The sequence below is a fragment of the Acinonyx jubatus genome, chromosome C1, assembly GCF_027475565.1.
Source record: "Acinonyx jubatus isolate Ajub_Pintada_27869175 chromosome C1, VMU_Ajub_asm_v1.0, whole genome shotgun sequence".
Taxonomy (NCBI): domain Eukaryota; kingdom Metazoa; phylum Chordata; class Mammalia; order Carnivora; family Felidae; genus Acinonyx; species Acinonyx jubatus.
The window spans coordinates 203,782,297-203,916,538 of record NC_069381.1 but is presented as its reverse complement, the minus strand read 5'-3'; the positions used below and the strand labels follow the sequence as shown (position 1 = coordinate 203,916,538).

General features: G+C 43.4%; 1 protein-coding gene across 1 annotated transcript; it reads left to right on the top strand.

Annotated features, from left to right (window-relative positions):
- The first annotated feature begins 23,777 nt into the window (after positions 1–23,777).
- AP1S3 (adaptor related protein complex 1 subunit sigma 3) lies at positions 23,778–82,865 on the top strand. Its single transcript, XM_027049397.2, has 5 exons — positions 23,778–23,947; positions 65,859–66,037; positions 68,172–68,280; positions 75,531–75,668; positions 80,608–82,865. The coding sequence occupies exons 1-5, from the start codon at positions 23,945–23,947 to the stop codon at positions 80,641–80,643; spliced, it is 465 nt and encodes a 154-aa protein (XP_026905198.1). The 5' UTR covers positions 23,778–23,944; the 3' UTR covers positions 80,644–82,865.
- Positions 82,866–134,242: the final 51,377 nt, after the last annotated feature.

Genomic DNA, 134,242 nt, shown 5'->3' with positions numbered 1-134,242 from the left:
AGGAGGGGCAGAGAGAGAATCCCAAGCAGGCTCTGAGCTGTCAGCGTGGAGCCCAACTTGGGGCTCAATCCCATGAACCGTGAGCCCATGACCTGAGCAGAGATCAAGAGTCGGACACAACTGACTGAGCCACCCAGGCGTCCCGTTATTTTATTCCTATTGCTAATATCCTCACGCCATTGCCAACATGTGATTTTTTTCCCCCCTTTGAATAGGGAATAAAAACGTGTATCTTCGTGGCTTAATATGTGGAATTTCAGTTTGTTTACAATGAGAATTCTGTCTGCCAAGCAGATCAACTTTCTTTAGGACGGTCTAGTTAGAACCCACATCACCACTGAAGGCTGCTTAGCAGCCAAGGGCACAGAGGAAGAGAGGTCGGCTGGGATGACTGTAATGCCATCACGACAAGCTGATGTCACGGCTGCTGGGGAGTCGACTGATCTCTTAGCACTGGGAAAGTAGAGACACCAGCCCGTTTTCGTTTCTGGCCTCTTTAGACTTCACCTAGCTTACCGTTATGTCAAAAGCATTCTCAGGCGGGTAGTTCAAGTACCTGATTTCCGGCCTTCCTCTCCTTGACTCTTCAGGCCCTGAGTCTCCTTGGCCATACCTGAGCTCTCTCTAAATCTTTGCGCTGGGCATACAAACCATCCCTCAGGAGGCTCATTACATACTGGCCCATACGGTTTCTCATGAAAACCGAAAAGCACATTCTGGGACCACCTTCAGGGTCATCGTCTGTGGTATAAAGTGGGGCCTGGGACGATGCCCCAAGGCAAACCCGGGTGCAGAACTGAAGGTTGCAGCCCAGTGTGTCTGACCTCAAAGCCCAGGCTCCTTTTGTCTTACCCCATCTGGCTCTTTCAGATTTGAAGACATTTTAGATCCTGAATTCGACATTCTGGAGAAGGAGTAATGGAAATTTCTTTACAGCATCAGCAGGGCAATGTGGCATATCTTCCCACAGCCTAGAGTTCAAGTGGAACTCTGTAACAGATAATGACATCTAATATCTTACTTCTGGAGTTCTATCAGCTATTAATCTATCAAATAGATCCCAACTTGCACATGTGTGCTGGAAACATGGGCAAGTTCGCAAACGCAAACCTCGGTACAAGCTTCTGGGCTGTACCTTCAGAATGTATTCCAACATGGTCCCTTTGCATCACTGAGCTGCTATTGCCATGGTTCAGTCCAGGGTCATCTGGATGATTCCAGTAGCCTCCTAACCAGTCTCCCTGCTCCTGCCCCGGCCCCTGTCGGCCTGTTCCCGACACACTTGTTAAAACGTGACAAGTTTTATCATGCCATTCCTGTGCCCAAAACCCTCACAGCTCTTCACTCAGTAGAAGCCCAGGTTCTAAGTCCAGGTCCCGTCATTCCTCCCCCGATGTCTGTGTTCTTGCTTACTCCTATCCGCCCCCACAGTTCTTGCTTTCCTCCTCGTTTCTGTTGGGACAAGGAAGTTGCTCACACAGTAGTCTTGAGCTCAGTGTCAGGCGCATAGTAGGCACTTAGCAAAGGAATGCCCTTATGTGTACGATTGAATTATGTGCAAAAATGAAAAGGAACGTGTGTGAATCATCCTCGTGAGTTTGTGGTGGGGGATGGCTGTTCCCTCCACCACCCTCACCTGTACCCACCCCATCCCATCTACCTAGCCACTGTTCAGTTTCCACAGGCTGAAAGGAGCAGATGGAGAAAAGTGTAGCAAGGTTATAGTGGATATACACACAAGGGGTGCGATGCGATGTGCTTGTCTTCCTGAAACATCAAGCACTCGTTCTGGGTGTCTGATCATCCTAAGGCCTACTTTAAGACAGCCTCCTTCACAGCTTCATGGTTGATGGGTGTAGGGGTTTTAAATATTTCTGTAAATTCTCTTCTCGAGCAGTGGGACTTATGCTCCCTCCCCTTGAATCTGGGCCAAACTTAGTGACCCACTAATAGAATATGGCAGGGGCATCTGGGTGGCTCAGTCGGCTGAGCATCTGACTTCAGCTCAGGTCATGAGCTCATAGTTCGTGAGTTCGAGCCCTGCATCGGACTCTCTGCTGTTAGCACAGAGCCCGCTTTGGATCCTCTGTCTCCCTCTATCTCTGCCCCTCCCCGTCACTCTCTCTCTCTCTCTCTCTCTCTCTCTCTCTCTCAAGGATAAACATTAAAAAGAAAATATGTCAGAAGTGACTCCGCAACGTCTTAGGCTAGATCAGAAAATGCCAAGCAGCATCTACCTGGTTCTCTGTGGGAAACCAGCCGCCTGAGGGGTTCTGGTCAGCAGCTGCACTGACCTTGCTGTGAGTGCGCCATCTTGGATGTTCAGCCCAGTTGAGCTTTCAGATGCCTGCAGACCCAGCCCACAGCTGTGAGAGGAGAGGCCCCGGGTGAGGCCCCAAGCTGCCCAGGTGAGCCCTTCCTGAATTTCTGACCCACCCAAATTTCAAACAAAATAAAATGGCTGTCTTAAGCTGCTAACCTGTGGAATGGTTTGTTACATGGCAATGGTAACCTGAGCAGAGGGCCACCCACTGGACTCAACTCATCCGGGAGCCAAAGGGCAGAGCACGGCCCTTCCCCACCATCTCCAAGCAAGAGAAGTGATGTGAACACAAGGCAATATCCTACCGGTGAGCTTCTTCAGAAGCAAGTGATTTTTCCATAAGGGTACTCTAAGAGCCTATAGCCAATGGGTCACGGTCCTCATTATCCACTTCAGACTTCCTCCATGTTTCTGTCCACCAAGGCCACCCCCCTACCTCCTCTACAAGTTTTTATTTGACTGTTTACTTTTGGCCACATTGAATTTGGTTTGAACTAACCCAGTCTGGACTAAGCATATTAGATTCTTATTTTGGCCATATTTAAGGGTGCTCAATTTTTTCCACATTTCTGCCCATTATGGAGATGCAAGTTGTGTACCATGATTAGGGCACGGAAACTTCTGAGTTGTGGAAATTTTCAGCTTCCAAACATTGATGTATATGATGTGTATTATTTCATTTATAGTGCTTTTGTTGATGTAACGCCATTCATTGAAAGATTATCAAGAACTTATATATAGGTACCGTTTGAGATTCGTAAAAGAACATCAGTGAACAAAACAGATCCTCGTTCTGGTGGCGTTCGCATTCTTGCACAGGGAGGAGGGCAATACGCCATAAGCCTAGGAAAAAGACAAATTATGTAGTGTGTCAGAAGGTTATGAGTGCTATGGAGAAAAGAAAAAGCAGGCTACCGTGAGTGGGGCCAGTTTGCCGAATAGAGAGATCGGGGTGATACATGCTCTAAGAATTTGGAAGAGGTCAAGAAGATAACTGAGTGAAAATCAAGGAAAGAGGTCCCAGGCGAAGAGAATAGCTACACAAAAATGCTCCAAGACAGGAGTGAGCTTGATGCGTCTGAGGAAAAACAAGGAGACCAGAGTGGCTATAGGAGAGTGAGGGAAGGCAAGAGTTTTAGCACAGAGTATGAGACCTCAGTGGGGGCTGGATCATGTAGAACCTGGTAGGCCATTGGAAGGACCTTGGCTTTTACTAACAGTGAAGGGGGGAGCCATGCAAAGGCTGTGAGTATTGGGGTGACATTATCTGACTTGCACGTTAGGAAGGTCCCTCTGCCCTGCTGTGCATACCTTGTAGAGGCAAGAGTAGAAGCAGGATGCCCACTGGAGAGGCTGTGGGGGTAACCCAGGAGACATGATTGCAGCTTGGCCAGGAGCAGTGATGGTAGAGAGGGTGAGAAGTGGTCATCTTCTGGACATACTTTGATGGAAGAGCCAGCGTGACTATTCATGCCCAGGGTGTGAGGTACAGGGGAAATCAGCAAGTCAAAACCGATTCCAAGGTTTGCCCCAAGCACCTGGAAGGGTGGAGCCGCCATACAGCTCAGAATGATTACAAAGATCAGTTGTTGAGCTAAGTAGATGCCTTGGAACTCTGGTCTCAACCTGTACTAGGAAAAGAAACCAGCAAATCCAGAACCGATCAAACACCAAGCTAACATTCCACTTCTCCACATGCATTTTTTTCCTTTCTTTCACCCAATGAATGAATGAGGCTGGATCTACCATTTACAGTGAAGGAAAACTACAGTTTAGTGAGCTTCTGATACATTCAAGCTCAGAGAACTTGCCTGACCTGGTACGTGGAGGGACCAGGACTCAATTCCATTTGTTCCCCAGCATCTGTTATTCTTCACTCCTTGTTACTATTTGCTTGTTTGTTTCCATAATATGTTACTTAACTGTCTAGCTGCTGTAGAAGACAAAATTATTTCTGTCTCTCAAAGAGTGTCACTGCTTTCCAAAGTTCCTCTCTCCTGAGTCAATAGATACTTCAGTACAAATCCACTTGACTTGGTTTTCCTTAATCATTCAATCTGAATGGCCTCTGTTCTTTTGTTTATCATCTGATATAGCTTGAACACCATTGCCGCCAAAGACTGTTAAGGCTGATAGCTTTCGGTCCTACCTGTAGTTTTCTAATTATAGATACAGAATTTCTAATTCCTGGTAAGTCCTTATGGTTTCCAAGCATAGGTATGTGAGTTACCTATAGTTTCTCTGTGTCCTTGTTGTGTTGACTTTGGAACCATTTTATATTTGGATTCACAGAGGCGCCAAATGATCTGTTAATTAGGAATGCTTGAGACACTACATTTTTACATCTTGCTAGACTTCTATTATATGCAGATATCCACAGAAGAAGGAAGCTGGTGAAATGTGGAAATGCCAGCATTATTACTGCGGTGTAATCCCTATGCCTGCTGGAATGTCAGCCCTAGGGAAGGAGTGGGGGTGGGACTTCTCCGGACTATTTTCTTAGAGGCCTCAGTTGAAGAAGAGGGAGCTGTGGGTGTTTAATTATCCCATTGTGGAATAGCCATTTCAAATATACTGTTTGTTTGGTTTTCTTTTCTCTTTTCTTTTCTTTTCTTTTCTTTTCCTTTTCTTTCCTTTCCTTTCCTTTCCTTTCCTTTCCTTTCCTTTCCTTTCCTTTCCTTTTCTTTCTTTCTTTCTTTCTTTCTTTCTCTCTCTTTCTTTCTCTCTCTCTCTCTCTCTCTCTCTCTCTCTCTATCTCCCTCCCTCCCTCCCTCCCTCCCTTCCTTCCGCTCGCAAGCAAGCGCAAGCAAGGGAGGGACAGAGGGAAAGAGAGAATCTTAAGCAGGCTTAATGGTCAGCACGGAGCCCCATGCTGAGCTGCAGAGGTCAGTTTCACCACCATAAAATCATGACCTGAGCCGAAATCAAGAGTCGGATGCTTAACCGATTGAGCCAATCAGGTGGCCCGCAAATATACCATTTTAGATCCGGAAGGGTCCCCGGTTCCTTGATCATTACTGACTGATAACAAGCACTCTTTGGTTCCTGGGGTGCACGCAATGTCACAGCTGCTCCAGACTGTGCCTGCGGGCTTTTTAATCTTGGTTCCCTGTTTCCAATTATAATTTAAATGAAATGGAAGCTTGTTGGCCTTCAGTCACTTTCTGGTGTCATTAAACAATGTGAGAGACGCTCACCCCCAGGGCCCGGCAAGTGCAGGACTGATACTTAACTTGGCCTTGACTCCTTAAATTTTCTGTCCACCAAGACTCACAGGCTGCACCCTAATCCCACCCTGAGTCACATTATCCTGATTTTCTTTGTACTTATTGTCATCTGAAACTATCCGCTTCATTTATTTACTGATGTGAATAATGGGAAATAGTTCTCTCTCCCATCAGACTACAAAGCTCCATGAAAACATAAACTCTGACACACAGGGCCTCCAAATCCAGTAGGTTTCGGGGACACAGTGCAGAGTGTATGATGCTTTCAGGGGCTCACACGAGCATCTGAATGTTAATTTCTTCTAATATCAGAAACGCTATTTTCATACGGCTTCATTTTTGTTACACTGTTACGCTCCTTAATTTTTGTTTAATTCTTGTTAACCTAACAGGTGAGAAATGGCATCTCTGTAACTTTAATCTGCATCTCTCATGTTCTGAGTGAAGTTGAACATCTTTTCATATGTTTAAGGGTCACTTAAGCTTGTGTGTGCGCACGTGTGTGTTTATGCCTTTTGCTCATTTTTCTATCAAGTGTTTTGATCTTTTCCTTCTTAAATCTGAGTCCTTTGTATGTCAGAGAACTAGCCCTTTATCTATGGCATATGTTGCAAATATTTTTTCCCGTTTTTCATTTGTCTTTTGACTTTGACTAGTGGTGGTTTTTTGTTTCCTGTCATAACATTTAAAAAAAAATACTTACTTGTCAAATTTATCAATCTTTTCTTTGATCGACTCTAGCTCTTTTTAGAAATCCCTTGGGACGCCTTGGTGGCTCAGCTGGTTGGGTGTCCGACTTCGGCTCAGGTCATGATCTCACGGTTTGTGGGTTCGAGCCCGGAGTCTGGCTCTGTGCTGACAGCTCAGAGCCTGGAGCCTGTTTCAGATTCTGTGTCTCCCCCTCTCTCTGCCCCTCTCCTGCTCGTGCTCTCTTTCTCAAAAATAAATAAAAGCATTAAAAAAAAGAAAAAAAAGAAATCCCTTCCCTATACACAGGTTAAAGAGAAACCTCTATGTTTTCTTCTTTTATTTATTTAAAACAATTTTTTTTTAATTTCTGAGAGACAGAGAGATGTCTCTGTTTTTTAAATGTTTTTTTTAAATGTTTCTTAACTGTCCTTGCATGTTTATTTTACATATAAACTTTATTTCTACTTGTCCTGCTCCATAAACAATGTCTTGGTATTTTTATTGGAACTGACATTTTTATAATGTTGAGTAATCCTATGCAAAACAGAGTATTTGTGCCCTTTTGTTCAAATCTTCTCTTGTGTCTTTCAGGAAAAAATTTTTTTCTCCAATAAGGTTTTAAAACACTTCATGTTAAATTTATTCCCAAGTGATTTTTCCCCCCGTTTTTGTTGCTGTGGTAAATAGAGGTCTGTATACTTGATATGATATGATATGATATGATATGATATGATATGATACTATGATATGATATGTGGCTCAGTCGGTTGGGTGTCCGACTTCAACTCAGGTCATGATCTTGCGGGTTTGTTTCAAGCCCGGTGTCCAGCTCTGTGCTGGCAGCTCAGAGCCTGGAGCCTGCTTGTCTCCCTCTCTCTCTGCCCCTCCCCTGCTTGCTCTCTGTCTCTCTCTCTCTCGAAAATAACATTAAAAATTTTTGAAAAAAAAAAAAAAAAGAAATGCACTTTCTTGAAAATAAACATTAAAAAAACTAAAAATCTCAAATCTTCATATTTAATTATGGTAAAAAGTTTCAGAGTCCTTATTATGCAGTGAAGTCAAATTTGTGGCTGGTATCTGGTAATGTGAGGTATACTTTTTTCACCGGGCTCCTTACCAGTTTTCTTAGAACAACTTGAAACATTGTTTATAAATATCAAGTCAATTACACTTGTGTAACTACGAACCATTTAAAACTTTAGTGATGTATTTGTGTAACTACGAACCATTTAAAACTTTAGTGATGTATTTGTACACTTTTCTGATTTCCAAAAGCAATAAGTAGACGAAAGTAGCTTCAAAAAAAAAATCTGATGTTTAATGTATTGTAATGTATTAACTAAGGCTAGTACCCAATGAAGCACCTAACTGTGTTGAGAATGCAATTGCACATTTAGGAAAATTCTCCCTAGTTGCAAAGTTGTGTCTGTGCTCCCATAATCATTTCCATTGCCCTTTAATCTCCTACTGAAAATATTCATCTCATTCCTAATGAACGCAGTGGAAGCTTCTAATTAAGTGCATAATTTATTTACACCTATGGCCTGGGTCTCCAGCGAGTCACAGCAGGATCCACAGGGGCATATACATCTCACAACATAAAATACCATTATAGAACTGATGCCTGTTTGCACCTCGTGCCTGGAAATCGAATGTTGAAAGGAACACAAAAGGAAGGGTGAGAGCCTCGTGTAAGCCTTGCAGCTGCTGTCTTTCTTCCGGCATCGTGGGCTTTCTTAGAGTTAATTCAATGAAAGAAATATATCTCGTTATATTTTTCTATGTATCTCTGGTGAACTTTAGGAAAATTGGGTTATTACTTAGAGCCGATTGGTTATTTCAACACAGTCAGATTAAGAGGTAGAGTATTGAAGAACCGGTTTCAAAGAGGATAAATATTGATTCATTTGTTCATTTACGTATTCATTTGGGTATTTTCTTCACCGTTCTCGGTTCTGGTTTGAGGGGAAGGATCGCTTATACGCACTGAGTGCCTATTTTTTTTCTGACCAAGGTGCTAAATTCTTCACCTGGGTTATTTGATTTAACCTTTTAAAAAATATTTTATTTATTTTGGAGAGAGAGGGGGCAGGAGGGGCAGAGAAAGAGTGGGGGACAGAGGATCCGAAGCGGGCTCTGTGCTGACAGCAGAGAGCCTGACCCGGGGCTCGAACCCACAAACTGCAAGATCGTGACCTGAGCAGAACACTTAACTGACTGAGCCAGCCAGGCGCCCCTGATTTAAACTTTTTAAGGGCTCTGTAGAAATGGTCCTCAAATTCCAGATTTTCTGCTTCTAAAACACACCCTCCCACTTCCTGCCCAAATGGTGATTACAGAACCCCCAGAGGAGGCCAACAGGAAGTCCTAATGAATGCCTTCAGGACAGCGTAGGGTAGAAAGAGCATGGACTTTGGCTCCACATTTATCTGGGTTTGAATTCCAGTGCGGCTACTCACTGGCCAAGTTAACACTTGCAACTTACGCAAACATTCTGGGCACTCATTGCTTTCATTACCTGTCACATGAGTACAATGATATCGTGTATGTAAACATTAAGGTACTTAAAGCAGGATAGCCTAGTATCCACAGTAGATAAAAAAATATTAGTTCCTTTTTTCTGCCTCCCTTCAATTAGAAATGATGCAGATGAAGCAGGGATTGAACCTACTTTGGGGACGTTGATGGAGGAGAAGAGAGTGCTGTGCGGGATGTGCCCCTTGAGGCAAAGCTCACTGTGGGGTGGAGTTGGGGTGTGTGGCCTGATTCCATTGGAGTTCCTGGTTCACGGCTTTTGAGAAAGGCTGATACTGGGCAATACCAGTTCTCTGGCCCAGTCTCTTCGTCTCTTGTTACCAGTTAAAGAAGGAACTTACAAGGAGGTCTGAATGAGCAGGATTGGGGATGTGGGTAAGGCTGACTTCCCAAGGGAAGCAAAGAGTGCTCTGTAGTCAAGGAGGGGAAAATCGCCCCAAGGGCCAGGGATAGAGCTGCTGACCTAGAGTCTCCTAATGTCTAGAAAGGAAGGGAAAGTGCTAGAAGAATCTGCAGCCTGGGAATGTTTCTCAGTGGGATCTTGAAGTGAGTTCTATTTTGATTCATACAAGCCTTCACTGGACACTGATTCACTGAGCCTGTGTTCGTCGGGCACCCTCTGTGCAGCAGCTACTGGAATGACCCTTAGGAGCTGTGTGGCCCCTGAGCAGCCATTTAACCTCTGGATTCGGATTTGCTCTCTCTGTGAGGTGGGGAGAGTAGTGACCTCTAGAGAGTCTCATGGTGAAGATTAAATGAGTCCATGCGTACAAAGTAACACATACACTGCCTGCCACACACTCAATGTCCAGTAAATTTGACCTATTTTGATAGGTCAAGCTGGGCCAGAAGACGGAATTTCGAAGACTGGTAAGTTCCAGAGGGCTGCAAGGCACTTAGAAGTCCCTCATCCCAGCAGGGGGAATCTGGGTATCCTTGTCAAGGCAAAGACAGGGTCGGGCAGATGCTAAACCTAGTTCCCAGCCCTGCTTTGATGAGGTGCTGTTTGAAAAGCCCAGGTGGCACCCCATGGCTTCAGGTCAGAATCATTCTCCCCTGGTTCCTGACTGGTCTTTTGGACCCATATCTTTTCTACCGCCCACAGTGTAATGGGAGGGCCGAGCTTGGGGGAGGCTATGGGCTTGGATGAGGTGATATGGTGACTCTTTCAAGCCTGTGAAGTTGGGTGGAAGTTTTGAAGGTTACGAGCTTAAAGTAGCTGAAAAGTGCCCAAGAGAGCCCTGAATCCTCTCCTGTGCCTCTTCTGTGACCCTGGAACCTGGTGATGGTCAGTGACTTGACCACCCAAGCCAAAGGCAAGGCCAGAAGCCAGTCCCCGGTTCTGATCCCAGTCTCCTGGGATTATAGAATCAAAAAGGCCCCTGGGCTGTGTACTGTCAAAACTTTCTGGTTTTTTTGTTTTTGTTTTTTTTAATGTTTATTTATTTGAGAGAGAGAAAGAGAGTGAGCAGGGGAGGGGCAGAGAGAGAGGCAGAGAGAGAATCCCAAGCAGGCTCTGCACTGTCAGCAAGGAGCCCGACATGGGGCTCGAACCCACGAACCATGAGATCATGACCTGAGCCAAAACTGAGTCAGACACTTAACCAGCTGAGCCACCCAGGCGCTCCCAAACTTTCTGTTTTTAGAGATGATAACGCTAAGGCTCAGTGATGTTGGAAGATGCTGCTTACTGGTCCTACTTCCTAGCTCCACTGAATCTAAGCTGACTTCTTGTTAATTAAGTTGTATTGGGAAAGGTGGCAACTGATTAGAGAATAAATAAGTTCCTAAGAATGGGCCTGGTGCATAAAGGACATTTTCCCACTTAACACCTTTAGGTAGGAGAAAAAAGGTTCATTCTGGTAGCTATTACTCAGACTGAACACAGGGGGTCTCCACTGCCATGTCTGGGCCTACAAATAGCTGTTTTCTGGTCTTCCTTGAAAACCTTACTACACCTCTCACAAAACTGTTAGGATCTAGTCTTTAAGTCTGGCAGGGATAGAAGAGGTAGGGGTGCCTGGGTGGCGCAGTCGGTTAAGCGTCCGACTTCAGCCAGGTCACGATCTCGCGGTCCGTGAGTTCGAGCCCCGCGTCGGGCTCTGTGCTGATGGCTCAGAGCCTGGAGCCAGTTTCCGATTCTGTGTCTCCCTCTCTCTCTGCCCCTCCCCCGTTCATGCTCTGTCTCTCTCTGTCCCAAAAATAAATAAACGTTGAAAAAAAAAAAAAAAGAAGAGGTTACTTATTGCTCTGGGAGCTTCATGTTACCAGAAATGCAGCTCTGAGTTAACATTCAGACTTTTCCTTTTGCCTGAAAGTATATAGGTTTAACGCCAGAGGACTATCTAGGCAAATGTTCAATAGTTATTAAATGGGAGCAATGGAAAATGTGGAACACTCCTAATCCACCACATTCCAAGGAAAACGATTTCTTGTGTTGGGGGGCTCAGGTAAGCAGATACCACGCTGCCATGACCTGAGAAAGATGACACCATTTATTTGAGGGGTGGGGGGCACAGTGAGCAAAGGGCAGAGAGAGAGAGAAGCAGGGCTCACCTGAAGCAGGGCTTATGTTTACCCAAAGCAGGGCTCGAGCTCACAAATTGTGAGATCATGACCTGAGCTGAAGTCAGATGCTTACCCGACTGAGCCACCCAGGTGCTTAAATGACACCATGGAACATAGGATTCAGAGAGGAGAGAAAGGAGTATTGAACAAGTGTTCTGTTCAGTCATTCCTTAATAGGGGGAGCTCATCAGTGCCGGTTTGCTCAGAAAGCTAAAAGAAGGAAGGAGGTTCTTTTCCTTAAAACATTCCAAGTCTTTAGCAGAGCCGACAAGACTTGCCCCACCTGGAACCAAGATCTTCTGGAGTGCTCTGCTCCCCATATGCCAACCACTCACCTGTCCTCTCCCATCCTGGTCACCTGGCTGACTCCAGTCCAAGTCTCCCAATCCCTTTCAGCCTTCAGATTCAACGCCCCTTCCTTTAGGCCCCTTCTAAGTAGATTCCCCCTTATTCTCCATCGCTGGTCCCTGGTTTTATCCACCATGGAACTCCTCCTAGTTTCCAATTATGCTTTATTACTGCTTTTGCTGGGGTACTCGTTTCCTGCTGGTTACTTCTCACAACAAAATATGAGTTGTGCACCTCCATTTACATATCACCTCCGTATCACCTCCATTTACAGCTCCTCTACTGGCCTCAAGGGAGACAACAGTCCTAGTGAGATCTTTGTTTTTGCCTCCGACAAAGGTTCACAAACTTTGGTATCAACAAAAACAGTTAAATTTTCTTAAGCACTTACTACGTATAGGCACCATGTAAATAATTTTTAGGTGTTATTAAATTTTTTTTTTAATCTTTATTTTTGAGAGAGACGGAGAGAGTGTGAGCGGGGGAGGGGCAGAGAGAGAGGGAGACACAGAATCGCAAGCAGGGTCCAGGCTCTGAGCCATCAGCACAGAGCCCGATGCGGGGCCCCAACCCGCAAACCGTGAGATCATGACTTGAGCGGAAGTCAGACACTTATCCAACTGAGCCACCCAGGCGCCCCTTAGGTATTATTGTTGTGGTTAATTCTCACTACAAAACTTTGCATGTTAATAGTATCTCCATTTATAGGTGAGGAAAAGGCACAGAGAAGTTAGGTAATCAGTTCAAGGTTGCAGAGTTAAGAAGTGGTGAGGTTACTTATTAAATCAAAGCCCTGTAGTAGAATCTATGCTTGCACCTATCTCATTAGAAGCCCTTGAAGAGATCTTCTAGATCAGCATTTCTCTGGGCAGGGCTGGGCGTGCCTATCTTTAGCATGCTCCTTGGCGATTCTGTGCTCACCCAAGTTTGAGGCCCCCCGGCTCTAGTGAGAGGGGTCTAGAATTCTAACAGCTCCCATGGTCTCGGCAGGACTTTTGTCTAATCAGTGGGACCCCAACCCGTGTCGAAGGTGGTGACTGTAAACGTCAGGCTGGAGGCAGAAGTGTGAACACTGTGTGCAGGACAGAGAAGCCTCTTCAGCCTCTTTTTTTTTTTTTAATGTTTTATTTATTTATTTATTTATTTATTTATTTATTTATTTATTTTTAATGTTTATTTATTCTTGAGAGCGAGAGAGACAGAGCGTGAGTGGGGGAGGGGCAGAGAGAGGGAGACACAGAATCCGAAGCAGGCTCCAGGCTCTGAGCTGTTAGCACAGAGCCTGACGCGGGGCTTGAACCCACAAACTGCGGGATCGTGACCTGCGCCGAAGTCGGACGCTCAGCCGACTGAGCCACCCAGGCGCCCCTTCCCTCTTCAGACTCTTACAAATGTTGCAAGGTTTGGCCAGAATAAATGCAGCCCAGTAAGTTGGGAATGCAGAGGATGAAAATAAAGGAAAATTTGATAAAGTCTAGCTAAAGACTTTAGCTAGGTCTGGGTGCTAGGGTGCTGGGTGCTGAAAGACAACCGTAGTGGAAAGACCATGGACTTCAGGGTCCAGATCGCCCATCTGAGTTCCAGCTTTGCACCTTACAAGGGGGGTGACCTTCACAAGCTTAACCCTTCTGAGCCTCGGTTTCCTCATCTATACAAGAGGGATAATGACTTGTACACAACATCGGCAGCAACCTCAGTATTTTCTAAAATGTGTTTCCTCTCAACCAGAGAGGAAACAAGTGAGAGGAAAAGAATGTGGATTAAGAAAATAAAGAGGCGGGGAGTGGGGCGCCTGGGTGGCTCAGTCAGTTAAGTGTCCAACTCTTGACTTCGGCTCAGGTCATGATCTCACAGTGTGTGGGTTCGAACCCCACATCAGGCTCTGCGCTGACAGCACGGAGCCTGCTTGGGATTCTCTCTCTCTCTGCCCCTCCCCCACTCTCTCTCTCTCTTAAAATAAATAAATGAACATTTAAAAAAAAATTAAAAAGAAAAGAACGAGAGGATAGACCTGCACAGAAAACCTCCACTGCTGAGTGAATTCCTGCCAATTGTTTGCAATTCTAGACCAAAAGGGCAGAATGTTTTGCTTTAAAGATAAGATTAACAGCTACTATCTATTACCCATTAACACTGCTTTTAGAATACTGACCCATACTAGAGAAGAGCCAGTATGAAGCTGGACATTTATGATGGCAAAGTATTTGTTAAGGACAGAAATAAGAAGGAAATAAAGTTCTTGAGCTCTTTCAGCAGCAGAAGAGGAAGTATTGTCTCACACAGGACTCTGAATGTAGGAGGCAGCTTGCTGTCATTTTCTCAGGTGACAATTTCTGCACCCGTGTGCATTCACATGATTCCCCCTACGGAGCCTTGGGACCATCTGGTCACCCATGCCCCCTGCTTGTGTGTGCAGATCACCGTTCTGCACCATTCACTTCTTTCTCGAGTTTCGTGTGCCTCCCCTGGCCTGTGGCATGCTGGGGCCATCAAGCTACCTTGCCTTCCCGCTCAGCTCTCTCCCTTGCTTTGAAACATGGGAGTCACGTTTTAACACGCTTTGGAAAAAGTATTTAGGTCCGTGAGTATGCAAGGTTGCTTTCTAAAAAAAATTTTTTTGATATTTATTTTTGAGAGAGAGTGAGACAGAGTGCTCGCAGGGGAGGGACAGAGAGAGAAGGAGACGCAGAATCTGAAACAGGCTCCAGGCTCTGAGCTGCTGGCATAGAGCCTGACGTGAGGCTCGAACTCGGGAATGGCGAGATCATGACCTGAGCCCAAGTCAGACGCTCAACTGACTGAGCCACCCAGGCGCCCCAAGCTGCTTTTGTAATAACGTTAACACAAATGAAAATTTACTGCTAATAGTGAGAAGAGCTGTAATTATTCAGTAGTGACTTTTCAATCCTGGCAGCATCTTTAGGAAGCATAAGAATTATCATTTCCATTTTACCGGTGAGGAAACTGAGGCACAATGAGGTTAAGCATCTTGCCCAAAGTCACGTGGCTTGTAGGAGGAGGAACCAGACCGGCACTCAGGACTTTTGATCGTAACTCCTCTCCTCCTATAAGTCAGTCCCAGCACTCAGGCAGGTCTGCGGCCACGTTTCCATGGGCAGGGGTGAACTCTGAAACTTTGCCTGTCCCAACTCACTTGAGGGCTAGGTTCTCTATCTGTTCTCCATCGCCCTTCCTGCTCCCTGCCCCAAATTTTGAATCACCAGCCTAGAGGTTTAGTTCCCTTTCCCAACATATACATTTATCTAGGGACTCTGTACTTATGCTCAGTCTATGCATGGTCACAGGATTGCATGGGGAGTTTACAACTAACAGCTATAGAACCAAAGACTGCTGTTCATCAGGGGCACCAGGGCTAACAGTTCTCTGGTTGACGTTGAAATTTAAGTATCTCCCAGGGAGGGGCACCTGGGTGGCTCAGTCGGTTGAGTACCTGACTTCAGGTCAGGTCATGATCTCATAGTTTGTGAGTTTGAGCCCCGTGTCGGGCTCTGTGCTGACAGCTCAGAGCCTGGAGCCTGCTTTGGATTCGGTGCCTCCCTCTCTCTTTGCCCCTCCCCTGCTCATGCTCTGTCTCTCTAAATAAATTAATAAATTATAAATTAATATCAACCAGGGAGTTCAGCATATTCTGTAGGAGTCCAGAGGCTGGGAACATAGGACACCAGTGTGGCCTCAAGTTTCGGACCAACCTGAAGGCCTCTCGAATACGAGGGTATCTCCTCCTACCCAGCTATAAATCAGGCCCCCTCAATGTCACATCTATGCCTTGGGTAATTCATCAGTGTCAGCACTGGATATGCTGAACAGCCGGGGGTGTGGCCATCGTTTGATTGTTTGAATCTTCAGAATTCCAAAGTAGGGTGGATATGAGTAGGGAGGAAATGGTGGCAAAAACCAGACAAACGTGGAATGCACCAGCCAGGAATGATGCCAACCCTTTTCCACCAGGACCCAGAGTGGGGAAGGCGAGCCTAAGAACCCGGACTGATCAAATCAAAGGCTAGCCCTCATGTGAACGTCTCGGTTCTTTCGGAGGTACCTGGTCTCACCCGCGCGCTGACGTAGTCTGCGTTTTTCATGGTGATTGTAACTGCCAGCCAGTATCAGGGTTCAGCTGGATTCCATTTTCTTTCGGGTGTAGCAACGATAACCATCAGCCTGCCTTGTTGAAGTATCTCATATTTGACAACTCAAAAGAGAAACCCAGGAACTGCCCCATCCGACCCATTTTAGTTCAGTTGGCCCTTAACCAGATAACCATTATGATTGGAGAGAAAGACTTTGTTGGCTTCCTAACATACGTCGTCTGATATCTTCAGTAAGTCTTGTGTATTCCCAAAGACTACGGCTCAGAAGGCAAGAGCATTTTGCATAATCACACACACGAGATGCATGCTTCACACTCGTTTTCTAAAGAAAATCTGGCGTCTACAGTGTGAGGAAGTAACACTTGAATAGTATGCACTGGCATATACATCATCTGGATAGATGATTACAACTCTAAGGCAGAGACGCAGGTCACTGCAGAGACATTCGTCTCGTTCTGGAATAACGTCACATATGGAGCGAGGTGTTGACGGGTCTGTATGAATCCTTCAGCGTGTCCAGAAAAGATGATAGGGAAGACCACTCTTGGTACTATGTATGTAGTGATGCTTTTAAAGCCAATTTGTGGTCTCTGGAGATAATGGATATAATCTACTTATGGATGGACCAAAAAGGCTTGGCACTCCAGAGCTTTCCCCAAAAGAGCGCGGGACCTACTCAAGGTATCTGCCAAGAAGAACACGGAGGAGTGACGATAAACTTGCAGCATTTGACTTGGTGGCTTTCCTACCCTCTCAAGGCTCTGTCCCGACCCTGCCACATCTCTGGGTCTGGGGTTCGCACCCCTCTTTCCATAAATCCCCACTGCACGAAAACCATGCCGGAAATACGTTCATGTGGAGATGGAAACAATTTGACAGTTCCCATACTGCCTTTCCTGGTGATTCAGCAAGTGATAAAGCCCCTAACGTAAAGGAACTGCATCCTTGTGGAGTTTCTGCCTTAACAGCAACGTGTGGGCGTGTCTGTGCGCGTGCACACGTGTCCACGTGCGCGTCTGTGAATCAAGTGACACGCACACTCCGAATTTCTTGGCCAGATTACTAGCTTCTTCTCAAATCTCCAGAAGTACATTTAAAGTCCCGCCTGATTGAGCATGTTTGAACAGTTCCTTCGGACATCGTGCCCTTATGCCCTGCGGCCAAACACCTTCTCAGGTTAATCTCCTTCAAGCGCAGCTATGTTCCACCCACACGCTAACCCTTTCCGCTACACTTCCCGCCCCCAACATCCTCACCCTGCCGGAAAAAAACCCAATAGCTCCTCACTGTGTCTAAAAGTAAAACAAGTTTTAACCGACAGGCACCGGTGCCCTTCAAAACTTGGTCCAAACCTCCATCAGCAGCTTTAAAACACCCACTATCCTAACTCATGCCACTTCTCAGCCACCCTGGGGACTGAGTGTGAACACTGACCCTGGGTGGGCCAATGCTGAGAGCACTGGAGGGTGAGGGGGATTTAGCAAAGGCAGAAGGACACGGCCAAGGAAGTAAGAGAGCAGAGCCAATGGTGTCCCGGAGGCCAAGTAAACAGCGTCCGGGAGGGGGTCATGAACAGTTTGATTCCACGTTGCTAATGGATGGACCTGAGTGAAGATCAGAGCTACCCCAGTGGGTTGGACACTCTGAGCTCACTGGCGATCTGGATCAAAGCCGCTAATGGAAGTCAGTTCAAAAGAATGTGGGATGAGCAGATATGAAGACAGAGTAGGGGTGAACTGTTTGAGGCATGACTGCACAGAGGAGCAGAGACACAGGTGGAGGCTAGCAGGGCATGTGGGGCCAAAGGAAATTTGGGCTTATTTTCAAAAGATGGAGTATATTACCGCATGTTTAAACATCGCATGGGAGCGCGTCCGTGGAAAGGGGGGATGTGTGACACAGAAGAGGGTGGCCGTTGCAGAACCGGATCCTTGCTCTGTTGGGTGGGGGGGTGGGGACCTCGTGTCCCAGTGGACGTCCCCCGGGGGCCAGCCAGCCAGGTAGTCACAGAGGGATGAGCAGGTGGCGGAGGTGGGGGCAGGCGGGAAGCCTGGGACATTGGGTGTTTGAAGGATGAGGAAGTTCTCTTTTGATTGCTTCCATTTTCTCAGCACAGTAGGAGGCTGAGAGGGAGGCAGGAGGAGAAGGTGGAAAACATTCCTTCAGGAAAGGGCAGCCAGGTGACAGGGGAGCCTTCTCTGGACCCCAAAGGCCTATTTACATTTGTGAGCAAGAATCTGAGGTGAGACCAGCCAGCCAAGTTGCGAGTTTTCTCCAGGTAAATTCAGCTGGAACTTTGCTTACACTGAAATTTATTCTTTATTCAAGAGTTACACTGGGTATTTATTATTGCCAGGAGTGCCTATCAGTGTAAATTGATACAATCTCTCTTGATGTATGTATATATACATCCTGTGTGTGTGTGTGTGTGTATGTATGTGTGTATGTATATATATATATATATATATATATATATATATATATATATCTCCAGAGAGAGAGAGAGAGAGATTGAGAGTCCTGAAAAAAGGTTTACTCTTTCAACCAGTAGTTTGAATTTTATGGATTTATCCGGATGTGACCAGAAGCTTGGACCAAATTTGTATGTGCAAGATTTTCATTGTGATATAAAAACTAGAAACAATGTCAGTATTTAGTTGTAAGGACTTAGATTCCGAATATCAGTATGTGTCAGTTATAAGGAAATAGAATATAACTAGTCCAAGAATGGACTCTTTATATGTCCTCTAAGTATCGTTGAAAAAGATTAGAAATTGGTTTTGAGAAATTCTCACAAAATAACACGAAGTAAAAAAAAACCACCATCCTGGTAGGAGTCACAATATCATCTCTCACCTGAAATATTGCAAAGGCTCTTAAACAAGCCTCCCTGCGTCCTCTCTTGTCTGCCTCCAGTGCTGTTCTCTACACCATCACTGTAGCAAATGGGACTATTCATAAACATCTATTATTTTATTTTATTTTATTTTATTTTATTTTATTTTATTTTATTTTATTTTATTTTATTTTACTTTTGAGAGAGAGCGTGCACATGCATATGCATATGGGAGGGATAGGGGAAGGCAGAGAAAGAATCTCAAGCAGCTCCACACCTAACACAGAGCCCGATGCGGGGCTCCCTCTTAAGACCATGAGATCGTGACCTCAGCCGAAATCAAGAGTCAGATGCTTAACCGACTGAGCCAGTCAGGTGCCCCCAAAACATCTTTAAAAGGCAATCTGGACAGTTCTCTGCTTGTAAGCCTTAAATGGTTTCTCGTTTCTTGGTCTCATATTCTGAGCCCCTTAAAGTGACCTCCAGGGCTCTATGTGATCTGCCCCTCCCCACACTCAAGCTTTCTTGCTCCAATATCATCCAGCTTCACCTGCTCCAGGCCCCTTGGCCAGCCACATGCTATCCTATCTGCTTCAATTGCACTCCTAACCTACCTCCAGGCTTCGGCCTGCTTAACTCCCATTCGGTCTTTAGGTCACACCTTACACTTCCTGGCCTCAGGAAAACCTTTATACCCCTAATCACCTTAATTACCCAAAACCCTGATAATCCAAACTAGCTCAGATAACTATAAAACCCAAGGTCAGTTTCAGGCTTGATTCAGGTCAGAAAAAGTCACCAGCACCTGATTATCTCCCTACCTCTAGGCCCCATTTCCTTAGCGTTGCCTTCATGGAGAAGCTCAACCTTCATGGTGGCAAGATGGCTGCAGCTGGTCCGGCCTCCTCATTCACCTTCAAACCCAGTAGGAAAAGCTAATATACTGCTCCGAGAGGATTCCAAACAGTGTCCCAGAATTCAGTCTCATTGGCTTGGGTTACTTGACTCCAGGTATTTGCTTATATTAAAACTAAACATTGTCACCGTGACAATGCAATGCTCTGATTGGCTAGGACTAGGTCATGTGTCACCTCTAGGGCTACCAGCTCGTGTGTGTGGGAGTACAGAAGCAGAGGCATGGATCCAGAAGAGGCAAACAATATACGTCCGACGGGAATTTTTTTTACTACGAGTTTGCATAGCACCTTATCCTTTCCTTTCACAGGATTTGTGATAACTGTATATTTACTTATGGTATTATTTGTTCAGTATTTGTCTTTACTATGACCCTCTGCACTTGCTTTGAGAGGGACTATGTCCCCTGTTCTAACTCTTTTATGCCTGGGAGCCAGCATAGTTCTTGGCACAGAGCAAATGCTCAATTAACATTTGTTTAATAACAATGTTATTAAACAACCCCCCAAACAGCAGACTGTAAAACAGTATATATGCTAGGATTCCATTTTTTGTTTTAGCAACTACGCCTTTCCCCTCCTCTGTCTCTACAGATTGCAAACCTGAAATACACCAGATATAATAGGAGTTATTTCTTGATACAAGAATGGGATTTTAAAACAACGCTTTTCTTGATTTCCCTAATCTACAATGAACCTACATTATTTTTAGCTGAAAATTTTCCTGAAAATATTCTTTAGAAATACGTTGGGTAAGGTTCTTCCTCTTGGAATAAAAAATGTCCTGTTTTGACAAGAAAAGGGATTTTCCAAAGAACATAAGGCCTTAAACCAACTGTTTCCCCATGACAAGGTGAATTCCTGTACACTGCAGAAGGGATTATTGGAGAAGTTGATTACTTAGGACATTAATAGGAGGGCACTGGGGACCAACAGGGCCAGGCTCCAATCAAGTTTGTGTGCTGCAGTGGAATTATTACATAAGATGGCTTTGAAGTTGGCCTCTCTTTTATTGCTTCCTTTACTTTTTAACCTTGTAGCTTGACCACTCCCAGTTTCTGGAAAGTTAGTATTTTGGCTTACGGACTATCATGGTTTTACTTTTATTTTCATGTCCCTAATTTCTCCTCCTCCCCCACCTCCCTGGTTGGTGGTGGCTTTTACTGCTTTCTCTCCATCTTCTGTCACCCTGTAGTTCCGGAGCGATCCGAGAAGTGAAACTCATAAATCGAGTCGATCTCTTGCCAGGGCATTGTGTTGTGAATAAACGTACACGTACAGAATTGCGTTCGCCTGCTCTCAACCTCATCCGAAGCACGTTAGCACACTGTGCACGCTGGTCTCTTTCTATAACAGTAAATTTCGAATCTAAAGACCCCATCCGGATTGCAGCAGGGGGCCTCTTTCTCCAGTGGACTGTCTTGAGCTACAGGCCTCTGGGTCGTCCTTGGGGTCAGTCTCATTGTTGGCAGACCTGATGTGGAGTTCAAAAGGGAGCAAAGATGGGATAGAGAAGCAAGACCCCAAAACACAAGTTATTCCTCAGGGGCGCCTGGATGGCTCAGTTGGTTGAGCGTCTGACTCTTGGCTTCGGCCCAGGTCGTGATCTCACGGTTCATGGGTTCCAGCCCCACGTAGGGTCTGTGATGGCAGCGCAGAGCCTGCTTGGGGTTCTCTCTCCCCCTCTTTCCGTCGCTTCCCCACTCGCACTCACTTTCTTTCTTTTTCTCAAAATAAATAAGTCAGCCTGAAAAGATGTAAGTTATTCCTCTGAGACACGTGGGCGTTCTGAATAAACATCGCTTACCACCCACTGCTGTGTCCCACTGTCACGTATGAGGCTTCGGGGGGGAACCAGCTTGAGGCTTGGTGCCGTGAGACCAGAGTTAGCTCTCCCTCTTCTTCGCCACCTGTGCCTGCTTCGGTCTCACCACCTCTGTGTTCAGGCTCTCATCTGGACAATGGGCACAGTACCCCCCAATCCCAAGCAGCATCAGCGCCTGACATGGGGTTCGATCTCAGGAACTGTGAGATCATGACCTGAGCCAAAATCAAGAGGCAGACACTCAACCAACTGAGCCACCCAGGCGCCCCAAGATGAGTTTTGAAGTCAAACTCCCCTCATTTTCTAATCAAACGTTCCCTAACACAGGCTACTCTGCGAGGGAGCTTTCTCTCGCTCTAATCTTTTACCTAACCCTCTCGGCAGGAGCACGGGGATTTATCTTTCATGTACACCATTGATATTCCAGCTCTTTCTATTAGCAACAAAACCCTCAAAGCAGAGGGCTCTGGGTGCTTTTCATAGGCTCAGCAAGGCAGGTGGGGTAGGGCTGTGCGCCGCCCTGAAGTCAGTGGAAGGAAAAAGACCCGCAAAGGTTACGGTTGAACTGGGTGAAGTCGAAAGGCCAAAGATAGGCAGAAAGCACACCCCGGGGTGACAATCAGAAGTTCGAAAGCAGCTCTCCTGAATTCACAGTAAATCGTGGAGCATCTGTCAGAAGGCACACTCACCCCATTGGGATGGGGCATAAATTGTTACATATCCTCTTCCAGAGTCCTCTGGAAGATGCCACAACACCAGGGAAGGAAGCCAACAGGAGGCGTGAAGTGTGATGGAGGTGAGCTTTCTGAGAACTTTGCGGTTGCTGTCTTGGGGGCTGTAAGCCCTGTACGTGATGCCCTAAAGCAGAGAAGGCCCACAGGCTTCTGGTTCCTGCCAACTCTCTGACGTCCTATCACTTAAGTCCAGCCACAGAGGTCCCCTTTGGGGTCTTTCGAAAAGGACAACTCTCTTCTTTTCCTTCTGAGCACTGGCTTTTCACCTCCAGGTCTTACGTCACTGCCTCAGGGGCATCCTTCACCTGTCCCCCTAGGCTCAAGGTATGTAGCCTTCCCTGAGCCCATCCCAGCCACCTGCACCCACCTTCCTTAGAATCCTTTCACCCACTTAACACTCATCTTACTTTATAATTATTATCTTGAATCATCATTATTTATTTACCAGTTTATTATCTGTTGTCCCACAAGAGACTATAAGCTTCCAAAGACTGGCTGGCTCAGTTGAAAGAGCAGGTGATTCTTGATCTTGAGGTCGTTGAGTACGAGCCCCACATTGGGTGTAGAATTTACTTAAATAAATAAAAATAAAAATAAAAAGCTTCATGAGTTCACGAGCCCCACATTGGGTGTAGAGATTCCTTACATAAATAAACATTAAAAAAAAAAAAAGCTTCAGAAGAAAGACAGCTTGTTTCTTCTCAGCTGGCCCCCCATGCCCCTTCTGTAGGACCTGGCACAGAGTTAGCACTGATAAATGTGTCACCAGTGCATGGACGGATGGAGCATGCCTTCTAACCCATCTTCTCAGCCCACACCCCGTGGAAATTACACAGTAAATCCTAGGAAGGTCTTTGAGCAATTTTGGCCTCCAGGGAGCACCCGGACAAAGGTTTTTAACCTTTCCGCACGGATCTCTTCAGGTATTTGATAAAACCAACAGCCTCTCCCAAAAGAACATACACACACACTAAAAACTCTGCTTACAACGTGGGGGTCTGGACACGCCTACCGCCCCAGGTAAAAACTCCAGGCTTAAGAAACATCAAGCGGAGAAGGGAAGAGACTGGACATTCGACGCCACCAAGTCTTAGGAGAGACGTCCTAAAACCGGGCCTGTATAAAATGACCTATGTCCTTGGATTGCAGCATTAAAAAAATACACAAAGACGGGAAGAAATCGGGAATGGGTGGGTGGGGGGGGTGGTGGTGGCAAGGGATCGCTTCTAGTTCCGGCTCTGCCAGCCGCTCCCTCCCTTCTCGGTTTAGGACAAGCCAGCAGCGTCTGCCACGTTCCCTAAGGGTATCTGCAAGTGCTGGGGGCAGATGCACATTTCTGGAATACAGGAATAACATATTCCCCGGGACAGAATCAGGAAAACAGCCCCCTCGGGGGTCCCTGCTCAGGGGTTCCCAGTGGCCGGGGGTGCAGAGGCGGGGGCAGGTGCTTATGCACCTGCCGCAGCCTGCGCGCCGGGCTGGGAGGGCTGGGGGGGGTGTGTTGGGAGGAGGGAGAGGAGGTGGAGGAGGGAGGGGAGGAAGTAGTGGAGAGACGGAAGGAGGGGAGGGAGAAAGCAAGGGAGGAGGGAGTGGAGGAGGGAGAAGGGAGGGGAGGAGGGAGAGGGGAGGGGCGGAGGGAGGGAGGGGAGCCGCGCGGGGAGGAGTCTGCAAACTTTCAGTTCGAGGGCATTGTGGGAAGCAGCCATGGTCTGAGGCGGGCGCCTCACCTGTCAGCCTCCGGCTCCTGCTCTCGCCTCGCGCCCTGGTGACCCCCGCTCCTCGCTCGCCGCTCGCTCCTGGGCGGCCGGGGAGGGGGCGGCGGAGGCCCGGCCACCATGGTGAGTGACCCGGGGGCGCGCGCCGGCGGGAGGCACCTGCGGCGGCCGCCGGGGGGACCCCGGGGTCCCGGTCCGCCGCCCGACGGTGCGGACGCGCGGGCCACCGGGACGCCGGCCCGGGACCCTCGGGGCCACAGGCGCCCTCCTTCATTCATTGGCTCGTTCGCTGAGCGCGGGGTCAGTGCCAGGCGCGCGCGGCCAGGTGCAGGGGGACGCGGGGGACCTTCGCTGCCAGGGGGGTTACCTTCTGGGAGGAGGGTGTGGAGACGAGATGGGGAGCCGGGTGGCAGACCGGGGAAGTAAAGGTAACCGCCGCGAGTGAGTGCTCCCCAAGTCTCCAGTACCACCGGATGGCGGAGGAGATCGCGGAGAAGGCCCTTTGCGGGAGGTGACATCTCAGATGCCGGAGATCCCGCAGGGGCCATGCAGGTGGTGGGAGCCGAGAGAGAGCAAAGAGGAGCGAGAAGAAATCCTTGCTTGTGGCAAAAAGAGAGAGAGAGGGGCCAGGTCCAGTTGAGGCGGGTCGTTAGAAGCCAAGTTAAGGAGTTTGGGTTTTATTCTAACTTAGTTGAGCCCTGGGAGCCTTTTAGCGAGATTACTGGTCTCATCTCATCCCTTCTACACGCAAAAAAAAAAAAAAAAAAAAAAAAATGCCTGTGGCTGTTGGCGGAGAGTCGCCTGAAGGACACGTGTTCGAGGAGGGGTTTCCATCAAAGTAGAAACAAGGAGACCAGTTCCAGCGCCCCAGGCGAGAGGTCGTGACCTGCCCTGGGTGGAAGCAAGAGCTTCAGGCGCCTCTTCCGTTGCCTTCTGTCCAGGGCTAGCGTTTTGACAGTGAGGTGGCCTGAACTGTGCCAGTCGCACTTCCCCAGGTGAGCTCAGGTCCCACATTTAAGTAGGAACAGAAGCGACCGGCAGTCTGAGGGCTTGAGGGCCCTCAGCTGCGGGCTGGGCAGGAGATAGTCAAGGACAGCCGTGGAATGCTAAGCCCCTGGACGCAAAGACCACAGATCCTGGCCCCAGGGAGAGGCCAGGCCGCACGGGCCGGAGATGCCTTTTGTTGTTTGTTGAGGATTCCTTGTAAATACAGCACGGTGTAAAAAGGAGGCTGTAAATAATGGAGCAGCTCTGTTCGTTTGCTCGGGTTTCCCAAGGAACAAGGTGACAGCGTGCGGAGCTCGCCAGCATCACTTGCCTGCTGGAGGGGTGGAAGTGGGAATGAACTGGGGCAGGGTCCTCACTCTAGACAGCACTTGCCGTGGAGTTTTGTTTCTTTTCTTGCTGGTATCGTATGATCAGGTAGTCAGAAATGTGTGCAGAAAGGTGTGGCTTTACCACCAGGCCTCGCCCACCAGAAATGCTCATGTGATTGAGCACTTCGGATAGGCCCAGTGGGATGCTCAACCCTACCATTCACCATCTCGGGCAAATCCTGATGAAAGTGAGTGTTCTGCTCTTTGCATTTTACCTGTTCCGACCTGTTTTTAGCAATGTGGCCCTGGACGGTCTCTTGACCTCTCTATGCCACTTGGCTTATTTGTAAAGTGAAGATTGTAAGTGTTCCCGACTTGTTAGAAGGAGTTCTCCACGTGCAGTCTGGGGACCCTAAGGAGTCCCTGAAACTTTTCAGAGATCCACAAGACCCGAGGAATTTCATAATAGTTTATAACAGCACCGTGATATTATGTGCCTTTTTCACATTCATTCCTACATGACCGTGTGTGGAGTTTGCTTGAGACTAGCATGTCCCGGGATTATGTGACAGATTGAATACAGACACAGCTAGGAGAGTCCAGCTGTCTTCTACTGAGCCAGACATTGAGAAGATTCGAAAAAAATGTAAAATAGGGGCACCTGGGTGGCTCTGTCACTTGGGCTCAGGTCATGGTCTTAGGTTCGTGAGTTTGAGCCCCACATCAGGCTGTCAGCACAGAGCCCGCTCTGGATCCTCTGTCTCCCTTTCTTTGCCCCGCCCCCCCCCCCACCATGCTCTCGCTCTCAAAAATAAATTAAAAAGAAAACGTTTAAATTTTACAAAAAGAAAAACTATAACCATACAAAACCTACATAAATAAAAGGTCTTTGGAGCTACCTATTTTTTAAGAGTGTGAAGGAGTCACAGGCAGGTTCTGTGAGTCAATGCAAGTGAATGCATTTAGGGCAGTAGCTTTGCCCCCCGTCTGAGCTCGGGGACTATAACGTCTCCTCTGTTATTACTGCCACGTGCTGGGAAGAACCTTCTTGGTGAGGGCCACTTTGTGACCCTCTGCCTTTCTCCTGCTCCGTTCTTGACTCCTGCCAACTCTTCCCTTAGGAAACTGAAAGGTGCTTACACTATCCTACTTGCTCCCTCTGCACAGGAGATGGTTCTTCATCCCTGTGCCCGTGGGCCAGGTTTCTAGCACAGGGATTCTATACCTCCTGAATCTGGGGACTGTTTTTTTATCCGAATTGTCTTGTTTGAATCAACTTTGTACCTCTGCACCCTGTCTTTGTTTTAGAAACCTCTGCCCTGGGAAGCAGTGAGAGGGTTATTGTGTTTCAGGGATCCCCGTGGCTTCTGAGCACAGTGTATTTAAACATCTTAGTGGGAAGCCTTTACTATTGGATGGTTGACAATGCTGGTGGAGGAAGGAGGATTTTCTTTTATTTGTTTGTTTATTTTTTTTTCCCTGTAAGAAGATAGCAGTTAGGATTTAGAGGGTGAAGTTTGGGGGCGCCTGGGTGGCTCAGTTGGTTGAGCCTCCGACTTCAGCTCAGGTCACGATCTCGCGGTCCGTGGGTTTGAGCCCCACGTCGGGCTCTGGGCTGATGGCTCGGAGCCTGGAGCCTGCTTCCGATTCTGTGTCTCCCTCTCTCTCTGCCCCTCCCCCTTCTTGCTCTGTCTCTCTCTGTCTCAACAATAAATAAACGTAAAAAAAAAAAATTTAGAGGGTGAAGTTTGAAGGGCTGTGGGGACGCCTTTACTAAAAATGCAAGCGGACCTTGCTTTATGCAGTCCACATGCTTCGGATAAGTTGAAATGGCTTTTAAAACCACGTTGCAAACAAAATAGAGGAATTACCCATTGAAAGAAACTCCAGGGGTGACCCATTTTTGAAATATGAAGAATCATCTTCTTGCGATGCAAATGATCATAATGGACGCTGCTTATATCTAAAGTGAGATCCGCTTACGCTAAAAACAAAAAGATCGAAGATTCTTTGGTGTGATTTTAAATCTTAGTTTAGAGAGAGACTTTCCCGAGCTGAACTGGGAAGCCAGTTCTTGATCAGCGTTGACGTCAGTCAGTTTGAAACAGCACGAGGGCACCTTCTCCTAAATCAAGTACATCAGAGTTCCCCGTGTTCGTCCTAATCTCACTGTATTGCCTGGAAACAGGAAGGATGAAGAGGGTTGCAGAGGGCTGTGGAGGGAGAAATCTAACTATGAACCTGTAGATCCTGCTATGATCCCACCTCCCTACCCAGTATATCAATTTAATCGTCCAAGGCTTAAGTGAACTGTAATAAGCACGTAGTTATTTAGGCAGTTTAAATTCTAGTTCCAGGGTGAAGTAGTTTATTACAGCAAGGAGCGCTTTCCTGCTCCAAAGCCTCGTGTGGGCTGCTGACCAGCCATTAGTGTAGGGGGGAGGGGGTTGGGAAGAAGGGAGGGAGGGCAACGTGGCCTCGGTGGTGGTCAGTTATCCCCAGAGGCGAGACCACAGACAGCCCTTCCCCCAGGTCTCCCAACAACACCAGTGAGACTTGTGTTTACCCGACCCCAGGATTGTGATTCCTGAGTTCCCATTCCTGGTTTCTGTGGCCAATAATGTCAACAGCTTATGATTTTTGTCTGACATTTTACAAACAGCTGGAAGGAAATGGTCAGCAGATTGTGTACTCGCCACAGGGTATTTTCGATGTGTGTCCGTTTGGGTCCCATGAGTGATTTCATTATTGACTAAGACGTAACAGATAAAGCGAAGCCCATCCCCCAACACAAAGGACGAAAACTCCTTGAAGAGCCCCCAGAGATAAGCATTTTGGGATCTCCCCATGACCCATTCCTTTGATGATATTTTATTGTTACTATGGCCAGGTCAGAGGTTCTTGCAGTGATCGGAGACTTCACTGGGGTTACTTCTTCCCTGGGGCCTGCCGGTGCCTATCCTAGCCATTTACCTGGGAGAAACTCCCTTTGGACCATCTGGAGCCCCCAGATCCTGTGCTGTGAGAGAATGCACTGGGAAACCAGAAGCCAAGCCCCTCAGGCCTCCCAGGGCAGCTCTGACCTGTCTCGCCAGCACCCTGACCGGCCGGAGGAACTGTGCTGATTACGTGGCTGCTGATAGCAGGATAAATGGTGACTTTTAACAATGAAAAGGAAGTGCTACAAATCATTTAAGTTAGAAACGAAATGCTGTCGAATGTTATGAGGAAGCTGGCCTTCGAAAAAGCTCCGACCACGTCCCGAGCCCGGGAACTTTCCGACAGGTAGAAGTGAGTTCTGAAAAAGCTCTGACTAGTTTCTGCAAAGCGCCCGGGGGAAAATGATCAAGTGTCCGGGAGTCTGTCAGTGCGATGGGCCACTGACCTGCAGTACAAGAATAAGGGCACTCAGGATTTCCTATGTTCATGTCCTTGTCGGATCCTCTCTTAGTAGGGCTTCCGGGCTGGTGAGAAAGGATGGGTGTGAGGTGGGGTTCGCTGCGTACTTAAATGCTGCAGGAGGCTTCTGGCCGCCCTGGGTTATTAAAGAGGAGAAGCTAAGGCCATGGTTTGCAAGCTGGGCCGCCTTGTACTTGGCCTTGTAGAGAGCAGACGTCAAGGGATAATCGTGACTTACACAGATCATTTTAGATTTAAAACTTCTTTGCACTAAAACACGAATGGGGGTGCCTGGGTGGCTCATTGGTTAAGCGTCCGACTATTGATTTCGGGTCAGGTCACCCTCTCACGGTGTGTGGGATGGAGCAGCCCATGTCATGCTCTGTGCTGACAGCACGGACCTGCCTCGGATTCTCTCCTCTCTCTGCCTCTCCCCCACTTGTGCGCATGCGTGTGTACGTTATCTCTCTCAAAAATAAATAAACATTAAAAAAACTCACAAATGCGTTTGAGTCCATGCTGCAGAATTCATACACACTTTAAAGATAAAAAAGAAAACCCAAGAAGTAGCTTGTGTATGGCTAGTTGCTTAAGACTAGCACTCTACATCTCACAAGGCTACCTGCCTTTTTTGCTGTTTCGGTGATTTGGGTAGAAAAAGTTGACACGGTGTTCGAAGACAGGGTCAGAAAAATTTTTCTGTAAAGGGCTGGATCGTAAGTATTTTAGGCTTTGTGGGCCCTAAAGTCTCTGTCACTGTCACTTAACTCTTCTATTATAGAGTGAAAGCAGCCATGGACGAGATGCAAATGGGTGTGGCTATGTTTTAATAAAACTTTATTTATAAACACAGGGGGAGAATCGGGCTATCGGCTGTAGTTTGTTGACTTACGTTCTAAAGTAACTTCCACTCATTCACTATATATTTGACAAGTGAATTGGGCACGTGCCCCAGGACAGGCAGTGCACCAGGTAGGACTGGCTATATAATTTGCCACACCTAATACAAAATGAAAATGTAAGGTCCCTTGCTCAAAAAACTGTTGAGAATTTCAAGATGACTGCAGAGCAGTAAACTAAGGACTTGCTCTAGGCAAGAACCCTGTGTCCACGGAAACCAGCCCTGGGTCTAAGGCCTCAGAGCTTGTGTTAAATAAACCAGAAGCTCCTTGCTGTCCTGGAGCCCATGTTCTTGGTAGAAAGTTCTCGAAACTTTCTAAATATTTTGTACCAATGGCACAGAAGAGGATATTATAAAGCATTCATAAATCATCCTCTCATTTTTTTACTTGATGGAAGTTGCAGGTGTTTCTGATGTGGACAATGTGGGACCCTGTGGGAGCATGTGGAATTGGGGGCAGTCCTGGTGTAGGTGGCCACTTCAGGCCCTACAATTTCACCCCTTCTCAGCCTGAGGAGGTGGGTCCATTCATTGGGCCAACTCAGCTGGCCCTTGGTCACTTCCTGAAGCAGTTGTGACTGGACAGAGAGTTCAGGAACCATGTCCTTCTCCCATATCCCCTTGGGTACAGGACATCGAGGCTTCCCCAGCCCATTCCAGGTTTGCCCTAAAAGTCCAGGTGTGGTGTAGTTGTCAGTGTAAATCCTGTACGTTAGTTCCCCATTTGTGTAAAATGAGACCGATACGCCCATGTATAAACTGGAGACTTCCAGGAGGATATGAAAGAAACAGTGATTGTTCCTGGGAAGGGCTCTAAGCATCCAGTGTGATACATTTTCACTTCGTATTGTATGTTCTATTAGATACTTCAGTTCTCTCTATTTAAATGTTAATTATCTTCTAAATTATATGAAAAATCACTTTTAAAAATATCTCCATTTACATTAGTCCTCCAGCAAGACTGTTTGGTTTTTCCCTGTGTTTTGTAACTTTTTCTTAAAGTTTATTTATTTTGAGAGAGAGAGAGCACAAGCAGGTGAGGGGCAGAGAGGAGGGGAGACAGAATCCTAAGCAGTCTCCATGCCTAATGGCACAGAGCCTGATGCAGGGCTTGAACTCATGAATAGTGAGATCATGACCTGAACCGGAGATCAAGAGTCAGACACTTAATTGACTGAGCCACCCAGGTGCCCTGCGTGTTTTGGAACTTCTTAAGGTTGGATGTGTCTGGAATTGAGATGTAGGCAGAAGTTTCCTGAAATCTCACACACACACACACACACACACACACACACACACACACACACACAGGCTTTCTCTCTGACTTGAGCTCTTGGCCAGCCTTCTGAGACTCCTATTAGTACCTGTTTTCATATGAGAACTGAGAAAACCTGAGGGGAAAAATGTGAACCATCTTTCTCACTTCAGTAACTCTGAAAACTTTTGGTAACGACGTAGAATAATGTTTCTAGTCACTTCAGAGAGGACTGAACCATTCAAGTACAGAGATGGTTGGCAGATCACTTAGGGTTGGCCTTTCTGCATTCAGTGAAGAACTGAACATTCCAGCAAGATTAAGAAGTCACGTCCCTGAAAAAGTCAGGAAGGCCCCATCAAATGTGGCATCAGATAACGACTGTCACTGATTTGTTCTGCCCCTGATTTCAGTGTCTGCTGCATATCCCCAGCGTCCCAAGCCTTCCTTAAAAAAAAAAAAAAAAAAAAGGACAAAAAAAAAAAAAAGGCAGCAACTTTTCGTTATATGGAGGCGAAGCTATAAAAGGCTTGAAAAAAAGGTTTCTTTGAAGAGAAATGTCCGAATTTCATCAGGTGGCAGAACGTGTTATTGGAAGACACATCTCTGTTGTGAAAACGTTCAGCTACTGGTTCCCTGTAGAAGTGACACGCGGGGCATTTTGCCCAGCTTTCCCCCATCCCCTAAAGCCTTCATGTGTTCATTCCAGAGGCAGGTGTCAGATGTCAGTGCAATGTGTCCAGGATGAGCACATGATGAGGCCGACAGCCCCAAGCCCTGCATGTGTGCCCTGTGACCTTGACTACTTGGTTTATCCCTTTCACCCGGGGCCCACTTCCTCGGTTTACCTGCAGATTGAATGAGATAATCCAGTTCAAGCCCTTTGCATGCGGTCTGGCACCTGGAACACATTCCATAAACGTTAGCTAGGCTATTTTTAAGAGAAACAGGAAAAAACCCTAACAAAATGTTTAAAAAGGGTTATAAGTTGATTCCCGTCTCCCCCCCACCCCCCCAGGAAACTTATCTGAACCAATGAAATAAAGAAACAAAATATCATAGACTGTAAACACTGGGGAGATAGGAGAAGGTGAGGGTTTTTGTAGTATCATAGTGTTTTTCCAATGTGATTCAAAACCCAGTTTATGTGTAGGACATTTTTCTTTTATTTCCTAAACAAGTACTTTCAGTTTCTTTACTAAGAAGCCGAAACCTCAATTCTAAGTGCACTGCACATGCATCCAACCTTTTAAAGTTTATTCGGCCTCATGACTTTTATACTTTAAGGATTCAGATAATCTAGTCTATATCAACAGTCTTGTCTTGGTAAAAAAAAATAAATAAGCGGGAGAGGGAAGACTTGACTATATAGCAAGCCAGGTCTTTCTCTTAGATTGAACCTGAGCTTTGAAAGAGGATGATGGATGTGCCATTGCCCACCTCCTGACAAATTTTGTTCACCGGTGTAGACCTTGTTGTCAAGGTATAAAGGCACGAGGGACAGATTTTTATTGAGTTCTGAGTAGTCTCCAGTAGGAGGAAAATGTAAGTTCTTAATAAACACTGAAGTGGTCATTACCATCGAGGTTAGCATATTAAGCATAGCCTCTTAAAGTTCCTGATCACAAAAAAATTCACATTAAGAATGATTGAATGAGCATCACTATGAAATACGAATAGGGTCCCAAGTTATTCATGTTTCGTTGGACTTCACAGTCATACTGAATGTTGTCTGGAATTTCTACCCACTATTTCCAGTTATCTTTTTGGTCCTGAAATGATTTGAAACAGAACCAAAGGCCGGTCTGCCTCTCAAAAGACTCTAGAAGAAAATCTAATTGGAGTTATAGTTACTCTAAGACAAAAATGAAGCAATTAACAGGTATTGTTGGTATGTTCTAAATTGATTACTCTGCCCAGAGGAAGTAATGAATGGAGAAATCATATATGAATCACTTCTCAGGCTTTTTTTTTTCCTCCTCACTTGTGAATCCTTGAGCTCTTTTAACTGAGGAGGTTATTAGAAAAGAAAACCCAGGGGCTCCTTGGTGGCTCGGTTGGTTGAGTGTCTGACTTTGGCTCAGGTCATGATCTCACAGTTCACAAGTTTGAGCCCCGCATCAGGCTCTGTGCTGACAGCTCAGAGCCTGGAGCCTCTTCGGATTGTGTGTCTCCCTCTCTCTCTGCCCCTCCCCTTCCCCCTGCCTCGCTTGTGCTCTGTCTCTCTGCCTCTCTCTCAAAAGTAAGTAAACATTAAAAAAATAAATACAAAAAAAGAAAAGAAAAACCCACAAGTGTAGATCTGTTTCTTGATTGCAAGATATGTGTGTTGTGGGGAAGAAATTTCTCACATGCACAGGAGTGGATGATTAAGCACTGAAGTATATTGTTCAGATTATATAATTGCTGCAGAAGCAGGACACGGTATGAGCTCATGGGAGAGATGGGCACTGGGCTGAGACCAGAAGGGCAGGACGATCCTGCCTGCAGCTTTTCAGAAGAGCACGTACTGTAGATATGCTGGATGTGCATGTGAGTGGGAAGGGTTCGTAAGCAGACCGTAGAGACAGGCAGTTTGAGGGAAATACAAGTCCTGGAGGAGAGCCTGGTTTCTCATCGACTCCACCTTCTCCAACTTTGCTCGTCCATCAGCCCCAGTGGGACAGGATTCATCCAGTATCATCTGGGAATGACACTTCTCCCAAGTGGATTTTCCAGAGAGCAAAATGGACAAACTTTTTTTTTTTTTTTTTTTAGTTTTAGAGTTAAAAAAGTGTTAATACCCTCCTCAAGCATTTGGGGAAGTTCATCAGAAGTAGTTTGAAGCAGCCTCACTTCCCTGCTTGGTTTTGGGGATGAGTTAGTTGCCTTCTAAGCAGCCAAAGTACAATGGTACAGAAATTGCAGGTGTATTTAGGATGCATGTGTGTGTGTGTGTGTGTGTGTGTGCGTGTGCACGTGTGTGTGTGTGTGTGTGTGTGTGTGTGTGTGTGTGTTTTATCTCCGAGTGGGTTAGTTCCTTTAAAATACTGGGGTGCCTGGGTGGCTCAGTCGGTTAAGCGTATGACCGGCTGAGGGCATGATCTCTTGGTTTGTGAGTTCAAGCCCCGTGTTGGGCTCTTGTGCTGACAGCTTACAGCCTGGAGCCTGCTTCGGATTCTGTGTCCCCTTGTCTCTCTGCTCCTGCCCCATTCATACTCTGACTCTCTCTTTCTCAAAAATAAATAAACATTAAAATACCAGCTGCTGTTCCTTCCCTCCACTACCCTGTATGTCTTCCCCCAAACTCTCTTCCTCCAATCACTTTCATGTATGTTTCAAGAAGGAAAGCTCATTTTTAAAAAAAAGTTTGTTTATTTTGAGAGAGGGGAGGGGCGGAGGAGAGAATCCCAGTCAGGTTCTGCACTGTCAGCATAGAGCCCAATGTGGGGTTCTGTCCCATGAGCCAAATCATGAGATCATGACCTGAGCCGAAATCAAGAGTCGGTCGCTTAACTGACCAGGCCACCCAGGCACCCCCAAGACAAGGGAAGCTCATTATAATAGCAGCTTAAGACAGACATCACTAGGAAGACAGAAGAACATAGCACTGGTAGGGGTTGCCGCATTGGGAATGAGAGAACTCGGGGCCGTCACCCGGCTATACCAATGACTGTGATCTTCACTGCTCTCCTGCCTTCCTGGCTCTGTTCTTGCTGTCACGTGAAGCAAGGTTGGACCTGAGGCATGATCTTAAAAACTCTTTCTGGCTCTCACAGTCTGTTACCTGCTGCAAGAAAATCCCATGTCTCTCTAAACCTAACGTACACTGTTTTCTGAATGTGTCAGAACCAGAACCAGGGCAGGGGTGTGATGTTGAGTTGTTGATCCGTGTGTCTTTACGTTGCTGTTGATGCCTGACATGTCCTAGGTGCAACTTGCAGGTGCAGTTTCCATGTCTGCAGCTGGCCTGAAGGTCTGATGGCCATCCCAACACTGAGGGTACATAACTAGGTGGTGAGTCATTGCATTCCTCACACATCTGTCTGTTTACAGCGCGTAAACGTCACGAGTGCATCGTTAAGTGCACAATCGTAAGTGCAATTTTGGCTTCAGTCAGCATAAGTGTAAAAGCACAGCGTTATTATTCTGCTTTAGGTACAAATTTACTGAATACCTACTGTGGTCTAACCCCGGAAATGGAGATTATTAAGCGCTATAAGGGAAACAGAACTGATGATGCTTCTGATCCCACGGGGAGGGAAACCTATAAATAGAGCAGTTTGTACTGCTAAACCGTGGGTTTCTTCAAAGAACGTTGAAAAATGAAGATGTGGTCAGGAGGCACTAGGGTTCAGAGGGAAGTGTGAATCTGGAGAGAGGTTTTGAAAGGATGTTACAGACGTGCTTTGGTGATGAGTGTATTTCAGACACGGGGCTCGAAGGAGGAGCCAGCTGCTGAGGTGGGTCCCAGTAACACATGTTCTAGGGCCTGTAAGCAGATTGGCATGACTGCATGGGGGAATGGGTTGGAAAACACACACACACACACACACACACACACACACACACACACACACACACCCCAAATACTTGGGAGCTAGATATCTCCCAAGAAAAAGTAGAGTACTTTGGTGCTTTGGTGGAGGGCATTGAAAGACAGGAGATTTTCTCTGTGCCATTCTGGAGGACAGTCCCGAAAGGTCTGTCTTTTCTGTTTTCTGTTCAGAACCATCATTTCACAGATGTGGAGTGTGAACAGTGGACAGGCACTGCTTGAGACAAACACCTAAACGAAATCTCCGTCCCTCTGTAGTATTTTTAGATGGTAGGGGGTAGCGTGTGCACATATAGGTGTAACTGATTTGAAGTTTTAAAGTGAAACAAAGTTTTTTGTTCATCTTGTTTGTATTGGTAACCACACCCATTTCTCGGAAGAATTTGAGCCTATCTTTGCCAATGATCATTTAAAAATATTTTTTTTAATATGAAATTTATTGTCAAATTGGTTTCCATACAACAATCAGTTTAAAAGAAAATTCAGGCAATAAATATTTATTGAGCAGCTGTTTGTCCATACCTATTAAAATTCAAGCCATTACACTTGCTCAAAAGTAAAAAAAAAATTTAATTTTATTTATTTTTATTTATTTTGAGAGAAAGAGGGGGAGAGAGAGAGAGTGAATAGGGGAGGGGCAGAGAGAGAGATGGAGAGAGAGATTCCCAGGCAGGTTCTGCAAGGTCCACGCAGAGCCTGACATGGGGCTCGAACTCATGAAACCATGAGATCATGAGATCATGACCTGAGCCGAAGTTAAGAGCTGGATGCTTAACTGACTGAGCCACCCAGCTGTCCAGGCACATAAGGGACTGAAAGTGAAAACTTCGATTCTGGCTCCTTGTGTAAAGCTTTGGAAAGGACTCTTATTCTTTGTCAGTTGCAAGATAAGTAACTATTGGTCTGAGAAAAAAAGTTTTTTAAAGTGTCCTTCTTTAAAATAATGCACTTGTCTGATTAAGTGATGTTTATCCATATTTATCAGTTTCTGGGTCAAAATGCTGATACTCTAAAGACCACGCTAAATCTTTCCAACACAGTAATGGTGAGACTTTTTTTTTTTTTAAATAAAACTACCCTTTCAATCCCATTTTCCTGAGCTCCTTCTTATAACCAGTGAGTATAATCATATTTTATCAGTAAGAGTTCAAAGAACAGAATATTTAAGATCAATAGGTTTGCAATAATTATTATATTTTTAGCAAATATTTACAACATGAATGTTTCTAAAATATACTTCCAATTTAGAATTATATTCTGTACTACAGTCTTGACTATGGAAGCTAAAAATTTTAGACCTTGAGCAAAAGTGACCAAAAAAAAGGTCTAAACTTCTTTTTTGTTAACTGTGAAATAAGATAGTCATAAACACAGTAGGATTTCGTTTTTCTTACAAAGCATCTTTTTTTTTCTCCGCAGTTTTATTGAGATATAATTGACCAAAGCATCTTGGGGTGGTATTTTTTTTTGTAACATCATAGAAAGATTTATAATTAAATATCAGTTTTACTGAAAATGCACACAATTATTTATGGGAGCCAATGACTTTAGAGTTTGTTCCATAGCTACACGTTGCTAAAATTGGGTTTGATTTCTGAATTTTAAAGTAACTATTTAAAATGTTGCACAAGAAAAAGAAATGAGAAAACAGACTGTACTTATCTTACATTGCCGGTTTCTCTACTGAGTGGTATAAGGAATGGTGATTTCCAGCAAAAGTGACTGTAAAACATCTATTGTATTCTCCCGTAATAAAACTTTATGCTACATGGGAAGTCTAATAAAAAAGAAACAGGTGTTCAAAATGGAAGATGTTAAGCCCATCTTCAGCCCTACCTGCACATGGCTGATTGCTATGACCCCAAAATGGGCCAGCCCAGTGCAGGCTGTAGCCTGATGCTCCCTTTTGGGTAGGGAACTGGAGGCCACCAAGTAGAGAATAGAAGCACTTCGGCCAATGCATGTGCGTATCACCATCCACCCTTAATTACTCACATCTTAAGAATAGAAGGAACCCGGAGAGGCATCATATAATGAGCTCTGAGCAGAGGTCAGGTTCACTATCAAGTAATTAGCACTATCAGCAATTAATATAGCATTAAACTATTTGCCTGTGACTGAAACTTAAATTGGTAACAATTAAGTAATGTCACCTTAATGCATGTAGCCTGCACAAAATACCGTGCTGGTGGTTCTTAAAGTTTTCTGGGATAAAAATCCTTCTTAAAATCTGCTAAAATTTCTGGACCTGATTTCTAGAGTAATCGCTCATCTAAAAGTTTGCATCTAAAAGTTTGCATAGACTTTCAAGTCTACCAACACTCCTTTCCCTTTTAAATTACCCTTAGACCTTGGGGATTTATTATAAAGGTATAGAATCCTACCTGAATTCAATACCTAGCCCTGCCTCCTATATTTTGAAGACTCCATGAAAGTCTTTGAAGTGTCAATAACTAATTTTTTTTTGTATTCAATATGATACGTCACCTAGATATGTGGATTAAACAATACAATAGGACACACATATAAATGTGCCCCAAACCGTGTCCGCCGTGCAATGGATTGTCTTTATTGATAAATAAATAAATTAGTCATGTGGCATAGTATGTTCATATGGGTTGGTCTGTTAATAGACTGGAGTCTTCCTGGAGAAAAGGGACCCTGAGAAGTCAGATGGTGATCAGAAAGTTTCTTGGAAGAGTGCAGGATCGGAGTAGCCAGATGGGGGGCCAGTGACAGTGTCTGTAGTATGATCCTCCTCATAGCTGTCATATCTACCTCCACTCTAGGTAAACAAGTCAACAGGTGCTACTTGGAGAGGCCAGACAGGTGCCTTTGTCCCTAGAGATGTGTTCACAGATTCTTCCAAATTGTCCTATTTTTTCAAGAACTCTGAGCAGACCACTGCTGCTAACACAGCTTTCTTCAGACCAGCTCCTGTAGAATAGGAGCTGGAGGCCCTTTCTGGTTGTCATCCCAGCCGTGTCATCCTGTGACCACACTGTGGCTGATTGAGCTGTGTCTTCTGTAGAGAGCTAATCTCACCACTATGGGCTATTTTATTTTCATTGCCAGATTATGAGGGTTACCTGTAGTCTTTTGTGAACAGGCTGCAGTCTTGTGGACCAGAGTGTTATGTATCTGTTTAACAGAGATTCAAAAGCATCATGTAGTATGTCCAGCAGTCTCACGGGCGCTGTGCACGTTTGAAGACTGCCTTTGACTGGCGGATTGTGTGGGAAAACCTCAGGCTTTAGAGTCGGACGTATCTGTGTGTTGGAATCCCTCTCTGCCATTTACTAGCCTTTGAGCTGAGTCCCTGACATAGGTATCATAGAACATCTATCCATGACCTCATATGAGTACTATCTGTTCCTTGCTGGTGGTTATCATGATTGTGATGGCTTGTGGCTACTCACATTTCCTGCTTCTCCTAGCAACGCTGCATGTTCATGGCCCGGAACCCTGGCTTTGCTCGAAAAGGACCATCTGATCTCTTGATTTGTTTTTGATGGGTTATCAGTTGAAGTAGTTTTTTTCCAAATGTATGGGGATGAAAAGAATAATCATCCACTCTCTGTCATAGAGGCTTATCACCACATACGTTACACTACGTTCCTAATTTAACCAATTAACCTGAGATGATAAAAGTTCACTCTGACAGTATTGTGTTCTGTGGAATGCAAAGCGATGTACCTATAAGATTGGCTTATGTGCTTGGATTTGCTATGGAGTTAAAACCGTTTCAGATTTCTTAGGAACCTAGGACCCATTGCTTTAGGTTTTCTTACAAGGTTCACATGTTAAGTTGGTTTTACAAATCTGTGCATCATTTATTTTAGGTTAGTACCGCAGTCCTTAGGAATCTGATGTCGGTTCATAAAGTTAGGGGGAAAGTGATTGTTATCTGACCCTTAAAGCAGAAGCTAAAGATCTGTTACTTTGGGTCTTTCTGGAGTTAATTAACCCAATCTCTCTGCTTTCCTTGGGTTGAATCCAGCATCAGCCCTGGACAGTTTTTCCCAGACTTACCTTCCCCAGACTCTCCCTCCCGAGGAATACGTGTCTTACACTGGAGCCCAGGACTAAAATTTACCACGCAAGGTGAATCCGAGACTGTCCTTAGTTTTATAGCAGAAGATACCCAAACATTTTCCAATGTGGTTTATAGAACATTTACAGAATCAATGGTATTGTTTCACTAACTCAGTCAATCCCACTGGTAAAATGGTTTAAAAGTCCAAGTCAAAAATTATATTGATGTTCATTTAAAATAAAATTGGGGGGGCGCCTGGGTGGCTCAGTCCATTGAGCGTCTGACTTCAGCTCAGGTCATGATCTCGCGGTCTGTGAGTTCGAGCCCCGCGTCGGGCTGTGTGCTGACAGCTTAGAGCCTGGAGCCTGTTTCAGATTCTGTGTCTCCTTCTCTCTTTGACCTCCCCTGTTCATGCTCTGTCTCTCTCTCTCTCAAAAATAAACAAACGTTTAAAAAAAATTAAAAACAAAAAAAATAAAATAAAATCGGGTCTTTGTTATTACTGTCAGCCTGAAATATCTTGCACAGTCTTAGAATTCTTGCTATAGTTTTCAGTTTAATGTGCAAGCCTCATTTGGATTGAGGTACAGCTAGGAGTTGCTGTGTTTGAAGCCTGAGATTGTTTTGCAAACGGTGGATGTTCACATGATCAGTGAGAATTTTGTTCATGACGTTTGTTGGGGTCTTTGGAGAATCCGTCCTGGGCACCTGCCTCTGATTATTTTGGCCTAGGGTGGTGACCAGGGATGGTTTAAATGTGACTTTTCAAGTACATTTGGTTTCAGAATTTGGTAATGTCAGTCCCTAGGCTGTAGGCTGTGAACCAGACAGAATGAAAAACAAAAGCAGAGAAAGGCCATTTCCTATTGTTAACAGAGCAGAGTGTAAGATTCCAGCTATTACCAGCTGTACCCACCACAGCCTCTTATCTATGATTTTTCTCAAACTTAGCATAGCCTTCCTCCTAGTGAGAGTCACAGGGAGTCAGGGCATGGATTGCGGGGGGTGAGGGGGCACAGGAAACGCAGGCTACTTCCATATTCTGAAGCCACCTGCACATGAAAAGAAAGAGAGTGCCCGAACAAGGCTATGAACATTGTGGCACCTTTTCAAGCCTTAGGCTTGGCCAGTCAGCACAGGCAGCATGCATAAAATACCGCACACTTTCATCTTGCCTTTTGCAAAATGTTTGAGGGATTTGTAAACAAAACAAAACAAAAAAAACCAAAACAAAATATATTGATTCACTGTGTATGCCAGGAGCTTGGACTGGTAATGGGCACAAGCTTATGTCCGTATGAAGAACGTCTCTGCCTTTTGACCTCAGTGGGCCTTTTCTGTGACATCCTGAGTAGTATACAATTTTAAGTTTGAGATCCTTTGTGGATGTGAGGCCTGCCCCTTCCTTCTAACCCGTTTCACTGAGATGGGTACCTCTGATTCTGAGGATGACTTATCTGTCATTGCTGCCCCACTCATTGCCACTTAGGGTCCATGTGTTAGAAAATGGCTTATAGGAGGTCAGAATGGCATACATGAGGCGATGGTGGAAGAAAAGGACATTTTTTTGTTGGCTTTTTTTTACTAGTTTTGATTCCAGTTTACTTGTTTTTGTGACTTTGTGGCACATTCCTGATTTCACTCCCCCTCCTTTCTCTGTTATTTGAACAAGTAGACAGTAGTGGTCAAGCAAGGCTCCATGGAGACCCCCGGAAGCCTCCCACATCTCTTTCACCATAGCTGCTCAGGTTTCTCTTTGACTCTTTGTAATGAACTTTTATTTCGATCTAGACACTCTGTGTTTTAAATAAAAGCACTCTTGAAAACCCCTTCTCTAAGGGCAAAGGATAGAAGAGAACTAAATTTTGTTGCACTTGCCTTTTACCAGGTCAACAATGGCTCACATACCTACATGCATAAATGGGGGAAGACTTTGGTCAGTGAATGGGAGACTTTTGTTTTTCTATAACATTTGATTTCCGAAAAGTGTGCAAATATGCTTTATGACTGCTGGTCTGAGAATCACTTTCTGCATTCCATTGTTTTAAAGAATGTATGGGTGTCATTGCCTTGTGTGATAGATAGATATCTAACGTCAGACTGTTGGGGTTGAAGGGAACTATGGAAATTATTTTAGGTCTAGCACCCCAGAGATACTGGACAAGTTGCATAATCACTGGGATTGTAACCACATTTTAAGCCTCTAGGCCATGCTGTTTTTCCTAAGGCTAATTATTTTACTGGCTCAAGAGTAAATAGGTAGAGAATAAGCAAGCCTTAAACTACTTACAGGGCACCTAAAAACTACCAAATCATGTATTCCAATGTCTACAGCTTATGTCCAGGAGACCCCAAAACATAAATACAACTCCCAAGTCCCAAATAACCATTGAATCAGAATGCTCCCACCATCTACAATTATGTGTAGGTGGAATTGTTAAAAATGGAGCCCGAACAACTCAATGAAGAAATAGATAAAGGCCTTGAATAGACATGTCTCGAAAGATGACATCCACGTGACCAATATGCACATGAAAAAAATACTCAGTGTCACGATTCACTTCACACCCATTAGATGGCAACTATTAAAAACAAACAAAATAACAAGTGTTGGTGAGGATGCAGAGGAATTAGAATTTTTGTGCAGTGATGGTGGGAATGGAAAACGGTACAGCTGCTTTGGAAAACAGCACGGTGGCTCTTCAAAAAATTTAACATAGAATTACCATATGACCTAGCAATCCCCTTCCTGGATATGTACCCCCGAAAAATCGAAAGTAGGGACTTGAAGGGATTTGTGCACCCATGTTTGTAACAACATCATTCACGAAAAAGTGGAAGCAACCCAAATGTCCATTGATGGGTGAATGGATAAAATGCACTGTATATAAATGCAATGGGAATATTATTGAGACTTAAAAAAAAAAAAGAAGGCAATTCTGACACATGCTACAACGTGGATGAGCCTTGAAGACATTATACGAAGTGAAATAAGCCAGTCACAAAAGGAAAAATACTTCGTAATTTCACTTATGTGACATCCCTAGAGTAGTCAGATTCGTAGAGACAGAAAGTAGAATGGTAGTTGCCAGGAGCTGGGGGGAGGGAGGAGAGGGAAAGTGTTGTTCAAGAGGTACGGAGTTTCACTCTGGGAAAATGAAAAGGTTCTGGAGGTGGGTAGTGGTGATGATGAATGCACAACATTATGGATGTATTTCATGCCGCTTGAACTGTACATTTAAAAATGGTTAAAATGGCAAATTTCAGGTTATGTATATTTGACTACAATAAAAAATTTTAGATCATTAGAAATGGAGCCCAAATTTAAGCCATAAGAAAAGGATAAGGTACTTCTGGAAAGAATATTGCAGTGCATTGATCTGTAAGAGAGGAATCTTTAATGGTTTATTATAAATAATGGCTATCTAATTTATTGGGCATTTTCTATTCATCACAAAGTATTTGTGGAGTGTTTTCTGCGTAGTAGTTTTTTGGTAAGTGGAACAGCAGATCTTTGCATTTAGGTAAGTAGACATTACTTCATGGGCTATTTCTTTTTTTTTTTTTAATGTTTATTTATTTTTGAGAGAGAGAGAGAGAGAGAGAGAGAGAGAGAGAGAGAGAGAGGGAACGAGAGGGGGAGGGATAGAGAGAGAGGGAGACACAGAATCCGAAGCAGGCTCTAGGCTCTGAGCTGTCAGCACAGAGCCCAACGCAGGGCTTGAACCATAAACCTTGAGATCATGACCTGAGCCTAAATCGGACACTCAACCGACTGAACCACACAGGCGCCCCTTTCATGTGCTATTTCAAGAAAGGAAATAACGATGCTTCCTTGGGCCAGCTGCAAACTTTAGTGTATTTCAAAAACTACGAAAGAGAGGAGTTGGGATGGGGTCAGGTATCATTTATTTTCCCTGTGTCATGTATAAGCCACGTAGTCTAAATTTTCACTGCCCCAGCTGCATTTCGCTTTGGTCAAAAGACAGCTGTGTACTGGAATTTAAAACACACACACACACACACACACACACACACACACACACACACAACGGTGTTTGTGGTCACGGTCTCCAGGCAGTGATCCTGAATCATCAGCTTATTAGTGATGCAACTTTGGGCAGTGGCCTCTCCTCTAGAATTGAGTTTCTATTAGACTGTATCCAATAGTCTATTCAGCTTTAGCATTTTGTGAACTCTATGCGATTTTTTAGCGCATATACAAATTTTAAAACATCTTGCTCTTGACTCTTGATCCATCTAACTCTTTTCTCATTTCGCAATCAAGAAAGTTCTTGAAGATTGCTTTTGAGTTAAATGTAGGAAACCCAGTGGACTCAGGTAATAGCCCAGACCTGAGAAGAGGTATGGTCAAAGATGTAAAAGCATCTTGGTGTTAGGAGGATTCTCAGTGTTGTTAGAGAAACATTTTCGTGAAAACCCCTCTTAAGCCCCCTTGATGCTAGTGCTGATGGGATCCATTATTAACTCCCTCTCGAGTCCCGTGGTGGGTGGGCCCTGCCACTTTTCTGCCATTCAGACAACACCTGGAAAATTCATAAGCAAAACATGAAGGGATGGATGGTGACAAAAGCTTAGCTCTCCATTTCAAAAATACTGGCTCGGAAATTGAAACAATTTTTTTTTCCAGGGAAACAGAAAAATGAAATGGCTATCTCTAATGAGTGGTTTTAAGAAAATTCTTTTATTTCCTCCTTAGCTAAATTTTCACATGTCCTTAGAGGCTTCTGTTGTGCTGGCTGTACAACGGTCATTCACACAATCTAGGTACATGTTAGACAGCACGGCCCAGTGTACTTTTGTGTTGTCAAGATATTTCCTTTGGCTATAACCTTTTTTTTTTTTTCTGATAGTTGATCGTCTCATTTTCTGGGAAGGTAACGTTGAATGTCCTGGAAGAAGAGATACTTGGTTTCCAGTTGAAAAGTTAAATGTTAATCAACTAAATGTTACGTCCCCATGGCAATTACTCCATGATAGTCTCTCTCTCTTTCTCTCTTTTTTTAAACATTTCTTTATTTTTGAGAGACACAGAGAGACAGAGAATTGAGCAGGAGAGAGAGAGGGAGACACAGACTCTGAAGCAGGCTCCAGGCTCTGAGCTGTCAGCACAGAACCTGACGTGGAACTCGAACCCGCAAACTGTGAAATCATGACCTGAGCTGAAGTTGGACGCCCAACCGACTGAACCACCCAGGTGCCTCTACTCCAAGATAGTCTTGTCGTTAAATGCACTAAGGGAGATTTTCTTTGACTATATGTGATGGATTCTTCTTTTTTTTTTTTTAACTATAAAATTTATAGGAAGAAAAATTCATAGTGTTCTCATGTTGCTTTTTCATCTGTTGTCCTAGGCTTATCCAAGAAGATTGGCACCAAATATACTTGTAGGCTGATTAGTAGATCAACATCCCCTAGAAGAAATTAATTTATCTTCTCTCCCACAGGCACAATTCTGCCATTAAAATGTGAAGCAATGATTGATTTAGACATAATTATATAATAATAACCCATCAATATTATACTAAACATTAATCTTCTAAATCCTCACAGCTCTATTGTGAGTTAACCAGATAATTACATTTTACACGCTACCTTTTCTCTTTTGTATTACGGAACTACTATTGAGTGAATTACTACTTCATCACCTACCTACAAGAGCAGGTCTGCCATAATCATTCATTCATTCAAAAAGTATTATTTGAGGGCCTACTATGTGCCAGCCACTGTTCTGGAAGCTTGGGATACATCAATAAACAAAAGACAACATGACTACCTCATTGGGCATATATTGTATAATGTGTATTGAGTATAATAAAATAATAAAGTAAAATATTAAGTCACAAGTACTTTGAAAAATAATGGAGTAAGACTGGAAGATTAGGAGTATTGGGCCAGGCCAGTGATGGGGTAGTACGTTTCATGTACTGAGTGGTCAGGATGGCTTTACTGAGAAGTAGATTTTTGTACGGATTTGATGGAAGTGAGGGAGTGACCCATGAAGATATGTGGGGGCAGAGTGTGCTGGGCGGGGGGTACAGCTAGTGCCCTGAGGTAGGGTGTGCCAGCGTGGCTAAGGATAGGGCGAGTTAGGGGACAAGTGGCTGGTGACGTCAGAGGTAGAAAGGGCCTCATTGAGTAGGGCCATGTAGGTCACAGTGAAAACTTGGCTGTTTCTCGGAGAGAACATGTTGAGCAAGGGAGTGGCCTGTCCTACGATTGTAGTCTGGGTGCTTTATAAGAACAGATGGTAAGGGAGCAGTGGATGAAGTCATTGTTACGACCTGGCTAATGAAGTCTCTTAAAACTTCACCAGCCTGTTAACAGTTATTGAAAAGAAAATGTTGAGTATTCTAAGGAAATGCAGCTGTATGGTTTTCCAGTGCTAATATTAGCCTAGTGCATTCTGGTTGATTGACCATCAGAGTACGAAAACTGAGGGCTCGTTTTTGGTCTGCCTTTTAATGAAAAGCTGAGCTATTTAAAAGTGGAAATTATACATCATGCAACTTTGTAATGTAAATGTGATTGAAAAGAGTCCTTCCTTCTGCAGTGTTTCGGGGGGCCTATGGAATAACCAGAAGAAAAAACACGCCCCTCACTTCCATGTAGTATTAGATTAAATTCTCTGTAATAGCCTAGATTTTAAAATGTATCCAAAGGGAGGGGGGGTGCACAGCGGAGGGAGCAGAGACTTCATCCCATCCTGAGTATCCGGGGCCTTTGGGACGGTGTTGGCTCGAAGCTGCCAGTGAAGTCATCGCAGCAAGATAGGGGTCTCCGAATCCTTGGAGCTCAGTTCTAACTATGTCACCTCCCTGTGTTCTGGGGTCTTACTTGCCTCCGAGAAGAATTTATATTAACGATTTTTTCACTTCTTAATGAGGGGAATGCTTACAAATACTCGGTGGGCTATTTCTTGACCTAAAGCCCGCGTCAGCAAAGCTGTATTTTCTTGGGCAGGTGTGTTGGGCAGGGGTGGGGATGTGTGTGGCAGAGTCCTTGCTCTGATGTCCCTGAATAACAGCTCTGCCTCCAGCTGCCCAGCACCCCAGGAAGCCCCTTCCCTTGTTAGAGTCGCTCCTGTGTTCTGTGTTTCCCTAGCAATCTTCACTTCAATTTTTAAAACTTAAAAATTTGGAAAAAGCAGAAATACAAAGGGGGAAAGCGAGCAAAGCTTGCAATGTTGTTTATACAATTACTTTTTCATTCAAAGATAAAAAAATAAAGATGAACAATATTTGATATTATTGGCTCCTCCCCAAAAGCACAGTTACAGTCTCAATCACGTGTATATAAATGAATACACATATGTTCTAAATACTGAAAGTGTAAAGTCAACTTCCTTTTTTTTTTTATTAAAATTTTTTTTAATGCTTTATTGATTTTTGAGAGAGACAGAGAGAGAGAGCAGAGTGCAAGCTGGGGAGGGGCAGAGAGAGAGGGAGACACTGAGTCTGAAGCAGGCTCCTGGCTCTGAACTGTGAGCACAGGGCCTGACACGGGGCTTGAACTCATGAACCGTGAGATCATGACCTGAGCCAAAGTCAGATGCTGAACCGACTAAAAGTCAACTTTCAAAAGTAAGATACGTAAAAGGGAGAATCTAAAATGATGTAAAACGATATGCAGCAAAAAGATACAAAACACGGGTAAATGATGTGATATAAAAATAATCAGCCAAGTGATATAAAATATCTAGGTAAAATGATATAAAATAATGCTTTGTTTATATCAGAAACTGAAATGTGACCGTGAATTTTACAAAGCGTGCATTTCACTTTACTGGGGTGATTACCAGGAGGGGTCATTTGGGTTTGGCACATTTAGTAATGAAAGCATGTGGTCATTTGGAACCTGTCTGGTTTCTTTTTAACTTGGCAAGCATGCCTGCTGGAGAGCCATGAAGTTTTTTCTAGTGTTTGTAACCAAGTCTGTCTGTGTTTTTGTTTTTCTAGAAGTTAGTTTGACATTCTTTCTCTCTCTCCAACCTTTACTTGGAACAGTACCAATTCTCTTGTAACATTTGTGATTCGGTCCTTGATCAATCATTGTTAGAAATGGAGGTTTCTGGTGTACTCAGACTAGGGAAGGCACAGAAGGTGCCTTCAGATTTAATCTCAGAATCATCATCATTTGCAAAAGTTCTGAAAAACATTATAACTAAATTATGTATGCTGCTTGGGCAAAAAGCATAAGGCAAAAGGGAAGAAAAAAAACAACCTCTACTCATCCAAACTTGCAAGCAGCCTAGGTTAAGGATCAGCCGGCAAGATCAGACTACATTTTTTTAATGTTTTAATTTTTATTTTTTTATTGTTTAAGTTTTTATTTAAATTCTAGTTAACATAATATTAGTTTATATATTATTATTATATATTTATTATATTTATATATTATTTTATATTTATAAAATATATTATATATAAATATATATTATAAACTATATATATTTATAGTTTATATATTATATTATATATTTATTATAGTTATATAATATTATTATATAATATTATTAACATAATATTAGTGTAATATTAGTTTCGGGAGTAGAATTTAGTGATTCATCACTTACATATAACACCCGGTGCTCATCATAGCAAGTACCCTCCTTAGTGCCGTCACCCATCTAGCCCATCCCCCCCCACCTCCCTCCAGCACTTCTTGGTTTGTTCTCTATCATTCAGAGTCTCTCTTAGGGTTTGCCCCTCTCTCTCTTTTTTTCTTTTCCCTGTGTTCATCTGTTTTGTTTCTTAAATTCCACGAGTGAAATCGTATGGTGTTTGTCTTTCTCTGACTTATTTTGCTTAGCATAATACACTCCAGCTCCATCCACATTATGGCAAAAGGCAAGACTTCATTCTTTTTGATGGCTGGGTAATATTCCCAAGTAGAAGAAGGGAGCTGTAATTCTGACCTACAACAAGGTATTAGCATATGCTTGTTAAAGTAACTTACAACGGTGCCGGATACACACCTGAAGCTTCTCATAGATCACTTACTTGGCAGAATAAACTTTGAGACCAAATGCTTTTGTCTTGACTTTAGCAATGTAGGAAACGTAATGGTAGAGAACAAAACCATCCCGAAGCATTTCTGGAAATTGCTCGTAAACACGTGTTAAAGCTGTAGTAGTCACAATTGCCTTCTCCCTAAGCCCGCTGACAGGTGTCCAAGGCTTCTGTTCAATGCTGGCCTTTTCTTTGCTGGGCCATTCAGAGGCAAGTCCTTTCAGTGGTGGTTTCTCCTTGACTGTTTACTCCTGGGTTCTTTTTACGTGACTTGCATTTGACACGCGTTTCAAGCCTATACAATTTCAGGAGTTAGCGATTTCCAACTAACCAGCACCAGAGTGCCCATTCCTGCAGTGCTGCTACAAAATTAAGTCTTCTAAGATGCAGTATTGAAGATGGACGTACAAACACAAGTTGTAGATTTTACCATTAATATCCTTACTTTAAAAAACTTCCGTTTGTTTCATTTGATCCAGAAGATCCTGGTCTTTTCTGTCATCCCATAGTTTGGAATCAGTGGGTGGGAAACTGGAAGAAGGGGAATTATGGCATTGGCAAAGCAGGTGTGTTCACTTGAGCGTGCATTGTGACGTTAATTAGTGCTTACACCTCCCAGTGGGCAGCTCAGATCCACAGCCGCTAATTTGGAGCACTTGGGACGTGTGCTCAGCCCCCACCTGACGGCTGTTCTGTCATGCTTGAGCCACGGATGGGACCTAAATTTAAGTGTGTGAACGTAGACATCGATTGGGAGGCTCTAACTTTCCCTGGCTCTCATTGCGATAGTTTTTAGTTGTTTTGTTTGTTGTTTTTATTTTCTTTAAATGTTTATTTTGAGGGAGAGTGCGCCTGCACATGCATGAGCGGGGGAGGGGCAGAGAGAGGGAGAGAATCCCAAGCAGCACGGAGCCCCACTGGGGGCTTGGTCTCCTGAACCCAGAGATCATGGCCTGAGCCAAAATCAAGAGCCCAGATGCTGAACGACTGAGCCACCCAGGCGCCCCTGTTTTGTTCTTAAAGGCTGTTGTTCAGTCTATAGGAAAGGGAGATGCAGAATAGGCATTCTATTTGAACTTGAATAATGACAGCCTTGCATCCCACGTTGCTTCTGTCCAGTCCTCCTTTCAAAGGCCAAGAAAATTATATCCGTTATTAAATACCTTTTGGAGCTTTCTGTCATCATGGCTCCTCTCTCTTGTTTTAGTTACGTCAACTTTCCCACATGTTTTCTGAATTCAGGCACACAATTTTCACCCCAGTGGTAATAAGTGACCTGCCACCCTGGGACTTGCAAGAGCAGTTTTCTTTACGTACACAATATGGCTGGACCCATCACCTTTACCCTCACGCTACGTGCCATGCTGTTAGGATAAAACCAAGTAATTGTCGCACGAAGCGAAAAGCACTTACATACGGAATTCTGAGAGGTGATATTTAGTAACACTAAAACGCATCGCGAAATTGGCGCATTATAAACCTGATGGCATCTAATTTTTGTATGCCATTTTGGCTCCTCTTGACTCATCTTGGAGATAAATGAAAAAACCTACTGGCTGCATTTGACTTCGAATAAAGCTTTGGCGCTCTGAAAGAGGAAGATCTCTACCTGAGTTTGTGATCTCTCTGAGGCTAGATCTTAGAGTTGGGGTGAGTTGTCCACACCGAGCACGAGTGATTTACAAGAAGAAAGAAGAAACTTGACGGCTGGTAGATGTATTGGTTCACAGTTGATATCATTGCAGTTTCAAGTTGCTTTAAGCAGGGTTCAGGCAGTCATAGAAGAACATTGCCTTCTAGTGACAAATGTGCTTCAGTATCATATTGACTTTAAAAGTGGTGAAGGCCAGCCCAGTGGGTGCCCACGGATGTGTACTTGCTGTCTTCAGGGAGGCGATGTTGTAGAACCATTTAAGGGGTGAACTCTAGAATCAAGCCGAGCTCTGGAGTCTTCTAGCTGATTGACCTGAAACTAGGCACTTCACTTTTTGGGGGGCCCCAGTTCCCTTATCAGTAAATGGGAGTAATAACAACATGCTGACGGGATTAAATGAGGTGCTGCATGGAAAGTGCTTGGTGTGGTTACAACCACATGTTCCCACGTGTCAACCATCGTAAATAGGTTTCTGGTGTTAGCATGAGACTTGCTTGCTTGTCATTATTTGCACAAATATAAAAAAATGAAGAAAAGTAATAATTTTAGCTTTGCTGGAAACCAAAAGGGGTTGAATGCATCGAGTGCAAAGAGCCTTGGGAGGGGAGACAGGAGATCATTTTAACTCTGCTGCTCAGTAGCTACCCAACTGAGGGTCCAGCCCCCTAGCTCTCTGGGTCTGCATTTCCTCATCTTCAGAGGAGAAGGTTTGCCCCAGCCCAGCTCTGTTGTCCTTGCTAACGTCAGCATTTCGTGCGTCCAGGAATGAGCGATTATTTCATTTAAAATACCTCACTGTGGTAGACACTGAATAAATATTTGCAAAGTTGAGTGGAATCTGCCAACTTTATCTCTGGAATGTAGATGATGTGGTTTTCAGATAGGCATTATAATGGCGCAGAAAACAGCAGTCGTGCTTTTTGAGATTAAAAAAGAAGACATAAAATTCAAAGCCACAGAGAAGCTGCTGTAATCAAGTACCACAGACTGAGGGGCCTACACAAGAGAAATTTATCACCTCAAAGTTCTGGAGGCTAGAAGTCCGAAGATCAAGGTTTCCGCAGAGCTGGTTCCTTCTGGGGGCCCAGAGAGAATCTGTCCCACACTTCTCTCCTAGCTTCTGGGGGGTTGCTGGCCATCCTTGGCACTCTTGGTCTCTGCTGTATCACTCCCGCCTTTGCCTCTGGCATGCTCTTTGTGTGCGTGCCTGTGTCCAAATCCCCCCACCCCCTGCCTTTTTTAGAATGGTGCCTATCATATTGGAGAAGAAGCTCACCCTCTTCAATACGACCTCATCTTAACTCGTTACATCTGCAGTGACCAAGATCACATTCTGAGCTACTGGGGGTCAGGACCTCAACAGATGAATTTTGGGGTGATGCAGTCTACCCCCAATAGGTTACTTGTTCCGTCTTCTAATGCTGCTCCCCAGCCAGCCATCCTTCCATCCTTCCCCCCGGTAAACACTACTGCTCAGTACAGGTGGGTGGATACCAGACAGTCTTATGAGGAATTTTCTTCACAGAAGGATCTTTAAAGTCCTACATAAATGGTTCCCAGCTAGTTCTCAGCAGTGAATCCTTTAATTCGCGGCTGACTGGTGACTTTTGTTTCTATCTCATTCCTTTTGCCTTTTCTCTGGCTGTCCCTCTCATTCTGCTCTTCCTCTCTCCTCCTCACCCCGTTCGCCTTCTTCACCGAGCATGTCACTTGTCATAAGCAGACCATTCTGCCACCAGATGGTGTGCAAGGATTGGGAAAAGAATCGAAAGATGTTGGCCAACGTGGCCGCTTTTCAATATTTTGTTTCCAGGAAAAGGCTAGCACTGCCAGCCCCAAATGAGATTCTCAGATTGTGGAGATTTGACTTTCCATATAAATTTCATCTTCTTTTATTGTGGAGACAGAAACCAGAACTGGAAATCTTGCAGAAAAGAAGCCTGTGTAATTTGATGAATTAAGTTCATAGGAGATTCTAATTCAGAATGGATTTGACAGTATTATTAGGCTGAGATGTGGGAGCAAGACTGTCGGGTCGGAGGGCCACCTCCTCAAACAGATGGATTCAGAAATCGCAAGGAAAGGGAAATCGGTTGAGGGCACGCATGCTATGGAACGACATTCGTGACTTGAGCTGTCCCCTCATTCAACAGTGTCACATGAGGCCTGCGGCCTGAATGCCATTCGAGACTGCAGCCACTCACAGTCTGCTTTGCTCAGCTTATATAGTGTTTTCTTAGAATTATTATTATTAATTGCCAATGTTAAAATAATCACGCTATTTTCCACAATCACCCAGATTTCGGGCTTCTTTTGGAAAAGAGAAAATCTGAAGGCCCAGTGAGACTGGCTCCTAGTTTTTCTTGGCAATGCTTTCGTATGGCTGACTTATGCCTGTCCCTTTCGTCGGAATGTGTGATTTCCAGTTTCACTCTGTTTCCTCCACCCCCTGAACCTTTACCTTTGTTTAAAATGTTACCTGCCTCTGCCCAGCCCTTGAAAGGTATTTGAATATGTGACCCTGCTCTCCTGTTCCCTAGGTGAAGACACGGGGCCTGGAGAGGGGAACTGATGGCTGACTCAGTGCCACATGGTTCCTGCTAACCCAGGCTGCCCCTGTGACTACCCGGCACAGAGGAGCCCTGCCTTTCAAACAAAGAGCTAGGAGAGAAGGCAAACACTAATAATTAAAACATGAATCGCCAGGGGCCCCTGGGTGGCTCAGTCAGTTGAGCATCTGACTTTGGCTTAGGTCACGATCTCACAGTTCGTGGGTTCGAGGCCCGCGTCGGGCTCTGTGCTGACAGCTGGGACCCCGGAGCCTGCTTCGGATTCTGTGTCTCCCTCTCTCTCTGTCCCTCCCCTGCTCATGCTCTGTCTCTCAAAACATAAAATAAAAAATGTTAAAAAAGGTTTTTTTTTACAACATGGGCTGCCATTACTCGGGTGTAGAAAAGGAAACTGGAGACACACACACACACACACACACACACACACACGAAGAAATGGGGAACCCTAAAGTAAACACCTTACAGAGAACTTGGAGAGAATGGGTAGATACACGATCAGAAGACCATCGGTCTCCAGAAAGAAAGGAGCTCTGAAGGATTCACATGCAAGTTTGGGCTGTCTTTGGGGCAAACTCATGATTAAGCATTAGGCAGGTTAATTAAGGAGACTAGGTAGCAAGTCAGCTAGAAACTGGATGGTTTATCATGACGCCAGGAATCAGCAGAATGCCTTTGTGGGTGCCTGGCAGAGACTCTCCATATCAACGCGGGGACCGAGGAGGGAAAACAGACGGGGTAGCAGTGATTCTAAAGGAGGGAGCAGAGAATTTTTGGCCCCAGTGAAAACCAGTGGCCGTATCAGCGGGTAGAGCTGACTCCTGGGTGATTTATTGGCAATAGCAAGACTTATTGAGAGTTTACTCTGTGCTCGACTCTCCACTGGGGTCGATACGTGTGTTATCGTTGCAGCCCCCGGAGGCTCGGCCTGGTGATAAATGCCCTTAATCAAATTTGGGCTGGCCGAGCGGTAAATGCACAGCATACGTAGGATGTGATCCGCAACAGTGGCTGAGACACATGGTTTTGGTTGGATGACAGGTCACAAGTTTTATTTATTTATTTTTTAGATGTTTCCTTATTTTTGAGAGAGGGAGAGGGGGAGGGGATGAGTGGGGGAGGGGCAGAGAGAGAGGGGGAGAGAGGATCTGAAGCGGGCTCTGTGCTGACAGCCGAGAGCCCCGTGTGGGGCTCGAACCCACGACCACGAGATCATGACTTGAGCCAAAGTCAGACGCTCAACGACCAAGCCACCCAGGCGCCCCAACAAGTTTTAAAGAAGGAAAATTTTGGGGTGCCCAGGTAGCTCAGTCGGTTAAGTATCTGATGCTTGATTTCAACTCAGGTCAAGATCTCGTGGTTTGTGAGATCGAACCCCATGTTGGGCTCTGTGCTGAGAGCACAGAGCCTGCCTGGGATTCTCTCTCTCCCTCTCTCTCTGCTACTCCCCCACTTGCATGCATGCGGTCTCTCTTTCTCTCTCTCTCTCTAAATAAATATACTTAAAAAAAAAAGTACAGTTTTAATTTCTGGCATGTAACAAATTGCCAAAGGGTCACTAAGCTGGAGGACTGACAGATTGTCAGTGAACCTTTATCCTGAAAGCACGACGTAGCTTTTGGGAAAGCGTAGTCTAGCAAATCTTATTGCCACTCAGGGTGTGCTGGTAAAATCTGTAAAAAGGGCACCTCACGAAAGAGCTAAGCAAATGACCCTTGTGGAGAGAGAGAGAAGATTGCTGGGCTTCTAGAAGAGGGAGCTGTGTGTGGCTGGAGCCCTTTTGAGGAGGGGAACGCATGGGGCTGGTAAAGAAACCGTGGATGTCCCGTCCCACCTTCCAGAAGCCCCTCTGATGCTTCAGAGGCGGCAGCTCTGAAGGAATGAGTGCCCAGACCCGTTGGGTGTAACGTGGTTGTAATTGATCTAGAACAGTAGCTGGGTCTCTCTGTTTGTGGATGCTGTTAAGCTCTTTGGACCAGAGGACTACTAAACCAGTCGGGAAAAGCTACCAGAATTCCTGGAAGATACAAATCCTAGACGCACGTATTGCATCTGGAGAAGAGTGATTCCAGTTGTAACCTTACGATGCCCCATGAAACCCCAGGCTTTTAAAAGGTCCGCTCGAGGGGTGCCTGGGTGGCGCAGTCGGTTAAGCGTCCGACTTCAGCCAGGTCACGATCTCGCGGTCCGTGAGTTCGAGCCCCGTGTCGGGCTCTGGGCTGATGGCTCTGAGCCTGGAGCCTGTTTCCGATTCTGTGTCTCCCTCTCTCTCTCTGCCCCTCCCCCGTTCATGCTCTGTCTCTCTCTGTCCCAAAAATAAATAAAAAAACGTTGAAAAAAAAAAAAGGTCCGCTCGAGAAAACCATAATGTTCTCTAAGCCTTAAGAAAACTCAGTTCTCAGAATATTACTACAGGACTAGTTGCCATTTCTCAAAATCCAACAGTCCCACTAGGTATTGAGTCTCTGTTATGGGCACAGAATGGAACTGGACATAATTCGGGAAGAAACCTGCCAACTGATCTTTCCTCCTTGCTTTCTTACTGTGTCCACTGGTTTACTTTCTTTTTCTATTTGTTCTAAGGGCAGAGTCGCACCCCACGGCTGAGTGAGGCATTTCCCTCCATTTTACTTGCTGTTTTAGTTTGTCTGCATTAAGCAAAAAGAAGTTTGAGTTCACTCCTACTCCAAAGAGGGCATCTTCCTGTTGTCACAAGCGGACTTAGTTATTTGACCTTATGCTGCTCTTATCAAAAGTCGGCTTTCTCACTGTTTGCGATATCATGGTTGCTACACCCAGAGATCCACTCCAAATGGCTGCTTCTCATATTTGGGGAAAAGAAAAATTTTTTTTTAATTTTCATTTTTTAAAATAATTTTATTTTTTACAATGTATATCCAAATTAGTTAGCATCTAGTGCAACAGTGATTCCAGGAGTAGATTCCCCAGTGCCCCTTCCCCATTTAGCCCACCCCCCTCCCACGACCCCTCCAGTAACCCTCAGTTTGTTCTCCATATTTATGAGTCTCTTCTGTTTTGTCCCCCTCCCTGTTTTTATATTATTTTTGTTTGCCTTCCCTTATGTTCATCTGTTTTGTCTCTTAAAGTCCTCATAGGAGTGAAGTCATGTGATTTTTGTCTTTCTCTGACTGACTGATTTCACTTAGCATAATACCCTCCAGTTTCATCCGCGTAGTTGCAAATGGCAAGGTTTCATTCTTTTTGATTGCCGAGTAACACTCCATTGTATGTATATCCCACATCTTGATCCATTCATCCATCAATGGACATTTGGGCTCTTTCCATACTTTGGCTATTGTTGATAGTGCTGCTATAAACGTGGGGGTGCATGTGTCCCTTCGAAACAGCACACCTGTCTCCCACAGATAAATGCCTAGTAGTGCAATTGCTGGGTCATAGGGTAGTTCTATTTTTAGTTTTTTGAGGAACGTCCATACTGTTTTCCAGAGTGGCTGCACCAGCTTGCATTCCCATGGGGAAAACAAATATCTGTATGTGAGTATTCTTTCTGGTACCCTGCATTCTCTAAGAGCTTAAAATATTAATGCTGAATGAAGGGCTACTTTTATGTTAACATTCCCTTACTGACTAGCCTCGCATAAAAATGTTTTTTCCTTATGTTTTTACCTTCAGTGGACAACCTTTTCACTAGGCTCAGTGTCTTTGTATTTGTCTCCTCCTCCATTTCCTCCTCCTCCTCCTCCTTCTCCTCCTGTCCCTCTTTTAGCCACAACCAATAGCAAGAAATGTACTTTACACGACTACTCAGTATAAGTATACACAATAGGAACAAGTTTCTTGAACCACATACCTTTAAGATATGTGGTTGCTCTGCTATGTTCTGTTCTGTCCTTTTTCATTAAAAATATGCTGATTGGGAACAAACAATCCCAAAGACCCCACGAGCAACCACAAAAGACCCCAAATAGCCAAAGTAATGTCGAAAAGGAAACCCAAACTGGAATTATCACAGTCCTGGACCTTAACCAGTACTACAAAGCTGTAATCATCAAGACAGGATGGTATTGGCACAAAAACAGACACATAGGCCAGTGGAATAGAATAGAGAACCTGGAATTGGACCCACAAATGTATGGCCAACTAATCTTTGACAAAGCAGGACAGAGTATCCAGTGGAAAAAAAAAAAGACAGTCTGTTTAGCAAATGGTGCTGGGAGCACTGGACAGCGACATGCAGAAGAATGAAACTGGACCACTTTCTTACACCAGACACAAAAATAAACTCAAAATTGATGAAAGACCTAAGTGTGAGACAGGAAACCATCAAAACCCAGAGGAGAAAACAGGCAACAAACAACCTCTTTGACCTCAGCCGCAGCAATTTCTTGCCTGACATGTCTCCTAAGGCAAGGGAAACAAAAGCAAAAATGAACTATTGGGACCTCATCAAGATCAAAAGCTTCTGTACAGCAAAGGAAACAAGCAACAAAAGTCAAAGGCAACCGATGGAATGGGAGAAGTTATTTGCAAATGACATCGTATACAGGGTTAATATCCAAAATCTATAAAGAACTTACCAAACTCAACACCTGAAAAACAAATAATCCAGTGAAGAAATGGGCAGAAGACATGAATAGACACTTCTCCAAAGCAGACATCCAGATGGTGAACAGACACATGAAAAGATGCTCAACATCACGCATCATCAGGGGAAATACAAATCGAAACCACAGTGAGATGCCACCTCACACTGGTCAGAGTGGCTAAAATGAACAACTTAGGAAACAACAGATGCTGGCGAGGATGTGGAGAAATGGGAACCCTCTTGCACTGTTGGTGGGAATGCAAACTGATGCACTCACTCTGGAAAACAGTCTGGAGGTTCCTAAAAAAATTAAAAATAGATCTACCGTATGACCCAGCAATAGTACTACCAGGAATTTATCCAAAGGATACAGGAGTGCTGATTCATTGGGGCACATGTACCCCAATGTTTGTAGCAGCACTTTCAACAATAGCCAAAGTTTGGAAAGAGTCCAAATGTCCATCAACTGATGAATGGATAAAGAAGATGTGGTTTATATATACAATGGAATATTACTCGGCAATGAGAAAGAATGAAATCTGGCCATTTGTAGCAATGTGGATGGAACTGGAGAGTGTTATGCTAAGTGAAATAAGTCAGTCAGAGAAAGACAGATATCATATGTTTTCACTCATATGTGGAATTTGAGAAACTTAACAGAAGACCATGGTGGAAGGGAAGGGGAGGGGGGGAAGAGTTCAAACAAAGATGGAGGCAAACCTTTGTATTAAGAGACTCTTAAATCCAGAGAACAAACTGAGGGTTGATGAGGGAGGCGGGGGGAATGGGAAAATGGGTGATGGGCATTGAGGAGGACATTTGTTGGGGTGAGCACTGGGTGTTGTATGTGAGGAATCATGGGAATATATTCCCAAAGCCAAGGGCACACTGTATACACTGTATGTTAGCTAACTTGCCAATAATTATATTTAACATACATACATACATACATAAAACAAATGCTGATTGTGGTCCATTGAGTTTGTCAGCCTGTCGTAAAAGCAATACTCTCATTCGTGTGAGTAAAGCTTAACCTGTAGGTCCACTTTTGCTCCCTCTCCCTTTCTTCATTTCGTTGTCAGAATTAAATACCACTGTTTTGAAATTAGAGAAAAATAGCTATCAGGGCCCCCCATGTCAGTATGGCAACAATGATCATTTTGCATATTCCTTCCCTACTGTCCTTGTCCTTATGCTTGTATAGTTGTGTGGCCAGGACACCAGCTGTGAGCCCCACTTGTCTGATTACATAGTACTGCAGGGTCTCTTGAGTAGAGTATGGTCTCCTTGAGGTATAGTTGTATTTGTTGCAAGCACCTTGACATTTACGTGGTGTTCGGCCGCCAGATAGAATGCTGACTGATTTTTATTGAATTTGCTAATATTCTTTTCATTATGCATTTTTTTTTCTAATTATAAAATCACGCGTATGAATTTGGGAAATTCCAGGCGAGTACAAAGTAGAAAACAGCATTTAGAATTCCACTCTTCCAGGATAAACACTATGAACCATTTAGTGTCTTTATATAATTTCTATGTGAGTATAGTTTGAGATTGTTGCTATAATACTTTATGTACTATCTTATATTCCTTTTTTAAGCTTGACATTGTACTATAGACAGTCTCACTTACTGAAATCATTTAACAAATACCACTTAAAAATTTCTCTATTATTGCTAATTTAGGTAGTTTATAGTTGTATTTGTTTTGTATGTATGTGTGTGTTTCTATAAAGAACTACAGTAAGCATTAGGGCCTAAATACTTATCTGCATTTTAAGGCACATCCTTAATATAGATTTAAACAGTAGGCTTATTGGGCCAGAAGGTATGGGCACTTTCTGGACTCTTGACACTGACTGCTGAGTCCAGGTTGGGATTCCAGAGTGGACCACTGTGTTTTTAATTTTTTTTGGTAATGTTTATTTATTTTTGAGAGAGAGAAAGGTGGTGGGGGGAGGGGGAGCGGCAGAGACAGGGAGACACAGAATCCAAAAGCAGGCTCCGGGCCCTGAGCTGTCAGCACAGAGCCCCACGCGGGGCTCGAACCCACGAACTGTGAGATCATGACCTGAGCTGAAGTTGGACACTTAACCGACTGAGCTACCCAGGTGCCCTGAGTATCACTGTTTTTTTTTTTTAAACATGAGAGGGAACTTGGAATTACTCAATATCTACGTGTAACGTGTCTCAGAAGGGAGGGCCAGTGTCAGAATGACGGATCCACACTCCTGAAGACATCGGTGAGGGTTGAAAGCCAGGGCAGAAGATGATGTCGTGTCCTCTGACCCAGGGAGAAAATAAGTTGGCAGGGGTGGGGGGTGACCGAGTTTGTGCATGTGAGTATACAGGTGTGTTGGGGGCGGGAGAGCTAAGGAAACCCTGCAGAATGGTTTTTATCCTCTTGACTTTTATCTTCCCAGAGTCAGGGAGTAATGGTGGAAGTAGGGAATAGGAGGGGCATTACGGTGACTTGCAATAACCCCCTTGAGAAATGGAAGGGGGAGTTGCCTAGCAACCCTTTATATGAAGAGGTGGATGGAGAGTTCCCAAATAACACTGGGGAGTTCACTGAGCTGGACCTTCATACATCTGAAGTAGTACCAGTCTGCAAAGTCCTCTGATTTTTCTATGATCGGGAGTGCCTGATGCTTCAGCAGGGAAGCAGAGAGGAGAGTGGATGGGCTGATCTGGGCTAGGAGTTTGTAGAGTGGCTGCCGAAGTTGGGAATGAGGCTAAGGAGGCAAGGACTGTAGCAATAGTGTTGTTTAAGTGAGGCATCATGGGATACAGGGCACTAGAGGGCCTATCAAGTTGATGGAATTGGAGGAAAGGAGCGTATTCTGTGTATGTATATTTGCAGCTCAGATCCTGAAATACAGGCTAGCCTGGGGTAACGGTGTTGGAGGTAGGAAGAGGCTCCTGGAGACCTCTCTCCTTAGAAGCTAGTTTTGAGTCTACTCCATGGGTTCAGGTCAAGAGCAGGGAGATTTGAAGACATTAAGAACTAAAGCTGCTATCGGATGCTCTTGCCTTTTATCTTCGACTAGAAGGAAAATGCTAACAGTGGCTCAGAACAACAGACTAAATAGTTCGGTGCTGGTCTGCTTGGCGCATCCCTAAAAGGCCAAATGGTGCCTCCCTGGACATACTTCAGAAATAAAATTAAGAAAGTGCCCAGAGCAGTTTGCATTCTGGGTCAAAGTGAGAAATTCTGGCTATCTTCCATCAGGTCGAGGATTATACTAGTGGGCACTCTGAGGACGGGGTATTCTTGGATTAACCTGACATGTTTGGATTTAAAGGATCGTTTGGGACAGAACCAGACCCCTCAGAAGGGCTTCTGGGGTAGGGATGAGAGATCTTGGTGAAGCAAAACGGCCACCCGAGGCCAAAGTATTTGGGCCAAATGTAGGAAGTCAACGTTGCTCAACACACTTCATTGGATTGTGTGGTTATTTCTGGAGTTGGCGTTTTCCGAAAGAGTATTATCAGTCTGCCTCTCCATTACTCTTTTTGTCTCAGCAATATTAATGTCTGGGTATTGTATTCTGAAGTCAGATGAAGTTTGTTTATGACATTAACTGAAATGTAAGTTGGATCTTTGTAAATATTGGAAAAAACCCTTCCAGCTGCTCTTTTTCCTGCTCTCAAGCTAATGCTGATCAATGAAGGTATTTGATTAACCTCTTGAAGCCTATTATTCAAATAGGCCTTGAATGACTAGACTGATAAATTGGACAAAATTAATTGCGGGAGGTGATGAACTCTTGTGCGTCACCACAGTTCATACAGCTCATTCTGCCGGTTCTCTCAAGCGAGACCATTAACTCTGGGGTGTGATAGACACCAGACACCGCAACACAAGCCATGTTTCGTTTCAGAGCAGAACTTGAGAGGACTAAATCTCTCAACACTGCCTTATGCAGTGCAATTATGGGATAAACTTGAATCAATTTGTTGCTTCTTTTGAATTTGGAACGCATTTCTGTATTTTATACGGGCTTTATAGATGTGTGTATCACGTTCCTAATCATCGTTCTCTTTGAACTCATGGTTAGAGTAAGGAGTTGCTCTTTGTTCATTGTCCTACATCGGTGATCCATGTTTAAGAAGGCCGGCAGGGGCTCCTGGGTGGCATCCGACTCAAGTTATTTAATGTTTATTTATTTTTGAAGGAGAAAGAGACGGAGTGTGAGCAGGGGAGGGACAGAGAGAGAGGGAGACACGGCATCCAGAATCCGAAGCAGGCTCCGGACTCTGAGCTGTCAGCACAGAGCCCATCACGGGGCTTGAACTCACAAACTGTGCGATTATGATCTGAGCCAAAGTTGGATGCTCAACCGACTGAGCTACCTAGGCGCCCCGCATCTGACTCTTGATTTCAGCTCAGGTCATGATCTCACAGTCATGAGATCGAGCCCTGAGTTGGGCTCTGCTGGGCATGGAGCCTGTTTGAGATTCTCTCTTTCTCTCTCTCCCTTTGCCCCTCCTCCGCTCATATTCCCTCTCTCTCTGTCTCTCTCTCTCTTCCTCTCTCAAAGATAAAACAAAGGCAGGCACCCAATCTTGAGAGCATGTTGCAACGTAGAAGAACTAGAAGGGAATCCACAATTAAACTCAGACCTAGTTCCAGCCTCTCACTGGAACTTTGGACATAGATCTGAGCGCCCCCAGTTAAAAGTAACATTTAGCCTATGGAGAAATCTTGGAGGAATCACAAGAGTGATTTCGAGATCTGCAAATGTTTCGAGATCTCCAATCTGCAAGTGATTTCGAGATCTCCAATATGAAGACAACATGAAACCAGACTTATTTCTTCTGGAAGGAAAAAGATTTATGGTAGACCAAAAGGCATCTTCAAATATGTGAAGGGTTAGCTATTACTCCTGGGATAGCGTGATATTGTGTTTTAATATACTCTCTGGATAAAAATCAGGGAAAATTGGTGTAAATGGAACAGATGGGAGGAAAAGAATTTTCTGACGGGAAATGCAAAGTGAACACTAACAAAATGTGTGGATTTCATTTGTCTAGTGAAGGTCTGACCATTTTCTAGACATTGGATTGAATAGATTTTTCCATTGATGGTGACCCACAGCTAAGTCTTGTTCTCAAGATGCTGAGGTTTTATGATTCTGTCACCATTCAACTTTGCCCTTTTAGAATGTCACTTTTACTATGATCTCTTCTTGGAAGTAAAAATATCTTTCTCAGGTTAATTCTTAGAAAACGGTAACGGTGTTCCATTATGGAGTTATTTATACCTGTGTTGATAGAAAAGGCTGTGTTCGGGGCGCCTGGGTGGCTCAGTCGGTTGAGCGTCCGACTTCGGCTCAGGTCATGATCTCGCGGTCCGTGAGTTCGAGCCCCGTGTCGGGCTCTGTGCTGACAGCTCAGAGCCTGGAGCCTGCTTCAGATTCTGTGTCTCCCTCTCTCTCTGACCCCCCCAATTCATGCTCTGTCTCTCTCTGTCTCAAAAATAAATAAACATTAAAAAAAATTAAAAAAAAAAAAGAAAAGGCTGTGTTCTCAACAGATATTTAAAACTCCAGACTGAGGGTGACTTTTTTTTTTTTTTAATTCAAATCCAAGTTAGTTAACATATAGTGTAATAATGATTTCAGGAATAGAATTTAGTGACACGTCACTTACGTATAACACTCAGTGCTCATCCCAACAAGTGCCCTTCTTAATGTACATCGCCCATTTAGCCCATCTTCCCACCCAACATCCTGAGGATGATTTTTCTTAAAGTTGCTAGATGAGGAGGGCTTTTACATTTGCTTTCTCCTCACTTGTGATGTTGTGGCCCTCAAGTCCTTGTTTTCAGAGATGTTTTCTTTGTAAGACAGAATATAACCTTATTAAGAAGACCTCAAATTCTATAGGCTGGGGGCAGGAGGAGCTCTGGGGAAAGAGCCTGGTTTCTTTTGGTCCTCAGATCACCACCTAGTGAGTTTTTATGACTTATGCCCTGACATTCAGAGCCAAACCCCTCAATAAAAGAAGGTGAATATTTTATTTATAAAAATTCTTTAAAATTATAAGAATTTTGGTTTCTAGTATATATTGTTCTTCCCTCCCTGACACAATTAACCTCCACAATGAATTTTATCAAAAAAGGATAAAGCAAAAAACATGATAAATTATGATTCTAAACTTCTTCTCATATAGTACATTGAGAAAACGTCATCTCCCATCAGATAAAGATTATATACCATGTGACAATTTCCAGGAAGCATAGTGACTATACCTCCAAGGTAGCAAAGTAAATTTCTACACGTTATGGTGTTTTCTAGTTATTTAAAACTTTTAAAATTCATTGAAATGTGGGCATTTATTTAAAATGCAGACTTTGAAACTTCACTGAAAATCAAGATTGGGTTGCTTCCTAACGTGGCCAACACACTAAACTGTTAACAGTCTATTGTGGTGACAAAGACAATTGTTACATGAGATGGTTGATTCTAAAGCTCTCAGCCAAGTTACCCACAAAGTGGAGTAAAGAGCTTATATGTAAGACTTAGTTTGAGGGGCACTTGGGTGGCTCAGTTGGTTGAGCATCTGACTCTTGATTTTGGCTCAGGTCATGATCTCTTGTTTCATGGGATTGAGCCCCCTGTTGGGTTCTGCACTGACAATGTTGAGCCTGTTTGGGATTCTCTCTCTCTCTCTCTCTCTCTCTCTCTCTCTCCCCCTCCCCCTCTGCCACTCACACTCTCTATGTCTCTCAAAATAAATAAATAAGCTTAAAAAAAACAAACAAACTTAGTTTGATCTTCAACAAAGGTGCCAAGAACACACAATGGGAAAAGGACAATCTCTCGATAAGTGATGCTTGGAAAACTGGTTACCCATGTGGAAAAGAATGAAATTGGACCTTATCTCACTGCATTTTAAAAAATCAACTCATGTTGTATGGAAAACAATTTGACAATAAATTATATTTAATATAAAAAAATCAACTCAAAATGGATGAAGACTTAAATGTTAAGATCTAAAACTGTAAAACTACTAGAAGAAAGCATAGAGAGAAAGCTTCATGACATTGGTCTGAGCAGTGATATTTTGGATATTGCCCTGAAAGCAAGGGCAACAAAAGCAAAAACAGACAAATGAGGTTACATTAAACTAAATAGGTTTTTCACCGCAAAGCAAACAATCAACAGAGTGAAGACACAGCCGAGGACTGGAAGAAAATATTTGGAAACCATATATCTGTTAAGAGGTTACTATCCAAAAAATATAAGAAACTGAAGTCAATAGCAAGAAAATAAATATCCTGATTTAAAAATGGGCAAAGGACTTGAAAGATACTTCTTCAAAGAAGATACACAGATGGCTAACAGGTATATGAAAAGATGCTCAACATCATTAATCATCAGGGAAATACAAATCAAAACCACGAGAGGAGATCACCCCACACTGATTAGAATGACTGTTCTCAAGAAAACAAAAGATAACAGTGTTGGTGAAAATGTGGAGAAAAGGGAACCCTTGTACACTGTTGGTGGGAATGCAAACTGGTGTAGCCATTATGGAAAACAGTATGGAGGTTCCTCAAAGAATTGAAAATAGAACTACTATATGATCCAGCAATCTCACTTCTGGGTATATTTCCAAAGGAAATTAAGTCAGTATCTTAAAGGGATACCTGCAGTCCAAATTCATTGCAACATTATTCGCAACAACCAAGATATGGAAGCAACCTAAGTGTCCATTGATAGATGAATGGATAAAGAAAATGTGGTATATATGTGTGTGTTTATGTGTGTTTGTGTGGGAGGGTGGGTAATAATAGAATATTTTCAGTTACAAAAAAAGAAAGAAATCCTGTCATTTGTGATATCTTGGATGAACCTTGCTCAATGAAATAAGCCAGTCATAGAAATAGAAATACTGCACGATCTCACTTACATGTGGAATCTAAAAAGTTAAACTCATAGAGGCATATAGACTAGAACAGTGGTCACCAGGGGTGGGGAAATGGAGGAAATGAGATGTTGGTTGAAGAGTACAAAGTTGCAGCTGTAAGATGAGCAAGTCTAGAGATCTGCTCTTCAGGATGACGACGATAGTTAATAATGCTGGTTGAATACTGGGAGTTTGCTAAGGGAGTAGATTTCAGGGTCTGTCGTCATACACACAAAATGGTAACCATGTGAGGCGGTGAAATGTTGATTAGCTGGACTATAGTAATCACTGTAGACACGGATATAAAATTATGTTGTACACCTTAAATGTATATAGTTTTTATTAAAAAAAAAAGACAATGTTGTCCCTTTCTTTCTTTCTCACTCTTTATCCTCCTTCCCTTCTCTCCCTTTTTTTTTTCTCTACTATCATTACATTGCTGTAGTTGTGATGGGCAACTGGGGTGTAATTTTTAGAGCAAACTCTTCTGCCATTTTTTAACACTTTATTTTTGGCTTGGGAAGGAAGATTTTGTTGTTTTCTCAAAAGAGTTACATGCTTCCTCAGTATCTTTTTCTCCATGTAATAAATTTGTGACTCCAGAAGGGAGTACTTTTTACAAATCCTATCTTTCCCCACGAATATAAATAAGGCATGTTTGTAATGTCCCCATTTCTTTATTCTTTAATGGGTTAAATGTAATTTGCAGATGAGATCATTTTCACGCTGGTGAGAATTTTTTCATTTGTTCATAACTAGCATCCTTTGTAAGCCCTGCCATTTAATTTCCAGTGTCTATGTAGAATGACGTAGCTGATAAAGCTCTGTTTTTCTCTGTGCTTTATTTGTTCTAGATACATTTCATATTGCTTTTCAGTCGACAGGGGAAATTACGGCTGCAGAAATGGTACACGACTCTCCCTGACAAAGAGAGGAAAAAGATCACCCGGGAAATTGTCCAGATTGTTCTCTCTCGTGGTCAGAGGACAAGCAGTTTTGTTGACTGGAAGGAACTAAAACTTGTTTATAAAAGGTGTGAGTAACTTTATGAGAATTGTCTTTCTCATTATGGCTTTGGATTGTTTAATACCGAGCGTTTTCGATTACAACACCAATTCCATCATTTACTGAAAGTTTTGGAGGCTGGAGCCCAAATATTTATACCCATAGACTAACAAAAAAGAATTCTCATTTATTGAGAGGTTCTCCCTGTGCCAGGATGGCTTCTAGGTACTTAATCTACATGTGGCTAATATACAAGTGCATTCAAGGAATAGCTTATGGGCACCTATTGTATTTCCAGCACTTCTAATGGCTGTGGGCGCAGTAACTACCCGGCAGGGCTCAGTGCCGCTCTCTTGGAGGTTACTCATTGGTCAGGTAAACAAAACCTCTGTTAATAACAGATGCTGCGGAAAAAAATGCAGGTTAACGTGATAAGAGAGATGGACGGCTGTTATTATTACTCATATTTGCAGATGAGGAAACTGAAGCCACAGAGAATGCAAGTAATTAATTAGTCTTCAGCCACAGTAACTAAGTGACAGTTTGGTAGAGCCAGGCTTTATTTTTTTTAAGTTTATTTATTTATTCTTTTGAGAGAGAGAGAGAGTGCGTGAGTGGGCGAGCATAGGTGCATATGTGGCGGAAGGGCAGAGAGAGAGAGAGGGAGAGAGAGAGAATCCCAAGAAGGCTCTGCACTGTCAGCTCAGAGCCCCATGCGGGGCTCAAACTCACGGATCATGAGATCATGACGTGAACCAAAGTCGGGGGCTTAATCAGTTGAGCCACCCAGGTGCCCCCATATCTTTCTGGCTTTAAAGCCTATATATTCTCTCCTGATAGCACCTGCTTGCCATAGCAAGGCCATACTGGAAAGGGACCTCAGTTTACGGATGAGGAAACTGAAGCCCTAAGACGTAAAGCACTTTTGCCCATAAAGACCCAAATAACTGATGCCTAAGCCAGGGCCAGAACCCAGCTGACCCGACCCTGCATCCAACATCCTACTGCCACTCCCAGAAGGAAAATGCACATTAGGAAGGTTCTTTCACGGGGTGTTTATAAAACCTGAAAGGAAAAGACAGAGGCGACCTTGTGGACCATATTTAATGAAGTAAGTTACCAGGAGGTGCCTGGGCAAAGCTTCTGCTGCTGAGTCCCAGGATTAAAGCTTTTAGTACTAGCATCCAGAGAGATGTCAGTGAAGGCCTCTTAAAATGAGCATCCCAGGGACAGTAAGGCAAAGTCCCAGGAAGCACTTGCCAACAGGAAGCTTGCCCTTACTCTGTGCCTGCTGGTTTTTTAAAACTTTAAGTTCATTTGTAATTTAAACCATTGTATAAAGAAAAGGCTTTAGCAGTTTTCTCAACAGATACTTGCAGCTCCTGGGTTTATGATGCTGAGCAAGGCAGACTGAGGACCTGCCTTTGGGAAGCCACTGATCTCGTGGGGCAGAGACAGGCCACTAAACGGGCAGTGCTCTGATGGGAGAGGCACAGGAGTGCATAGCAGGGCATCTGGTCCGGTCAGAGAGGTTGGAGATTTCCCAGAGGGAATGACATCCAAGTTCAGAGCTAAGGGAGATGTAGGCAGTTATCCACACAAACGGGATGGGGAAGAGTATTTTAGGCAGAAGAAAGAGTTGCAGAGGGTAGACTGGATAGACTGAAGGCGGGACACATACAGACAGAGGTCAGCACAGTGTGAGGCGAGAGCCCTGGTCAGGGGGTTGAAGTTTAGAAAGGACAGTTCACAAGCGGGAGAGGGGCGTGAGCATACCCCCATTCCAGTGGGCCAAGGACTCTGTCCCCACTGGACTGTTTCCCAGGGGTAAAATGGTGTTGAGAGTCTTCATATAATTAACAGAAAGAACCCAATGGCCACCATGTTTTTACATATTCTATTTCACATTTTGGGAACATATTGGGTGTGGTGAATGATGATTTCCTTTTTTGATTTGGATGGTTGGGGGAGACTCTCTGAAGAAGAGGTAACTTTGTGTATTCACTGCGGAAAACACCAACTTCAGGTTATTTGATGTGTCATCATATTTTACTTTTCTTTCTTCCTTCCTTCCTTCCTTCCTTCCTTCCTTCCTTCCTTCCTTCCTTCCTTCCTTCCTTCCCTCCTTCCTTCCTTCCTTCCTTTCTTTTTTTCTCTCCAAGGTATGCTAGTTTATATTTTTGCTGCGCAGTCGAAAATCAGGACAATGAGCTCTTGACGCTAGAGATTGTGCATCGTTACGTGGAGCTGCTGGACAAATACTTTGGAAACGTAAGTGTTGTTCTCGTCTATTCAGAATCAGTCCCTATTTCAGTTCTTAACACCAGTGCTATCTTTCCTTGCATTGCTTCTCCCTCTCAAGTCTAAAGCATGAATTGCATGGGTACAGGGTCCAGAATGTGAGGCGTTCCCCCACTTCCCATGATTCTTTGTAAACAAAAGACCCACAGCTTTCAAGAGGCAGGCCGTGTCTCTGTCTTCAGACCACAACCGCACTAGAGACCCTGTTCAATGAACTGGAATTTAGTTGTGAAGGATTCCTCGATCTTTTCCTTCTCATTCTTCATTGACTGTCATCTCCCTTCTGTTTTGACTTTTCCATCCCCTCTCCAGCTTCTTTTACTAAGTTCCAAGTGTTCTTTTATATTCTTTATATGTTAAAAAAATGCCAAACAAATCAACAAGAGAAAACCCAAATCCCTTTCCTTCCTATTGTTATTTAGTCTCCATGCATTTATTGCCAAGTAGGATTCCATACAAGGGGCAGCGTCCTCAGAACCCATGTGCTCTGGGGCCGCTTAGAGCTTGGGTTCCACCTTTCCTGCTCCAAGGAGATCACAGAGTTACCGCCGGCCCCTTCCTAATGGTCAACACCAGTGATGCTTCTTAAATCTTCACCTGCTCACCTCTCTGCAGTGCTGGATCCTTGCTCGTCACCACACCTCTTTATTTTGCCACAGCCCCGAGTTCTGATTCTCATCCCGTTTCTAAAGGCCCCTCCTTGGTTTCTGCCCCCAGCTCCCTTCCTCGCCCTGCCCTTTCTACTCTCCTTGCATGTCTGCCTGACTGTCGCTTCCAGAATCCATGACCATATGGCTCTCTTGCGCTCTGCTGAGGACGGTCTTCACTGGGCTTCCCACAGCCATCTCAGTCTTTTGTTTTCTTCTTACAACCATCTCAGCCTCAACACGTCAAGAACTACAGTCACCTTCTGCAAACCTGTTCTGTCTTGTGATTGAGTCTATTGTGTCCCGGGATCCTCCAATGCTTCCTTCTTTCTTCTTTCTCCACGCTTTGCTAAAGGCGGCCTTTGTCTATTCCGATTGGACTACAGTCCATCTCTTTGCTCCCACTCCCACCCGGTATAGGTTTACTTGGGATCACAGTTTTCCTTTTCATTGGGACCTCACCTCTGGCCCTTTCTGCCTCTGGGCTCATCTCTGCCTCCCTTTCCTGGCTTGTCAGTTACCATCTTCCTTGCAATGCACAGATCCAGGGTGACAGACGTCCTCAGTCACTTTCCATCATCTATAATGAGTAACAGCCAAACACTGTAGCCTGGCACATGAGCTTTCTAAACATCCATCCCAGGCCACTTCTCTGACCTTCTCGCTTTTCTCTTTTTATCCCTGACGTGCCCAGTGCTCCAGCAACATGGAACAGCCTGGCATTATCCGTAACTTGTGCAGGGTTCGTGTGGCCCCCAAACAGCACGTCTCTCGAGATCATGACCTAGGACTTAGTCGTTTGATTTTTCCACACGTGTAAGCAACTCTGGGCCAGATTTTAGCAAATGTTCCAGAAACATGTCATCCAGTTCACAGTCTCAAGAAATAAGTCATTGGATTTGGAGTGTTTTCTCTCAGTAATGTTCTCTTCCCCATTCCCCTGCTTGCTGGTTTTTATTAAGCGTTGTTGGGAGAGTTTGCTTCCATAAGACATTTTGTTCTCTGTCCAATGGAATGAGTAGCGTTTGCGGTATTGGTTGGGGTTTTATTAGATTTCTTGCAACGATTTTCACCAGCATGAGCACTTGAAAGGTTTTTGAAAGAATTTTCTCTCCCTCCCTCCCTGTATCCTTTTGATTCTCCTTTATTCCCTTTATAAATGATGTTAGAAGATGACCTTTAATGTTGCTTCAGAGATTCAGGTTGTTGGTCAGTATACAGAGTAAGACAGGCAGACCATTTTTCTTTCTCTTCCTCTTAGGTTTTCTCTAAGTTTTTATTTATTTATTTATTTATTTATTTATTTATTTATTTATTTATTTTTCAATATATGAAATTTATTGTCAAATTGGTTTCCATACAACACCCAGTGCTCATCCCAAAAGGTGCCCTCCTCAATACCCATCACCCACCCTCCTCTCCCTCCCACCCCCCATCAACCCTCAGTTTGTTCTCAGTTTTTAAGAGTCTCTTATGCTTTGGCTCTCTCCCTCTCTGACCTCTTTTTTTTTTTTTCCTTCCCCTCCCTCCATGGGTTTTCATTTTTTTTAAAGAGAGATTTGCAAACATATAATAGCATGTTTTCAAACTTGAGATTAGTTAAATTTATGCTTTCCATTATTCAAATGAAGCCTGACATTTTGAAATCCACTGCAGACCTGGCCTTTTGTAAAGGCCTGCAGGAGTTTTTGTGAGGCCCAGGCTTCCCTAGGACCTTCTGCCCCTAATTTCCGCACTCTGGTTTGAACTATATGTTTTCCTAGATTTACCCAACTGTGATAACGTGAATTGGGGTTAAATTTCGGTCTTAGTCTTATCACGACACATTGCTTTCTTAAGACAATCTAAATCACCTTCACCAATGCTAAGCTCAGTTAAGATATAAGGAGAATCAGAATGAATTCCTATTTCTCTAACATTAATTTTTCATCCTATTGTGGCGTACCTTTAGAAGCTCTGTCTTTGCCACGGACCAAAATTTAATTCACTAAAAAATTCAATGAATCTTTTATTAAGCTAAGAGCAGCTAAGAGCAATTCAAGGCTATGTGCCCAGTAGGTGTTCAGTTCTTATTAATTAACTGTGATGAGCAAAGGCTACCAGTACTGATTCTCATTGACATCATCTCAGGAATAATCTATTTCTCTTTGGCACTCTTTTTTTCTTTGTTAATACTGAAGGTTTCCTTGAATTCTGCCCTTGATATTATCCAAGAGAAAACTTTGTACTGTGTTTCTCTTACAACAGTGGAAAATATTACCTTCCTATGGCAGATCAATCAAACTCTCTGGCTACTAACTTATGTATTTTTTGAGCATTTTTCCATTCCAGGGAGACTTACACGGATTAACTAGTTAATCTTTCAATCTTCCGTAAACAGCATTAACCCCAATTTACAGAGGCTACGAAGAGATGCCCCAGAGTCTTTGAGTAGATAAAGGTCTGTTTGAGGATTTAGCCACCTGCCATATTTTCCCATTACAGGCTGTGGTGTGAGTTTTTGCTGATGTGCTCAGAGGGTATGGGTGTTGCTATCCCAAAGAGGCTTGATCTTGATTTAGGAAGTTTTCTTCTAGGAGGAGGAAGGCTCTGAGTCCTGCTAGGTCCTGAGTGAGTGGTGCCCAGTCACCCACTAACCAGACCCGTGATTTGGCTTATGATGGATCTCTAATTTCACAGATAAGAAAATAACACTCCAAAAGGTTAACAGAAATATTTACTTTGCTAATCTCATGGGGCTGTTGTGGGGATCAAAGAGACAGTGTGATCGACAATACTTTATAAACTGTCAATTGCTATGTCATTGTACCTTAAACTGTATTATTTTATATATGGTTTTATACATTTGCTATATGTAATTTAAACTTTTTGTACTTACTTTAGAACAGAATTCAGTAAGAGAAGGCTCTTCTTAGACTCTATCCAAAAGTATTTAGTTAATGAAATGTCAGAAATAATCTTACGAAGACATGTATTCTGCTCTAAGAGAAGACCCTCAAGCCAAATTAAAGCACAGGCTAAGAGATCAAGGGTGAAATTAAATTATCACTGTTTCTGCCTTTTTATAAGCTTTCTTCCAGAGTCTATATATACACAAGAAAATGTGTAAAAAAAATTCAGATGCTCACGTGTTTATAAACACGGAAACCATTTATTTTTACATAATAGATGAAATGCGGTAATTTAAGCATTGAAGGCACATTCCTGATGTACTGGGACAGTACCCTTAAGTGGAATCACCAGTATTTGAGTAATTGGGCAGTTAGCTGAAGAAACCTGCATCTGGTCTAGGGTGCTCCGGGAGGTGTTTCCTGTTTCTGCTCTCAGATACAGTAACCCCTTGGGGTTAGGCTCAAAGAATAACCATAGAAGTAGGATTTTGGAGTTGCTGTATACAAAATCGTTGCTCATATGTGACACTCCCTACAGTTCCGATAGAACTTGTACACCTGTTTGCTTATAACCTAGAGATAGTCACTGTACATCCAAGTTGCTGCTGCTGTGTGTGTGTGTGTGTGTGTGTGTGTGTATGTGTGTGTGCATGTGTGCCTGCGCGTGTGTGTTCTCTATCGGACTTTGCATGCCTGCGACTTTATTCCCTTCCCTTGAAACTAGATGCAGTCAATTAACCTCCCCATGGCTGTCTGTGAGTGGGGTTTGAGACGTTCCTGAAAAACTTGCATTAGTATCTGCCAGGTTCACCTCGCAGGATCCCAGCTGCTGGTGTCTCCTAATGAGGCTTCCATCTGTCTCCGATTCCTGTCTACGCCTGCCTTGAACTCTGAGGTTCCTCAGCTTTTGCTACTGTTACTCCTGACTTCCTGCCTCTACTGACCTCTGGTAACTGCTTGCTCCTTGTGTCTTCTTTAACCAGACATACGCAGTTTTATTTCTAAATGGGATTGCATTATGCATGGTAGTCTGCAACTTGCTTTCTTTTCTTTCCCCTCTCCAAATGTACCTTGGAGTTCTTTCCCCATTTGTCCATGGAAATCTCTCTCATTCTTTCCAACTTCTACATGGAATTTCCACACCGTCACAACAGACAGAGAGGCAGACGGACTGTTGCGGGAGGGAGGAGGTAGAGATAGATGTATACACCCACTTGTTGTGGATTTACCCGCTTACTGCTGTTTTCTAGTGAATGAGGAGACCAGGACCTTTGCAGGTAGTTGGAAGAGTTTTTCTGAGCTGGCCATTTGTGGTCGTGATATTTACCTAATGATTTACCTCGTAGAGTCTGCAACTTCATTGACCTAAGTCCTAAATACGTGAAGCAGTTTGCTAAAACGTTGACATCCGCTTTGTGTAACGTTATAGCCCTCAGTAGGATCAGAGAATCAGTGATCTGGGAACCCATTAATTCCCAGCCTCATAGAAACAAGGCCTAAATAGTGACTGACTCATTTGTCCTACAGATATGTCCTGCATCCTATGATGTGCTGGATACCGGGGATATTAAGATGACTGAGGTCTGTGCCTGAGCTCACAGTGCTGGGGGAGAGATCGATAAGTAAGCATACACTAGTGCCCACAGATGTAAGAGAGAACACAGAGCAAGTGGTGTGAAATCTGAGTGGGGGAAAAGAGGCTTTGGTGGAATCTCCGGACCCCTGACTTTTGAGTTTGGCCTTGGAAAAGTGAGCTTCATTTTGCCAGCAGCGTAAAGAAAAGGACATCTGGGGTGTATCCCAGGAATCGCTTGTATGTGCAAAGGTAAAGGCATAAAAGAACTCAGTGGACCGTGGCTGTAGCACGGGGGTGATGCTGACACAGGAAGCTAGAGAGAGGGGGGCCCAGGCTAGGTGATAAAGAGTCCCAAAAGGCATGTAGAGGAATTAAAACTTTGTTCTGGACATAAGACCTTACACAGGAGAGGAACGAGATCAGCACTTTAGCAGAGCGTTAGTCATTGTTGGCCTTGAGTGGGGACCGACGCCACCTAACAGGTCATTGCAGTGGCCTCGATGAGAGAGGTTGCAGGCCTGAGAGAAGGCGGTGAAAGGGTAGCAGACAGAAGAGGCGAAGGGGTGTCGTTTATTTACACGATGGAATCAACAGGAACTGATGACCAGACTGAGCGGCATGAGACCCGAGGCAGGGGGAAAAGAATGACGCGGAGGGAGAAATCAGTGGCACTGTGGAGTGAATTCGGTCAAGCCCCAGATCGAATTTTCAGCTACTAAGCAAAATGGTCTGCGGGGAAGAGAATATGCTTAACTTCAGTTTGGCAGATGGTGACTTGGACTGAGGAATGTCCAGGCAGACATGTCTCCTGAGCAGGTGAAGATATTGGACTCGCTCCAGAAGGAGATCAGGGCTACACATCCAGGTTATGGGACCCTGGATGCGAGACACAGCCATAGAGAGTCTGTGAGGTTGTCTAGAGTATATGTATCGCAAAGAGAAGAAGCTCTCATGAAACACGCCAATGCTGAAGAAGAAGGTGGGTCACTAGAAGGTAAACGGCCTGAAGCAGCGGTGTTGATTTTGCTGATGTCCCAAGCCCCCCTCCAGAAATACTTCTTCACCGAATGCAAAGTAGCAGGGGAGATAAATCATCCAGCGAGTCTGAGAAGGAATCACCAGAGATGTTGGGCAAGAACAGGCCTTGAATGGTACAGCCAAGGTCAGGGAGCAAGGGAGAGATTTTTCAAGAGAGACATGGTGGAGTGTATCCAGTGCTACTGAGAGGTAAAGGAGGCGGAGGGCAGAGGGCGAGAAACTTGCAGTTAGCAGCAACCTTCCAGAGGGTGTGGAATAGGAACGGGAACGTCGGGGAGTTGAGGAAAACGTGAGGAGGAAAACACCAGGAGAGTGCCAGCGTGGCCAATCAGGGAATTGGAAACAAGCCCTATTGGGATCATGAGGGGCGGCTCTCTTGCCTCTGGCTTCACTTGAACCACGAAATCTATGAGGCTCTGCTTCGGTCTGTGACAGTGGTTCTCCCCCTGTGGTCCCCAGACCTCCATCATTAGCATCGCCTGGGAACCCCTCACACATGCAGACTCTCGGGCCTTACCCAAACCCACCGAATCCCAACGTTCAGGGTGGGGACCCAACAGGTGCCTTCCGTGTGGATTCAGTGCGCTCTGAAGTTTGAGAACGACTGGCTTGTGGCATAATTTTGAGAAAAATTAGCACAGGTGAGCTGATTTGCCTCTGAGGCGTGAGCTGCTGATAGTCCTGTAGCTAGGAGCCCAGACTTACGGACCAGAGAGCGGGAGGAAGGAGGCGAGGCCCTCGGTGCCTGACATCAATGGGGACTCGGCTTCCATTGGGGCAGGTGGAAATAGGAGCCATGCTGCCCGATCCCTCTCCCGAGTCTCAAATTTCTTATTGTGACGTCAAAGAATATTATTTAAGGACATGGTCTGCTTAATAGAATGTGGTTTTACTTTTGCTAAAGTGCCTGGGATTCCCCACTTCTATTTTTCTGTCCTTAGAATACCATTTGATAGTTTTCCCTTTGGTGCGCCTCCTGGGTGTGGCTGTTGGAAAAGCTTGAGGCTGATACGTGTTTCCCCTGCTGCTCCTGCAAGTTCACCGACACATTTGTTTTTGTCTGACCAGGTCTGCGAGCTGGATATTATCTTTAATTTCGAAAAGGCTTATTTTATTCTCGACGAGTTTATAATGGGTGGAGAAATTCAGGAAACGTCCAAGAAATCTGCTGTCAAAGCCATTGAAGATTCTGATATGTTACAGGAGGTCAGTACAACGGGGACAGATAACGATGGGGACGATGATGATTGTGTGCTGGCTGACACTTCTTGAGTCCTTGACGCTGTGCGGGGTGTGGTTTTTAAGCAACTTACCAGTGTTCGCTCTTAAGAGGCGAGTGAACGGAGACACAGAGAGGTTAAACAACCTGCCTGATGTCACACAGCTGGGAAGTGTGGAATAGAGAGTTGAACCCAGGAACTTGGGCTCCAGAGTCTTGGCTTTTCGTGTGTGGCTGAGCTCTTTAGTGAGGGTACCTCAACTGTCAAAAAGGAACCAAAAGCTGGGTGCTATTTTTTTTTCAGACATTTAATGAGAGGTATAAAAAGACTTTCATTAAAATATCTGTGCCCCCCTGGGAAAGGAGAATAGCAGTGCATTGTCACTCCGTTTGCCAGGGATATTAGAAGTTTATTATTGAAGATGGCATTTATCATTGTAATTAAAATTCCTTACACCTCCTGGCGAGGCTGCAGGTGTGCTCCTATTTGCATAAGTAAATTGGGAATCCTGTGGTTTGCTTGCCAAGGTATAAATGGGCCCTGAAGCATCCATGTGGTTGTGCTCCTGACTCTGTGATATTTACATAAAATACAGTGGGTCTTTTATTTTATTTTTATTTTAGAGAGAGAGAGAGAGAGAGAGTGCCCATGAGTGAGGGAGAGGGGCAGAGGGGGGAAGAGAGAGAGAGAGAGAGAGCGAGCAAGGGAGAAGGGCACAGGGAGAGAGAGAGAGACTCTCAAGCAGTCTCTCTGGTCAGCATGGAGCCCCATGCGGGGTTTGATCCCACCACTCTGGGATCGTGACCTGAGGCGAAATCAAGAGTCAGACACTCAACCGACTGAGCCACCCAGACGTCCCACGTGGGGCTTCTAGAAGCAGTGCAGATTTGCACCATACATCACACCTAATAAGAGAACTTACTTACATCGGCCCCTTGACTCCTCCCAAGGACACTGACGGGGAGCACGGCACCCCGCTGACCTTTGGCCTCCTAATGAGGTGATCCCACCAACCCCAGCACAGGCCACCTCTAGGCACTTCTTCCCACAGCGTCACTGGGTCTTTCCACCTGCCTGTCTCACAATGGCAGGTCATGAGATTCCAGAGGATTACATGCTCTCTTTTAAAAAATGGTGTTAAAGCCATTCTTCCTGCTGTTCAAGAAATAAGAGACTGGGTTAATAAAACAGCATCAGGGATGGTCTCCCAGCAACTTTTCTGGCACCTTGCTGAGCTGATGACTTATTCCAGCCCATCCGGGGGGAAGCAGAGCTCAGGTGAATGGACTCTGAGGAAGACACCTGTTGGAGTAGGTGCCGGAAGCATCCGCGTGTGCCTTTGAGGAGACTGGTTCATCTCCCTCTGGAAGTGTCCTCACCGCAAGAAATGCATTTAAACCTTCTGATGTTTGCTTGGCTCTCTCCAAACGCCAAAGGAAGGGAATTTTACAAGGTGCTTGAGAAATCAGGGGTTTGGAAATTCCACAGGACAACCTTTCTTAAAATATGCCAAGGGTTATTTATAACCCTATCCTCAGGGCCCTTACCGTGGAGTCTACTTACCGGAGAAAGAGACTTTTTAGCGGGGTCTCAGGCACTAACGGTAATTGCAGCTTTCTGAACTGGGGCCAGGACACAATCTGGGTTATTTTGAATTCCTGCTCTGGAAGAAATACAGGGTTTTAAAGAGCTGGGAGTGCATCTGATGCTGCTAGTTCCACAGAAATCTGGGAAGCAGGTATTTCAAGAAAGAGCCCTTCCACAATTAAACGCTAACTGGTAGTTCGGGTTCTTGCTGATCGAGTGGAAGGTCTTGATGGGCAGGGCTCACGGGCCCCTCCGTTTAGCCTCTGTGTCCCCATGGTGACCAGGCAATGTCATGACTGCCCTCTAAATCTCTCTGGGTAAACTAATAGCACCTGCCAAATAGAGACAACGTTATCAGCATTCGCTTGGGCTCCAGGTACTTCAGCTAAGTCAGTGAACGTTTGGGGAGCTGGCTGAAAAATGGGCTGTGTATATCTGGTCAGAAAAGTGTAGAATGACTAGGCACAAGCCATGTAATTACATAAAGAAAAAAAATACTGCTTCCTTTTTTTCCCTGTCCTTTGGACCTAAGCACATATTTTAGCTACTAAAGGTTAAGGGAGGCCTTTGTCACATTGCTTTCGCTTTTAGCCCCTAGAACTTTCCCTGACCCCTAATTAATAAAGGTTTCTTAGAATAAAAAGGCCATCCTCGCATATTTAGTAAGAAGACACAGAGTCTTAAATTTGCAAATGCTCAAAGATTATTCTGAGTGTCCTGGGGCTTGGTGTTAGTGATATGGGTTAAAAAAGAACAGATTAGGGGACCTGGGTGGCTCAGTCGGTTAATGTCCAACTTCGGCTTGGGTCACGATCTCACGGTTTGTGAGTTCGAGCCCCGCATCGGGCTCTGTGCTGACAGCTCAGAACCTGGAGCCTGCTTCGGATTCTGTGTCTCCCTCACTCTGCCCCTCCCCTGCTCATTCTCTGTTTCTCCCTCTCTCAAAAATAAATAAACATTAAAAAAATTTTTTTAATAAAAAAATGCAAAGAACAGTTTAATTGGTTGGGGGTGACTTTTGGAGGTATCTTATTTTGTGGGTGACAACCCGTGGACAGTTGGCTTGAAGTGATAAGAAAACAAACTGAAAGAGGAAGGTAGTTAGCTTACTACCTGCAGGGGTTGCAATTCCTGGCATCACCAGTGGGGGTGACGGACAGAAGAGGTTTCCCCACAAAATGAGGAGCCCGAGTCAAAATGGTGTCTCATTGGCTCAAGCGGGAGAATACCTTGCCTGTGTATGCGTGGAGACATGAGAATGGCATAGGTGCATCCCTACATTGTCACCCTGAAAAGCACAACCCACGTTGGGGTACCTTAGTGGCTCAGTCAGTTAAGTGTCCTACTTCCAATCTTGGCTCAGGTCATGATCCCAGGATCCTTGGGCTCCACACTGAGCATCAAGCCTGCTTGGGATCCTCTCTCCCTCTCTGCCCCTCCCCTGCGCGCGCTCTCTCTCTCTCTAAAACAACAACAACAACAACAACGACGACGAAAACAAAACCCCCAACCCATGTTAACTGCTAAGCAAAGCCATAAAGCAGTAAAAACTTACAGTATGTACAGTGCGAAATCCACAAGAAACTTGGTGGTGTTAGAAGGGGTCCTGAGGGACAGATCCTGGTCCTCTTGTGAAACACAGAGCTCTTTAAGGTTGTGCCAGCCTTGAGTGTCTATTCCAACCTTGAAAGCAGGAAGCTCAAGAAAATACCAACCTTGTACGCTATTGATTCATGTAACTTGAGTAAAGCATGGCCCAGAAAGGGCAGTCAGTGTCGTCTGTAGCCGACTGAGGTAGCCAGTGGTGGGAGGTGGTGCCAATAACTAGAAGCCGGCAAAGTGACAATTCCAGAGGCTTTTGCTGGCCCAAGCCCCTTCCGAGGCTGCAGGCTCATGTGGTGGAATTTATAAAGGTAAGATATCGTAGCCGCAAAGCGCATGTAGCCATACAGTGAATACATTATAGAAGCATGTCAGACACTTAATGAATGAAAACCTTAGGCTATGGTTCTGGATTTTGGGATACTTGTCCTTTAAAAACGCATAATCTGTTACTGCCTTCCTCATTCTAAATCAACTTCAGACCCAATTTTGTATTTGCAACTTTGTATTCCTTTTCAAATGGTATAAACTCTAGGTGCTAGAAAACAGGCGTGGGCCCCTGGCCAGTGTGATAGCCCTGCTAAGTTTGAAGACACCAGCAGCAATTGTAAGAGGAGATGCAGACAGGGCAGAGGGCTGGGGGTGTGGGCTTCTCTTGGCCAGTGCTCATCTGGAGGCGTAAGAGCTTTATAAGAAAGTGTGGGTGACCGAGCACAAGTGTTTCAGCATAGGAGTCCTGGAATTCTAAACAGAGCTGGTGAAAACCCGTTGGAACGCCTGATTTCTAACCTTGGTTCCCTCTGAGTGATATTGCTTAGCCATGGCCTTGCCGTTTGGCCCATGCGGATCAATTGTCTTCCCGGCCAGGTGCAAGTGAATTATGCACCCTGAGGTTCAAGGTTAAGCACAGTTTGATCACTCTGGGGCTTGCACGAAAGAGGCAGGGGCGTTTCCCCAAGGCTGCCCCCCTTGAACTTTTGCATTGATTCGACGCAGGAGCCACTGTGTTACACAAATATATAAGTTTACAATAGAAGAGAATGCAAGAGACAACCCATTTATCTTGCATGGTAAAGGGCTTGCCCATCACAGTATATTTCAACTCTACCTGTAATTGTGAATCTGGCCGAACGTTTCTTCAAAAGTAGTGGCAAAAAAATTATGGCCTTCTGGCATGTTGACAAACTTGCTAACTGGTGAGGAGGATGAAGGAAGTTCGCATACTTTGGAGGAAAGCCTTTTCAAAATACATGGAAGAAACCCTTAAGAATCCTAGTTTGTGTGTGCTTTTTATATCTTGCCCACAAGCATAGAAAGATGATTTGCACGGTATCTGTAGCAATTCTGACGTTACACAGATACAGTCGAGATTTCTCTACTACGTGTGCCTGGAGGTGGGTGCTCATGATCATTTAGGCACGTTTACCCGAAGTCAACAGTGGCATATTGGCAGCTGTTGCTTTAGAATTTCTCTTGTCGGACATTCTTTTTGGGATCACGCGTAGCTTTTTCCGTGGAAAGTTATTAAGTTCCAGCCACATGGATGTGTATGCACGTTTCGCTCAAACTTTGAACCGCTGTTCTTGATCAGAATGCAAAGATTGATGTCCATCCCCGTTTAGATAACTTCTGTTCAATAACCACAAACAATAAGGAACTAAAAGAATGACAAAGGTTTCACATTCTGCTAAAGGCTGTCGAAGGGGCTCTTGTTCTAATTTCTCGTTCTCTTTCAGACGATGGAAGAATATATGAGCAAGCCTACATTTTAACCGCGCGTCTACTTGAAGACTCCCGAGTCCCCCACACTGTGAGCCTGTCAATTAGCAGAACCTGCCGTCCAGTTCCTTGATGAGCTTCTGGCAGCATGCCAAAAATAACCTAAAAGGGATCCTTCGTTAACTAGCAATTAAGTTGTTTCACATAACATATTTATCGTTATTACATATCTGTATTATGCTGTATGTAACTACTTATTGTGGCTCTGGATGTTCAAGCAACTGCTTTATGACTCAGTAGGCTGGGTATGTGTCTACAGTGCTTTAATTCCATGTGATATTTTTAAGCTAATTTAAGTAAAGGTGTTGCAATATGTTTATGGTTGCATTCCATTCTCTACTGACAGCTGAATAATAACCCATGGTTTTGAACGTGAAATACATGTTGTATTATGAGTAATTCTTTTCTAAATGTTCAACTTTTTAAATTGTATAATAATTCAAAATTATGTTAATAGTTCAGAGTTCATACATAATGCTAGACATTGTTTTCTTTTTTTTTTTTGGATACACTTAGTAAAATGTAAATTTCAGTCCAGATACAATGTATCTGATTTTAATGTCCTGCATTCTTTATTTTTTCAGGGTTGGAATTAAGGAAAATAACCAAAGATAGTAAGGGACGTAAGTGGTTTTGATATCATGGAAGCTGCTATCTAGTCGAGATTTTCATTTTACCTTTTAATTGAATATAAAGGGCATTCCATTATAAGGTTATATTTTCCTATAAACTCTCTGTATTTATTAAGGATTTCAGACTTCTGGAGATACAGTGTCTATGACTTCCCTTATTATAACAATAATATAATAAAGATGAATAACAGTAGCAGTAATTATAATAACTACTACTATTTTAATAAGTTTTAAGGTTCCAAGCACTTAGCTGCTTGAGAGATTTTGCTTCAAACATGTTTTAATGTGTATCTACTATGTTTGACGACTGATTGTTTATTAGACTTACTTATTATAACAGCCTATATAGTAGATGCCCTTCCTCCTTTTTTACTTCCTCATGCCCCGAATTAAATATTTGCTGCTGATCATTATCATTCTCAATATGTTGCATTCCTGATTTGCCGGAATGAAAGTTCTCTGTAACCAGGTAGTAAACGTGATCAGACATTACAGGGAAATAGCTCGTAACACTCTGTGTTGATGTCCCACCTCTGATGTCCTACGTGTGCATTTTCCATGTTCATTTTGAGGTCTGGTATCATTCGGGTTGGCGTGGTTAGGGATCCCTCATGGCTTTTCCTAAGAGAGCAGTGTGCTGGCTGTTGTATTCTTTCCCTAGAAGATCCTATATGGTGGACCTTTAGAGAACATGAAGGAAAAATGCCCTCGCTGATTCGTCTTGCCAGATATATTTAAGGAAAAATAAGACACGAACAGAAGAAAAACTTGGCCAATTCCTCAATAGAGCCGTTACTAAAAAGAAGGTACTCAGATTAGTATACGAAGGAATTATTGGGCTTTTAATATCTATTTACTCAGGCTAATCCTGTGATTACAATGATGGCATTGGATTGAAGTTTAACTGCCATTTTTGATCACTCTGTTTATTTGATGTCTTCCGATTTGTGTTGTCAATGTGGTGGAACTCTTTTATTTTTAAAAAGGTTTGTGGGGCCCCTGGGTGTCTCAGTCGGTGACGCGTCTGACTTCAGCTCAGGTCATGATCTCACGGTTTGTGAGTTCAAGCCCTTCATTGGGCTCTTGTGCTGACAGCTCGGAGCCTGGAGCCTGGAGCCTCCTTCTGATTCTGTGTCTCCCTCTCTTTTTCTGCCCCTCCTCAGCTTGTGCTCTCTCTCTCTCTCTCAAAAATAAACATTAAAAAAATAATAATAAAAAGTTCTGCAAAGGTAGACTTTATGTAAGTCATTGTGTTTTCCTGGTTCTTTTGAAGTTTTTGGCCATTTTTGGGTGAAGGTATTTATTCATGTATTCTTTCAAATGGGCTAATCCCACATTAGACATTATCAAGCTGTATACTGGGCTTTCAGACTCCGTGTCGGTGTCTCACATAGAAAACGAGCGTAATGATAGAGCACGCCGGGTGAATATGAGGTATTTGGGGGACATTTTATGTGGGTCTCGGTGAAAGCAATCATTATATTTTCTTTATATTATACAATTATAATAGAACTACCAAGTGAAAGATAATAAATACTAAATTTGTATAAAACTTCCAAATAAAATGTTTTTACATTTTGTAACGAGGAATTTGAGTGTGTTTTTTACGAATAGAATTGGTTTTTGATCAAATTTTATGCTAGAAGTTTCTACTCATAATTCCTGGTGATAGTCCCTTCAATGTGATCTCTGTGGTTTCTTGGCACTTACCGTCAGGAAGCAGCTTCGCAAGCAGGTGAGAGCAAATGGAGAGAAGAGTCTGAACTGCTTTGCTTCGACTGACTTCTCCTCATCATTCACCCACATTTTGGTAATCTGCTCTCTTTGCGTGTAGTCAATGATGCATTCTTTAAGTCTAGTAATTCCTTTCATGAGCAAACGTTAAGTTGGGGCAAAGTAAGGGAATTTTTAATTCATTCAAACTTTTTTTTTTTTTTTTTTTTGCCAAATCAAGTCTCCTAAAGTAATGAAAATCCTTTTCATCAAACACAGATGTTGTTCTACTAGGCCTAATCATACCTCCTTAAGATTCATGTTGTAACACCTAGGAAACATCACTGAGGAACTGTGTTTACTTTTCTGAGATTGAATCAATGAACTTCGTTGGTAAATGTTACTGTATTCTTTCACATGGTCTCTGCAATTTTGGATGAAGTCCAGTCAGATGCTCTGGGAAGTAAGTAACATAAGCCAATGACTGTTTTTCAGTAATTAGCAAAGTGTGGGCCATTAAAAATCTCTCTCCTTCCAAAAAATGGAGGGGGGGGAGTGCTTAAATTACTATTGAAGTAAAATAAGGATTATCTCACATTTAAAATCAAGCAAACTCATAATATCTTTTCTTCAGCATAAATGTCTTATTTACTTCCAAATATTATCAAGTAAATCACGCTGGCCTCTTTCTACTAAATATTCCTTTTACACACAAGATTAACATTTTAAACGTGCAAATTATCAAGTAAGAAGCATCGTTCCAAGTTAGAACAGTACCAGGTGTAGCTCAGAAAGTCAGTTGGAAGTCAATGCTAATAATAAAAAAAGCTCACAAACTCACATAGTGCAGAATCGCTCATTTTACCAGCCTCCGTGGAAACTCTCAACACTTTCCAAAGGAAAGACGAACGTGCTTTTTGAATAATACTATGAGTGTATGGATAAGAGGCCGTGTCAAACACATGGAAATCATTCTAATCTGGAAGATGGTTAGGCTCCAATATTAATAATTTTTTTTCATTATGGTGGGAAAATATCTATAAAATTTAAGACGATATAAATGTGAAGAATAAATAACTAGTGTACTTGCAGGGGTTTGCGATCCGTAAATGAAGTTTGAAAACAAATTTAGGTCATTAGCAGTTTTTAGAATGGTATAAAACTAAATTGAAAAATGAAAGTATGATGATACAACTTTGCAAGTTAATGCAGTCAGAATTGGAAGTATTGGAACATTAGTTTTCATTAAATAAAATAATCAAACTTCTAAAAGCATCTTAAAATATAATTACTTTTACTTATGTATGAGTAAATATATTTTGGAGAAACTGTCCAATGAATTGATTAAATTATGGTTTTCTGGGTTTAGAAATAGGCATCTTTTTATTTCTGGAAACAAGTTTTTAAGGATACTTTATCAGGAATCGCACTGTGGCTAATTGTAGCAATTTCATTACTATGTATTCATCCAAAGGATACAAAATTAATTTGATGGGCTACATGCACCCCAATGTTTGTAGCAGCACTATCTACAATAGCCTAAGTATGGAAAGAGCCCAAATGTCCATCAACAGATGAATGGATACAAAAAGTTTTATATTATATATATAATATACAAAGTTGAAAAAATATCTCATGGAATATTATTCAGCCATAAAATAATGAAATCTTGCCATTATGCTGAGTGAAATAAGTCAGAGAAAGACAACACATGATCGCGCTCATACATGGAACTTAAGAAACAAAACAAATGAGCAAAGGGAAAAAGAGAGACAACTCAAGAAATAGACTCTTAACTGTAGAGAACAAATTAATAGTTACCAGAGGGGAGGTGGGGGGCGAAGGGTTAAATGGGTGATGGGGATTAAGGAGGGCACTTGTGATGAGCCCCAGATGTTGTATGTAAATGTTGAATCTAAATGTTGAATCGCTAAAGTCTACACCTGAAACTAATATTACACTGCATGTTAACGAATTGGAATTTAAATAAAAACTGAAAAAAAAAAAGCGAAAACTGACACAATGGATGGATGAATGAATAAACCAAAGCATATTATAAGAAGAATGAATAAAATCAATTATGTTCTACTTGGAATACCTAATCTCATATGAAAATAGTAACAGTTGTAAAGAAAGCAATTTTCACGTTCTTTCTGTAGTCATTGAAAACTTTACTTCAAATATAATAAGGGCATAGAACCTATTAAGTTGGAAGAAAATTTAAATCTTTAGCCTACACACCCTCCAGAATGATAAATCGTAAATGAGACTAAGTCATTAGTTTAGAACGTGCTGCATGTGTGGACACTTCTTCCAGCCTTCTGCCTTCTGTCAGTGTGTTCTATATTCAAAATTGTAGGAGCCAAAATATATAATTGCTAAATTTCCCTGAAGTTGTTTTTCTGAGAAAGCCATCCAAATACTATTCAAATACAATTTCGACTCTTGGGAGCTTTTGAATCGGTGGGAAATAATGGCTTGATTTTTAAAAATCTCTCTCTCTATAGATTTTCAGCCATCAGTCTCTGAGCAAACAAGTCGATCACTACTCGCTGACTGGGACCACAACTCTCTGATGGGATTGTTTGAGCCACAAGACTGTCCTCATTTGTGGTCAGAGCATCAGAATGGACTAGAAACCGGGAACCTTTATGCTGGTCCCGGATGTACCGCTGAAAAGGCCCACAACCTTGCCCTTTGGAATGGATGGAAAGTTAAGAGTCAGATGGGATTTTGGAAGTGAGCTAGTCTGCGCTGCTCATTATACGAAGAAGACAAGAGTAGTCAGTGCATTAACATTTATGCTTTGATCAAGTCTCAGAGCTAATGATTTGTTTAATTAAACCTTGTCTTGATCAAAGGTGTTACCTGATGAAAGTATTTGATGAGCTTGTTTTCCTGGTATGAACTACAAGCCTAATGACATTTAAACATGTTTTTCACCCTTTTAAATGATACAAATGAAGTACATTGCGGGCACTTTAAATAAGGGATGCCATTATAAGAGTAGAAAAAAAAGGTGGTGTTGTAACAGGTAAAGGGTGAATTGCCAAATTAGTGTTGTTGAATTTTAGAGGTGGGAGATCTTACATGTTTCAGAGGGAAGGGAGAACAGAGGAGGAATAGTTTTGTTTTTGTTTTTTGGGGTTTTTTGTTTGTTTTCTGCTGGTCTTGAATCAAAGGGACTGATGATCCGGAAAAATCCCTGAATTCAGTGACTGTTTCCTGCATGTAACGAAGGTTTGTCGTTTCAACACTGTTTGTACCTAACTGTGAAAAAAGACCTTTCTTTGCGTTTGGTTGTGAGCTGTGAGGCCCCAGTGCTGGATGAAACCAAACGCCGCTTGAAAATGAGGCAGATCCCAGCTGTTCATTTACCAAATCCTTTCCTGTTTCCTCCTGGGCACAAGGCTAGGCTTCATTCCCCAGCCTCTCTTGAAGTGTGGTTTACCCGTGGCGAAATCGTGGCCAGTGGAATGCGGGTTGAAATAACACAGGCCCCACCGCAGGTCTGGCTCATCAAACATTCCCCCACAGGACCCTCCATTTTCTGTCTTTCCCTGTTTACACCTGAAGGAAAACACGACAGCATTCAGACAAGGCAGAGCCATGAGATGGCAGGAACCTGAAAAAGGTGGTCAGGAAAGCCAACCAGGGAGGAACGGCCACACTGGACCTTTACCTGCGACAGAAACAAAAATTGCGTTAAGCCGCCGAATGCCTGAGGTTGTTTGTTTCAGCAAGGAGCCCACCCCGAAGCAGGAAACAATCCTGGGCTCCCATCAGGAGGATCAAGATATGTGTAATCATGTTTCTTTTCAGGTAGTGGAAAAACGTAGCCCCCTTTAGGGCTAATACAAGCAACTAATTATCTGGAAGAGGGTGCCACCATTACACCTGCCCCCGTCACTGACTTACAGATTCGCCTACCCAGGGGACATGTTCTTTTTGACCCCTGTACTAAATTTTCCCTGTGCTTCTGTGGTGGCTGATGCAGCTTCTTAGTCTGACTTTTGAGACCTCTCATGATCTGACCACTTCTGGATTTTTAAGTCTCATATTCCATACTCAACACAGGTCAGTGTGTTACTCTCTCTCTTCTTTGCTGAGGCTTGTTCCATTTATTTCTTCACCTGAAGCGTTATTTGCGCCAATTGTATCCCGATTCTTTAACACACAACCCAAGGTGTCCCTTTCTTTATGGCTCTCGCCTCCTTCCACCCTTCCTCCCCTTCTCTGCAATCCCTTTGCATGACATAGGTTCCCACGGGGCACTTGCCGCTTTAATATTCTATTGTAAATATTTAAATACATGTCTTATCTCTTGCTGAAAAATGCTAGAGAGCAGGATATGGGTGTGTGTGTGTGTGTGTGTATGAGGAAAAGAGAGAGAGAAAGATCACTTTTTTGGCTCTCCTAAAGGGCCTGTCAGGGTATTGCATACATGAACACGATTACTGACATCTACTGGATCAGGCTATGAAAACCTCCCCTTTAAAAAGGTACATTTCCTGGGGCACCTGAGTGGCTCAGTCGGTTAAGCAGCTGATTCTTGATTGTGGCTCAGGTCATGATCTCACAGTTCGCGAGTTCAAGCCCCAGGTCGTGCCCTGCACGCTGACCTGAAGGAGCCTGCTTGGGATTCTCTGTCTCCCTCTCTCCGTGCCTCCCCCACTCACACTCTCTCTGTCTGTCTCACACTCTCTCAATAGTTCGTTTTTGGCCAAGAGGGTATGTACTATCTCGTATTGTCTTAAGTTCTGAAATAACATTAAAATCTTCTACTTCTTTTTAAAAAAATTTTTTTTAATGTTTTTATTTTTGAGAGAGAGACATGAATGGGGCAGGGGTAGAGAGAGAGGGAGACACAGAATCCGAAGCAGGCTCCAGGCTCTGAGCTGTCAGCACAGAGCCCGACGCGAGGCTGGAACCCATGAGCCACGAGATCATGCCCCGGGTCGAAGTCCGATGCTTAACTGACTGATCCACCCAGGCGCCCCTAAAACCTTCTATGTCTGATGTATGACTGGATCCCAAAACTTCAGGCGGCACTGCTCCAGGTGACTCTTTCAATCTCACCTACTGCTGGGTCCCCAGTGCCCTTAGCGGTGCCCGACAGAGACTAAAATATCAATACATGTTTGCTGACTGGAAGCTTAGTGATAAAAGACTCCATGCAACATGGCAACGAATTGGCCGCGGCTGTTTCTGTGATAGCAGCAAAGTGATTAAAATTAAAACTGAGCACTTAGCGTTGGTGCCATATGGATCTGTTTTGTTTCTTGTGAAAGAAGAAACAAGAGAACTAGTGGGCTGGGACCGGGCCAGCCTTCACTCAATATACCACTTCCGTGAGGGGCACACAAAGCTTTTATATTGGGGCCACTCATCTGGTGGCAAACCTGTCGTCAACTCTTAACCGGGGTGATGAAAGAGAGCCACAAGGTTTGCTGATGTGGTTGTGCACAGAGGAATAACTTCTTGAAACATAGACGAATTTACTTCTACCCAAAGATGAGTACTTTCAATATGTTTATTTTAGTTTATTTATTTATTTCATTTCATTTCATTTCATTTCACTTCATTTCACTTCACTTCACTTCACTTTATTTTATTTCATTTCACTTCACTTCACTTTATTTCATTTCATTTCATTTCACTTCACTTTATTTTATTATTTTATTTTATTTATTTTTTTATTTCATTTCATTTCACTTCACTTCACTTTATTTTATTTTATTTCATTTCACTTCACTTCATTTCGTTTTATTTTATTTTATTTTATTTTATTTTATTTTATTTTAAGTTAACTATTTTGAGAGTGTGAACAGGGGAGCAGAGAGAGAGGGAGACAGAGAATCCCAAGCAGGCCTCATGCGATCAGTGCAGGGCCCAACATGGGGCTTGATCTCACAAACCGTGAGATCGTGACCTGAGCCGAAATCAAGTGTCTGACATTTAACTGACGGAGCCACCCAGGCACCCCAGTACTTTATATTTTTAACTGGGTCACGTGTATGATGACCCTGCTACATGATTATGCCAGGGCGTGGCTTTTTGTTAGAATGGAAGTTCCCTTTTCGATAATGTTTCCTGCCTCATGAAGAAGAAGGCAGTGATGTGCTCGTCCCTCTCTGTCTCTTCACGTCCTTCCTCTGCCCTCTGCTATGAAAATGAGTTGGCCTGCTTTTTGGATCCTCTGTAAGATCTGCACGAATTCAAGCTATATGAAAAGAAAGCTATGAAGGCACATTTATAAACAGAAGTGAAAGAACACCTTTTACAGACGCTTACTGTAGCAGAAAGCGGTATTTGCCATAGGAATGATTGACTACCAATTACGTTTCACAGCAAACCTAGCGAAGATAGTACTCACAAGGGACAAGAAAAGCAGTTTCTATTTTAACAGGATCTTTTAAGTTTAGGACAGATGAGGAAGCATGGGGGAACAGAGAGCGGTAGAAGAGAAAATTATTATTTTCTGCTGGCCAATGTAAAGATTCCTTATTTATTGAATCTCATTTCACGCTCCTGTTTATAGATGGAAAAGTAGCAAAACAAGAATTTAGAATGCACAGCCATTGTACAGGAGGTCTGAGAGCCAAATTGGATAATTTTTCATTAGTGCCATGACATAAAAAGGTTGGGAAACTCTGTCATAAACTACTTGGTAACAATCAGCCTTACAAACTTTCCCTTATGGAGAGGACTTAGGAAAGGAACCTTCGCAGTACGATGGTCCAGAAACCCCAAGGCACCTTGCAAATCCTGTCTCCAATGCGTGTGTTGAACCCTTGACCCAAAATATCCTACCTTTTTCTTTCCTGCTCTGAGAGTGCCCTGCTCCTTGTTGACCTGGCAATTGTTGGTCACCAGCCAGTCCCCAGTTCAGGTGGCAGACCCTGTGAGACTGTGTCCATTACCCCCTTTCACCACGATCGATGGATTATGTGGGATGCTACAGAGCTGAGAACGTTGTGGCTTATCCGTATGTGACCACACACTGACAGCACGGGGCCCCTTCTGCGAGACTGTGAGCTTGTCGGGGCAGAGGCTCTGAGATTCACGCTGCTATCTCGATAGCTGCTTGACGTTTGTTACATAAATAAACACGTCACACTTTTCATACTCAGGTGGAAGGAAGAAGGTGGAAACCTTGGCCCACCCACCACATCCCCCCTGACACAGCTCCTGGAGACTCAAGGTCCCACTGTTCCTTTTTATTCCTTGATATTATGGATGAGATCATTTTAGGAGGTATAACTTTTTCTCTGATCATAATGTGTACAGGAAAGGTTTAACTCAACAGTTCTGGGGTGCTCAACCCTTCACATTCTAAATAAAAACCTGCCTCCAGAATGGGCTGGCTCTTGGGGAATAACCTCGGACTCTTTGGAATGTTCTGCCTGATAAGAGCGTTTTTTTGCACGGCTGAGAACTTGAACCAGTGTTCACTCTACCAGTGTGGCCAGGTAAGTTTATCCTGACAGAGTGATTTATGGAGAATGCTTGTTTTTGATCTGGGTTAAGGGCTGGAGCGTGAGTACGTGGGATCAGTCGCATGGGCCTTGCATACCAGCAGGACTGGTTCTCAATAAAACTTCTGGCCACCACGACTTTGGGAGCTTCCCTGATTGGTACCCTTGGCACATTGTTGCTGGAGGACTGAGTGTGTCCCCGTGTGACACCACCGAGAGGGACACTGAGAAGCTTGCCCCTGGTTCCTCCTGGACTTTACCCCGTGTGCCTTGTCCCTTGGCTGATTCTATTCTATAACCTTTGACCGCAATAAGCCGTAACAGCGTGCGAGCCCCGTGAGTCCTAGGAAATCATCGTGGGGACTCCCAGCATGCCACCCATTCAGATGCCATCATCCGGGAGGATGATAGGTGAAAATAAATAATTACGGGGGCGCCTGGGTGGCTCAGCTGGTGAAGAGTCCGACTTCGGCTCAGGTCATAATCTCACAGTTCAAGAGTTTGAGCCCGCGTGTCGGGCTCTGTGCTGACAGCTTGGAGCCTGGAACCTGCTCCGGATTCTGTCTCTGATTCCTCTGTCTCTGGCTCACCCCCACTCATGCTCTCTCTCTCTCTCTCTCAAGAAAACAAAAATAAATAAAGAGATAAATAAGTAAATAAATTAACAAGCAAATAAATAAGGAGACCAGAAAGGAGGAGAGTCCGGAAGATGTTTGGGAGGCCAAATGCAATGGGTTCTGTGACAAGTGGGTCTTTCCACTTTACTGGGATTACGTGCCTAGAGCCAGTGTGGACATGGCCGTGGTAAAGACTCTCCGCTGTGTGTCTTTTGACACAAAAGGTATCTCCATGTTCCCACGGGAAGGAAATGAAGCGAACAAACGGTACGTATCCACAACTGGCAACTCTCCCGATTTGGGGGGTCTAAGTCCGCCCAGGGCAGCTTGTCCATCTAGCACTGGTCCGTCCAGGGGGTGGGAAGGGCAGACAGACGTGCATGGGAGTTGAGGGCACAGGTGGCCAGTGCTCTAAGACCAGGGAAATGTCGTTTCACAGTCGTTTTTATCAACCCTTGAAATTAGCACCCAGAATCCCTGAGTTGATTAACGAGGTGGGTTTTGCACCCGGAGTCTCAGAGCTCCTCCCCCGATGCTGTTGCTCGGGGGTGTTGTGTGACTTTGGCAGGTAGGTAACTTCTGCCTGCCTCAGTTTCTTCATCCGTGCTCAGGACAGGGTCAGGAACCTAGGAAATGTTCATTACATGGTAACCGCGGTCTCTGGTTTCTCTTCTGGATCTCTCTGAGAAGCAGCAGAAGAGCTCTCCTAATGGTGTTGTTGGGAAGAGGGTTTGTGGTTGTTTAAGAGAGCTTTCTGGGGCAGGACTGGAACCGAGTCAGCATTTTGTGAGTTGATTACAGAGATTGCACCTGAATACCCTTCCTTCCTTCCTTCCTTCCTTCCTTCCTTCCTTCCTTCCTTCCTTCCTTTTTTGGAGAAAGAGGGCACAAATAAGTGAGGCGCAGAGAGAGATGGAGAGGGAGAGAGGGAGAGAGAGAGAGAGAGAGGGGGAGAGAGAAGTGGGGCTCAAGCTCTCCCAACTGGGGGCTCGAACTCATGAGCTGTGAGATCATGACCTGAGCCAAAGTCAGATGCTTAACCGACTGAGCCACCCAGGCGCCCCGGAAGAGGATTTCTTTATGACAAATAGGTTGGGATGTGTTCCCCTGGTGGCCTTCCTCCTCCCCTCTCCCCTAAGGCTCCTTTCCTGACACCCCTCCAGCAGCAGTGATGGGACCTCGGGCATGCAGCTGGCCAGGACAAATTTCTTGTTTCACCAGACAAAGCAAGTAGGAGGCTAATATCACCCCGGAGGCCAAGAGGGCAAACTGACAAAATAAAAACTTTAATCAAGGGGTGCCGGGGTGGCTCAGTTGGTTGAGCGTCCGACTTCGGCTCAGGTCATGATCTCGCGGCTCGTGAGTTCGAGCCCCGCGTCGGGCTCTGTGCCGCCAGCTCGGAGCCTGGAGCCTGCTTCCGATTCTGTGTCTCCCTCTCTCTGCCCCCAACCCACTCGCATTCTGTCTCTGTCTCTCTCAAAAATAAATAAACGTTAAAAAAAAGAAGAAGAAGAACTTTAATCACAAACAGGTTTAAAATAGTCTCTTTCTTTGACATATTCAGGATAATCCCCAAATGATAAAGCTTATTTTCTGCACACATTTGAAAGGCCACAGGCCAACGTTTTCCGGAGCATAGTACCCTCAGCGTGCTGAGGGTCTGATGTGACACGATACCTTAGGTGACCTGGCGAGGCTGTCCCTCCACAGGACAGGAAAACAAAACGAAACAAAAAACATAATGAGGCATTTTAATTCTCTAGGGTTATGGGCTCCGTTTCCAAACCTCTTCAAAGTTTCAGTAAGAGTGGCATGTTTAAAGAAGTGAATAAGAATTCCTAGCAAATCCTGCACACAAATTCAAATTATATTTGGCGGAAAAAGAAAAACCAAACATAATACCCAATATTGGATGACACAGGTTACCAGCATAGACTGCTACAAAAGAGGTTGTTAGTGTGTATAAATAACACCGTAATGATCGTATCCCTTGACCTGGGGTCTCTGAGAATCGAATGCAGAGTTTGGCACGTGGTCCATGGGCCAAATCCAGCCTGTGACCCGTTTGGGTATGGCCAGCAACGTAATGATGGTCTGTAGGGTTTTAAAGAGATTTCAAGGGGAAAGAGAAGAAAGGGAAGGAGAAGGAGAGGGAGGAAGAGGAGACAGACCGCGTGGCTCACAAAGCCCGATATTTTTACCTGGCCCTTCGCACAGCCACCTTACCTTAGAAATAACCCCAAACATGGAAAACCTACACGAACGAGGGTGATCTCTGCGGTGGTTTTACGGTAGTTCAAAAGACCGGGAACAATCTCCGTGCCCGGGGATAGAAGAAAAGTTCTAGTAGGTACTTCGCGTAAGAGGATATTTTTCCACTACTAAAGTGATGCCTCTCCAGGGCCACGGGTCTGTGATTATGTATTTGGCCCCTTTTGACGAAGGCTTTATGGACTTCCGGACTCACAGACGCCTTTCTCACTCCTAAACGCTCAGGGCAGATATTTTATAAGCTGCACATTTTAAAACTTCGTGATGTTCTGCCTTGAGTAGGGAGGTCATGGCTTAAGAAGTCGACCCTGACTGGGGCTCCTGGGTGGCTCAGTTAAGCATCTGACTTCAGCTCAGGTCATGATCTCAGGGTTCGTAGACATTGTTTGCTCTTTTCAGAGAGAGAGAGACAGTGTTGATTGTGTCTGTCTTTCTAATGAAGATTTGAGAGGAATTCCCGAACCCAGGCTCTGCCCGGGCCATTTCTTTGTGATTGAACAAAGCACAGCTGAGCTACAGGTCAGATCCATGTCCTGCGTTGCCCTTAATCCTGCTGTGGGTCCCTGGTGCCCGTGAGATAACGTTCAAGCTCCCTGGTGTGGGGCTGGGTGTTACCACAGTCCCTCCAGCCTCACCGAGTGCTCTACCCCTCATTCGCCTGTGCCCCCAACGTGTGATGCACTCTCGCTTTCTTCTGCAATCTTGCATGTTCAGAAACTACAACTTCTGTGTCCCCTCCGCAGAGTCCTTCACAGATCACTCCAGTTAGGTGGCAACCTGTCTCCCCCACCCTTGTCACGTTGCTCCCATGGTCCCGTTTTGTTTTCTTGACAACACTTGCATGCTTTGCAATTATCCCAGTGCTTTGTTCGGTTGTTTGCATATTTATCTACCTGTGTTTGTAGGTATTCATGCATTTACTTTCCCCCTCTTCTCCCTCACAAGAACGTATGCTTTTTGAGGGCAGGTACTCGTGTTCCCAGCCCCTAGAGCACATCTTCGAAGAGAGCTTGGCACGCAGTGGGTTCCCTAAATTTCCATCTTCCATCGTGTGCCAGAGGACATCTTCTCATCTGTCGGGTCACCCTCGTGGACCTTCCAAGGTCGAGGAGGGTGCCTCGTCCTCTGCATTCTGCCAACACCGTTGGCACGGTCAAGATATGCATCAGATCCCCCGCTACAGTCTGAGGAGCCTGGGAAGGCAAAGATTGGCTCTTTGAGCCCATAGCTCACAGTCTGGCATCAAACAGGGCCAGGTTTTTATTTCATGACTGGGCCGTGAATAAATCCATAGTAGTTTCCCGATGCTGAGTTGACTTGAGTCTACAATTTCTTGGTTCCCTTTTCTTGAAAAGAAATAAAAAAAAATTAAAAAAAAAACACACCTTGCTATATCTGTTATCCTCATATCGTGCTGTATTTATTAACCTACCATTATTTTCACTCACATTTAAAAATATGTTCCTCCGTGGAGAATGCTAGCTTGGTTTATATTTGGCTTAGCCTTTGTCTACCTCTGCCTCTCCTCATTTGACAGACAACCAAAAACTCTAGAAGTTATGTGGAGGCATAATACTTCCGGTGATTATTTCGCTATGTTCCCCTCTTTCTCCCATTTGCAGTGACGTAGAAAATAGAGTCCGTGAAGCAGCTTCATAGAGTTCATTTCATGATTCCATGCGACGAGACTGTATTCGGGCCGGATACCTCCCACACAAAGAAAGAGGAATCAATCACAATCAGGGCTGCATAGTGGTGGCATAAGGAGCACACACTGTCCAAGTGTTTCAGATCCCGGAAATATGGGAAGACTGTCCGCTGATTCATTTCTTTGTTTGTCCATTCGCCTCTTACTTAGTAGCGCCTCACCTGAATACGTAACGGACTTGGAGCGAATTATGTTCGTGGACAAGAATCAAGGAGCTTGAAACAGAGCAACTAGCTTGGGCTAGGAGACATCCATGGGGGACCCAGTTCAGATCAGAACTGGTCCCAAGGAAACAACCACAGAGCATTCATTCTTCCCTCACTTGCCTGACGGCTGGTAGGGCACAACGGGAAGAACAAAGCCAGCTCAGGTGAGAGGTTCAGCAGAACCAGGCTCAGCAGCCACTCTGGGAGCCTCTAGTTTCTGGCCACTTTTAAAGCTGAAATGCCAGGGCCTGAGATCCAAATGAACACTGGCCTCATGTGGAAGAGATCTGCGCTTAGTCCAATCTGCTGCCACAGCTCGCACCCACATGGGAATCCTCTTCCGGAACGCCCCTCCGGAATGCCACATTTTCAGCCACTTGATAACTGAATGAATACGGAGTTCCCACCACGTGAAAGCTGTTTGTGTTCTTACTTGCTGAGTGGGTATTGTTCCAATTTTACCGCTAAGAAAACTGAGGCACAGAAAGTGATCGACTTGAGCCTGGCACCTCGGTATTAGGAGGAAGAACTGGGACTTCTGGCCAAATATTCTGATTTTGAATCACCGGCCAGCAATTTGATACCTGGAAGTTTTGGGATGTCAGGTCTGGTGATTGTGGAGGAGGGTTGGCTTGGGTGTAAACCATCTAGGTGAAAATAAGGCGTGCCGATTTGATGAGACTGGTTTTCTTGTGGGAGTTATAAAGTGAGTTCGAAGGCAACTTCAAAAGGGTCGTTCATTCAGAAAGAAAAAGAGTGAGAGAGGAAGGAACAGAATGAAAAGTGATAGAACCGAAAGGAAAAGGAAGGAAAAGGAGAGGAGGGAAAATGATTGGCCGGTCATCCAAGAGCACACCGTACTGATGGGCAACACAGGAAACCAGCCTGGGGAAAGACAGAACCCAACAGGAAGAAGCGGCTGCTCAGAAGCACCCCCACTACCCAGACTGTGCCCGGGGCCACGTGTGGCAGAGTAGGAATTGCCCACAAAGAAATGGAGAGAACTTTGGAGAAGGGGAACGAATCCTGGGCATGCAAGGGCAAGGGACGGAAGGGCTCCAGCGAGATGTCCAAGACTGCCTCTAAGGGATGAATGGGGAAAAAACATCCAGAGCATTTAACTGCAAATATTTTCAGGAAGAAAAATGCCATGAGTTACCCTTTTATCTATGGATTAAATTTGGAAACACCAAGCACAAGGACTACAGACTTACAGTTGATAGGATTTTGAATACAATCATCTCGTAACCCCTTGTCTGTATTATAAATCAATTTAAAATAAATTTATTTTCAGCAAGTGACTTTCCCATTTAGGTAACGAATTGCAGAGTTAGAATTGGACTCCACATCTCCAGATTCCTACTTTAGTGCTGGGGTTAGGCTAGAGTTTCTTGTTCAATGTCATATTCAAGGCTGTTGAGTTGGAGCTGGTTTGAATCCCAGCTCCGCCACTTACTCTCAATGGGACCTTGGATTTTGCCCAACTTCTCAATTCTTTTCATCAGTAAAACTAGGGGGCAGTGGGGGCAAATCCCCTCCCCTTTGTTAAGATTCTTGTGGGAGTTACATTAAATAAATCTTGTAAAAGCTTGGTTCAATGCCTGACAATTAGAAAGCGCTCAGTTACGGGTGCCTGGGTGGCTCAGTTGGTTAGTGAGTGATCTCGGTGATCTCGCGGTTCGTGAGTTCGAGCCCCATGTCGAGCTCTGTGCTGACACCTCAGAGCCTGGAACCTGCTTCGGATTTTGTGTCTCCCTCTCTCTCTGCGCCTCCTCTGCTCATGCTCTGTCTCTCTCTTACTATCTCAAAACTAAATAAACGTTAACAAAAATTAGAAAGTGCTCAATTAATGTTAGTTGAACCCAGTTATGGGGACTTGAATGAGCGGGATTGATCTGTTGCAGTGACATCGTCCTGAGATATCCATTCCGCAGTCAAAAAATAAATTGATTCGTGATACTGGTGAGTGGGTGGATGATAAATGTGTTAAGGAACTTGCCAAAGAAACAGCTGAGTGAAAGACCAAATTCCTGGCTTATGATGGTTTAAAAAATGGCCAAGAATATGTTCCAAACAGAAGAATGGAACTTCGAACGTAGGACGAGGACAAGAGAGGAATGGGGCTGTGTTTTTTTCAGGTGCTTCAGAGTTCTGGATGTTCTTGGAGATATCCAGGTGCTACACAGGGCTCCTCTGTGAACTTGTGACCTAGAAATGGGAGCAATCACGACGAGCTCCAGCTGAGCCTGTACAACACGGGGAAATGAGCTCTTCACCCTTGGAGCCCATCTCTGGTTCCTCTCTGCACCATCCTGCTTGGAGCCCCGCCCCCAGCCCTCTTTATGGGCCTCTACACGTTCGCTGCTCCAAAAGACGTAGCTGCTTTGCACCTGCCTTGACCCATTTCTGTCCATCGACAAATCCATGTGAACCTCCTAATCGTCTGATCTGTCCTTGCCTCTGAAAGACCTTGCCGTTGGTCCAAATAGAAAATGCCAAGTCAGGGCCACCTGGGTGGCCCAGTTGGTTAAGCATCCAACTCTTGATTTCAGCTCAGGTCATGATCTCAGTTTGTGGGTTCAAGCCCCACTTGCTGGCAGGACAGCGTGGAGCCTGCTTGGAATTCTCTCTCTCTTTCTCTCTCTCTGAAAATAAATAAACATTAAAAAAAAAAAAGAAAATGCCAAGTCAAAGATAGGGCGTGGGCCACAGTTTCATGGTCACGAAGCTTGCTGTGAGGCAAGACCGAGCTGCCCCCCATCTCTGATGCCCTGTATTCAACACTCCTCCATTCTCCCTCTTCTCTTAACTTTGGGGCTCTTAGAGGTGGGGGTTCCACCTCTGACCTCTGACCTCAGACTCCCTGGTTGCATTCCCCTCCCAGTTCCATGTGGCCCCAGTACCTGCTCTGGTATTTGGCCTCTTGGAATTAGCCTCAGAATCCGCTCCTCAGAAGCGCCTGCCCCTCCCTCGTCACACCCACTTCCCTCCAGAGAGTGAGTGGGTTAATGGTTATTTCTGCCGAGTGTTTACCAGGGGTCCTTGGGAGAGGACTGCTTTTATCCCAGTGCTTCCCAGGGTGTGACACATCCAAGTCATTGCAAAAGATATTCAAGAAAATAAGGTCTTGTGCTGAAAGCTGCTTTAAAAGTCACAGTACAAGGCTCCTGGTGGCTCAGTCGGTTAAGCATCCGACTTCGGCTCAGGTCATGGTCTCATGGTTTTTGAGTTCGAGCCCGGTGTCAGGCTTTGTGCTGACAGCTCAGAGCCTGGAGCCGGCTTCGGATTCTGTGACTCCCTCGCTCTCTTCCCTTCCCCCCACTTGCGCTTTGTCTGTCTCTCTCTCTCAAAAATAAAGATTAAACAAAAATGTTTTTTTAAAGTCACAGTGCATCTTATTCTATTGTAGGCTCTGGAAACCCCAATTGTGAAGAGGCTTTTTTTTTTTTTTAAGTTTATTTATTTATTTATTTTGGGAGAGAGGGAGAGAGAGAATCCCAAGCAGGCTCCGAGGTGTCAGCACAGAGCCTGACGTGGGGCCCCCATCTCACAAACTGTGAGATCGTGACCTGAGCCAAAATCAAGAGTTGGACCCTTATCCGACTGAAACACCTGGGCGCCCGGTGAAGAGACCTTTTAACTTGGTGTTTTATAGCAGTATTTGAATATAGGAACATTTTCCCAGAAAGTCCTTACCAACAACCCAGAGAACTAGTTTCCTGGAGAATGCTGCCTGCACTTCCTGTAATGGTGGCCCTCCGAGGGGAGCATGTTGCCCCATGGAAGGAGCTCGCCCTTATAGTTTTCTCCTTTAGTCTCACAGCAACCCTGTAGGGTGGATGTTATTGTCCTCGTTTTATTTTACTATTTTGTAAGAACTTATTTTATTAGAGCATTTTCAGGATTACAACAAAATCTATGGTGTTTTCCATATACTCCCTACCCTGACGCAGGTATAGCCTCCCGCCTAAATTAGGAACATCACTCACCAGAATGGTACGTTCTTTTTTTTTTTTTTTTTTAAATCAAGGAGAAACCTATATTAATACATCATAACCACCCCAAGTCCATGGTTCACCTTAGGCTTCGCCCTTGGTGTTGTACATTCTGTGAGTTTGGACAAATTTATAATGAGACGTATCCATCATGATAACATATAGAATATCCTCATTGCCCTGAAAATTCTGCCCCGTGCTCTGCCTGTTCGTTTCTCCCCCACCTCAACCCTAGCAACTGCTGATCTTTTACCGTCCCCATAGTTTCGCCTTTTCCAGAATGTTGTATGGTTGGAATCACGCAGTACGTAGCTCACATTGGCTTCTTTCACTTAGTAACGTGCATTTAAGAATCCTCCATGACTTCGTGACTCGACAGCTCATTTATTTTTAGTACTGAATAATCGTCTGTTGTCTGTATATACAGTTTGTGTACCCCTTTGATTACTGAAGGACGGTATACTTAACTTTTTTTAAAATAATTTTTTTAATGTCTACTTATTTTTGAGAGAGGGAGAGAGACAGAGCACGAGCAGGGAAGGGGCAGGACAGAAAGAGGGAGACACGGAATCTGACGCAGGCTCCAGGCTCTGAGCTGTCTGCACAGAGCCCGACGCGGGGCTTGAACCCACAAGCCACGAGATCGTGACCTGAGCCGAAGCTGGACGCTTAACCGACTGAGCCACCCAGGCGCCCCAGTATGCTTACTTTTTAAAGAAACTGCCAGACTGTCTTCCAAAGTAGTTGTACAATTTTGGATCCCCCATCAGTGATGAATGAGAATTGTTGGTTCACATTCTCACCAGCATTTGGTGCTGTTAGTGATTACTTCCATTTTATTTATTTATTTTTTAAAATCACTTTCCTGAGGTAGGATGGACCTATGAAAAGCTGTGTACATTTCATGCATACAACTGAATGAGTTTGTAGGTAAGTATACACCCGTGAAGCCATCACCACAATCTATGCCAGAAACATCTCCATCACCTCCCAACGTTGCTTCGAATTCTATTTATTATTACTATTTATTTATAGTATGAGATAAGAACACAGCATACAATCTACCCTCTTGGCAAATTTTTAAGTAGACAACACAGTATTGTGGTTTTTCTTAATTTTATTTTTCATTTAAAAAAAATTTACATCCAAATTAGTTAGCACCTAGTTCAACAATGATTTCAGGAGTAGATTCCTTAGTGCCCCTTCCCCATTTAGCCCATCCCCCCTCCCACAACCCCTCCATTAACCCTCAGTTTGTTCTCCATATTTATGAGTCTCTTCTGTTTTGTCCCCCTCCCTGTTTTTATATTATTTTTCTTTCCCTTCCCTTATGTTCATCTGTTTTGTCTCTTGAAGTCCTCATATGAGTGAAATCATATGATTTTTGTCTTTGACTGACTAATGCCACTTAGCATAATACCCTCCACTTCCATCCACGTAGTTGCAAATGGCAAGATTTCATTCTTTTTGATTGCCAAGTAATATTCCATTGTGCGTGTGTGTGTGTGTGTGTGTGTGTGTGTGTACCACATGTTCTTTATCCGTTCATCCATCGATGGACACTTGGGCTCTTTCCATACTTCGGCTACTGTTGATAGTGCTGCTAGAAACATGGGGGGTGCACGTGTCCCTTCGAAACAGCACACCTGTATCCCTTGGATAAATGCCTAGCAGTGCAATTGCTGGGGCGTAGAGTAGGTCTATTTTTAGTTTTTTGAGGAACCTCCATGCTGTTTTCCAGAGTCGCTGCACCAGCTTGCATTCCCAAGTATTCTTAACCATAATCAGTATGCTGTGCGGTAGAGCTCTAGGACTTACTCATCGTGGGCAGTTGGAACTTTATACCTAATACCTCCCCATTTTCCTCTCCCCCCAGGCTCTAACCACCACCATTTTACTCTCTGCTCCTATGAGTCTGACTCTTTTAGATGCCTCATACAAGTGGTACCATGTAAGACTTGTCCTTCTATGTCTGGCTTATTTCACAAAGCATAGTGTCCTCCGCATTCATCCGTGTGGTTGCAAAAGGGAGGATGCCTTTCTTTCTCTGAGGCTGAACAATATTCCACGGTACGTATGCACCACATTTTCTTTACCCATTCATCCAGTGGGGAGCATTTAGGTGATTTCCATGTCTCTGCTGTTGTAAATAATGTTGCAGTGGACACGGGAGTGCAGCTGTGTCTTTGAGACCCTAATTTAAGTTCCTTTGGATGTATAGTTGAGAATTGGAGAGGTGAAGTTTTACGGAGCTCATGTTTAATGTTCCCACTGGCAATCAGGGGTGAGGAGCACACCATCTTATGTCGAATCTGCCGGTGTCACGAGAGTGGCAGAAGAGGGGTAGTGTCACCTCCCTGGACACGTGTCTGGGGCAGCAGGCGGAGTGGTTAGTCCAGCTTGCAGAACCTGCCTCTAGAGTTTATCTCCCTCTCTTTCATTGACCCACCTCCATCCGGTCCATCTGTAAGACAAGTTGCGTTATCTTCGAAAAGATTTTTAAAAATCTTCCTTCGCTACCCCAGATCAAGCCACCAGAATTTATGGTCAGGAGCTCGTAAAGGCTCCTTTAGCCAATCCCTTCCACTCTTGCTTCACTACAGTCTACCCTGCAGTCGCGAGTGATCTTTTTCAAATAATAATCACATCGTGGCACTTCTCTCAAAAGCCTCCGAAAGCCGCCCATTACGTCTTCTATCAAATCTGTGTGACTCTGGCCCCTGCCAGCATCTCTGTTGCTCTCTGTCTTTTCGCCGTGGCCACGTGGGACTTCACTCCCGGTTTGTGAGCCCAGCCAAGGTCAGTGGAGCCACCTAGGCAAACCCCCAGATGTGTGGGCAGCACTAGCCCAGTGCTGTGTTCCGGGTGACTGTTCGTGATTTGTTACAGGCGCCGTTTGGCAAGAAAGCCAGTCGTCTGGCTTCCTCACTTTGCTCATTTATATTTGGATGCCTGCTGCTTCGAGTGGCTGTTCTTGTCTATGGGATCACTTTCTATTTCTTTATTTTTTTATGATTTTATTTTTTATTAAAACAAATTTTATTTTGTGGTGGTTCACTGGGTTGGGCATCCAACTTCGGCTCAGGTCATGATCTCGCGGTTCGTGAGTTTGAGCCCCACATCGGGCTCTGTGCTGACAGCTCGGAGCCTGGAGCCTGCTTCGGATTCTATGTCTCTCTCTCTGACCTTCCCCCGTTCATGCTCTGTTTCTCTCTGTCTCAAAAACAAACATTACAAAAAATTTAAAAAAATAATAAATTTTGTTTTGTGGTGTTTCAGCGGGTTGGGCATCCAACTTCGGCTCAGGTCATGATCTCATTGTGGGTTCGAGTCCCGCTTCTAGCTCTGCGCTGATAGCTCAGAGCCTGGACCCTGTTTCAGATTCTGTGTTTCCCTCTCTCTCTGCTTCTCCCCCACTTGTTCTCTCTCTCTCTCTCTCTCTCTCTCTCAAAAATAAATAAATAAACATTTAAAAAGTTAAAATAGGGGTGCCTGGGTGGCTCAGTCAGTTAACTGTCCTACTTCACTCAGGTCATGATCTCTTGGTCTGTGAGTTCGAGCCCCGCGTTCGGCTCTGTGTTGACAGCTCGGAGCCTGGAGTCTGCTTTGGATTCTGTATCTCCCTCTGTCTCTTTCTCTCTCTGCCCCTCCCCTGCTCATGTTCTGTCTGTCTCTCTCTCAAAAGTTAATAATTAAAAAAATTTTTTTAACAACAAAAAAAATTAAAATAAATTTTATTTTAGGCATATGATCACTGTATTCCTATTTCTTCATTTTCTTTGCTTTAATTTCTGTTAGCAGTTATCACTACCTCAATCAAGACTTTGTATCTGTCTCCCTATTTATTGTAGGTCTCTCTCAATACGCTATAAGAGGGCAGGAGTTTTGTCTTATTCATCACTGTCTCCCCAGGATCTAGAACAATGCTTGTGCAGATGGGGCGCTCATTAAAGATTTGTGGAATAAAATCTGATATTAAAGTCTTTATCTCAGCGTATATGTCACCCTTAGAGGCCTCCTCTTATCCCCGCCTGCCCCCATTCAGTGCTGACTACTCAGGTTTGGTACTTTTCTCCTCTCTACTACTTTCTTATCTTAGCAGTTTCATTTTGCTTATTCATCTGTATTTCTCTCTAGACTCTAAGTTCCTGAACACCAGGGTCTCTGTGTTGGTCATCTCATTCTTAGAGCTTAGTATAAAGGCACACTCCATGGCGAGGGTCACTAAATACTTTCTTTTTTTAAATTTTTATTTATTTATTTTTTTTTAGTGTTTTATTTATTTTTGAGAGAGAGAGACAGAGTGCCAGCGGGGGAGGGGCAGAGGGAGAGGGAGACACGGAATCGGAAGCAGGCTCCCAGCTCCGAGCTGACAGTACAGAGCCCGTCTCGGGGCTCGAACACACGAAACGTGAGATCATGACCTGAGCTGAAGCCGATGCTTAACTGACTGAGCCACCCAGGCGCCCCGGTCACTAAATATTTTCTGAAGGTATAAGCATATATTCAGCACATACTCAGCCCATTCTGGGATGAATGACTTTGGCTATTGTGTTAAGAGAGGAAGCAAATAGAATAAAAATACCCCCAAAGAAGAACAGGATGTTTTTATGGCCACTTGTTTTATTTGTACAGAATCTGTACTTTATGAAAATTTAAAAATTTTACTTTTAGTTGGCTGAACCGTCTACCCACAGATAATTTAAAGCTGCCCCTGGAGAGGGAATGACGCAGAAAAACAAGAATAACGTGTTGACGTGTGAATTACACCCCTGGAAGGCAACAGCAGCCTGTATATCAGTTACATCAGGCATCAGCCTCCTCTTAGTGACTGTATTTATGATGTGGACTTATTCGGAAGGCTAAATATAGCGGCGACAGCCCCAGGCAGTTTATAGGAGCCTTGGCCAAAAGTTTATCTCATGTTTTCCATCAAGCTCCCACTTGAGCTCTTCCCTCTTGTATTGGCTTTTTATCTGGTTTTATCTGGATAAACCAGGAGCAAGGAACATTTTATTCAAGATACCCTATTTAAGGTTAAAAAGCACCCCTGCCTGTGACATATTCAAAGCAGGGTTTGATTTTTGTTTCTTGTCACTCTTTCTTTTCTTTTTACGCTTTCACTTTTTCCTCCCTTCCTTCCTCCCTTCCTCCCTTCCTTCCTCCCTTCCTCCCTTCTTTCTTTCTTTTTCCTTTTTAGGCTTTGTCAGCTCACCTACAGTCTGCCGGAGTGTAATCCGCAGAGATGTGGATCATCTTGACACTCCACAGAATAACACACTAGTCTATGACGTTGATGGCATCGTGTTGATTGGACTTAGGGAAGCCACCAACCTCTTTAGGTGCCTTACTCAGACACAAGTGAGCCAGGGGATGGGAAAGATTCCTATGTCTGGTATCAATTGCTGTGTCTTTAGACAAGACGGAGGGTTGAAAAGGCTAAAAGGGACTTCCGACGAATTGCAGAGGCACTAGCTGCAGGAAGCAGTTCCCACTCTCAGAGAACAAAGGAGAGACATTGGAGTTATCAGAATCTAGAGTATTGGAGAAGGAACCTTCCAGAGCTGGGCCTGGTCCTCTGAGGAGTTTCAGAAGAAACTCCTTGGAAGGAGGCCCTGCAGAGTCACTGACATTCAGACCTCTGATGAGACAAGAACGAGAGAGAGAACAGTAGGAACTATGCTGGATGAGTTGTGTGGCCAGAAAATGAAAATTCGTTCAAGGATGTAGGAAGATCAGTTTCTTCTTAACAAGTTGGTTAACTTATTTGACTTGATCTATTTTAGGAATGGGCTAAGGAAGTAAATATGTAAGATGGGATAACGTTCAATAAAATTTGGGATATATTGCATGCAGGTACCCCTGACTTTTACTATTCACTTTAAAATCAGTATTAGCAGAGATGGAAAGCATATAGAAAACCAGTAGAAAGTCAACAGAACTATAGTGGCTGAATCCCAGAGCTGAGAAACAGAAACATTTGGGCTCAGCCTACAATGGGAAGCTCAGGGAAGCATGAGTCAGAGAGAATTTAGTTCAAATCTCAGCTTTATTGCAAATTGTAAAATCACTCAGGTTATTTCACCTTGGGTTTCTTTTTATAACTGGGATTATAATTATACCACTGTACCTTGACTTCTATAGAGTTAAAATCAAAGTGTCATTATTATGATGTCATTATTATAATGTAGCCTCCTACATTATTACATACTTCCTTTTAGGCCTTCTCCTCCCCGCCCCCCCCACCTCCCGCCGCCCCTGGTTAAGGCTCTGTACTTAATAACCATAAACCATTTGTGTATTCTGATCTCCAACGATTATTTATGATGCTCCTTTTCTTCTCCAATAGAAGCCTGGAGTTTGGATCTACTAGGAACTGCTTCACTTTCGTGATGTACCCCCAAAATTGGGAGATTCAAGACTGAACATAGAAAGAGAGGGTTACCAGGCAGGTGTCCTCCAAGTGTGAAATAGACAGAGTCCCACTGAGAATGATGGTAACAACTAGCACAGAAAGGCTGCCCTGGGGACAAGGGAGAAAGGCAGAGAGTTTTGAAATAGGATGAAGATATAGTATTCAGAGGATGCAGATCCACATAAACTTTAGAAAAGAAAGTCAGAGAATAAGAATTTGTCATGGTGCCTCTAGGTATTTCCCAAAGGATTGGGGTTCCAATCGAAGAGACCACAATGTGATCCTTCTAGAGAAGGGAAGGGCCATGCAACAGCTGTCCAAAGTCCGTTTATTGAACGTTATCCCATCTTACATATTTACTTCCTTCACTCTTCTCCAGTATTCATCGGGCATCTACTTCTCAAGCAATTTGCTTTCCTTAGCAGACTTGCGCCATAGGAAGGAAGCGCCCTCTGCTAGTGTCAAGTTCATAGGCCAGGTCCTTCTCACTACAATTTAGTGAATTTCTCATTTGTTTCCTATTACACACCTGTGTGCACGTGGGTGATGATGTCACGCTGAGGCAGTAAAAAAAGCAAGACAGTGATAAAGTAAGTTGATCTTCCTCAAGAGCCACAAAACAAATCATAAGAGAGGATGGAAAGTTACTATATCAAAAAATGTTCAAAGAGTAATAATGCTTATGCAATAAAAATTCAAGGAACTAAGAGATCGGTGGATACGGCAGTGGCCAGACATATGACTTGAATGGAGACATCACAGGAAAACCAAGAAACCCATTGGTGGGCGTGAACATTTTGGGTTAGGGAGAGATCCAGTCTCCTTGGAGAGAAGGTACTGCCCAGGGGATAAAGCCATGAGACAAGCCCGGATCGGAAGCACTAGGACAAACACCTTGGAAGCAGAACTATTACATAGCCAGAACGTTTCATAGAGAGTATCTGTTTGACTATTTGCGCAGGGATGTCAGAGCGTTGTTGGATTGTGACCCAAAGGTCACCTGACACACTTGAAGCTTTGAGTAAGTGTCAGGGTGAGTGGTGGCATGGCCCCACGCGTAAGCTGGTAAAGTCCTTGGAAATCTTGCTGTGAAAAGGCAAACTGAAAGTGATCACTGTTACTGTGTTGTAAAGAAATCATTGTCGACTGCATGTTTGGTCTCCCCCAAATCATATGTTGATACGTGATGGTATTTAGACATGGAGCCATTGGAGGTCAATTAGGCTCAGATAAGGTCATGATGGTGGAGCCCTCATGATGGGATTAGTGTCCTTTAAGGAGGGAAAGAGACCAAGGGGCTCCTGGGTGGCTCAGTCAGTCGAGTGTCGGACATCGGCTCAGGTCGTGATCTCATAGCTTGGGAGTTTGAGCCCCACATCGGGCTCTGGGCTGACAGCTCAGAGCCTGGAGCCTGCTTCGGATTCTGTGTCTCCCTCTGTCTGTGGCCCTCCCCTGCTTGTGCTCTGTCTCTCTGTCTCTCTCTCTCTCTCTCTCAAAAGTAAATAAGCATTTAAAAAAAAGAGAAGAAGAAGAAGAAGAAGAGAAAGAGACCAGAGCTTGCTCTCTACCTTGTGAAGACACAGCAAGGAAGCAGCCATATGCAAACCAGGAAGAAGGTCTTCACTAGACAAGAAATCTGCTGGCACCTTGATCTTGGACTTCCCAGCCTCTAGAACTGTGAGACATAAAACGTTTGTTGTTTCGAATACGGTATTTGTTAGAGCAGCCAGAACTAAGACACACATCAGTACAAAACACTGTATGCCTTCAGCATTTTCCGAAGGAAAAGAACTCACAACACAGACTGGGTCTTGCTTGACAAGGAGAGACATGCCTTTTGCCAGGTTTTCAGTCAACGTGACATTGAAATTGTGGAACATTCACAGTTTAAACTTTCTTTGGGTTGAAATCATCATCGCCGGGCGTGGGGAGGAGGAAGCTGTCATGACCCACAGGGGACTCTGGAGGGCATCTGGGTCATTCTACCCGGGACGTTACTGTTCTTTTCCTACTCTTCTGAAAGAAGCAGAAGCTTGGCGTCAGGTGCTGGTGAGTCATCTCTCCTCACAGGGGCTCTGACTGGGATTTGCAGGCTGCCTTTGCCGCAGCCACTGTTAGTCATTCACCAAAAAAAAAAAAAAAAAAAAAGCATATTGGAAAAGCTGAAGGGAAATGCTTGGGCGAACAAGTGATTAAATTTCTATTTCATGGCAGTGAATCTGCTTGCTTGCTCACAAAAGCAGCTTCATCCAGTACCAGGCGCCCTGAGGGCACTCAGTAAATACTTGTTGATTGACTGACAAAAGGATCTTCTGGGTCCTGGTAAATGGGGGTGCTGAACTGAATTGTCAGATATGATTACGTGGTTGGTACACAGAAGTTTGTGCCTATTCGCTTCTCCGTGGAACGTCAGCTCAGATTGATCAGATTTACATAAAGAGGTTAGTAACCCTGCTGGCCCCGCTATCATGAACTTCCTGAAAGGAAAATGGATAGGGCCCTTTCTGGAGATTCATCTACAAGGGGATTTATACAGGTGGGATTCCCATACAGGCAGAAGGAAGGCTGAATTGTGCTCTAAGTATTATGCTTTGTTTTGCTCTAGGAGGCACCGCCCCTCCTCCCCTCCAAATCTTTGAACCAACTTCAGAACCTGCTAGGGAAAAGAATAAAAATCTCTCCTTCCTTGCCAGGAATGTAGAGGAACAATCAAGAACGAAGGAAAAGAAAGAGGGTTAGTCCTGGATTCCTTCAGCCTGAGGCAGGAAATACCATTATTGCTTAACTGATAGAGAATCTGACAGCCATTCAGAGAGCGAATCTGAATTAGCCAACAATGTCTAAGAGCCAACAGTGTCTAAGAACTATGGTCCGTGCCTTTTTGTTTCTTCCCTCTCTTAGGTGATCTCCATGGCTTTCTGCATCGTCTGTGTGTCGGTGACCCTTGCGTTCCCCTCCTCTAGCCCTAAGCTCCAACCTCACAGGTGCAACTTTGTGCTTCACACCTTCATAGGAAAGTCTGAAAGGTAGTTCAGACGTCACATTCATGCTGGAGCTTGTGCCTTTCCCCTCCAAATTTGCACCTCCCTTCCCTCCCTGGGGAGGGACCACCATTTGCGGTCCTCTGAGCCAAAACGTCTAGGAGTCATCCTTGGTTCCTCTGTTTCTCTCATTCTCTACGCCCAATGCATGAGCAAGACTTTTCATTTCTATCCCTTCTCTCTCCGCCCAATGTCAACACCCTACCATAAACCACGGTTATTTCTGTATTGATAGAAGTCACTCTGACCTAGTCTCTCTTCTTTCACTCTTGACTCCTATTATCTATTCTCCAAACAGAAGTTAATGGGAAAAATTAAAAATATTAATCAGATCCTTTTTATTCTGGTCCTTGCTTTAAAAAGTCCACTAGCTTCCTGTTCCCCTTCAAATGACACTGAGACCTCCCGCCGGGCAACAGGGTCTTACCTGATCTGCTTTATCTCATTCCACTCTCATCTCCTTGCTCTGGCCTCTCTTGGTTCCTCCCACATGCATCTTGCCCTCCCTCAAGATCTGTGCACTTGCCTCTTCACGGAGCTCTCTTGTCCACATTTGAGATCTCAGTGCTAAGGCTCCTCGCCCGAGAAGCCATTTTTGAAAATGCTTTTGTAAGTGGTATCCCTTGATCACTCCCATTCCCTATGCATCACATCACTGTTTAATTCCTTTGTAATGTTAATCACACACCCTAATTATCCAGCATATTTATTTACTGGTTCATTGAATTTCCACCATCATCCTGCCTCTTTGTAAGTAGGTTGTAAGCTCTATGGGAGCAAGGACTTTTGTCCTTAGGAGATACAGGATGGGACAGTGGTTAAACTCGCACAGTCTAGAGATAGATTTCTTTTCTTTTCTTTTCTTTTCTTTTCTTTTCTTTTCTTTTCTTTTCTCTTTTCTTTTTTCTTTTCTTTTCTTTTCTTTCTTTCTTTCCTTCTTTCTTTCTTTCTTTCTCTCTTCTTTCTTTCTTTCTTTTTTGCGAGAGAGAGAGAAAGCATGATGGGGGGAGAGAGAGAGAAAGAGAGAGAGAGAGAATCCCAAGCAGGGATGACCGTGAACTCAAGACCTGAGCCACAATCAAGAGTCAGATGCTTAACTGACTGAGCCACCAGGCACCCCAGATTTCTTTTTTTTAGTTTATTTCCCCCAGTTTTATTGAAAAATACTTGACATGGATCTGTGTATACTGAATTAAAAGCCCACTGGGAAATTGTCTAACCTCTCTTTCCTCCTAGGTAAAATAATAGCAATAAAAGGACCTACCTCACGAAGTTGTTGGGAAGAGGCCACTATCCACACAGCACTGCGGACACAATGGTAGGTACTCAGCAACTGTTAGCTGTCACTACCGTTAACTCCAAACCTGCCTAACCTGTATTGGTTGAATGGCCAATACATTAATTTTACGTATTCAAGGACCCCTTCTGCCTGTCACAGATCAGATTTTAGAACATTTATTGAAGGCGGCCTGCTGGAAGCTGAGCTGTCCCAGCCTGAGTGGCAGGGCCCGGGCTGTGGACGGATTGGTGACTGCAGGGTGGCCTGCGAAGCTTCTGGTCCTCCCGCTTTTAGGTAATTTGGCCTTAATAAGAGTACCTGGGGTATTGTCTGTTGGGGAATTGCTCTCGGCAGGCCCCCTGGGAAAAGAACCATTAGGGAAGAAAATAAGGCTCGGTGAGAAATTGTGTGGCCTTATGTTTAGCCCTTGCCATCCCCTAGGGAGACCCCTCTACTTACAGGAAGGATAGCCTCATGCATTTGCCAGCAAAGGAGGCTGACAAAGGACAGACGTATGGATTTGAAAGCCTCACTCCGGCAACTAAGGAGTATATCTCTGGGCACAGGTGACTTCAACCCCTAAGCCCCCTGGCACCCCGGAGGCATTCCAGATGATGACTGAACCTAGTCGGTTAAGGTACAGAATGGTTCCTTGGTCCCTAGGTGCATTGTGTCTCTGAGAATGTATGAGGCATGGGTTTCTAAGGCCCTTTGGGCCCCTTCCTGGCACCTCGGACCGAGGCAAACACATTGTTCTTCTGGCCTCAGGTGGTCAGGAGGTCATGGCCCTGTAACTGCTCCACTTGAGGTGTTGAGAAATGGAGGGCCTTTCACGAGAACAGGAAAGCAAATGTTTTGTAGATTATAGATAAACGCAGATGCATAATGGAATAATGTAAGAAATTAATCTATAATCAAAGGGTATGCGGGAAAGTTAGGGGAAGATCGCCGTGTTATTTCTTAAAGGTTGTTTACACACAGGAACAGTTTCAAAATTAGGTAACGTTGGAAAAACATAGATGACATGTGCTACAAGGAAATCACTAGCACATCTAATGCCACATTTACTGCAATAAATCGGCCAGTTCAACACACTGTGGTTGTCTGTGTCTATTTTTATTTTAGTTTTAGTTTTTATTTTCTAGTTTTTTTATTTTAGTGTTGTTTTCTTTTCACCGACGCCGTTCTTCCTTGGGGAACCCCTGGACCTCCCGGAGCTGGACTCCGGCTGGGGCCCCTGCCTGGGGACTGAGGGATAAGTTCAGAAACTGGCTGGGTGAGCAGCCGCTGTGCTGAGAGGAGGGCGACAGCACGTTGAAATGGGAAGTGATAGTCATAGAAGCCAGAGTTTATTTAGCACTTACTCTGCGCTAAGCACAGTGACCCATTTTTCTTTTTTTTCCTCTCCAAAATTTTTGGCGCATTACTATGAAGTTATTTTATGAGGCACTTCGTGTGGTTCTTCGTTATACCAGAAGGTTCTTCCTCATCTTACAGAGACTGGGTACCGTCCACTCCCCTGTGCAATTACCCTTCCCATCCCCTCCCCTCATGCCTAGTTACAACGTTCTCTTCTTCAGCTCTCAACTATAATGCCACTTGCGTAGAGAAGCCTTCTCCGAGCCTGATAGAATGTTCCAGATCTCCCTGCAGCATCTCATCATACACCTACCTTTCCTTTCTTGCGGTTACCGCTGCTTACGTTAAATTCCATGCTTATTTTGGGGTGCCTGGGTGGCTCAGTCAATCCGAGTGTCCGAGTCTTGATTTCAGCTTAGGTTGCCATCTCACGGTTCGTGAGTTCAAGCCCCGCTTCAGGCTCTGTGCTGAGAGCATGAAGCCTCCTTTGTATTCTGTTTCCCTCTCTCTCTGCTTCTCCCCTTCTCTCTCTTCAATAAATAAATAAATAAATAAATAATAAATAAATAAATAATTTTTTTTAAATGTACCTCATTATTTAGTTAATCTGTCTTCCCGACTAGATTCTAGTTGTGGGGGCCAGGTCTCTGTCTAGTTTTTCTCACCATGGAATCCCCAGAGTCCAGCAACATTCCTTTCTGATGGTTGGTATATCAGAAATATACTGGATAAGAAATATGCTGGATAAGTAAGTGAGCATCAGTACAGCAGCCGAATGAGGGGCCCCTCAAACCTAACTGTCACTCTCCTTTCAAGACGGCAACATGCAAAAACTGTTTCAGTTGAATTGAAGTTTTGTGCTTATCACTTTCCATGCTTCTCACTTTCTTCCCACCTGAATGTAACCTGAGATAATGATGAAAAATGAAAAACAAAATTTGTCTTGAACTCTAAAAGAAAGAGAAGTCACTAAAAGAAGGAAATGGAAGACGGCTATGGTACATGAAAGATAAAACCAGGATACTTTCAGGGCACTTGGGTGGCTCAGTGGGTGAGGCGTCAGACTCTTGATTTCGGCTCAGGTCCTGATCTCATGTGAGATTTAGATTCCCATCAGGTTCTGCACTGTCAGTGTGGAGCCTGCTTGGGATTCTCTCTCTCCCAATTTCTCTGCCCCTCCTCCACTCACACTCTTTTTCTCTCTCTCTCTCAAAATAAATAAACATTAAAAATAAAACAGAATACTTTGAATTTTTTTTAATGTTTATTTTTTATTTTTTGAGAGAGAGACAGAGCACGAGCAGGGCAGGGGAAGAGGGGGAGGGGGGGAGACACAGAATGTGAAGCAGGCTCCAGGCTCTGAGTTGTCAGCACAGAGCCTGACAAGGGGATTGAGCTCAGGAACCGTGAGATCACGACCTGAGCCGAAGTTGGACGCTTAACCGACTGAGCCACCCAGGCGCCCGAGGATACTTTATAGCATCTTTCAACTTCTTATTCTATTGAGAATATTTCAGAAAAAAAAAATTATACGTAATTGTGTTTTCCTCTTTGAAGCTAAACAGTCTCATCTGACTTCTGTACAGTTATCAGTACATTCATTACAACCCCTCTAGAAGGAAAGCTTGATTTTTCTTTTAATTTTTAAGTAGCAGTAGAAAGAACTTCTGCTGATATCATCAAAGTTATAAATGAAAAAACAGCACCGATCTGATTAACATTATTTCTTAAGAGTCTGGCTCAACAAAAACCCAAGGAAATTCAAGAAAAAAAGAATCATCAAGTAGAAGTCTGTTTAATTATCTCTTGGTAGCACAGTGCATTCAGCACTTTATTATTCTCATTAAAATAAGAATGACTAATTCAACATGACCCATACAAATTGTTTACAACTTTCGATTATTCAGGTCGATAATTTCCATTGGGGTTTATTATGAAACTAGACGGAAGCCTGATGGAATCCAGAAAAAAGAACACAAAATAGTATAGCGATGATAGTATCTTCAGATATGCAAAGAGCAGGGTAATGACAAAAAGAAGCTATTGTTTGACGGTTTATAAAACAGTGCGATGCTCCTGAGGGGAGAGATCAGAGCACTGAGATGGCTCTTCTAGGAGTTCAGAAGGAAACATGACAGGTTTGAACTCAAAGACAATTCATAAGACATTTATCAAGTTGGACTGTGAAGACACCTATTTCAAATTTAAAGACAAATCTCTTGTCTGGAATTCGATGTTTTTTCTTGCCTTTAACAAATAAATATTCAAACAGGGGTAAGATTTTTCAGGGGTGTGTATGAAAGGTATATTTTCCATTTGGGATGAGGTGGAGGCACCATGAACTGAAGTTACATCATTGATGAAGTTACCGGAGATCTCTCAACATGAACTGGAGCCCCAAGGTGATGTTTACATAAGAATGTTCTTTTTGAAACAGAGTTCAACCTACAACCTATGGACTTCTGTGAATAGAAGGAAACCGCGGAAGAGAGTAACAGACAGGAACAAAATAAAACAAATCGAAATGTGAACTACTGTGGAATATGTGGTCACCCATCTTTTAAGTTTATTTTAAAATTTGTTGTTTTTTTTTAAATTTTTATTCCTTAAATTTGAATTTGTACCAGCAAGTTTAGGAACTTTCTCTTTCTTCTACAGAAGTCTTATCTTTTTGAAATCTATATAATGGGGTCAATTTTGAAAAACTGTGTTTTCCTATTTTTCTAGAACACTATCCATTTATCCAGGGTTTCAGGCGTATTTGCATAGAGGCCTGCAAAGTAGACTTATCTAAAAAAGAAAAATTCTTCTCTTTCAATGTCATTAATTTTGTATATTTGTGCTTTCTTTGCTCAAATTAGCTAGTGCTTTATTTTGTTGTTTAAAAATATTCATATCTTGTTTTATAATTAGATCTGCTATTTTCCTGTTGTCTTTCTCATGAATTTGTTTTTATATTGCTTATTTCTTTCCTTTTGTTATATTTTGGTTTACTTTGTTATTGTACTGATGGATGTTTTGTTTGGCTTTTATGAATTGGAAATTTAGATTATCTTTTATTCCATTCAGTGTATTGATAAAGCACTTAAGGCTATGAATTTTCCCTTATAATCAGCTTTAGATATATCCCATAGATTCTGAATTGTAGTGTTTCAATCATCATAAAGATTAAAAAGGAACAGTGAGGGGCGCCTGGGTGGCACAGTCGGTTAAGCATCCGACTTCAGCCAGGTCACGATCTCGCGGTCCGTGAGTTCGAGCCCCGCGTCAGGCTCTGGGCTGATGGCTCAGAGCCTGGAGCCTGTTTCCGATTCTGTGTCTCCCTCTCTCTCTGCCCCTCCCCCGTTCATGCTCTGTCTCTCTCTGTCCCAAAAAAAATAAATAAACGTTGAAAAAAAAAAAAAAGGAACAGTGAGTCTTTTTTGGGCTTCCTTTGCTTGTAGCTCTGGCTATATATCAAAAGCATTTGAGCCCTCAATTTTGCCATCATAATCCTTTAATAGTATGGCTTTTAGTGTTGGTTTTGGTATACAGACTCTAGAAAGCATAATACACTTTAGATATTTATGAATGATAAGTAGGCCCATTTGGTCATGCCTTTCAGAGTAATTAATAAATATCTGAGTTAAAAATAATTTTTAGAAATTCTGTTATATTGGTTGTATATTTATTTCCTTCTACTTGATAGCTATTTGATAGAAGTGTTTTTCAGTTTAAAGGTTTTCAAAACAAACTTTTGATTTTGAAATAATTTTATGTTCACCCAACAGTTGAAAAGATACTATGGGGTTCCCATATACTCTTTAATAAGTTTCTCCTATGGTTAATAGCTTATATTATCATGATAACATCTAAGAGCCAACATTGGTACATTACTTTGAACTGTACTCTAGACTTTATTTGGATTTCTTCAGTTTTTCCATTAATGTTCTCTTTCTCTTCCAAGAATCGATCCAGAGTATCACATTGCATTATATTATGTGTTCTTAGTCTGCTTTGACCTGTCATAGGTTCCACAGTAATTTTTAAATTTCCAGGGTGGGGAGGGACTTTTAGCTTTTTAAAAAAAATATTTTATTAATAATTACTGACTTTGTTGCATTGTCATCAATTTTTTACTTTTTAATTTTATATGCCTTACTTTCCTTTCCTTTTGACTTAATATTTGATCATGTTTGTAAGAATTCTATGTGTGCTTGAGGAAAAAGTGTATTCTGTATTGTCAGGGTCAAAGTTCAGCATAGATCCATAAGATCTGTCTCGTGCTGGGAGTGGTCTGTGAAAGTCTCTTGTTTTTAATAGGTTTCCACTTATTTCTCTTTTTGGGGGGTTTTGCTTTATAAAGGTAGTTTCTAATTCCTTTGGTGAACTAATATTCATAACTGTTTGAACTTTATTGTGAATTTTAACACTTAGTACTTAACATGTTACCTTTGTTTGTTACCTTCAATGTCTTTTGACTTGGGTTCTTTTTATTTGATATATCAGAGTCTGAAAGCTTGCTTTCTTATTATTTCCATTTTCCTGGTTTATCTTTGCCCATCACTTCATTTAAGCCTTTATGAATCACTTTATTTTAGTCGTGTCTCTTGAATACAGCATAAAGTTACGTCTTGCTTTGTGAACATAATTGACTTTTTTGTTTTTGTTTTTGTTTTGTTTTGTTTTTAATATGTGATGAAGCCCATTCATATTAATTGGCATGATTTTTGTGTTTGGTCTTTTTCAAATTATTTTATAAGTATGTATACTATATATTTTTTATGTGGTTTTTTTCTCTATATGATGTTCTGTCTTTCCTTTTTAAAAAATTTACTTTTATATTTAGGAAGTTTTTATTTTTTTCTAGTAGTTACTTTTTCTGCTTTTTCTAGTAGTTATTTTTGTACTTTTGGGGGGATGGTATCTTTTTTAGTTCCTTTTAAAAATGTCTGTAGCCCATGTTTCCTTGTTTAATCTTTATTATCTGATTTGTGAGTTGTTTTTTTTTTTTAAATATGTCTCTTGGCATAAGGATTATTTTACATTATCATTTTATTTTATTTTTTTAATTTCTTTTTTTAATGTTTATTGTTGAGAGACAGAGCAGAGAGGCAGAGGGGCAGAGAGAGAGGGAGACACAGAATCCAAAGCAGGCTCCAGGCTCCAAGCTGTCAGCACAGAGCCCAGTGTGGGACTTGAACTCACAAACTGTGAGATCATGACTTGAGCTGAAGTCAGTTGCTTAACCAACTGAACCACCCAGGCGCCCCTGGTTTGTGAGTTTTTAATGCTTTCCTATGACGCCCACCAATTGTCTATTCACCAATCAGTGAACTTACTCTGCTTTCCTCTTTCTAGTCCTCTCGTTTTAATTGCATGATTTATACCTTGTCAGAATGGACAACACTGAAATATCATTCTTCCATCTTTTAGTCCCAAATCTACAACTATATATTAAATGCTCACCATCTATTCTATTTCCACTGCTTCCTTAATCCTCTTGGTTGGGCGAAGCTCCTCTTCCAGGAGATCCTCAGGAAAGGCACCTGTATATTGCACCCCGAGTTCTGACACATTCAAAACTGTTTTCTAGATCCTTGACATACAAAGGACCTCTTGACTGAGTATAAATCTCTCACTTCCCACCTTCTTTCCATGAAAGTAGTACATGTGGAGGGGCACCTGAGTGGCTGTCAACTAGTGTTATGCCCAGAATTCGTGATCCCCAAAGACCGCCAGGGAGCTGAGTCCGATGCAAAAACCAAAGAGCCCTTATTCGAGCTAGCTCGAGCTCAGTCTCCTACCTGCACCGACACAGCAGTGAGATACTGGAGAGAGAGAGCGAGTTTCAAAAGCACAAAGGTTTTATAGGGATCATGGTCTTAGCCGATTGGCTGGGGAAGGGTCGTGGCCTCAGCCGATTGGCTGGGGAAGGATAGAACAATGGCTGTCAAGGTGTGGTCCCAGATCAGCAATTATCAGCGTCACCTGGAACTTGTTAAAAATGCAAATGTTGGGCCTGGTGGTCACAGACCTACTGAATCAGAAACTCCGGGGGTGGGGCTCAGCAATCTGAGTTTGAAAAAGTCTTCCAGGAGATTCTGATGCACCTGCCGTTTAAGAACCACTGTGTCTGAGGATCTCTAACATGTTTGGCCTCAGTGTATACAGAACGTTTCTCACTGGGCACCTATTAACCATTGGCTGTCAGCCTTGCTGTGCTATATAAATACCGAGCACCAAACACCATCCCCAGAGACTCTGATGAATTGGTTTGGGGAGGGGTAAAATGCTCCCCGGTCATTCTAAGCCCGGATAGGGTTGAGGGCTCCTGCCTCTGGCCCCTACCTGAGAGAAGCCCTCCCTCTTCTACTCACACTTTCCACGCCTCTCACACTCCCCTTTCTCCCACCTCAGACTTTGGAAGAATGCATCAATTGGTAGCCTGCTTTCTTAGAAAACATAAGTTACTCAAGGGGAGGAGGCGTGGTCTGAGGTTGGAGGGGGAACCTCTTTCTGCAGCCATGTCTGGGATATAGTCACTAGTCAGCCGGCCTAGGTCTGCTTTTTCACTAGAGAGTTTGCTGGAGGTAAGGGGGTAACCAAAACCATTTGTGTCATCTATGCATATTCTTCAGGCTGGCAAGAAAGTCCCAGGTGAATATGTAACTTCAGTTACGCTGGCCTAGGTACTTGTTTAATATTAGTTCTCTTATGTTATCTTTATCTTAAGTTATCTTTGGAGAACTTTAGATGTCCGAAACTATCTTCAGATAACTTAATCACACAACCCTCTAGGTGTGTATAATTATTTGCACTTTCTGATGGAGCTCAGAATATTATATGTCACACATTCACACAGCTGAAAAGTGACCAACCTGGGACATAAGCTCTAGGTCAGATGGTACCCAAACCTACACGCGTTGTGCTGTGAGGGGTTATCGAGTGTAGTGGTTGGGGTCACGGACTATGATGCCAGGCTGCCTGGGTTCAGATCCTGACTCTTTTTCCTCCTCTGTCAAATGAGGATGACTACAGCTTCTGCCTCATGGAGATTCTGTGAGAGGGGGTCTCCAAGTACATGTCAAGCATTTGGAACATTTGTCTCCGTTAACTAGTTCAACTTCCTCTCTGATATTAATTTCCATCAAAATTCATCCATCTATCCACAAATCCATCCATCTATTTATCAGCCTATCTGTGTAATGATTATTCCATTTCATGCAATACCCAAATACACCATGCTCTTTCATACCTCTGTTCTTTTCTCTGTGCTCTTCCCACAGATCGAAGAATACCCGTGCCGTACAAATTCTTACTTTTCATTCAAAACTGAGCTCTGAGGGCGATTCGTGAAATTTTTCTCAGGCCCCTCAGGCTGGATTAGGTGACCCTCTCATATTCAGCCCCTCAGCCCAACGCTTGAAGCCTCCCAGAAAACCTCGTCTCAAATTAGTTTCAGGCTTTGTCTCTCACCATGGCCCATCACAAGTTCATAGGCGGAATTGCATAATAGTCAAGAGAGAGGGCTCTGATATCAGCATGCTGGGACTGAAATCCCGCTTCTACTATTGTTATTTGTGTGACCTTGGCCAAATTTCGTAACTCTAAGCCAATTTTTTGTGTGTAATACGGAGATTTTAATATATCGCCCACCTCCTGATAAAATCAGGTGTCATGATAAAACAAGGCAATCCACTTTGTAAATTGTCCCACTTAGTAAGCACTTTTCATTTATTAAATATTGTCATTAGCAACTGTAATAGTGTGTCCCATGCTGAACTTTGTTTAGTTTTTCTAAACTCTGATTGACATTGGAAGAATCTGAGGAACAAGAACTTTCATCATGTTAAAAGTTCAATCAAGGGGCGCCAGGGTGGCTCAGCCAGTTAGGCGTCCAACTTTGGCTCAGGTCATGATCTCACGGTCTGGGAGTTTGAGTCCCGAGTTGGGCTCGGTGCTGACAGCTCAGAGCCTGGAGCCGGCTTCGGATTCTGTGTCTCCCTCTCTCTCTACCCCTCCCCTGCTCACACACAAACACACACACACACACACACACACACACACTCTCTCTCTCTCTCTCTCTCAAAAATAAATAAAACATTAAAAAAAATAAAAAAAGAAAAGAAAAGTTTAATCAAGAGAAAAGTACACAGAAAGAAGGAAGTCAAGATGTGTTTGGTGATCTAGGGAAGGCAGTGGAAATCAAACCTGAGAAAACGTACCAAGAATGAATTAGGGTTTAGAAAGAAAGTGATTTGTGAGGCTTATTATAGTGGTGGGGAAAATTTTAGTCTGGCCAGAGGTGACATTTGAATCAACACAGGAATAGTATAAATGAGAACTTTACATCATGAGCTATTGCAAGGTATCCTTAGAAGAGGCTTTGGATTAGATCATACTGACTTTTATTTTAAAGGACTAAAAGAAACCATTAAAATTTGTATTTTATTTTATGTCATAAACCAGATTAGAGATATTACATATTGCATATATTTTATTTTTCAACTTAAAAAAAAAACCCGTAGGTAATTCACATATCCTGATGAATTTTCTTTCTCTTTATATCTAGCATTTATAAAATAATGTAGTTAGATGGGAGGATCTCCAAGGCAGACTATAATCTTTAAGATTACCTCTATCGCTGACATTCTGTGATGTTCAACAAAATTGTTTTCCTAAGAAGATTTCTATGGTAGAGAAGGGACAGTAATATAGCAACAACCTTCCTTCAGTGAGCTTTCTTCAATGGGATGCCATTTAGAGTTTAATGGGATTAATTTGGCCAACATGTTCCATTTTAAAAGAAATTTCTGTTCTTGTGCCAGCCAGCATGGGTTTCGACAGGCAAAAAGCTCCGATCCTGCCAATTTCACCCAGGAGTATGGCCCTTTAAGCCATGCCTCTGGCTGAAAGCCACTGGCAGACATTGGTTGCTTGACAAAATAGACAGTTGGATGAAGCATTCCGGGGCTCTCAAAAAAGATCAAATCCTCCTGGCCCCTCAGGCTCTCCAGCCCAGTCTCCGGGACCTTCTTCCCGATCTGTGCTAAGAGGACAATCAGATTCAGAGGGAACAGTATTCCACTACCCCAGCCCCCATACGCAAGTGAAGATGAATTTCATACTAGGGAGGTTCATTCCAAAAGGCAAAGCAAACCCTTTCTATGCGGGAAGCAGCCTTGGCAGCCGTATAATTTCCCTCTCCCCTTCCTGCCTTCCCGTCTATGTGCCTTCAGGCTCACGCAGATAGAACTTTCTGTTAGCGACACGGGTATTTTCAACAGCAACGGCTCCTTGACCTTCCTCTGGTGCTAACAGGGCCATTTCGTGTTAAACTCCAGCTCCTGTTCATGCATTTTGCACAAGAGGGATGGTCTTAACGACTGAGGGCAGGGCAGCTATAAATAATTAGGGCCAACCCAGCAGAAGCTGAACCCACCGGGATTCCAAATAGATCTTCCCCTTGCCCAAGAAAGTATCACCAATTAGCTAGATAGATTCCATTTTTATCTTTCCTCTAAAGCTCTGGGTGAAGAAGGGCATATGAGAATAGACCAGGTATTGATCCCCGGAACACATTTCTGCGACCACCGTGTTTTCGCACATTGGGTTTAATTGATTTGAGAGGACTTGCCCTGGAGCAGAGGCACAATGATGCCATCAAGCTGCCAATGGGCAAGCTGCCCAGCCCCTGGAAGCTGTTATTTGCCGCAGTAAAGGCTTATACTTTAGACTCGGACTTGACTCAGTCCAGGCCCCACTTGGTACCGTATGCATATCGGTTCCATGGGCAAGTTAATTTCTCTCTATAGTAGTCTTCCCCTCTCTACAACTAGGGTAATAAAATGTCTCCTTCCTAGAGTTGTAGTAAGGATGAGACAAATTAATTGAAAATAATTTAAGTGCTCAAACCTCACCAGTTACTGAGTTATTTGCAATATCTTCTTTACTTTTATTTTTTTTAATGTTTATTTTGTTTTTCAGAGAGACAGAGAGAGAGAGCGCACATGCGTGTGCATGAGCGGGGGAGGGGCAGAGAGAGAGGGAGACACAGAATCTGAAGCAGGTTCCAGGCTCTGAGCTGTCTGCACAGAGCCCGACACGGGGCTTGAACCCATGAATCGCGAGATCATGACCTGAGCCAAAGTTGGATGCTTAATCGACTAAGCCACCCAGGTGCTCCTCTTCTTACTTTTATATTCTTTATCCTTGAACCCAGGCTTCTTGGCCCCAAGTTAAAGGTCTTAAAGCCTGAATCAGATTGAAGGCAGGGGGAAGGGAAAGACAAGGCTAGCTTTCAGACACTTTGCAATGAAAAACTTGTCAGGACACAGGAAATACTTTTCTGGGAGATGAGAGTGAACCCAAAGATAATTAATAGGTTTAAAACTTCAGAGCCAAAGAAGATAGCAGTATCAGGGAATGGGAACTTAGGAGAGGAAAATGTTTTAAGACCAAAGATAAGGAGTTTAACTGCTGATACAGAGACACTGAGACCATGGTGGAGCGTCCAGAAAAGCTGTCCAGCAGGCAAATGCAAACATTGGGAAAATAAATTTTTTGTTACTTCTAGAAATTATCTTAAATGTCTGAGTATGACTTTGAGGACTTTATGTTGAAGATTTAGCTCTAGATTTTAAAAAATGTTTATTCAGGGGCGCCTGGGTGGCTCAGTCGGTTGAGCAGCCAACTTCGGCTCAGGTCATGATCTCGCGGTCCGTGAGTTCGAGCCCCTCGTCAGGCTCTGTGCTGACAGCTCAGAGCCTGGAGGCTGTTTCAGAGTCTGTGTCTCCCTCTCTCTGACCCTCCCCCATTCATGCTCTCTCTCTGTCTCAAAAATAAATAAACGTTAAAAAAATAAATAAAAATAAAAAAAATAAAAATGTTTATTCATTTTTAAGAGAGAGAGAGAGCTAGTCAGGGAGGGGCAGAGAGAGAGGGGGACAGAGGATTCCAAGTGGGCTCCATATGCGGGGCTTGACCTCGCGAACCGTGAGATCATGACCTGAGCCGACGTCGGATGCTTAACTGACTGAGCTACCCAGGCACCCCTCACTCGCGATATTTAGTAGTATGTAATGTCCTTTTCCTGTTCATCATTTGAAGTCATTTTTAATGTCATTTTTAAATTATACTTTTCTTTTTGGAGGAGTTTTACATTATGATTTGGGGGACAGGATTTAATTGTTTCTCCTTAAGAATTTTGCCCTTTAGTGAATATGTTTTGGTCTTTATTTTAACTAAACGTTATCACAGTCAATGCACAAAGTACATTTCCTGGAATCCAGGAATTCTAACCACACTAGAGAAAGTTCATGGATTAGCAAGAAGCCCATTAGGAAAATATCTCCCTTTTAAGAGACGTTCTGAGAATAATCCTATTAAGCTAGAAGCTTGCTAAGCTTATCAACTCCAGACACATTTCTCTACAAAGGGGAGGAAAAATCCAAATAGAATTTAATGTGACAAGTAAATGTTGATAGAAAATAGATATTTAACCTCAGAAAATAATAATCGCGTTATATCCAAATGTCGGTTTCATACCAGGAAAAATGGATGACCTTTTAAGATCTAAGCTTGAGAACATGAAAATGTTAAAATGACGCATTTTTCACTTTAGGTGAAAAACAAAGAAATCAGTCTATCTTTAAAGAGTTGGATCGGTGTGATTCCTTAAATAGTCATATGTATTTTTTTTTAAGAGGAAAAATGTCTTTTATATATTTTTTTATTATTGTACCAATTCTGATGCTTTTCATTATTTCCTGAAGATTTGGTTTTCCATAGGACCTCATTCCCCTTCAGCCTGAAGAACTTCCCTTACCATTTTTGGCAGTGCAGGTCTGTCGGTTGTGAAATCTTAATATTTTCTTATCTGAAAATGTCTTTATTTGACCTTGACTTTTGAAGGATATTTTTGCTGGAGATAAAATTTTACATTGATTATTAAAAAAACATATTTCAGTACTTTAAAGATCATCCTTTCTTTTTTATTTTGTTCAATTTATTTGTAAAAATTTTAAGTTTATTTTGAGAGAGAGAGAGGGAGAGAGATGGAACAAGGCGGGGGCGGGGCAGAGAGGAGAGATGGAATCCCAGGCAGGCTCCATACCATCAGCACAGAGCCTGATGTGGAGCTCAAACCTACAAACTATGAGATCATGACCCAATCCGAGCCCAAGATTTGGATGCTTAACCGACTGCGCCACCCAGGCACCCAAAGATCGTCATTTCTGATGAGAAGTCAACGATCATTTGAGTCTTGTTCCGTTGTGTGCAATGTGTTATTTTCCTTTTTCTGTTGGTAAGACATTTTTCTTTACCTTTGATTTTCACCAAATTGACTGCGATGTGTCATCGTATAGGTCTCGTCATATTAACACGGGCTTGTTGCTCACTATAAATTTATGTCCTTCCTTAAATTTGTAAACATTTCAGCAATCACTTCCTAAGAAAATTTTTTCGATCCCATACTTTCTCTCCTCTTATACTGGAACTCTGATGACACATATAGACTTTTTGATATTATCCCACTGGTGTTCCTTTCTTAAATTTCAATCTTCTTTTCTACTCTTTTTTTATATTGGATTACTTCTGTTGATATATTTTCAAGTTAGCTGGTTTTTCCTCCGTCGTCTCCGCTCTGATGCTAAGCCCATCCAGTAACATTTTTATTTCAGATATAGCATTGGCTAGGTGTAGAAATTACATTTGATTCCTTTTTATAGCTTCTATTTTTCTGTTGAGATGCCGTAATTTTCACACACTATGAGAATGTTGTCCTTTACATCCTTGGGCATAATTGTAACAGCTGGTTGAAAATCTTAGTCTGCGAATTGCCCAACACCTCTGTCATCTCAGAATTGGTCTGCACGGATTGTCTTTTCTCTGGAGGATGGTCCGTGTTTTCTTATTTGTATGTTGAACAATTTTGTATTGTATCCTCAACATTGCAGAAAATGTTATAGAAATTCTTGGTTCCATTATGTCCCTTTGAAAAATATAGATTTTAAAAACCATCAGGCTGATTGATAACTTGACTGAGCTGAAATGGAAAACTTTTGTTTCCTCTGTAGTAGCCAGTAGCTGAGACATCAATTCACTTCTTTTGCCCTTGTGACTGCCTTCCATCAGAAAGTTATAAAAACTGGAATTTTACCCAGTGCCTCTCTGTTTTAATAAATATTGTCTCCACTCCATTTTCTGCCTGCTTTTGTTCACTCTCTAGTACCTTTAGTTGGTTGTTTTTCTATCTTGTCCAGAGTTTATAGTTGTGATTTACTGGAGGGTTGGTCTGATAGGAACCACTCAACCTTAGCAGAAGTTGAAGTACACCATTTCTTTCCCTACTCTCTTGAAAATGGAATGGCTATTTCCACTAATTCATTGTCTTGAGCACTCTTGATTTTTTTCCATTGCCTTCCTGAAAATAGAGCGTGGTCTTGCATAAGAGGATAAAATGTTTGAGCAGATGGCAAGAAAATATCTATTCTTTTAGTCTCTGTTCTCTCCGTATCATTAAGCCACGGGGATTTGGCCTATGCCTCTGGGTAAGTAACACTCCAGAAGGGAATGCATTGAGAATATTAGGTAAATAGAAGTAAAACGTAGTGCAAGTCTGAATTGCAGAGATTTGAAATCTGTTGCTTTTCTTTATGCTGGGAGGGCTAATATTACGTCTTTCACTAGAAAACCACAGGCGATGAGTATAAGAAAATGGGTTTATAAAAAATTAAATACAACATACTAGTCACTATTATCTTGTATAGCATTTCGCAAATTTCGTTTCGATGAACACATACCCCAAGATATTTTTTTTTTTAGGAAGGGCTATGTAGTTGAACACATTTGAAAAAACTATTTGGGGGAATAGAAATGTGGTTTTATTACCACCCACAAATTATAGATTTACCAAGATGGAGAGCACAATAAAAGTACTCTTAGCACTGGTTAACTAAGCTGAACATGATTGGTTTATTCTTGGATGATTCAGAAAGAACCGATCTTTCCTTGTCTTGTTTTTCCATTCTCTATTCCCTGCCTAGGTAATTTCATCCATATCCATGGCTTTAAATGCCATCTATGAGCTGATTACTACCAAATTTATCTTCTCTGAGTACATTCAAAGAACCTGACTGGCAGTTCTTTTTTGAATTTTCATAACACTTCAATCCAGAAATTTTAATTCTACCCCTCATCTCCAAATATGCTCCTACCCAGTCTTTCCCATGTCAACAAATGGCATCACCATTTACTTATGTTGGGAAGTCTAGAGTCATCATTGATTCCTTTCTTACATCCAACTCATTAGTGAGTGTGTTCTGTTTGGTGTTGATTTTCCTCCAAAATATATTTTTAACTCATCTGCTAGTCTACGACATTACTACCAGTTATAAATATGGAGAGAAAAATGTTTCTCATATTATTTCCTGAAGAACTAAAGCCCTGTGAATGATTCTCATGCCTAAGATTTACTGTTTCATATTTTTTCACTTCTGCATTATTACCTGGATTATTAGTGAAGAGTAGGAAGATATTAGTAGGATTATTAGTGAAGAGTAGGAAGCATAAAATCCCCTGTGGTTATTTAGATCAGGGGTCAGAAAACTATGATTCTGCACCATTTTCAACCTGCCATATGTTTTTGAAAATAAATTTTTATTGGAACACAGATGAGCCCATTCCTGCAAATACTGTCCATGGTTGTTTTCATGTTACAACAGCAGAGGTGACTAGTTGTGACAGAGGCTGTATGACCCCCTAAACCGAAAATATTTACTATCTGATTTCTCTCGGAAAAGGCCAATTTGCCAATGCCTGATTTAAATAAATGCCATGATACTTTGAAGAGAGTGAATATCTAGTAAAAACAACAACAACAACAACAACAACAACAAAAATTAGTGAATCTTTAGGTCATTATAATTTTCTTTTCTGTACCAGACAAGGCTAATCTCTCAGGAGATGTCAAAACATGAAGATAATAAATGGAAAATGAAAATCTGGGCTATTTGATTTTCTACTTGTGAAAGGTAACTTGTATATCCTGCCAATACCTTTAGGTGATGATGGTTGGTGAAGGATTTTAAAAACCATGAACATACTCAATGTTTGATGTTGCATATTGAAGCCAACTCTTCTCTCCTTTTCCAATTATACTCAAAACCTTATATAAAAATAATTGATGGTAGAAAGTGTGTGGGACGTGGATCAAAGTGCTACCCACCAAATTCAAACATATCCTTTATAGCTAATGATCATGATCACATTGAACTTTCTGACACTCCATTTTTTCATCAGTTAGATGAGACTAAAAACCAGTCATAGGTTATATGAAAAGGTTCTTGGCAAGAAGATATATTTTTAGAATCTTATACAGTTTTTCCCTGCTAGTATGATTTCTCCTAGCCTCTCCCAATTCCTCAGCCACACAGATCACCTCAATATTCCTCTTCAGTGGACCTATTCTCGAATATTTTGCTTCACTGGCATGCTGAATATTCTCTGCTGGATTCCCAGACTCCTACAAAGTTACTCTCATCTGGGAGTGAATGCTGACATTAATGCTCTGCAGTAGAAAACTCCTGGCTTGCCATTTTGCTGATGTCACTCTTCAATATTGCCCCTTTCATTTCTAGCAGAAATTCTCATTTTCTGTATAGTTTCAGCAATTAGTGTCCTTCCTCATTTGTGACCAGCACCTTCCTTTAGGGCACTGCCTGGGGAAAACAAAACATGATGGAAAGATAAAGACTTTCCCAGACAAACAAGAGTAAGGGAGTCCGTCACTAGACCTAACTTATAAGAAATGCCAAAGGGAGTTCTTCAAGCTAAAATTAAAGGATGTTAATTAATAATGAGAAAACATGAAAGTATCAAACTCACTAGTAAAAGTAAGTACACAGTCAAATTCAGTTTTCTAATACTGTAATGGTGATAATATGCCATTTGTGATAATATGAATGAACCTGGAGGATATTATGATAAATGAAATGATCCAGACAGAGAAAAATGGTGTACTATAAACTCCTAGAAGAAAACATAGGGAAAAAGCGCCTTGACAGAGGTCTTTGCAATGATTTGTTTTCATATGATCCTAAAGGTACAGCCAACAAAATAAAAAATAAGCTAGTCTGAATCCACCTAAAACCTTCTGCACAGAAAAGGAAACAATCAACAAAATTTAAAGGCAACGGACAGAATGGGAGACAATATTTGCAAACCATCCATCTGTTCAGAGGTTAGTATCCAAAATATATAAGGACCTCAAACAACTCAATAACAAACCCCCAACTAATCCCATTAAAAATGATCAAACTGAATAGACATTTATCTGAAGAAGACATACAAATGGCCAACAGGTACACAATAAAGTGCCCAACATCACTAATTGTCAGGGAAATGCCAACCAAAACCACAATGAGCTATCACCTCACACCTGTTAGGCTGCCATTATTAAAAAGACGAGAGATAACACGTGTTGGTGAGGATGTGGAGAAAAGTGAATTCTTGATCACTGTTGGTGAGAATGTAGATTGGTGCAGCCATAATGGAAACCAGAATGGACGGTCCTTAAAAGATTAAAAATAGAACAACTATATGATCCAGGAATCCACCTCTGGGTACCATAATTCTACCATAATTGATGGACCTTTATGTTCATTTCAGCATTATTCACATAGCCAAGATATGGAAAGAACCAAAGTGTCTCTTGACAGATCAATGAATAAAGAAAAATATGATATATAGCTATAGATATACATATAGATAATGGAATGTTATTTAGCCAGAAAAAGGAAGCAAATCCTGCCATTTATGATAATATGAATGTGAACCTGGAGGACATTATGATAAGTGAAATGATCCAGACAGAGAAAAACAATATGATTTCCAATATGATTTCACTCATATGTGGAATCTTAAAAAAATAAGATTAAGCTCATAAAGCACTAGAATGATGGTTTTCGGGGATGAGGGAAGGGAAATGGGGAAATATTGGTCAAAGGGTCCTGACTTTCAGTTATAAAATGAGTTAATTCTGGAGCTGTAATGCACAACATGATGACTATAGTTAATAATATTGTATTGTGTATTAAAAATTTGCTAAGGGAGTAGATATTAATTAAGCATTTGCATCACACACACACGGTAACTGGTAACTGGGGTGATGGATGTGTTAATTATCCTGGATATGGTTATCAATACACAATGTACACATGTATCAACTCCTCAAGTTATATCCTTTAAATATGCACAATTTTGTCAATTATGTCTCAATGAAGCTAGAATAAAAAAAAATATACTCTCATTGCCTTCCTGGTCTTATTTTGTTTTAAAAAGACATATTTATTTATTATGAATATGAATCCAAGTGTTTGGATGGACATAAAAGGACCAAATGCAATAGAAATTTAATATGGTTTTTCCCTATAACAAGAACAACTTGGTGCTTTGTGCTTCATTGGATACATTATCAAACATTTTCTAGACCCTGAGGTTGTACATTTTATTATGTGGCTGCCGCAGAGCTGCCCTGATTGGGTTTTTCAGATAGTGAATTTAACTCCTTTCTAATACCTATGAATCTATATGCCCCGCAGGGAGAGAGCATAGATTATATCCTTGCGTTGATGAGTTTCCTGTTATTTGAATAATTCCACCATCAATGCAGATGTTTACTTGGAAGAAGGTAGAAGAAAATCAAAGCCTCTTGGCTTTTGGGAGTGGACTTCATAATAAGGTTAAGATCCAAAGTTATGAGATCAAGAAGTATATTTTATGTTGGAAAATGAATATACTGGCAATAAAAATAGTCTTCAGTAAGTTTACTTCTCAACTTTCAAACAAACTGTGTGTCAGATTGGCTGAGTGTGATGCTGAAACTCACACGGCTAAATACACCATCTTATGACTCACTTCCTCTAGTTAGCCCCTGAGTCATAACTCATCTTTTTCATCACATCTACGCAAAAGGTCTCAAGATGAACCCAAAGTACTTTATGTTCTTTTTAACGAGGTGGGGGAGGTATCTAAGTACATTCCCAATTTTTTTCCCAAATATGTAGTAAGTGACTTTGATGGGTAGCCACATGAGCTATCAGTAAACATTGGCTAGATAGCTCATGCTCTTTTCTCATTTTCCTTTTTTGTAAACTTTTTCTCCTCTAAACTTTCTCTAGCCTTTACATCACCCCTTCGGCCTCTAACACCATCCAAGTAAACTAACTTTGTTGGTTGGAAATGATTTGAAATTTGTTCATGCCTGAGATCAAGTTGGAAAACTGAGTCAAAAATCCCCTCCCTTTCAATGGCTACTTTCTTTTTAGCTACCTGACAATTATCCCACCCACTCCTTAGGTTTATTTTCTGTACTGAAACAATAATTTCCCCCTCTGTCGCCACGTAACGCACTTCTACCAGCCAGAAGGGTTAGTTGCTGAGATGGGATGATGGAGCCATTCCTGAGAGCATGTAGTGGCTGGATCCAAACACCAAGGGCAGAGAGGGAGACTACTTGAATTTGTTCTTGTACTGTAATCAGGAAAATAAAGAAATCCGTTTGACATGTGTGCATAGACTTTATTCTCTGGTCCATCTCTATATACTGGACAGAAGGAAAACTTAGAGAAATTCTGAATAACCAGGAAAAAGCAGCAAAAAAATGTGTGCTGGATTTTATGGAACTGGGGGGCTTCAAAAGATGCGAACAATAGATTTGAACATATTTTGTAACAGTATTTGTGCTTGTTTGTAATGAACAAAAAAGTCTGCCTTCTTAATTAGGGTGAATGTAACCTGAAGGTAAGAAATTTTCCTCTGGGAAAGGAAATGACTTTGGGTCCGTATATCTTAGAACTTGGCTTATTCCAATAGTTTATACAAAGTCATTTGGAAGAATACATCTCCTTCTTTAGGAAAGTCATGACATTACTTAGTGATCATACAAAATCTGCAAATGAGGGGCGCCTGGGTGGCTCAGTCAGTTAAGCGTCTGCCTTCAGCTCAGGTCACGATCCCGCGGTCCGTGAGTTCGAGCCCCGCGTCAGGCTCTGGGCTGATGGCTCAGAGCCTGGAGCCTACTTCCGATTCTGTGTCTCCCTCTCTCTCTGCCCCTCCCCCGTTCATGCTCTGTCTCTCTCTGTCTCAAAAATAAATAAACGTTAAAAAAATTTTTTTAAATCTGCAAATGACAATCAGAAGCCTTTCCAAGGGAAGATCAGGGTAAGCCATCTTTCTCCTTAAGTACATTCTACGAATGTGTGTTTTTGTTCCAGCAATATTAAAAAAAAATATTTCAGAGAAAGAAAGAGTGGGAGAGAGGGGCAGAGAGAGAGAGAGAGAGAGAGAGAGAGAATCCCAAGCAGGTTCTATGCTCAGTGTGGAGGTGGACATAAGCCTGGATCCCATGACGCTGGGATCATGACCTGAGCTGAAACAGAGAGTTGGACGCTCAACTGACTGAATCACCCGGGTGCCCCTCCAGCAACATTTTTAGCAGCACTGTATTATACAATCACAAATGTGTTGTTAAAAAATTTGTTAGGAGGGTAGAGCTCATGTTAAGGGCTCTTACCTAGCTCCCCCCCCCCCCCCCAATAACAACAAAGAAGAAACTTTGGTTTTTGGAAACTTTTGGAGGTGATGGGTATGTTCATTACTGTGATTGCAGTGATGGTTTCATGGGTACATGCATATGTCCAGACTTATCAAATTGTATACATTAAACATGTGCAGTTTCTTGTATATTAATTAGTCTTCAGAAAAGCTGTTCGAAAAAAAAAAAGAGTAACATGTTAACAGGGACAGCTATGCCGAGAGCAAGTTAGGCAAAGCAAGACTGTACCTAGGAGGTAATTATGGGGGGCTATAACATATGTTGTCCCACAATTAAGGACACAGATCCCCTGCCCCTCACCCCCACCTGATCCCAAGTATTGCTCCCCTGGAAGTGAGAATCTAAGCGTGCCTTAATGTTGATGTAGGTACATAAGATGTTAGGTGATCTATTGCCTGTATCAGGAGTAATACAGGAGTATACACAGATCTATTGCCTGAATTGGGAGTCTGTAGTCCCAAGCACAGGTGGGAAAATAGTTCTTGGCTTCCCTCTCAGAACTGACCTTGGATGCTGCTGTGTTAAAGCAAATTCGTCTCCTGGTCTTCTGCAGGCCCAGAAGAGTGTGATACCATACACCTTAGCAGACAGCTTCTATTATCTTGGGGTGTGTGTGTGTGTGTGTGTGTGTGTGTATTTTGACTCTGCAAAATGAATTATTTGTTTTTCTTTTCTGAGGAAAACCAATCTGTCAGCTTCTCCGGGGTTATCTCAATATTGATGAGAAAAGTAGGTTTTTAAAATTTTTTTTATTTCAAAACCCCAGGGGCCAGATCACAGCGTTCCCTAGACTGAGTCATAAAAAAAGCTAAATGCATTACCTGTTCCTTGATGAAAAGCATGGGTGTGAGATCTCCTTGAAGTTCATATGATTCACAGGAAATAAATGAAAAGGACAACCTTATAGAATAGCATCGATTCAATTTATCTTTCCCCCTGGTAATTACAAGGCCTCATTTTCATTTGGGTTCAGCATGTTTAATAAAGAAAGATCAGTTTCTGTGGAGAATCATCTTACTTGCATAGATGAACTAATAACTGTTGCCAACGACAAATATCTTTTAGCTGTGAAGATTATACTTTTTCTTTTACTAATCTCTAGAAACATGCCATACTCCCCAACGTATTCAGTGTCGCAAAGTGCTGGTGAGATGGGAAGCCTTGATGGATGTTCATCCTTATTTTAGAGACCGAGAGCCTGAGGAAAAGAAATGTTGGAAAATTTTTTCCAGCAGTGACCAAGGACTGCTTGGGGAAAGACCAAGATATAATGGCTGTGAATTCCATTGACTCCTATACAGGCCTTTAAAAAGATACATTTCATTTGATACATTCCTATGACCTCATGCTGGTTTTCACCAATTGCTTCCTCTTGCCAAGATGGCAAGATGCCAAGACTGGGTTCTTCTTTTGGGTAGCGGGAAGTAGAATGATAGACTTCCAGGACTAGACAGGGGGAAAATAGAGGTGGAGACCGGGGTACAAGAGTTTTGTATTACGTTTTACAGACTAATTCTTGGATGATATTAAATATTTGAAAAGGAAAACAAATGGGGACTTTGAGCTAGGTCGTGTTTCCTTAAATGTGTTTTTCTCTGGAATGGATTAGGGAGGAGGGTGCTTTGTCAGGTAGGAAACCTGAAAGCATTGGTGAGCATTTCAACGATAGCAACGATCCAGGCTCTTTCCATTGTTCTACTTTGTCAGCCATAGAGTGCCCGTCATTCGTCTTTATACTTGCCCCTCCATGGTCCCAAGATGGCCTCACATCCAGTTTCAAAGCAGAAAAAATAGGGTAGGGCTGATGCCAGGAGCATGTAGCTTGCACAAGTCCTGGAGTTTCCCACTCCCACTAGTAAACGTCCCTGTGACTTATTCACCAAATTGGGGCACAGTGCCATGTTGCTAGCAGCTCTGTGGGAGCCTACGAACATGGGTATTTAGCTTCTCTGGCATCTACAGTGAAACACAAAAAGGGAGAAAGGGGCTAGAGCTGGCTGCTGAGTAAGGCAACCAACAGAGTATGTCACGGCATGTCACAGCCTCACAGGGCTTGCCCTTGATGACAAAAAGGAACTGAAAAATGAGTCCTGGCAAAATAAATTGAGGCAACGACTATCTTAGAGTAGTAATTTCCAAGTTTTCAGGATCATTTAAGACTTGTTGAAAGTAGATGTCTAGGCCCCGGTCTCTATATTCTGATTCAGTAGGTTGGGGATAAGACCTGGATATTTGCCTTTTCATTAATCTTCTCAGATGATGCAAGAAGTCTATGGATCACACATTCGGAAACAATGGTTTTGAGACACGGGCCAAAGTTGGTGCAGTGGTTCTGAAACTGGCTGAATGTTAGAATCATTGGAAGCTTTTTAAAAATATCAAAACAATGCTTGTGCATGGGCCTGTTCCCAACTAATTAAATCAGAAGGTCTGGGTTTGAGAAATCAGGATCATTCAGAATCTCCCAGGGTAATTCTAATATGCAGTCAGGGATGAGAATCTCCGACTTAAAGGTTCTGGTGACTAACAAGGTTCTTGCACACATAGGGAAGCCGGGGACAGTTGGAGTGGCAGAAAGATGTACCAACCTCTCCCTGCTGGCTCTTGGAAATCCGTGAGGACAATGGATAGACATGAGAGTAAAACAGGCTGGCAACCTTAGGTAAGGTAAATAACAACTGAAATGCAAGAAATAATAGTACAAGTCAGGCATTTCAAGTAGCTCAATCATTTTTGCTTTTAAGTAGTGATTGGAAATATTAGTATTTATTTATTTATTTACTTTATTTTAATGTTTATTTGTTTTGAGAGAGAGAGACAGAGACAGAGTGCGAGTGGGGAAGGGACAGAGAGAGAGGGAGACACAGAATGCAAGACAGGCTCCAGGCTCTGAGCTGTCAGCACAGAGCCCAAAGTGGGGCTCAAACCCTTGAACCGTGAGATCATGACCTGAGCTGAAGTCAGCCACTTAACTGACTGAGCCACCCAGGTGCCTCTGGAAATATTAGTTTTAGATGCAGGCATTTATCTATCTATCTATCTATCTATCTGTTTATTTTATTTTTTTAATTTTTATTATTATTTTTAATGTTTATTTTTTAAGAGAGAGACAGAGTATGAGTAGGGGAGGGGCAGAGAGAGAGACAGGGAGACAGAGAACCTGAAGTGGGCTCCAGGCTCTGAGCTGTCAGCCCAGAGCCTGTCGTGGGGCTCAAGCTCACAAACTGGAAGATCATGACCTGAGCTGAAGTCGGATGCTTAACCAACTAAGCCACCTC

What these genes read in the sequence shown, in the direction of transcription:
- AP1S3 (XM_027049397.2), top strand. An exon ending in TGGACAAATACTTTGGAAAC is followed by an intron (nt 68,281 to 75,530) that starts GTAAGTGTTGTT and finishes TTGTCTGACCAG; the next exon opens with GTCTGCGAGCTGGATATTAT. An exon ending in ATTCTGATATGTTACAGGAG is followed by an intron (nt 75,669 to 80,607) that starts GTCAGTACAACG and finishes GTTCTCTTTCAG; the next exon opens with ACGATGGAAGAATATATGAG.